Raw genomic sequence first — 121,896 nt, 5'->3', positions numbered from 1 at the left:
AAACTTGATAGTTCAAAATACATTTCTTGCTTTCTAGTAAGAATTAATTCTATTATTAGTTAATAAAATTAAAAAATAAAAATTATTTTTATTTAAAAAAAATTACATCTCTAAAATTACTACTACTTGGATATAAAAATAAATTCATAATTAAAAAAAAAAATCAAAAGACATTTAAAATTTTTTCAGGATAATCTGTTCAAAGAATGAATGAGTCCTTGAAATAAAATTTAAAAAAAAATATATATTCTACAACTACTTACAAAAAAAAACAAATAAATAAATAAACATGAGTATCTGCAAGATATTCAGCATGACTAGAACAAGCCAGAAAGTTAAGGGCTATATTGATTTCTTGCTTTTAACTGGATTGTTCATAGTGAATTGTATAATTTCTTAATTTATTGTTTTATTTCATAAATAAATGTAAATCATTTTTTTAGTTCTAATCTGTAAATATTTTTTTTAAATTTACTTAAAATATTTATTGATGTTTTCTTATGTTTACTTTTATTTTATAAAATACAAATATGTGTGGCCGGTCATTTGATGGAACAGTGATTTTATGCTGTTCTGACACAGATTCGAATGTTCTCAGGACTGAATGAACAGTACTATAACCATAAATATTTTGATCTAAACTTTTTTTCAAACATAATTTCAATATAGTCACCAGCATACTTTCTACATAGCACACTGCAACATGAGACTGAGTAATATTAGTACCTGACACATGATTAATTAATTTGTAAAGCATCAATTAAACGGTATACTGTGCTTGAACTATCAATTTCCATTGTGACTTGAAACTGGAAATAATGTAGTAGAGCTGAAGATGATTTTACAGATCACTCTTCAAATTTCATATTTGTATGTTACATTATAGTAGGTAATAGACAAAAGATGGGTGAATTCATGAAAAGCAGAGAGTAATGTACAACATACTTTTTGATTTTCATCTGTTCTTTTGACAGAGGAGTGAAAAAATAGCAGTGCTATTTTTGACAGAGGAGTGAAAAAATAGCAGTGCTATACTCTTTGTCATTACTAATTTTATAATGTATTCTTGTATCTGGAGACAAAAACATCAGTCACAATGCAAATCTACTTATACATTTTTAGATAAGTCTATTTCCTAATTTTAAGTGTCATGTTTTTGATTGTTTACTTAATTTTATTTTACTATTTATTTAACGTTATTCTCTAAAACCTTGAGTAGGTATTTCCCCAAAGACATCTTCCATCTATATTTGACAGGTGTTCAAAATATGTCTCTTGCCTGTCTAGTTAACACTAATACTATTACTACATACTATTATTAGTAGTTTGCATTCATCTGATTTATTGGCTTTTCAAACATGAGATAAAAAAAAAATTGACCAGTTAAAGGGCATGAATAACAGTTTTATGGGTATACTAATCTGTTCCTTGGATTCAATACAAATATAAAGATATTTGTTTTCCTGAATCATTATATTTCCTGTTTTTTTTCACACAGTCATAAAAACTATATTGGTGACAACATTAATTTGAAATATAAATGATGCAAATGGACAAAATTGACACAGTATGTAACTTGATTACATAGTAGTACCAACATGAAATTTAATTCACAATTTTAGTTGAAACAAGAAACAAAAACTACAATTGATTATAGATATATTAATAAAATTAATATTTATTAAAAATATTAAATTATTATACACAGACAGCTGATCCGTCCAAGAAAAACATTTTGCTTTTTCAATTTAACTGGTCTATAATCAGCAGTATATGCTAAAAAAATAAATAATTAAGTAGCTGATCTACTTTACAGTAACAATAGTACGATTAATTAATTCTAGACACAGCAAAAAAATAAAAGATTAAAAGGTTTTCAAAACTATGTTTCATTTGTATAACTTTGCGCCAGCTACAACACATTTCCAATTCAAACTGTGCCTGTTAAAATTTTACTTTTTTATATATATAATTCAAAAATTCTTCAGGGAAAAATTTAAATACAATAAATTTCAGAAGGATCATGCATATCAAATTACTCAGTCTAATAAATGGTTGTATGACCAGTGCTGATTTTTGTAATTTTTTGCATATTCATTCTATCATATTATCAGAGTTCTATCATATTCTATCACATTTTTCTATTTTTAAAAAATTGTTTATATGTGCTAGGTTAAATTTTACAATGTCTGCATGCCACATTTTGCATCTGTAATTTTTCCAATATCTAAGAAAGTAACTGATTTAGAGACTTGAAACAAAAACCATTGTATTTAATATAAAAATTACTACATATTGCATTACATACAGAATTGTAAAACTGATGACAGCAACTAGACACAATGACATTTCACAGCTGATGTTACAATAAATTATACTAGTTACATCAAAGGGCTTCTTCTATTCACTTTTTGGAATATATATATAAATTTAAAATATACCATTACATGTGTGTCAAAATTATTTGGCATTTACATTTTCATCGCCATGTATCAGTATTTCAAACATTTTCATATAAGTTAACTTGGGCCTAAATTATCTTTTAATATTTTTGAACTTTAATCAAAGTTACTTTACTCTATGGCTAAAAAATAAATATAATTCTTGAATTTTAATTATTAATAAGTAAAAGATCTGGTTCTTAAAAGAAAAAAGTAGTATTTTTCACTTTTACTATTTTCAGGCATATTGGATGTAGAGTATCTTGCTAATTAGTTGAATGACAACGTTATAATTTTTACTGCTTATTCCACTCCTACGAGGCTTCAAATAAAACACTTTCTTAATTTTTAATCTTTCCCATCTGAGATATAAAGTATCAAAAATTATACATTGAAAAATTCTGCTGTTTTGATTCTTTTATTTAAAAAAATAAAGGAAGAGGCCATCAGACTTCAAAATTCATAAGTAGGCTTTCTAGAACTATGGGTATAAATATTAGAATTGATCTCTTCAGAGTGAAATAATGTGCAAAAACCAAAATTTTTATACTCCAAAGGCTCTGATTCAGTGTTCAATTTAGGGTGTTTCTACCCTAAAAAATGATGTTAATATGTAGTAATTTTTGAGAAAAATTCAATGATTTATATTTTAAATCTCTAAGTCAATTAGTTTTTAAGATATTGAAAAATTACAAATGCCAAAAAATTGACATGCAGGCATTGTAAAATTTAACTTAGTACATACAAACAATTTTTTTTTTAAATTGACTTTAAAGTTTGGAAATACGAGAGAATGAATTTACAAAAAATCACAAAAATCAAAAATGGTCATTTGACCAGCATTTGGTGGCTTGACTAGGATTGAACCAGAAATTATTCAAAAAATGGTTTACAACATTTTTTAAATTCGAAATGGTATAAAGATTGTTACATGCAATACATCTAAAATTAAAAAGAAAAATCTTTATTTACAATTCCATCAGAAACTAAAGTAATTAGTAACTTATCAGTGTAATATAACTGTATGGTTAAATGTGTAGTCTTGAACAAACTCCAGCCAACCATTTCTGAGACGTGTGGTTAATTGAAACCCAACCACCAGAAAACACTGATATCCACAATTTAGTATTCAAATCCAAATAAAAGCAACTGCCTTTATTAGGATTTGAACCTGAGAATTCTTGTCTTTGAAATCAGCTGATTTACAATGATGAGTTTACCACTCGACCAACCCAGTGGGTATACCTGAAATTAAATAGATATACAAGTAGAGTTTAGGGCCTGCCTATGTATGCACTGTCAATTTATAATTAAAAATCCTACTGAGCAAATCACAATAATGCAACTTTTTTACTGCAGAGGAAAATCAAAAGCTCAAAAAAGTGTAAATGTAAGTGTGTAAAGCTCAAAATGTGTAAATTTTGGCAGTATAAATTGCTGCCAGTCAAAACAACTTGGTGACATGCATCACAAAATGGCTCTAATTCTGTTAATTATCATAACATTATCATAACAGAATGTTTATTATTTGTTTTATTTGAATGTTTATAAATAATAAACGAAAATATCTAGATCTTACTTTTCCTAATGGTTATTTTACAGAATTTTAGGCATTATTAGACTCCTGGTTGTAGTTTCCAGTTTATCTCCTCACGTTTGTTTGTAAGTTCATTTTTATGAAAAAATTATTAAATTGTTCTCAAATTTGACTTTTAATAACGAATTTAAAAATTTATATTTCATTAAATAAAAAATTAAAAGAAATAAACTGGAATAATATTTTCCCCCAACTTTTTCTATCGTTTTACTGTATCTCTTATTCAGGAGTAATAATTCTTGTATTGATTGACATCAAAGCAAACTTACATTGGAATTTTCATTTGTTCATGATTATTGAAATGGTTTCCTTCAGGGCTTCTTTGAGTAAATGAGATGAGGAAATTTAATTGTGACAAATCTAGACTTTTGTCACCATGAAAAGACAAGTATAGAAGCACTTAGCCACTATACATTACAGTCAGCTGTTGAGTTGTGTGAGCGCAAGTACTACAAGTAACAAATCACACCTTTACGTCACCTCTCCCAATGCTGTCATATCAATTCGATTGTAATCCTTGACAATAGCAGATAAAGTAACACTGGCTATTAATTATTCTTTCATCCATTAGAAATCAAAAAGACATCTTCCATGTACCAAAACTAGAATAAATATTAACCACATGATGACTTTGACTCTAGCCATCTTGAAATATTCTACCCTTATATATAATTGTTAGGTTTATATATATCTTCAAATATTTTACTATCATACACTTGTGTAAATCTTTTAACAGATTGTTGATAATTAATAAATGAAGTGATAGTTAACAGCAAAACAACTACCAACAACAAAATCTAATAATTATATAGTTAAAAAAAAAATACATCTACTAAAAATGTAAATGTTGATATAAAACAACCATCAAATAATAATACAATGAAGTAATTTTTGATATATTTTAAATAGTGCTGCTACTTTTATGTCAAGTTATTTATTTTATATTAATCTTTTATGTACTGAATCAGTCAGCATAGGTCTTCAATTATTGAACAATCCTCACAGTAATATGAAAAACAACATACATTAATACTTACTTGTTAAATGATCCTACATTAAAATTTAATAATAATGAAATCTCACATGAAAAAAAAAAACAGTATATCAACAAATTCATATTCAAATTATTCATCTGAATCCCATCCATCAGAGTTTATGCTGTTCCAGCAACGTATTTATTTCCATAAGAATTTTTCTCACATTCTTGCAACAATATTTTTCTGCATCTATAAAACAGCATAAAAAATTTGTAAACGAATATACAACAATGAAATCATATGTGATGGCAACTTATTCCGTAAGTGACTAATCAAATAATAATAATAATTCTCTGTAATTTCTTCTGAATGAAGACCTAAAATGTGCAAAACAGTTTTTATACAGAGTGCAGTAATTTCAAATTTTACATAAAATATATAAAAACTTTACCTTAGCCTGAGGTAGTTTTTGCTCTACACACACACACACACACACACACCAAAAATTTATTTTCCAAATATGCATTAATTCTATGATTTTCTTTTTTTCCTATTTTCTAAGCAGAAGTAGAACCAAGTAGGGTGGTCATTAGAATCAATGTAGGGTTCATTTAAAATTTTTTACTGAAATCTTTTTGTTAACTGATTTTGTATTTGTTATCAATTTTATTCATAATTTAAATAATGTTAATCTATGTTTAATGCTTTTATACAACTTTATTAAAAGTCAGATGTCACTTTCCTGATTTTTAGAATTAGTAATTTATTAAATTATTAGCATACTTTTAATTTTAACTGATTTTCTTTTTTTATTCTTATTTATTTGCAATCTTTTGGCAGTCTGCACTTTGTTACTTTACTTATGTCCATGTTTAATTAATAATCATTATAAATTACAGTGCTGTAATTAAATATTAACCCTTATATAGTGATGACATATTTTGTAATATGCTTGGTGATAAAAAATCTTCCAGATTCAAGTTCAACCTGGTCAGGTCTGTAATTTTTTGCAACAAAACAAAATTCATTTCTCATCCACCATTTGCAGCATTAAAATAACTACAAAAATAATATTAGTAACAAATATGCAAATATTTACCTTTGAGCAAATAACCTGAATCTTTGATTGTTTTCTGTTCATTAACCCAAATTGTAAAAATATAATTCATGACAGCAGTATAGAAGAGATTGAGCACTTGCAGAACTGAATGTCTATTATTACACTCTCTGAAATAAATCCCAAAACCCCATCATTAACCTCTCAACAATGATCAAATAATACTTCATGGCAACTTATGTAATGAACTAACAGCACCTTATCATTTAGAGTGATGTAAATAAACAGGGAATATGACTAAAAATAAGGTGAAAATACACAAATTATAAGAAAAGTATATTTCAAATTCAAGTATGTTTATTTTACATTTTGACTGCCAAGTCATTAGTACAACCAACTTCTAATCAGTAAGCATGAACTCCTCTCTTAACATGAACATTGCATTACTACTAATACAGACTCTGCAAGTTGGAAAATATCCTTTTTTTGTAACTGAATGTTTTAAATAAAAACCATAAATGGCAGTTCAAAAATGAAACTTGAGAGCAAGTTAGAGATTTAAATTTTAACAATAAATATATATTCATTATGAAAATACATCAATAAATAATTAACTACTTTTACTTTCTCTTCTAGCACTATAGGAGAGCTATAGTTTTAGAAGGGAAAGTATTGTAATCGGTCCAATTTGGGCATACAGAGTTTTACAGGATCTTAACATTTTGACACCTAAGGAACCCAAAAAACCGAATGGAAACTTGTGCTGCTGCAAAATTTGTGCCTTGGCTCCTGAGTACTCAACAAAAAGAGATTGATTGGAACCATGCCATTCTTTGAATGAACAGACTCAAACTGACCCAAATTTTTTTCCAAGATGCACTAGGTGCTGTGGTCATGATCCCGAATCAAACAACAATCAAGCCAGTGGAAGACTGCAAAATCACCGCATCTAGAAAAAGGATTGTCAGGTGAAGTCAAATATTAATTTGAAGCAATGCTCATTTGTTTTTTCGATGTGAGGGAGGATGTAAATTTGGAATTTAATCTACCAGGTCAGACTACTAACCAGGGTTTCTACTTGGAGGTTCTGAAAAGATTGCAATACAGTTTGTGGCAAAAAGGCCTAATTTTTGACAGACAGGAGACTGGGTTTCCCACCATGACAATGCACCTGATCATACAGCTCTCACAGTGTGCCAATTTTTAACAAAATAAACAACATCACTCTCTTGCCCCACTCCTGTTATTCACCTGATTTAGCTCCATGTGATTTTTTTTGTTCCTACAAATGAAGAGGGACCTGAAAGGAAAGTGTTTTGTCAAGTTGGATATGTGAAAAAAAATAAGGGAAAGGTACTGTTTGGCATTACAACTAATTTAAAAAGGGTTTTTAACAATGGAATAAAACATTGGGCAAATGTATGTATTAGTTATAATGGAGAGTATCCTGAAGCGGATTGAAGGTTTTTTGTAAAAAAACAATTAAATACATAAATAAATAAAAAAAATTTCAGTTTTTTGGGGTATCCTCTCATATTGTTTGACTTTGGTAATCTACAAAAACTGGTTTACTAATTGTGGTTACAGCCAAAAGATGGCCTTTTTAATTAGTAATTAATATGCTAACTAATAAAATCAACCTTTTAATAATCTATCATTCATTCATTTATTAATCTCATTTTAATGTTAGCTGAAAATACATAGAAGTTATCACAAACAAATATCAATCGGATGATAAAATATAGTAATCTTTATGACCTAAAGTTATTAATCTATAAATGGTGCTTACAGTGATTCAAGCTGAGTAGCAAAATATGTCTAAGTCTTAGACTTTTTTTTTTTTAGATAATAACAAGTTAATAACGCAGTTTATTACAAGCTCAATATAACAATTGATCTAATTGCATCAACCACTCCAGAAGTTGGTGGCAAGTATTATATTGCTGTGAACGCATACCCCAACACATTATGCAAGATTTCTTTTAACTCCTCACATAACTGTAAGAATAATCCAGTACATAATCTTTACTGAGAACAGAGAACTTTAAAGTTACATGTAGTTTATTCTTTAAACATTTCTCCAAATTAATGCTTCTGAATCAGACAAAATTAATGTTTCCTTTTTATACATGTACCATTCAATTATTATTGATTTCTAGTATTAATGATTTATTTTTAAGATGGTGTTATGAAAGAAAATTAATAGCAAGGTAGATGAGATAAAATTTGTCTTTCATCTTTTACAGAAATCATAAAAATAAATTATTTTTTACCTTTCTTTATAAATACAGTCAATAGAAAATGTTTGCAAGCAAGACTTAAAAATTCATTTATGATAGAAACAAATATTTAGTTTAATATAGACAATAATTACATTGATAGACAAAAAAAAAATTTAATGTATCTGTAAGTGTGATACCATTTCTTGAATTGTTTTTTTGCATACATTGCAGATCTGCAAAAACACTTTTTCTATCACCTTTAGTTTTAAATAAATTACGCTTCAAAAAAAGTTAAGGGAAAATATAGTTAAAAATTTGTAAAATTTATAATTTTGCATGGCATACCCTGTGTTAGAATGATTTTGCTGATGCTTTTCTTTTAAAAATAGCCTCAGGCACATCCCGAATTAATGTCCAACAGTAATCGGCTATCATTTTAGTATTCCATTTCCCTTTATAGCAGTTTCCATCACTGTGTTCGTCACTTACATCTCTGAGCTTGTCCGGAAACAAATCCTGATGTGAGTGGAGGAAATGTATCTTCAAAGACATATTATATTCCATAGCTGTGCATGAAGTATGAAGTTGATTAACAATGTTGTGGTAATTGTTGGATTTTTGTTTACCGAAAAAATTTTTGCAAACGTCTTTAAATGAAGCCCAAGCTGCATTTTCTACATTATTTAACATTAAGTTAAATACATCATCTTTGACCAACTCTCTTATTTGGGGACCAATAAATATTCCTTCTTTAATTTTTCCTTTATTTACATTCATAAATTTCTGCATGATGTACAAAAATCCAGGACTATCCTTCTTCATTGCTTTTACAAAATTTTTCTTTAGTCCTAGCTTGATATGGAGAGGGGACAAAAATATTTTTTAGATTCAACTAAGGCCTCATGAATGATATTTTTACCACTTGGAGTAAGTTGTTTTGTTTCTTCCACTCTTTGGTAACATAATGTTTATCTCTAGCTCGGCTGTCCCATTAGCAAGAATGTCTTTCATCACATCATATGTCTCTTACAAATTAATACCAGCGATTGGCATCGAAGGATATTTGTTACTGTTGTATAGTAGTTCAGCTTGATTTTTTTGATAAATTTAAATCCTTAACCAAGTCATTTAATTCACCTTGTGATATATGATGTGGCTTATTGGAAGATAATTCAAAATCAAAATTATTGTTGCCTTCTTTAATACTGCCTGATTCTTTATCGCTGCTTTCAAAACATACATTCACAGGTGGCTCAGGAACTGGAATAATTTCACTGTGAGATATACAGGCCTGATTGCGGATTGCAAATGAAGTATTTTTGCAGTATATTTAAATTTTATAGAAATTCTAGACGCACTTGTTAAACAAAACTAATAATCAGTTACATGATCCTTTGGTTCATGCCAAACCATAGATACACCAAATGGCAAAGCCTTCTGTGTACCTTTCAGCCATCCTCTTAAATATACAGAACAAGTAGTGCATACTATATGAGGAGCCCACGTCTTATCCTGATCACCAATTTCACACTTAAAGTACAAATGATATGCTTTTTTAAATTAAAGGTGTAATGTTTTTTTCTATTTGATTTTATGGTACTCTCCACATACGTAACAAAAGCCATTCACATCATTTACACAATTTTGAGGCATTATGACACTACACTTTAACAAACTTAAGACAGCAATAAGACTGAACAAAATTAATTCCTTCCTAAATCCAGCGCTTAATACAAACAAAACAGCTGTGTTTTCAGCTATATGTTTTGACCTGCACAGACATGATTAATCTTGTCCATGAAGGCTCACTCTTCAGTATTAGATATGATACAATATGTGACTATGATATGATTTAATTCTTTGTCTAGTATTGTTTATTTATAGCTTACAAATTATGTTAACAAAGTAAAACAATAAAAAAATGAACTAACAAAATACAATATAGGAGCTTAAAATTCTAACTATACGTTGAAAAATGGAAAAAAAATCCTTTAATTAAAATTAAAAAATTGTTCAAAAATGGTGGGCAATGGAAAGATTCTGAGTTCATATTTGTTTTCAGCATCAAAAAAACAGATTAAAATCATGAATTGCATGTTAGGAAACAAAGATTTTGTTTATCAGTGTTATTCTCCGATTTATTGTTTGTAAACTTTTGAATATCACACTTCTCAGGTATTTATTTATTGTTTCTATTTTTGCCAGGTCATTATTAGAGAATCAATAACTGTTTACTGTGTGATACTAGAAACCCAACTTTATAATGGATTACAACATGTTATGTATACTGAAATGAATGTTGGACCAGTTATCACACAGTCCATTTACTGATACATTTATACCATGTCTTCAAGCAATAGAATTATATCCAAGACAAAGATTCTTCACATTTACTTAACAATGACAAATTTAGATCAGTATAATATTATTTTTTAAAACTGACTCTAAATTTGATCCAGGCATTATATATTTTTATCTTTTTTACCATAAATAAATTTCATGACAGCTTTTCTAATTTCACTGAAAAACGTGGTTGATGAAACTGGATATATATTATAGATTACTGGACAATAAATACACACTCTAAGCCTTTTGCTCTTTTTTGGGATGCAACCAATAGATTTATTTAAAATTACCTAATTTTTTCACTACTTAATTTTATTTTTGTAGTTAATTACTATTACCAAACAATGCTTTGATACATAAAAAAAAAGTTATGCAATTTGCTGAACAAATCTTTCAACAATCAAGCATAAATTAAATAAGAAGAAGAGAAATTGCAGGGCTTTTTACACATCAAAAAGTCAATGTAAATAATGAACTTTTATTATTTTTAAAAAAGAATCTGATTAATAAAACGTGCAATCTTGGAACTAATTTAGATAAAAATAATTTTGGATTACTTAAATCCACTGGCCATTGTTATACCAAAGGCATCTGGCCTATCTATTTATAATTTCAAGCTTGTTTATTCTTACATATTAAGAAAATAATATGTATTAGGAGATACATGTGAACCTAAAATTTTCTGTATGGCTTTCTGCACCAAATTGTTCTCTGTGATATGCTTTCCATTTAAGCACAGTGACCATCAGAAAAGAAAATAGATACAATAAAGTCACACATTAATTAGTTGCTATCTCTTGTAGTGACATTATATTTATCGAGATGTTGGCAAGTGTTGTAAAGATATTGTTCAATAAACTAACTATTTTTAAGATGATTTAGTAAATAAGCATGCTACTATATCGATTAACATTTCTTTAGCTAACAATCTCTGTAAGTTTTCCCTTTATCATATCTTTGACAACCTATTACAACATTTTTTGAGAAAGTGTATGAAACTAATAATAAAATGCCACCAGCAAGTGTATTTTTAATTTGTCTCTAGCCTGTTCACCTTTAAATTGTGTCTTCAAACATATTAACTAGTTGGTAGGGAGCAGGCACACATACACACTTTAATAACATCTTACAGAACTTGTTATCGAGCTTGACACTTTGCCTGTAACTGGTGTTCCTCCAACTCACAAAAAAAAAACATCAAAATACTATAAAGATAATAATTTTAAAATTTTTAAAATAGATAAAAGTACATTAGTAATAAAAAATGGTGTAAAATTGTTTAATGGAATGTTCAAAACATGTGCCAAACAAGGTCTCTCTCCTTGCTGTGATTTGTCTCCTCATATGGTACTGTTCCTACATCTGTTATCTACTCATATGGTATACCTTGACAATGAATACACACACAAACATAAAATAGCTTGGCAAGGCACAAGGTAGTGTCAAGTCCACATGTTTTATTTTTAAGAAAACTTACAACTTAAGTTATCAGAAAGTGGCTGGTAAAAAAAAAAAAAAAACTTACTTATTTAGTTTTCCAGACATCAATGCATTCAAAGCTATCTGAGTAACATTCAAACTAAGAACAGCTAAAGGAAATGGCTGATCTTCAGAATTTGATACCCTGTAAAGTTTCTGAGCAAGTGGCTTAATTGAAGAACTAGTGCTCAAATATACTAACTGCAATAATCCTAAAAGGCCCACACCACGCAAATCAGTGCTAGGATCTGAACCCTGAAACATAAAATGCGCAAAAATGTTTAGTACATAAGAAGAAAATTTCATTCACTGGGTTTTAAGTATTTGAGTATTGTTAATCTATGTAAAAAAAATAATAAAACTCAAACACCTGATTTTTACAATAAGATGTTCCACAAGGTCTGTTCAAAAAATACGTAGACCAATGTCATAAAACAAAATGCACTTTATTTAGAAGTTACTTGTCTGGTTCCCCTTCAAAGTACTCTCCTCCCCAATGCACACAATTATCCCAACGGTGTTTCCACTTTTGGAAACAGTCCTGGAACGCTTCTTTTGTGATATTCTTCAGTTCCTTCGTCACATTTGGCTCAATCTCAAGAATCATCTCAAATCTTCTTCCTCTCAAAAGTCTTGTGAGTTTGGGGAACAAGAAGTCACAAGGAGCAAGGTCAGGTGAGTAGGGTGGGTGGGGAAGAACAGTGATAAAGTGTTTGGCCAGAAACTCACAAGTTCTGAGGGCTGAATGGGTTGTTGGAGCGTTGTCGTGATGAAAAAACCAGTCACCACTCTTCCACATTTCTGGGCTTTTCTGCCAGATAGCGTCCTGCAGACGTTTGAGAACTTCAATGTAGTGACTCAGTTAACACTGAGTCTTTAATCCGTCGAAGTTTACTATCGACGACAGCCGTCCAGCCACTTTGCCACCTTGCTCGCAGTGATTGTTTTATATGATTAATAAAATCAAAGGTAGTAACTCGGGTGGTGAAAGGAGGCTGAATACACGCATCTTTCGCAGCAGAATCCGCCCTCTCATTACCAAGAATCCCAACATGGCTAGGGATCCAGCAAAAACTTACCCCCTTGTTTCGTTTTTCTAACTCAGCGATTTTATCATAAATGCCAACGACGACAGGATGTCCAGAATAAAGGTTTTCCAACGCCTGGAGAGCACTGTACGAGTCACTGCAAATAAGAATGTTCCTATATTTAGGGCCAACGATATTTAGGATACGATAGAGCCCTATCCACAGCGAGTAGTTTCGCGGTGAACACCAGGTAGGCCAAACATATAAGTCTGTTCATTGAAAACAAAGGCACAACCAACGTTACCGTCATGCTTCGACCCATCAGTGTATAATACCACGTCTGGGTTCAACTTGGTGAGGAGAAACTGGAACACCTGCTGGTAAACAATAGGTGGCATTGATTGTTTATCATACGTTGTAAGATCAAATGTAAAATTTACATGGTTTATTCTCCACAGGGGATTCGAGCACGGACATGATGGAAAGAACGAGGGACTGCCAACATTCATACGCTGCAGCAGATGTCGTGTAAGGACACCCACAGGCGCAGTACAACGTGGACGGTCCTCATACTTCCTCAAATTTGGATTCTTAAGAACTGGGTCAAAAGCTTGGTGATTCGGCTGTCTGCTGAGACGTGCAAAATAAGATAACAAAAGCTGGTCTCGTCTATCCCAAAGTGATGGCTCACCACTGTCTACAAGTAAGCTTGCGATAGGGGTTGATCTAAACGCACCCGTGGCAAGCCGAAGAAAAGAATGATGCACACCGTCCAGCATCTTAAATACGGTTTGATGAGCTGAGGAATGGGCGACACAACCATAATCCAAATGGGAACGAACAAGGGAGTAGTAAAAACGTAACATACACGACCGATCGGCCCCCCAGTTGGTGTTACTTAGGACCCGCATCATATCCAAAAGTTTGGAACACTTTGTCCTCAAATCCCTCATATGTGTGACCCAAGTAAAACGGCTATCAAAAGGCAAACCCAGAAACCTGATGTAAGTAGAGACAGCAATAAGCTCCCTGTTCAGAACCCGCGGATTAGAAGGGTTCCGTAGCCGAGAAAAGACTACACATTTCGTCTTGTCGGGTGAAAATGTGAAACCAGTAGTCTCTGACCAAGCCTCAAGGCGAAATATAGTTCTGCATCAGTCGCTCCGCAGTGGGTGTAGAGCGGCTCGCAACGTAAATAACAAACAGAGACAGGAGCCTGTACACAAGTGGTAATGCTGTTTCTGGCCACAGAAAACAAGGTGGCACTTAATACACTACCTTGCGGTACCCCATTTTCTGAGACGACACTGTCTGAAAGTGAATCGTCTACACGAACACGAAACGTCCGCTGATTTAAGAATCCCCGGATAAAACAAAGCATATTACCAGTGATCTCCCACCTCCGAAGGGTGTTTAGAATGCCACGTCACCAGGCCGTGTCGTATACCTTTTTTATATCGAAAAAGAGAGCAACGAGGTGTTGGCGGTTCAGGAAGGTGTTTTGTATGGCTGTCTCCATCGACACCAAGTGGTCAATGGAAGTTCTCCCATGTCGGAAACCACACTCGTGGTCTGGAATCTCGTGGTCCACACCGAAACGAAGAACAATTGGTTTATGGTCGCTGCCATGAAAATCGTCACAAACAGACCAACCAAAATGAGGGAGTAAAGCCAGCGAACAGGTGGAGAGGTCAATAATAGACATAGTACCAGATGATAAAGACATGAATGTATGAGACCCATCATTCAGCAAACAAAGGTCCAAGTCTTGTCTTACATTATGTACTATATTTCCCCGAGTGGAGCAGAAAGTCGAGCCCCAAGAAACATGGTGGGCTCCCACTATTAATGATGGAGATGGTATTTGTGCGAGGAGGTCTGAGATATCCAGCGCACTGAACTCAGTGTTCGGCGAGAGATATAGATTGCAGATATGCAACTTGAAGGGGACAGAGATCTTCACTGTAACAGCAGGAACGAGAGTGGTCAGTCGAATCCTTGTAGTTGATACCTTATCCTTCAAGAAAATAGCCACTCCACCACTCTCTCTACCATCCACTACACAGTCGAACCTCTCACAAAAGTATCCCCTGAGTGCGATTGGGTCATGTCGCAGAAGATGAGTCTCCTGGAAACACATGACAATCGGATCATGCAGCTGCGCCAGTACTCTAATATCTGCACCTGGGACCGTACACCTCGAACATTCCACTGAATAATGTTCATAAAATTAAAATAAAGTAAAAATAAAAATATAATAACAAATAATAATAAACATAATAAATATACTCAGGAAACTATACAGAATTCAGTGTACGTGATTCTATTTTTCTTTTTTGTGTTCTTCACTTTAGATAACTCCGACGCCTTTGGTTCGGGAGGTTCCTCGACCATATCCTCCAGTATATGGGGTGACGGCAGAGGAGATTTATGAGAACGGGATGTCGCTGCTGACATCCCAGAGTGGGTGGCTATGCGGGTCACTTTCGTGGGGACCTTGTTAGTCGGCTTACTGTCGGCTGTGGTAGCCTCTTCCCGTACCGGCAGCACGTTGGGAACAGGAACTTTTTTATGAACCACACTATTGGATTCAGTTATTGCGACACAGGACTTTTCATTCACCCTTGTCAGCCTGGAAATAGTGGCTGTCGTCAGCACTTTGGGGGTAGGAACTTTTGTACGGACCACACTGCTGGGTTCAGATGTTGCAACATTGTCGTTTCCTTGTCGGCCCGGAAATAGTGGCCGTAAGCGAAGCAATCTGATCAGATAGCATCTGAACGAGCTTCTTAAGTTCCGTGCAGCCAGAGTTAACCACCTTCCTGTATTCCCTGCGTGCAGCCGGGAAGGATAGTTTCTGTTCAGTACAGATACTGAGAATCGCCTTCTCTTCCTTAAAAGTTGGGTAATCTCGGGAGCGAGCCGTATGCGAACCATTGCAGTTCGCACATTTTTCTCTTTCTTCGCAGGTAGCGTCATTGTGGCCTTCAGTAGCACATCGAGCACAGACCTCTGACCTCGAGCAAGATGTTGTAGTGGGACCGTACCTTTGGCATCTGAAACACTGCCGTGGGTTGGGAATGAACTGGCGTACCCGAACGGAGAGGTAACCCACTTTAATCCTCTCTGGAGGAACAGGAAGACCGAACGTCAGTATAAGGGACGGCGTCGGTTCTTCCGTCCCGTTCTGCCGTTTCATCATACGTCTCACCTCTACAACACCTTGAGTACTAAGTTCGTCAGTAATTTTCCTCAAATTCATTTCTAGAAGGTCACGACAAAAAAATCACCCCTCAGCTGGTATTCAGGGTCTTGTGGCATGCCGTACTTACGATTATGCCACCCATATTGGTCAGACGTAACAAAGACCGACTCTGCTCATCGTTATACGTCTCTACCAGAATTGTCCCATCACGTAATTTTTTAATGTTCTTCGAAGAACCAATACACCCTGTGATGCATTTACTAATCAGGAAAGGTGAAACCTTTTAAAGGGAGCCACCCCCTGATTATTCTTAACAACAACAAAGCGGACATTCTTGCACCTAACACCATCTTCATTGGCTGTAGCAAAATTATCCTCGTCAGATGAAGCTGACCGAGGCCTTTTCACAAGACTTGAAGTGGTGGTTTTTTCAGATGGACCACCAACCATCATAGAATTGATTGTAGGAACTGAAATTTTGGTCCCACGAGAACCGGCGATTCAATAGACCACTCCAGCAGAGCGCACGCGTACTGGAGCTAGAGCTAAATACAACTGGGTTTGCTCTGGTGCCCCAAGGACATCGTTCGAGACTCACTAAGTAAAGCCATTCACCCATCGGCACGATAGTTCCCACCTTGGGTTACGGTTGCAGTTCGTACGATGTTGCAACACTATCAAGTGTAAGTGAAAGAGAAAACTGTGTTGGATGTTGTTGTGTAGCCGAGTAAATGTATATGTTGTAATTCATGTAGTGTATCTGGTGTAGCATACGTGTATAATGAAAAGTATTCTGCAGCCAAGTGTGTAGTGGGAAGAAAAGCTGCAGAGGCTAGGTCCGTGGAGACGCCAACCCCCAAAGTCTTAAAGAATAAGACTCCCCTTCGGGGAGCAAGGATGTGGTGCACTGTTAGTTGGCAGTCGCTATAATTGCAGATGGCTGCATCTGTTTGACTCATTAGGTACCTATGACTGAGCCTAGTGTGCCCAATTTGCAAACAACAGATAACAACCTCCTCCTGATGGTTATTTTTGCATGGTGATGCAGTTTTCATAAATGAGCAAAGCTTATTGTTGATGATAGCTTTCCATTCACAAAACAATGCGATTAGTGGAAGGAGACTGGAAACAAGCCTCTTTTGTCACACTATCAGTGTGTTCATTGCCTGAAATTCCAGCATGGCCTGGAATTTCAGCCAAATGAGTCAATTACATTGACTCATTTCTGAAATAACATACTGAATCTCCCAGACAATAGGGTGACTGGAGTACACGTCACTCAATAATTGCCTGTAAGGCACTCATAGAATCTGAACAAACACATACATGTCAAAATATAGGGTTAATTAACTTAGCATACAGCTCCGCAATGAAAATAATGATGATGCTGGGTAGGCAAGTATCATCATTGTTTGGATAGGCCAAACATGTATGTTCTGCTGTCAACCACAAAACATAATTAACATTTTTAGAGCCATCTGTATAAACTATAGCATCAGGATTGACACTATTTATAATATTATAAAAGTTGTTTTGTAAGATTTTTGTGTTCTTATGATAGTGACAAAGACCAAAGCAGTAATTAACAAGGCTACCAAGATGGGTAATACACATGGAGTACACTACAGACTGGAGGTAATCGTGCAATTAGAGTTGAGAAAAGGCACTGAGCTCTGATGCCTAACGGAGCAGTAGATCTTGGTTATTCCTGGTAATGATTAACAAGCTGGTTAGAGAATACCACATCAAAGGTTGGATGATTTGGTTGCACTTCAACGTGAACCATACAGGAGTTATCATTCATTGATAAATGAATGATAGACTGCATCATGATGGAGCATCATCAAAGTGGTGGCCTGTGTCAATGAATAAGCCACACAGTCATAGTCTAAGCAGGAACGGACCAGTAGAACTGCAACATGCATGTACGATTGGCTACCCAATGGGTATGAGAAAGAATTCTAAGCATGTCTAACAATTTTTAGACATTTTACCTGTCCTCTTTCAAATGTGTTACCCATGTTAGTTGTTGGTCAATCCACAATACCAGAAATCTAACCCACCAGCATGCTTCAAGTGGTTCATCATGTAAAAACAGTTGAGGGTCAACAAATTCCCTCAACTGGATAAAGCAAATGCACTTCGTTTTCTTTGGAAAAAACGTGAATAGACGTTTTACTCCAAGATTCTAATCGGGTTATTGTGATTTGAAGCAGTCTCTTGCCTGTAGCTAAAGTTCTCTAAATGCTATGTAAATTGAAATATCTCTGCAAATAAAGAACACGAGTTTCTGCATGCAGTTTGTTATACTACTCATATTTACGGCTATGGGAAACAAAGTAACACTTAGAACAGTTTTATGCAGTACTCACGTTTTCTAGTGTGAAACTTTCAGATAACATTGTTCCAACTTGAACTTGAAAGGACCGATTATTGAGGAAACCTCTGATGAATGCAAGGAGATTCCCTTGTATAACCCACTCATGAAGTGTATTTAGGACTCCCCTCCTACTTATGATGTTGTATGCCTTTTGTAAATCAAAAACTGCCACAATCAGGCCATGGTGAAGTAAAAAGAGGTTTTGAAAAACAGCTTGGCGGAAACCACATTGTTCTGAGGGAATTAGGGCGTTTCTCTTAAGGTGGTACAAACAGACGATAGTCTACCATTCATTCCATCACCTTGCTCAGGGTGCTGGTCAAGGAGGTAGGACGATAACTTGTGGGGCATGATTTATCTTTACTAGATTTCAATATGAGGATCACCAAGAATCTCTGACCAAGAATCTGGAAACACCTGGTCTCTGAATATTTTATTATAGTTATACAAAAGATGTTGTAGTGCAGTATCTGGGAGATGTGGTTACATACTGAGCCTAATATTAACATTTTCGGGGAAAGTATCATGAGAATTATTCAAGCCATTCCTTAGCCCATTATAAGAAAAGGGTAAGTTTAATTCATTTTGCAAGTCCCGAATCACCAGTAGGATTTTTCTACCTGCAACTTATATCTCATTAACTCAGGACTGTAAGATGATATAAGAAATTGCCCTAAATGACCTTTCAAATATGTTTGCCACACAAACTGGTGTGGTAAAAACGACTCTGCCGCTTTCCAGTCCAATTGGCTGCGATGACTGTACTGATCCACACATGGCCTTAATCTTTCTTCATACATCAGATGATGGTGTTGTCCGAGAAATGGATGTGACATGATTCGGCCAAAATTTTTGTTTAGCACACTGCAACACTTGACGGCAAGCAGCTCTCGTGTTGTCAAAAGGACAGGGCAATCAGTCAAAGGTCTTGATTGAAATTACATAAAGCCTTGCGCCAACCTCTTAGTGCATACTTGCAGTCTTCTTCCCACAAAGGAATAGCAGGCTGCCTTCGCTTTTCAGATGTTAAAAGGGATGGAGTCATTTGCATTATTGAAAATTTGATGTGTAAACTTGTAAAGTTGGTGGATCGCTCTACGGCTCTTTCCACACTGGCCAACAGCATCCTTGTACCTGATCCAGTTTCTGAACCACTGATCTGCATGGCTGATTCTGAGGCAAATGACTATTACTGAATGAGATTACAACCGCTCTATGATTGCTTCCAAAGAAGTTTTTTGGAAATGCACTAGGTAAGACATGGGAGTAACATTGTTGAACAAAAGGATAGATCGATGCATGAAAATTTACTTGATAAATATACATGATAGGATGACACAAATGTGTACAATCCATCGTTAAATAAACAGGGATCTATGATCTATTGTTGTTCAATCAACAATAGTGCCTCGGAAAGAACACGATGTTGAGCCCCAAAATAGTGATGGGCATTGAAATCTCCAATTATGTGGCAGAGTGATTGACGCTGTAAAAATAAACTGCACAGATCATTTTCACTGATATTGGAATCTGGAGGAAGGTATAAGTTGCAGATATCATCAGGCACCAATACCTTCAGAGACTGCAGGGATGTTTCTCACTAGCGGAATGTGCGCGGCTATTATGTTTTTCTTCTGGAACAGCTACACCTTCACGCCCTCTCCCCTCAGTTTAATGGTAGCATCTTTTGCGGATACATCTGCACAGGACTACAGGACGCATTGTCCTGAGGACAGAGGTAAGTCTCCTGTAGACACAGTATTAAAGGATCTTCTTCCTTTAGCAGGATTTCAATATCCTCAGAATGAAGACCGCAAACATTCTACTGAATAATTTTTGTAGCCATAAAAAATAGTTTTTTCTGTTATACATAAAAACTCTATGTGCAGTTTACATATAAAATGCAATCTGGTTTTTCTTCTTGGATTTTATGATTCTAAGAAGTGCTTTGCTTCTTTGGGCACTTCATCTGCTCCCATATCCTGTAGAAACCTTGAGATGATGAAGGGAACTTGGAAGCCTGGGAGGGCAGAGATGCCACTTCAGGCGATGATGTTTTAATAGATCCCTTTACAGGGATCTTGGTTGTTTGCTGTGTAAAGGGAGCAACAGGAACGTTATATGCTGGTGTATCGACTGCTAGTGTGGGTTTAGATAAACCACTATCAGATTTTCTGGTAGAAGATGCCTTCTTACCAGTATTCAATGCAGTAATAGCAGATGTGAGGGACTTTACTTGTTCTGACAAAGCTTTAACCATTTTAGTCAGTTCTTACACAAAACACATTCTTGTTCTCTTTGTACATTGTCTGATATAGCCTACACAAAACTAACACCAAGTTATATAGGAATTCTCAAGCTGAAGAAAAATCCAAGCCACAGAGGACACTGCTCAGTACAGATCTCAAGATAGCCTTTTCTTCCTTGTAAAGAGGGATTCCTGAGACCTATTGAATGTGGACCTTTGTAGTTTATACATTTCTCTTCTTCAGTGCATGTGTTATCTTCATGTCCCATACGGCTGCAATGTGCACAAACCTATTCCTTTTGACAACCAATTTTGGTGTGACAGAACCCTGACTCGGAAAGCAGCATCTTGCGTTTGGTACAATTTTTTTGGCAAAGAAAACTTTCTTACAAATGATTATACACAAATAGAAAGGTAACCAACCTTTATTCGATCAGGAATGGTAGAAACAGAACAGATTAGAATGATTGAGGATGTTGGTACGTCAACACTATTCTCCTTTCTCATAATGCTGTACACAGAAGTGACAGCCCATGGTTATAGCTGTGAAATATCATAAGTGATACTCTGCTAATTCAATACTAGCCAAGTCAGGGCAACAACTTAGACCCTTGCTAAAATTCAGCGTATTATGGGCTCTAATATCTCTGCATCTTTCCCTACATTCTTAAGGGCTAGGATTTTTCAGAACTGATCTTCACTACATCCTATGCACTTATTTATTGGAAAGGGAGAAACCTTTGTCAAGGATTTACCTTTCTCATTATATTTAACTGTTGTATGATTTACAAGAATCTGTACATTTATTAACTTACCACTTTCTGGTACATCTCTAATATTTATTTCATGAGAAACATCTTTGACAACGTCAGTTGAAGTCTCTTCAAATGCCCCAGTTTGTTGATTTTCTCAAGTGAACCAACAACAAATGAAAGATTATTGTTTGGAACGGAAATATGGTTCCCACGAACACCGGTGATTTAACAGACCACTCCAGCAGAGCGCACCCATAATGGAGCTAGGGCTGCAGACAATTGGGTTTACCTGGTGTCCAGAGGACATTGTTTGAGACTCACTATATAGACCCATCCATCCACCCATCAAAACAATACTTTTCACCTTGGGTTACAGCTGCCTTCCGAAAGGTATCGCAACATCACCGAGTGTGAGTGTAAGTGTAAGATGTTGTGTAAAAGCATCATGGAATAATGCTTGGACTACATGAATGGTGCATTCACTATAATCTATCAGTATTACTGGGCAACTATATGAACAGCAGTACTTTTCATGTACACGTTGAGTACTCATCAGAAAAAAAATTGTAAAATGGCATACCACATGGCTCGTCACTGAGTGGTACCTTGTGCACTACCACCATCAATAAACTGTACTAGCCATTCCAGCAAAAGTGTTTATATCGATGATCTCGAAATTAGATATGCCAGCAACACTACAATTATGGTGAAGTATAAATTGCAACGAGTGATAAACGCCATTAATAAAGTTGCAAGAAATAATGGTTTCAAAATTTCACCAGAGAAGGCTCAGATAAAGAGAATTATTAGCCCAGCGAGCTGGCCTAATGATTAGCTCATCATCGCAAATCCACTGATTTTGAAGTCGAAAGTTCTAAGGTTCAAAGTAAAGCGAGTTACTTTTATACGGATTTGAATACTAGATCATGGATAACAGTGTTCTTTGGTGGTTGGGTTTCAATTAACCACACTTCTCACAAACAGTTGATCTGAGACTGTACAAGACTACACTTCATTTACATTCATACATATCACCTCATTCATCCGCTGAAGTAATACTTTACGATAGTTCTGGAGGCTAAACAGAAAAAGAGAGATAGAAAAATTACTGCAACTGTATAAAGCATTCGTTCAATCAAAGCTTGATTATGGGTGTATTGTATATATTCATCTGCTAGAAAGTCGCATTTATGAAAATCAGACGTAATACATAACAGGGGAATCAGATATGCCACAGACACTTTCTGTACAAGCCTGGTGACTGGTATAATGTCAAAAGCCGGCATAATACCTGAAATTATAGAACAGAGCTCCTACTGTTAAGATATGGGTCTTTCCTACCCATATAAACAATAAAACATTTAACATCCTTTGGCTGCATAAATGTGTTGCTACCTTTTCAAGACTAGCTGAAATACGATATCTTGAATTAACAAGGAAATATGGAATTGGTTTCATCAACAATTTCTACAAGAGAAATACCGCCATAGCTTTTATCAGTGGTGAGCACAAGACTGGCTCTCTCTTTTGGAGAAATAAAAGAGAAACCAGCAGTGATCATTGAACAGCAATTTTCATCAACCACCAGTAGCTATGAAGGTTATATAAAAATTTACACTGATGGTTCTAAAACCATGTAAATGGTGTTGGATGTTCCATATATATAAATGGAAGAGCCCATTCATGAGACTGCCAGATATGGCAAGCCCATTTAAGGGAATCTATGCAGTGTCTGGCTCACTAACAGGTTCTGGAAGCTGTTAATAAGTGCATATGTGTACCTACACACTACTATCAATACACATGTATTACACAATTCAGCTAATCAAGAAGAACACAACACAGCATACACTACTGATCACCACGCACGCACCCATGCACGCACGCACACACACACACTCTGCAAAACTTACAGACAAGCATAAAACAACACTTACCAATACGGCCTCTGATGTTCTCCAAAGTGATGAGCATGCCATCAGGCACCAAAACAGAGTACTCACAGCTTCAGGGTGCCAGGCCTGTCTCGCCTGGCACCTTCCAGCGTCTCCTTCTTGCATAGGACTCCTCAGCTGCATGTAGCTTTCCCATAATGTTTCTAGCAAAGTCCCGCAATAGCTTTCCAGTCTTTCTCACCCTTCATCAGGATCTGCTGAGCTACATACAGTCTAAACATGCGCTGGTGGCTCAACTTGTCTAGCATTTCTCTCCATTCTCCCTCAAAGTAAAAATAGGAAAACAACAAAAACAGACGTGTTCTGGAGTCTCTGCCATCTTGCACTCAGGACACAGGTCCAAAGAGTTCAGTCCAAACCTATAAAGGTAAGATCTGAAGCCCCCATGGCCTGCCAGGAATTAAGTAAGGCTATATCCCAGCAAGCCATGCGACCTTCCCCACCAACTTCTCAAATCTCCTATTATTTGGCGTGTCCAACGATCCTTAATGCCGCAGTCTCATCTCTCCTGCTAATTTGCCATCATGTATAAGCTCAATTACACATCTCCTCTCATCAGGTGATAAATCTTTCTGCTCTCTTAAACTCTTTCTTTGTGTCAAAACCAAATCGATGGGCATATGTCCTGCCAGCACTTCAGTGGCAGATGTTAAAAATTGTCTAACCAACACTATAAGAAACACGTGGAATAATGAATGGAGAAGGTTAAATATGAAATTAAATGCAATTAACACTTCTACATATAAATGGAACAGTGATGTGAATTGTCTTGCCAAGAACAAGTGGCGGTGACCAGACATAGAATCGGTCACATATGAGTAACAAATTCATAGTTGTTAATCAGCAAAAGAAGACCAATGTGTGGGGTATGTGACAAACAGCATACAGTCTGTATCTACTCGAAACCTCAGAGCATCTACAGGACTTTAGAAAGAGGTATGATCTAACAAATAATATTGTTGCTGATTTAGAAAATGGTAAAGAAGAACAGATAGTTGCTTATCTACATGCCAGAAAACTATTAATTAGTCTGTAAGTCAGTACAACTTTTGCGTTTTTGCTTAAGATTTCTGTATATGAAAATTTCTGTATAAGATTTAATATTTCTCTATATAAGATTTCTCAATATTTTGCACGAACACAAATTTTATTTAGTTATCTAGTACTGTCAAGACTTGCAATTTTTTATTCATTTATTTTTAATGTGTTTTATTTAAATGTCAGGACCCTTTACACCCTCAATGTGTTATTAATGTCGTAAATTTGTTTTTTAAATAAAATTTATGGGCCCTTTACACCCTTACATATGACAAATCTGTTGGTTTTTTAAACTAATTTAAAGAATAAGACAAGGGCTAATAACTGTAAAAGTCGATAAAAAAAAAAAAAAAGTCTGAGATCATGGTACTTTTGCTTACGTTGGCCAGCAGGCATTGGTTTTGCTCAGGAGCTCCATGTGGAATATGGGATTGACAGTCCTGAGCTATATGAGCTGACTGAGGTTGTGCTTCTTGCTTTTACTGTTTGCAGTGGCATTGGGATGCATAACTACAATCTGTTTCGCCGATGCTGGGTGGAATGCGAACGGGAAATGCTCATTCTTCCTCTCTGTTGTGGAGCCGGTTCAAGAGTAGGCTGCTGTGAGCTTGCTCTGCCGAAGTCTTGCGCCACCCAGTATGAGTCTTGTCATGGATTATCCCATGGATAAGGGTCCCATGTGTGAGCCCTGGGATGCTGGTATCATGGGTCAGGCAGTACCTGACTTCCTGGCCTGGGATATATCTGTGAAAAGCGGCTGACTGGGGAAACCCAGGCAGTATCAATAATCTGGGACATGCCCAACCATCTCTATGCCTGCATTTTGTGACATATTGACTGATGAAACTATAGGCTATGGATACTTCAACATCTACAACTTCTGTGGCAGAGGTTCCACGTAAAACCCTACTCATGGAAAGCCTTTGTTTTCAGAAGTGAAGTGAAGGAAGAGTGGAGTACACTCCACTTAACTGCTGATGAATTTCAATAGAAATATATAAAAAACAAATTTCTAAGTAAACAAATCTTGTCCATAGTGAACAAATCATGAGTTGACTTCTAATTTAAACATCACATCCAACTTTGTAATATGCATAAAATATTGGACTTACCATTTTTCTCATCTCATGATCTAGCTGATTTTTGTGTGTAAGATTTGGCACCAGTAACCTAGGTTACTAAGGAAATGAATGTTCTAATTTTACTGCTCGTAAAATAATACTTATATGAAGTTACATTCAATTATGCAGAATTAACAGCAGTAACAGATTTTACACTTTTCTAAAATGACCAAATTTCTCACACCAATCATAATAATAATAGATGCTCTCACCTGAAATCCTACAAGCTGCCAATGAGATCCAAATTGAGGACAATCACTAGCTGAACCAGTCAACTGTTTGAACACTGATTGTATCATTCGCCAGTGAACTGAGTCATCCCAGTTAAATGTACCTGAAAAGATTTACTAGGATTAATTAAATATTATTATTCAATAAACAATATTAGATTATATATAGCAACAGCCATTATGGTAACATAATGACAGTCAACAATATCCTTCACTGATGATGAAGATAGTTTTCTTCTTCTTTTTTTAATCAGAACAATTTAAAAGTTTATCACTTGTTTAAAAAATAAAGTTACAAAAATTGGATCATATAATTATATAAAAAACCAAAACTAACACTGATCAAACAGGGGGAATTTTCAAAGGTGTAATGAACAAAAAAAAAATACTCCGTAATAATATACTAAAATTTACCAACCATTTAACAGTCGCAAAATAGAAAAACTATCACTAAATACCTAATAAACTACCTAAATACATAAAAAAGGTCCCCCCCCTGTTTGACACATGTGAAACTATCACAACATTGATAGATAACAATCAAAATAAAATCTAAAACCCTTTTAAACCATCCTAATTTCAAAAAAATGTTTCACTTAAAATACCTTCAGTTGAAACCAGACTGCAAAACAGCAGAACTAAGTTATTAAGGTAGGTCATAAAAAAAATTGAAGTATAAAAGATAAGTATAACAGAATTTTTTATATTTAATAAGTTTTTCATAAAAAAAGGTTAGTAGAATATTAGTAATTAGTGTACGTAAAAAAAAATCTTATTTGGCAATGTACAAAACAATTATTATCAACCTCATCCAGTAAGGATCCGACTGTGCAATTGCAGCTCGTTTGGTTGGTCTAGTGTGGTGCAATTAGTTTTTAACCTTGATTTCAATGAATTTTAACATTTTACTTTCTTTCAGGGAGACTGATTTTTTGTATAGGCAATGAGGAGAACTGGCTTTCCTTCTGATTAGAGACAGCATATTCTTTGTTTCTGTCTGTCCAGTTTAACACTTGCACCTTCTCCTCAATCTCTATTTTCATAACTTTCGTGATAGACTGTGGATCATCTCATGATATTCTATAAGATGGGTGCTTTATCAGAGCAGGTACCACAACATTTTTTTCAAGTAATTTTAAAATGTCTAGTTTTTTAATTTTTTTTTTTGGAGAAGATTCAATTAAGTAGGAATTAAAAGAACAAATGTTGATAATGGATATCTTCTCATTCCTCATTCTGAAAAATACTTCCTATAATATTCATTAAGATTATCATTTCACTTTTCATATGCTTATAGTAAGCAATCATTTCAGAAATTGCAAAAGCTGCGGTTTTTTATTTTAAATTTCATTTTTTTAAGAATAAAGTGGCATTATTACTAGTAATTAAATCACTAGTAATAATTATAGATATATATATAATAATTATAATTACTAGTTATTTATCACTAGTAATAATGTCACTTTATTCTAGTGATTAAATCATTAGTAATCAGCATTGCCTTGAAAGTGATATACTGATAAAAGAATTATAGTATTATTCTTTTTATGTAGATTAGTCTTAATTGTTAAATTTTTGGTAAATCAATCCAAACGTTCTCCAAAAGTTTTAGGGCAGATGAGATGGTGCTTTAATATTTTTTCTGCTCAATTAATGTAAATCATTTTTTCTTAATATTTTGACTACCTCAAATAAAGTATATAAATTATTACATGTAATACAGTTAGATTTAAATATTAGGTTACAGACCCAAACCAGTGCTTGGGTTAGTACTGAACACTTTTTTATAAGTTATGTAATTTAATACCTTTAATAACTCTCACCGCACTATAAATATATATAGTTCTGGCATAAACTATATATAAATTTTAAATCATATTTTTCAGACTTGTTCGGTATACACATTAAATTTAAAAACCACTCAAAAACCATTATAAAAATTTCAATGACTATTCCATTTAAACAAATTGAATAATGCATTTAAGAACTTTTACTGACCATCAGAAAATTTTTAAGATGCAAAAAAATGGGTCAGTTTTGTGTTTATCTCTATCCATAAAATCTTCTCAAATCTTTCTGATGATAGATGAGTCAAAAAAGTTTTCAGTCATAATTAAAAGGTGCTTTTATATCATTATTATTTGATTTAAATGCCACAATATTAAGGGGTACAACAAAACTGTTGAACTTTTAGAGATGCAGTATCCTAGTTCTAGTCCATTGAAATTTTTAAGTTTTGTCCAGATACTTTTCTTGTAAGTTTTTTGTTAGCTTATTTAATTATTATAAAAGAATATTAGAAGAAAATATTTTTGTCAAGCTTGTAGAATTTCAATGCCGTCATCATAAAATAGACCAAAGTAACCTGTGAACTACAATTTTAATTGTTTCTCTTATTGACAGAGGTTGTTGATGATAGATAGATGGATGGATGGATGATGGTGGTGCTGGTGATGATGATGATGTTTCACTAATTTTTTTCATTTTTATCTGCACGTCCAAAAAATAATAGTGTATAAAATAACAATTTTCTGCAATATCACTGGGTTAACATCATCAATAACAACTAAATATAGTGATTTAAAGATTTCTCATTAAACACATTTTAGCTGCAACTGTCTGAAATGTCAGCAATTAATAATAATGTTACATTCAGAACTCTCAATCAATTTATTGACATTAGCATCAAAATTAATTTTTAAATAGTTAAATTTTGATAACTCTCTAGAGTCCATTATAATATTTATTACATGAAAATAACAAAAGAAAAAAGTGAAAATAAGAAAAATTAAACACAATATCAACTGTAAAATGTAATGATTCTAACAAGATCGCCGTTGCTGGGTGCCTTGGGGAATGCTGGAAGTTGTTGCTTGATGGCAGCACAGGTGAACCCTAGACACGCGCAGTGATGTATACTTTAGGGTGGTTCCATCACTGCATAGTATTTGGGGGAGGGTTTTTAGTGGGTCCCTGTCTTGATAGGAAAGCACACATACCCAGTAATATGGGCTACTGAGTGTCTGGTTGTAGATTTTCCTTCCTCTGACGCAAAAAAAAAAAAAAAAAAATATTAACAATGATATGTAACAAACAAACAAACAAAAGGAATGATAAATAACTCAAATTTCACTGTAGACACTTAAAGTAATATAGCAGCTGCCTTGAAAATAAACAAATCAGTTTTCTCCACTTCAGCCTGAGTGGTGAAGAGTAAAGAAATGAAGGAATGGTTCCAGGTGTGTTATAAGTTCTTTATGTTAATACAATTGCATACTATTTACTTAATTATAAATATATTTTTATATTTTTTGTCATAAATAGAGCACATTTATTAAAGCAGTAAGTCTTTTTTTACAATACCTGAAATATATATATCCTACCCTGTTATAGGGGATTTGTATGTGGGTCTGTGTGTGTGTCCGTCCCCCTTAGCTTAGCACCGGAATGTATTGATCACTAGCGGAAAATACAGATTTGTTAGTACATGTCACGTGGTGGTCAGGTGTGTATATACTTGTTATATTACTATATATCAATATATACGCAAAAAATTTATTAATAAGATATTTTTTTATTTATGTGATTGTTTTTCTTCATAAAATAATGAACTATAACCAAAAAGTAAGCACCGAAATGTACCGATCACTAGCGGAAAATACAGATTCATTAGTATTAATTTCTAGGTTAAGTTTCTAATTTAACTTTTATGATATCAATTTTCATCATTCAAAAAAATAAAAATAATTTTACACAGGAGGTAATCAATTTTGGACACCTAATAATCCAATTCCAAGACGGCGCCCGCCCGGAGTGCTAGCTGCGGAGGGTGTGCCTATGGCACACCTCCTCTGCAGCTAGTACATATATATATATATATATATATTCAAATATTATACGTATATAAAAATGAATGTTCGTTTGTTTGTCCCATATGCATTCCTATACCATTCATTCGCTTGCAATGAAACTTTTGTAAGTTTTAGGCTCGCCCATGAGGGTTTTTAAATTGGTTTAGACCCGCTAGGTGGTGCGGGGGTCAAGATATTTAAAAAAATGTATTTTTGTTGCAATTTGGTTCCTATTCAGAATATATCTATTAGTTACATGAAAGGAAATATTTTTGTGAAAAAGGGAATTTGAGTTAGGGGAAGGGGTTAAAATTGGAAGAGGGAAAATATTAAATGCTAAATTTTTTGATGTTCCCTAATTTTCAGTTTTTAATGTTTTATGAAACTTTCATTTGTGTCTATTTTTCATATAGTGTTTCTAAAATGGTGGGCTGGCTATACTATTTTATAATTTACTTCCTTTGATATTAATTTACAATACTAGAATTAAAAATAAATAAAAATAATTAATATTTAATCGAATTGAATGTAAAGTGGAAAACATGAAAACAAACACAAAATTACATCAATTTTCTGCTATTACTCAGCTATTTGTTAAGCAATTTAAAAAAATTAAAATGTCATTTTGTTCCAAGGGCTTAATAGTTCAGCAAATAATATAAATTTTGATAAAACTAATTTTTATGGAGATATAATGGATTGAAAAATAAACATGGCCGCCATTTTATAATTTGCAAAGGTATTTAATTTCTGATTTTTTGCTAATTTTAAAACTTTATTACCAAGACGCTTACCACATATTAATGTAATTCCTCTATCGTTACTTGAGATATAAATTTTTATATAAAAATAACAAAATAGCTGACAGGAGGAGACAAAGGAGAAATCACCATTTTTCCTAAGGATACTTTTCGTTTACTTTTACAAATAGAATCCGAAAAAGTCTAGCCAGCCCACCATTTTAGAAACACTCTGTATACTCAAATCTAGCAATATGGAAGCATTGCCAGGTCAGCTAGTAGGTTACATAGATAGGCAAGATTACACTTTATGTATTTTTTTATTGTTATTGATTTTAATTTTTTTATTTAACACATTTTAAGCAGTCACCAATTTTCTAATAAAAAATTTGAGTCTAAAATGGTATTTTATCATAAGAAGCAACATTCACTGATGATCAATTTTTCTTTCAGTTAATGAGAATTCTACCAAAAACTAGCAAGATAAAATTTAAGTGATTTAAACAATTAAGCATTCGAGGAGCATTTTACCATTCTACTAAATATCACAAATCTAAAGTATTGAAATATTTTAGTATTGTCTCTATTGGATTTAACTGAGAGAAAGGACAGTCTAATTTTAAACTGAATGAAAGACTAATGTATAACTCAGTGGTTTGTTTGACAGTTATTTTATGTCTTACAATCAGTAAGTCCTGATTGAAATCCATTTGAACCAGGATTTATTTATCTATAATTTCATTTATCTTCACTAAATTAAGATGAAATCCTTATAAAAAATCTCCAGAACTTTGAAGAATTCATAAAAAGTCCTTTTTAATTCTTAAAATCCTACATCCTAAGTATTATGCAGAATATAACAAAAAAGATGCTATGATTCCTTATTGCAAAGCACATAAAGGTCAGAGGTAATTTAGTTTAAAAATAAAAAAAATAATTTTATTACAGACATGTAGATAAGGTAATTATTATGATGATATCAAAATAACACTTGGTAAAATAGTAGAACCTTACAAACAACAATTCATTAATATTCTCCTAAAGAAATTTCATGAAGAAACAAATATTTTAAGAATAATAATTCTACCTTGTCCCTACTTAAGAATGGAAAAGTTCAGGTTTTAATTCATGTTACAATATTTTTTAAGTTTTCTAGTTTCTAGTTTTGCCCCTGCTAAGGAAATAGTCTTATTTTATTTAATTAACCAATGAGGGGGACAAAAGAGATAAAATTTCAAATAATGAATATTCTCATTAAATAAAAAATAATGAAGTAAAAATGTTTTATGAGCTTTAACATACTATGTCACAACAGCAACGTAACAAAACATCCTGGTCAGACATTATACTCATAATTCAATTAAACTTTAATCATTCATATTCCTTATAAATTATTACTTAAAATTTCATATTACTCAGACAACAAATACTACTTATACTAATGATTCTAAACCAAAAGCAATCAGGTTTATTTAAAACCAAATAATCTATGTTGCCAGTATCAGAGTGCAGTGGCTGAACTGATCCCTGAAATTAAACAGCGGTTGCATATACTGTCTCTAAAGAATTCTTGTTTCTGATCTTGTACACTTATAAATTTGAAGTGAATTACAAGATGTTATAAAAATAATAAAGCTTTTCATATCCATTAGATGACTACAGAAAAAAAAAATAAAATTGAAAAAATTTCCATAGATACAACACCAAATTTAAATTATGGATTGCTATAAAAGCTCATATAAAAACACCAACTCAAAAATTAAAACAAATTATATGTTATGCCAGTGCCAAAGATACAATGAAATAGTGCAGAACTACTGTCCTTTTTTTGTTGGAACTGCAATACCAAACAAATACCTGATAAAAGATAGACACCTTACAAGAGGTAAAGTTTTTTACTTAAGTTCAAGAACAGTTTATAAATTTCTTAAAAAAAATTTTAATTATCATCAAAACAAACAACTGAAATAAAATTTAACAAATGAGAATTATTCAACAGTACCATATATATCTCTCTGTCTGTCATTTGTTACAAAAGTAGTTTAGAATTGAAAATAACTGTAGAGTAGAAAATTGGTTGTACTAAAAAAATTTGCTAATTTACAATTCAGCATAAAATAAAAACTTAAAATTATCAATGTAGCTGATATTGTTAAATATGTTAACAATCATTGTTAATCTACACAGAACTTGTCCAACATCTTGGAAAATGGGAACCGATTTTTTTGTTTGTTTTTAAATACCTCAAAATAGTACAAATACAAAATAGCACCTTCACTAACCTAAACTTTAAGGTACTCAAGAGTGTCAAATATTGCACAATAATTACATTTTTTATAATTTAAAAATTGTAAAATTATGATACATATGTACTTAGTAAAGTTTAATCAAACATTTTCATTAGGGAACTAATGAAATTAGTTCCCTAATATAAAATAGTTATAAATTAGTTCCCTAATTGGTAATATTTGTTCACAAAAAATATTGTAATAACTTTCAAGTCTAAAAAACCTAATACCATAAATGAATTATAAAAATCAATGTTTTTTTCAAATTCGAAAAAACCACATAGAATATTTAAGCACAATATAACAAGTAACTCATAAAAAGTAACAAATTGGAACTGGCTCCTACTTTATGGCAATATCATCACCTGCAAATAAGATGTTATAAAAAAAATCTACAACTGCATAAAATTTCTAATGTTATTAATTTAAATTAAAATGTTATTAATTTCTACAATGGTGTACAAATGAGTGCAAGTATTTGAAAAGCTGCACACAAAGTTAGCAATTTTAAAAAATTCTGATTTTTAATTTGGGTGATTTTTCTATTTTTTCAAACTCGAATAGCAAATTTCATCTGTGTAACTGGGGACTGGGGCAAACAGTTTTTTATATTTTACATGAAAATTGATATAGCAATTTTTGGGGATAATATGACTGGCATACATATTTCCTTAGCTCAGCAAAGAGAAATATCATGCTGAAAGATATAAAATTTTCAAAATGAACTATAGATTACAACATTAACAAGCATTTTAAGTAACACAAAAGCAATATGATTTTATTTTATTGTATCTTATTCAAAAAATTAGTTTTAAATAATCAGACTTGTCACTATAAACAAATACATACGTACAGATATAAACGTGTGTGTATAATGTGTGCAAGGATGTATAAGTTTGTAAACTATAATTTAGAATGTTGTATACGTGGTATAATCTATAAAATATTTATTCTGTAATGTGTTTTGTTACATGAATTAGTATCTATCTTGGAGCAGTTTCCAAATCGAGAAAAATGGAGCCAAATTGAACCATCCATAATGAATCCATGGTAAATAACTTGCTTTCATACCTAATAAACAGCATAAGATAACAATAAAAATAGAGTTAGAAAATTATTCATTTTTGTGCAAAAAATGTTACTACAACCCTCCAGTGGTGTTTGACTGAACATTCTGAATGACTGGATGCTGCCAAATTTTGCACAATTGTGGGCTCTTAAAAAGTAATATTCCACTTTTGATCCTGGATAAAAATAATCTTTCAAGAAATTGTGGGTGGAACGTGTACTAATGCTTCTTGGGCATCTTCAGGAAGTACTTTGGTTAGGATTTGTTTATCTTCACGACCTCTCTATGGGTAGATCATTCCTATCACTCTACCTTTTTTTCTTCTTCAAAATCTTTTCTGTAGTATTGTTTATCATAATCATGGATTTTGTCGAGAAACCCATGAAATTCTAGTGCCACAATTGAGTTACTGTTTCCATGGGAGTTTTGTGGATTAGTGGAAGTGGCTTTGCTTATGAACTTATCCCGGGGTTCTTTTTTCCATCTGGTATCAATACAAAACACCTGAGCTTGAATTTCTCAGGTAGCCTTATCAAGTAACACACAACCAAGTATTCACTTCTAAAATGTATAAAATAGAACAAAATATATAAAAATTATCTTTTTTTTTAAATTTATTGAGTAAATCAGAAACGTTTTATGGTACTAAACAATAAGAAAAGAAATGCATACTCTGATAAAAACTTTGCCAAGGTATCTGTAAGTAAGATGAAACCACATAAATGGCAACACTATGGTCAACTTTACTAACCCTTTATATACAATGTTCATAAAAACTGTTTCAAGAATTCACAGAATCGTCCTCAATATCAAAATAAAGAAAAAACTTTATATCAACATATTATGTTTGGAAATTCTTAATTTACTCTGTATCCAACATTTTGTACTTTTAACATAAAAATTTATTTCTCAGAAATGGTTGTTAATCATATCAAGATGAAATCTCACTGTGCTAGGGTATGTAGAAGTTTGCTTATATAAAAGTAATGAACCTGATATCACAATCAATTTTAAATGGCGGCCATATAAACTATTTAATGTTTAATATTATTGCAATTGCTGTTTTATTTAGTGTTTTACAAAAAATGTTAAGCATTTTATGACAAAGAAAATGACACCTTATTTATCCAAATCTATTCATATATAAAAAAATTCTGGAAAAAATTGTACAAGTGAATCACTCTAGATTAAAAATCTAGTTAACATTTTCTCTTGAATAAAATTAAATATAACTTCACACGATCTCAACTACAATAATTTTGTTAATATTATCATATAATTTAATAATATTGAAAATATTACTTCAACAAAGAAATTATTATTATTGTAATAAATAAAACATTGAAAAATAATTTGTATTACGCATTTTTCATTTAATGAACAGACACTGGTAATTAAACAAACAGTTTTTCTTTTTTCAATTAAAATTAATTTACAATAATAAATTATCATATAATATAATAAAATATTAATAAAAGGAACTACAGTAGCTGTTCAAAATGGTGGCCCTCATTCAAAATACATGCATCCAGGCGTTTTTTTTTCAATAATTGCTGGAGTCTTTCAAAGATGCCAGGTATCTGACGAATCCTCTCAATCCATTTAGAATTCTTGTGCACAATTCTTCTATGGTACCTAAAGGGATACAAGTTTCTTTTAAATGGCCTCATAAAAAAGTCACAAGGATTGATATCAGGAGACCTTGCAGTCCATGCTACTGGGCCTTCTCAACCAATCCATCTGTTTAGATGCTTCATTTAGGATTTTGAACGTGTTATTTGTAATGAGCTGGGGCCTCATCCAGCATGAAACTACATTTTTTGCATGTATTTAGTGGCAAATCTGAGTACAGAGCATTACTATAGAGCATTCCAGGTAAAAAAAAAAAGACAAAACAAGTGGTTACCCAGAATAACACCGTATGTTTACAGAAAACTGATATTGGTGATGGTTCTCGGAAATGGCATGAGGGTTTTGAACTGACCACATGTACGTGTTAAGTACGGTCGATCTTGTAAATTTGGCTTCATCGGGAAAGAAAATACCATTCAAAAAATTTGGATTAGCACATTTTCAGATAGGCCATTGGCACAGCGAGTATAATGTTGAGATGAAGTAATCTTGTATTCACTGATAGCATGGAGTTGCTGCTCAAGCAAAACCTTCTAAACTGTTGCTTTCCTAACACTGAACTCCAAATCTATTATTAACAACAGTTTTTATGAACTCTCTCTACACGTGCACACACACACAATTAATCATATTTATAAAAAATTTATTTTACATAATCATCTAGAACCACAGTTATAATTTGTTTGTATAGTTCAGAAGTGTTTAAATACATAATTATTAGGTTAAAAATCTATGTCATGCATTCCTTTTTTGTTAGTATTTATTAGTCCATGTCCATTGCAATTTTTACATAGTTGGATGAAGTATATTTTAACTGTTTTATTTAGTGATATTTTTAAACTGTTACTTAAAGTTGCCTAGGGATAGATGTGTTATTTTCATTTACTTTTAATTTGTGTAATTACAGTATTGTAAGAGTTACATACATTAAATTAGAAAGTCAATTATGATTTTTGTTCTGGTAATCTTCCAGGTATGTAAGAATCAACTTAAATTCAAATAGAAAATAAAAAACATTCACAATAACAATGAAGAAGTATTAAATAATAAATTATTCAATAATAAAGAAAAACTTATCGACTGTACAAAAATTATGCTTGAACAAAAAATATGAATTTCCAGGTAAAATTAAAAATGATCACTATTCACAATTAAAAAAAATAAAACATTTTGCCAAAATAAACCCACAAAATATTTTTATTAAACAAGCATATTTATTAATTTCATTCATAACATATTCATATTGCGTGATTAAATTTTATTAATAAATACAGTAATAATACTAGCAGTAGTATTAATCATAAATTTTTGTATGATTTCTTTTTAACACTAGTTTACACTTTATTACAGAACCATTTTTATCTGCCACTAATAATAATTTTGCAACCTTCTTAATGTTGGCTGCTCCTGAGAATAAGCATACTCCAGATTAACTCTTGGATTGTAATAAAAGAAAATCACTGTTGATGATTTAAAAAAAAAAAAACAAATATAACTTTGAGATTTATCACAGTGGGAAATCTATGCAGAGGAATAGTTTCCACGAATAATTACAAGTGGTTAACTCAAAACTATTGTGTGCCTAGTAAAAAGCAGATCATTTTTGAACAAAGTGAGAAATATATGACAAATAAAAAGGGAGAGGGCACAGTAAATACAGAGGTAACCATGCTATGTTTTAACTACCCATTACTGAAACATTTTTAAAATTAAAATACTGTATTATAAAAATCTGTTAAAAGATAACAGAGTATAATTTAAATGAATAATAAATTATATTAATAAATTCCATTCCTTATAAACATAGGTGTAAAAATACATATTAAAACATTATATTTATTTAAATATACCGTAGAATTGCTTTAAATATGGGCAACAACTGGAATGGCTATTATCATTTTTTTTTAATTCCGGTTATGAACAAGTTCCACTATAGCTTCACATTAATAGTATCCAAGTATTACAACTGAAATTTTGAATCTAATTTCAGTACAAGAATTTATAAAAGAAAATAACATTTTTTATATCGACAATGTTAAATTTTTTTATATCAGTAGGTGCTTACCTGAGAAAAGAAAAGAATAAAAAATTTATTTTAACCAACATTATTCGTTAAAAACTTATTCTGCAAGGGAAAAAGAAGGACAATGGGAAAAATGTTTTGAGGAATATCAACATGGAAATATTAAGTTATGATGTCAAAAGGTACTTTGCCTATTTCTTTCTTCCGCAATATATAATATACATAGAAGTAGGGTTAAAAACAATCTTTAAAAATTGATTTTATCTCAACAAAAATAACCATTACTTTTTAGATTTTACATTTCAAACCAAATGAGATCAATACAAACAATATACAGAGAAAGTTTTCCTCTAGATATTTTTTCATTTCTCTAAATTTTTATCAAAATCATAAGAATAACTATTGTTTGTATTAAATGATAGCAATTCTTAAGAACGGTACTTTAAGTACATAGAATCAATTTCAAGGAGTCTTTTCTTGGAATTGTCAACTTACTATATTTTTATTTTTGTTGTATTTTATGTATTGAGATATTCGTAAAAAAAAATTTCCTTTACCCCCCATTTTTTCCATGTAAAACTATTACTTTTACTCCTATGCTTTTTATTTTTTAATTTAATATATAATATCTTACACATATTGTCAGTCCACTTGATAGTAAAGCTCTTATATCTTTTTTTGGAAAGATGGGTGCATTAGAAAATAATTTTTTATCATCTAAGGGAATAATTGCTATTGTGGAAGATGCTACAGTCTACTTAAAGTTTTAGATCAAGTAGACGATTCCATTTCAGAAAAGTATGTTAATACTAATATCTTCATTGAAAGGATTATTCACCAAATAGAAGCAAATTGAGTTCATAACAATTAGTAGCTTGGCACAAATAGCATTTTCGTTCTAATTTGAAGTCTTATGGTTTTCTGTATCATCCTAGTAAAACAGAGTTTATTCTTCAATTGGGAATCTTGTTACATAAGCAACCTCCTTAAAGATTAAAATAAAATTACATGCAAAGATTAGAAACTAATTAGATATATACTTAATTGCTCAAATGTTGCAATCAGCTTTTAAAAAAAAATAGTATAGAAGAAATATTAAACAATATAGTCTCTAATAAAGAAACTGAAGATCAATAAGAACAAATGATTGATCTGAAAAGTAAAGCAGAAGAACAAGCAATGAATTTGTGTAGCATGCTACATTACTTACAAAGTAAGCAAAGGAAGGAAAAGACATCCTATTCTAGCAACAATTACAAAGGACAGGACAAATAAAAAGAAACTGAATAAAAACTTTATCATATGGAGATTTAAATGAGCCCAAATAAGACAATTCATAAGGCTAAGATATTTAAATGAAATAGTAGATAGTTAAATAGTTATATAACTATAGTAATAGACAGTTCTATTATGAACAATATAGATAATGCGATATAAATAATAGGAGCTATTGTCTTCAAAAAATATACTTAACAGTAGAAGGATTAAATCTTCAGAAAAGTGAATACCTAAAGGTACCTTATATACTACCTATAGAATTCTATACAATTCTGGTTCTCTTTCCAAAACATTTTAATTTTAACAACAGTTTATCTTTTACAAAATACTGTATCAATTTATACAATTCTTCCTGTTACTTAAATAAACAAAATAAATTATAACTGAAATAAAGTAACTTCATGATGCAAATAAAGTAATAAAAGAAACAAGATACTTCAGTTATAAGAAGGTAAATGCGACAAGATGTTCAAAGATTTCATCTTAAATTTTCACATGAACAATTGCTTAAGGTAATAATTTTATTAAATTAGTTTAAAATGAAAAATATTTTATTTCATTAGACATAGTGCAAGATAGTATGAGACACTGATTCACATCATTATTATTAAATTCTTATAAAAACAGAGAGAATACTTAACAGAGCATGACAAGTAAGACTGCAGAACTGAGACCTTTAAACAACCTTCTCTATAAAAAAAGGCATTATTATTTTCATTCATCAGTCCTCACATGCTCCTGTACATTATTTTATACATAAAAAATTCTGTGAAATCACCAGTTCACTAATCACAATCTTCTGAATTAATGAGTTCCTTTCATTCATTTTTGAATCTCATCTCTTTCATTCTCATTTTTATTTTAGGGAGAAAGGTTGGTAAAATTTTTATCTATTGCTAAATTTATGAAATATAATTAATGGGATAACAATGATCAATGAATCTTTGGGTGCACTGTAAACAGAAGCTAGCAGGATCCATTTCTTACAAACTCTGGCATATCACAATGAATTAAGTAGTCAATTGCATTATCACTTTTTAATAAACTGTACTGTTTACAATATGATTTTTTGGTCAAAGAAAGCAATCAGCATTTTTTCACTTATAATTTTTGTAGTCTCACTTTTGAGCTTTTGATTTTTTATGATTCAATAAGCTGCACTTAGAAATCTAATTCCTTGATCATAAATGAAGCACCAACATTCATCATCCATTACAATCGAATTTGAAAAAACAATTTTAAACTTTTTATTTTTTAATCTTCATGTAAATATTTACATACTGTGTCTCCATTAATCCCTGTCATTTCTTCTAATAACTTAGCATTTAAAAATTCAATCTTCAACCAAAAGTCTTGAACTGGTTCTGCTCCTACTGATTTTTATGTTCAAAAAGTTGAAGTGTAGTCTGTCCTTTATATCCTCTTTTTTGAACTATTTACAACACTATTTTTCTCATTAAACATTCTTCATTGTAAACAATATTAAACATTTCAGATGTTTTGGTAAATGTTCCTAAATTTCACACAAAATCTAATTTAAACATGAAACAAAATTAACATCACCAAAATTGTAAATCTTGCTTGTGTCTTCTAATAATTTGCAAAACCTGAACATTGAAAAAAGATTCTCTCTAACTTGTACGTAAATCACAAACAGAGAGCATCACTGATACACCTGTAATATAGTCAGTTCAGGAACGCAATTGTGATAACATGTATTGATATTCAATATGTTTAAAGTACATACACTTTAAACACGTAGCTGATCATTCAATTCATACATAATTTAGCAGAAGATGGCATTTATGTTCAGAAATTCTCAGAATTGGGCTACTGTTTTGTAGCAGCTGTACCACAGCGAAGTCACTTTGCTAAAGTGAAAAGAACAAGTTTACATAAGTAATAATACAACTCGACTCAATAGTTGTGGTTTTCATCAGCATATGATGATAGTGAAGTTAAAAGTTTTGGTGCGGGGGGAACTTACATGGTAGATGACAAATAAACCATGGAATCACGAGGAGCACTATTCTTGCTTTTAGTTTAAAACAAGCAAAGCCAAAGAATTTATAAGTTGGAGATAAAGTTGAAATGAATTTATTCTAACAAAGCATTACATAAGTAACTTGTACTGAACCCGAAATTAACTTTCAAACAACTTTTCAAATTTTGTCCGATTACTTTCGTTCCAAAATAAAATGTTTGTGTAATATTTGCTGCAGGAGCTTATTAACAGATTTATCTTATTATATTTTGATTTTCATGTTACCATTATATTTATTATTAATGTGAACCTGATTTATGATAATCTACAGTAATTTCACTAATGAAAATATCATTTTCCGAATTTGATACTTTACCTTCTGTAATTTTATGTTAATCAAAGAGAGTATTATTCTTGCTCTTGCTTTTTCTCAATGTCTATATGTACGAGGGCTATTCAGAAAGTAAGGAACATTTCCACCTGACGCCGCCAGGCGCACGCCAATTGTGTATATATTGGTGTGCTCGTGCTCGGCACCTCAGTCAGCGTCCAGCCGTGACAACAGGAACATCTCCACCCTGCCCGTTTTTTTATATACAAATTTGAAATGTGTGCTGCAATCGAAAATCCCGCCAGTTGTGAGGTGCAGTCTGTGATTCGTTTTTTGTTGGCAAAAACTTAAAACCAATAGAAATTCATCGGGAACTGTGTGAAGTGTACGGGAACAACATAATGAGTGAAAGTTCTGTCAGGAAGTAGTGCATTCAGTTTAAAAATGGCCGAACAAACGTTCACAATAAAGAGATGAGTGGACGTCCGAGCATTGTGACTGATGATCTGGTCTCCAAAGTTGACGAAAAGATTCATGAAAACCGCCGTTTCACAATAACTGAGCTTTCTCTATGTTTCCCACAAGTTTCACAGACTTTATTGTTTGAAATTGTTTCACAGAAGCTAGGCTACCACAAATTTTGTGCAAGATGGGTGCCAAAAATTCTTACAGATCACCATAAAGAACAACGAATGGGGGCAGCTTTGACATTTTTGGAGGCCTACCATAGTCATGGAGATGCACTACTGGATCGAATCGTAACAGGAGACGAAACCTGGGTGAAACATGTGAATTGTGAGACAAAATTACAGTCCATGGAGTGGGGGCACACAAGTTCCCCTAAAAAACCAAGGAAATGTCTGCAAACTTTGTCGGCAAGGAAGATCATGGCAACAGTGTTCTGGGACAGGCAAGGTGTTCTTCTTATTGATTTTCACAAGTGTGGTGCAACAATAAACTCCTTAGGAGAGCTGTCCAAAACAAGCGCCGAGGAAAATTGTCATCCAAAATTTTGCTTTTGCATGACAATGCCCGACCTCCCACGGCAAACTGTACGCAAGGACTCTTGTACTCGTTCAACTGGGAAGTTTTTCCTCCCCTACAGTCCAGATCTTGCTGCAAGTGATTTTCACTTGTTCCCTAAAATGAAGACCTGGCTAGCAACACAGCGTTTTGACGACGATGAGGAGCTCCAAGTACGCGTCACTGAGTGGTTGAGATCACAGGCGGCAGAATTCTATGTCACAGGAATTTCAAAGTTTGTCCACCGCTATTATAAGTGCCTGAATTTGTTTGGTGATTATGTTGAAAAGTAGTATTTTAGTCCCTCTTTCACATGAATTTAATAAAAAGTTTTTCTTGTACTTGGTTTTTTAAAATTCCAAAACGTTCCTTACTTTCTGAATAGCCCTCGTATATAAACACACTGTAAAATTAGTATAAACTAATTTTAAACCGAATGATTGGGGAGACAGAAATTTAAAAATATGGTAAGAATTATTGCCAGCTTTTCTGTAAACATTATGTCAAACTACCATGAGTAGGAAATACAGAATAAAAGTTTTTTAACATTCTTGTTTGTCTTATCAATAAATCTGATCTAAAATTTTTTTTTTGTGACTGTTAAAATGAATAATCTGCTATGTATTAGACAATTTTTTCCACTGCTGAATAAAATAAACTATTAAATTTCTTAGCCACCAATATTTGCTGTAGTATAGCATGCATTTTCAATAGAACAGGCTTAAAATCAACAAGTAATTAAAATTCTACAAAATTTATGTTGTCTCGCAAAATATTATTCTTAAGATAAAGAATAAGACAAAATTCTCTTACAAAATTGTTTAATTAAAAGATTTTTTTTGAAAACTATGTACTCATTTAGGTTCTGAATATATCCAAACATAATACAAAATTTAAAAGAAAATAAAGGTTAATTACCCTCTGTAATGAAATAGTACCATATTTTCATGAAAGGACTTTTCTTGATCCTTATGAATGGAGAATTTTGGCTAAATGATTACAATGAAAACTAAACATAACACCATCTTACTGGGATCTCTTAAAGAGATTTAAAAATTTGTGATTTTTGAAACATCAATAATAAACTTCAGAACAATAAACCACCAATCAACTTAATAGTTCCAAAAACACACACACACACACAACCAGATAATGTTTCAAACAGTGTTTACAATCAATAGGGTAACTAATAGCACACTGATAGAAAACTTTTATATTATATCAATTATATTTCACAGTTTTAGAGCCAACTATAATTTTATATTATTAATTGCGGTAAAACATTTTGCATGTCAGCATACTGCAAAGGTGACTTTAGTGATGAAGTTATGAAAATAATGCAGCCTGACATTGAATGGTACGACGTCTAATACAACAACAAGAAACACATTCTGCTCAACATATCATTTCACTTTCAACCTGTTTTTCTAGGTAGTGGAAGCACTATACTCATTAGTGAAAAGTGGATTTATTTTTTTTTAAGTAAATTAAGTTTATTACAACTTTTAAAGTTTCTTTACTATTTCTATAAGATTAATTTTTATACAGCTTGAAATATGGTTTTTTTCTACTTTCAACAACAATTTTTTCACTCTTAACTGACCAAATCATAAGTGCTTGATGTTTTGGGTTGCTTTTGTCCTGTGTTTTAGTTTTATAACATATACTGGATAAAGGAATCTTGATCTTGTAAATATAAAATAAAAGTCCTAATTAAGATAATTAGCTTCAATAACAATTTTTGGAGTGTCTGTTAATAAAACTACTTTTTTATTGTCCTTCTGTTTTCAGTTAATTTCTTAATTTAACTGTCATAGCATAAGCAATTGCAGTGGCTTTTTTATGCTAATTTATTGTAAACTGCAACAACTTTTAAATTTTACTGCAAAAATTAATCTTTATACTACATACTAACACAAAATCAAAGCAAAGCAGCAAACATGACACAATAACAAGATAGTAACTGACATTTTGCAAACTTACATTTTGAAATAGAACATATTAAATCATAATCTGGCTTCAAATCAACATTTATTTTTGGGGGAGTTTGAAGCCAATTAACAAAGCCCTTCCACCGCACTCTTGCATTAGCTGCCTCAGTAACCTAAAACAAGTTAAAATAAAATATTTTCTGGCAAAAAAACATACACATGTGTGTGTGTGTGTGTGTGTGTATGTATATATATATATATATATATATAATATGATAAATTAATTCACCACAGAAGCTTTTAAGCTTGCACAGGAATAGGAATATGGAATTCTGTAGCATATGAAAACTGCTATGTCTGACTGGGATTTGAACCTGGGAACCTGCAATAAAGGCCAAGACACTACCACTCTCCTATGGAGATTGGCAATAAGCTCTCTATCTAATTTAGTCTGTTAAGGTACAAGGAAGTAAATAAGTTCTTTGCAGAACAAAAAACAATCTGCCAACAATACGAGTCCTCTCTCCTTCATGTTCATGTAAAAAAAAATTTAAATTGCAACAAAAGAATTCATCATATAACTAATTACAATTTATTATTTCATTTGATAACACCAAATTCATGGCAAAGAAAAAGAATTGTTTTTTTGCATATATTATTCATTTTTATGGGAATTTTTAATAGTCTGATAACTGTAATTTAAGTTTAGATCTGTTTTTTACTGGTACATAGCCTGTCAGGGTAAGCATACCAATTGGAGAGTTTTAGCTTTTGACTTCATTAAGGGTTTCTTTGGATATCTTTCTTTTCGACTTGTGTACCCTACACTTACTGGTTAACGGAAACTTAAATCCTGTTCCTGTTTACTAATGTTTAATCTTAAGAACGCATCCATTTAACAATTTCTTTTCTTTATTTCATCTTGTTGGGTTTAACACTCAAACTGACTTGCTTGCACCTGAGTCTACTTTCTTTATGTGGCAACGGTAACATTTGACTTTTCATCCAAACTTTTATTATTGGGTTGTACCAGCTGCAGGCTGGTAGAACCCGAGGATGCTAGACCATCTCAGCATCCCATAGTATGACCATTTGCAAAGTGGATACCTCCATCCTTAAATGAACAAATCTGACAGCACAGTCAGGACCTCATCATAGAACATACACTTAGGTCATTAGCGTGCCTTAGAAGGCAACACTATCAGTACTGCTATCCTGCACAAGTCAATCTGTACGTATTACGTGCTGCAGCACAAAATAAATTAAGATTACAACTAGCTGGAACCATCCTACTAAGGGCAACACAATACCAGTCAAACAGAAGGATTTACAGCAAGCAGGTAGACAGTAATTTCAGGAAATGATGGGACTCCATAGAAGTTACAATTTATAAATGGAACAGCATGGTTTTTATTTTCATTAGTAAAATTAAATTCAGAACTAGTAATCAAATCAAGCCAATCAGGCAATCTGCTCTATCAATATGTATGCACAAAAAACTTAAAATTTTTCAAGATAATTCTGGTCACAAAACGTTTAGCTAACAGTAGGTTACTTATTGCACTAGAGGTAACAACAAAATACACAGAAAACAACCAAATAACAAAGTAAAAAGATTGTATATTTTTTTAAGTGCATTCAGTCAAAATCATATAAAAAAGTGCTAAAAATTATATAATACTAACAGAGCTGAAATGCAGATTTTGAGTTTGAAAGTACGAGAAAGCTTCATCTACGTCAATCAAGGAACATCTAAGAAGCTGTTTAACATTATTAGTATCATCATTAATAGTTAGTGGATCTTTCAAGTCATCAGCAGCAATCTTTAAAACAGACCTGTAAATAATCAAATATTATTAGTTATTTGAAATTTTATAAAAATCTTCATTTTCAACAAATTTTATATTTCAACTGTAAAGAAAAAAAAATTATTTAAAAAAGATTTTTTTTCTTCTTAAAATTCTCTCTTCTTTTGTAAAACTCACACCAAAATAAAAAGAAGCACCAATGACAAATTATTACGTCAACTCGTGCAATTGCTAGATGTAGGTATAAAAAATAAATTACAATTATCAAAAGAAAAGTTACAATTGAAATAAGAGAGATCGTTTATTGCATCTCAAAAACAGAAGCTAACTGCTTAAAACTAAATGAAGTTTTAGGTAATATCCTTAGGTAAAATCCTAAGCTCTGAAATTCTTCTTATGATTATTATACCAATGAGAGTTTTAAAAACTCTTAAATTCTTATATACAAAACCGAGTTCAAAATTCATGGTTTTTACATAACACAAACTTTCTTTATTTTAATTCAGGGAAATTTTTTTCATTGTAAAAGCAATCCTACATTATTTAGCACTTCAATTAGGGTAACCCTTCAAAAATACATAAACTAGAACCAGTTACAGTACTGCTGTTTTCCTATTCATCAAAAAAGGAGAAAATTATGTGAAGCTTGAAATTAATAAAAATCCATATCTTATTTAATTATTTATTAAGTAGATTTGTCCAGAACATATTGTGTATGCAGCTTTAACATTATCTGTAAAAAAAAAGAAAAAAAAAAGGATAAAACATGTTATACATCATAAATGTGAAGAAAAATTATTTTTAATGATTACTTTTGTAAATGCAAAAGTAAACTTAAATAAAGGATTACATACTTTATAAAAATAAAAACCGGCTAGCTGAACCCAAAAATTAATGAAAGCTATTTACAATAATCTCCAAAATATACATTAAATAGAAAACAATTAGTTGTGCAAAACTACAGTTAATGAGTATTGAAAAATATCCACACACACACACACACACACATGCCCACAAGATCATACATCACAAAGAAAGAAGCTGCTTGCGCACCACGTTCTGCAAGAGATTATTATAAGAAAAACATATTTGTGGTAAAGCTTTAAAATAATCTATGAACACTGTTACAAATGTCTCTGTTTATTGAATCCACTCCCAATGATATTTTTCTATTAATATGAAAAAACTGAGTGTTTTTAAGGTCATTTCAAAAAAATAAAAAACCACCGAAACAGCTTTGACGGGTGGAATATGTGTTGGCATTGGTCCACAGCTAACCAATGTTATACTTTGAAGAGTACCCTACAAATATTCAGTGACGAAATAAGTAGTATTTTTATCATTATAAGAAAGCAAACTTTACAGAAAAATTTCAAGTGTCATTATTCACCCTGTTACAAATAGATCACTGTAATTATAAACAACCATAATAAACAGGTACAGGTGAAATTAGCTTATAACCAAACCTCACACATGACCCACAAAATTTAAAGCACCATTTGATTTAAACAAGAAAAATCTATACCAATTTCACTGAAATAAATATACTTAATAACTGGTTTTAATATGATAAATAGATTAAAAATTATTTTTATTTTATCTTGTAACAATGGCTATAATACTCTTGTTATATTTTTTCAAAGTACTTTCATAGTGTACACTATTACTTCCAACAACCATACCAACTACACAATTTCTTTTGTATAAAAAACGTAAAAAGGTATAAATTAAAAAAAAAAGAAAGTAAAATGCTAAGTTGCTTTTTCAGTAAAGTATAACTTAAACAAGTGCTAAAAGGTAATTAATTAAATAAATATAAATTTAATAAAATAATTTTATTTAAATATAAATTTAATAAGAAATTTATTTTCAAATTTTCTCCTACTGTATGCATTTTAATAAAATATTTATCAACTGTTCTTTAAGTGTATTACAAAAACTGATTACTTACTTACTTCTTTAAAATTTGTTGAATTTTTTCTCCTCGTTTCTCCAATGTCATTAATTCTCTTGTTCTGTTTTAAAATAAGGAAAACTGTCCACCTTCTATTATTTCAAATAGAAAAAATTATAGTACTCTATAATTAAATACAAACCTTCAAATCAATACTTGACAAAATCAAACTTTTTGCGTTAGTCTTTCTCAAACAGAATTAAGAAATTACAATAACAAGCAGGTAATGTTTGGGCTCTGTAAAATGTATTAGGTAAACATTTGCACCTGTGTGTGTTTATCAGCTGTAATTATTATCAATCCATAGAAAATATGTTTCATTGTGTTCTTTAATGTTAGACAGCAAAATATAACTTAGGTTCATTACAATATTTATTTAATTAGTGCTCAAATCACATCTTCAATCCATTTAGTATGATAAACTAATTTTAAAGATAAAGTAGTAAATATCCAATAAAATAATATAATTTGTAGTTGAAAGGTATTGTAATGATGTTTGATTGTGGAAAAATGGTCATGAACTTATCTTACATAATACTGATAGAAACAATCATTAGTATTGCATAAAAATATCTAGCAAGTCAAAGTTTCGATTAGAAACAAAGAACATGACTTGAAAGTAATTTTTTTTCATTAGAAACAATTATTCTGTTTTTTATTGTCAAGAATATCATGGTTAAGAGAGTTTTCAAAGGAGAAATTAGGTATGTAAACAATATTCTAGGCTAGAAAAATACTATAGATATATGCATAAGATTTGTCAATTCTTTTGAGAAATCAGAGGAAAACTGAAAGGCAGATTATACCCCAAGAATGAATGAATGAACGTCTCAAGAGATTAAATACAGCTTGGTAGAGGTGATCCAGACTAGATGGCTGACACCTTTCTGAGGGTTATTTGGAAACATGTTACAACCTGGTACAAATTTACTTCTAATATGTGGCAGTCTTGTAACAGTATTCCCCAATTATGTCGTTTGAATTTCATACATGGCAGTAAATTGTTCACAAAGCTTAGTTAATCCCCATATTGTTGCACAAATCCAACTAGAATATTCTATCGCAAAGGAGTATGGTATCAAAGAGGAATTGCTAAGACTCTTACTTATATTAATATTTGTACCATTAATGTAAATAAATGTGATTTATTTTAAGAAATATCAAGAGAAAATTGAGTTCTGGGGGCCACTTAAGGACAAAATAATGTTGTTAAATATTCCAAAAAAGAAAAATGTACAAAGGAATTAATACAAACTGAAGAGGGAATCAACATAAAAACCTACCAAAATAACAGCCTATATTTGACAGAACCATTGTTCTCTCTTCAGGTTAGGATTCACCTTAAAAGGAGGTTGGACAACAAAATCTATAATACAAACTTTGACAAAGTAATAGTGCAAATACTTTATGAATTACACTGAACAAATTTTCTTTTTAACAGTTTCAAGACATTAATTTTATGTACATCTGATTATATATTAAAATGCTCAGTTACCAATCAATAGAGAATTATATCAAGGTAAGCAATGTTATCTTATTTCCTTACTGTATCAATCAACTTACTGGTTAAGAAGCGTCAATTAAATTGTTAATTATTCACAATAACTGTTTAAATGTAGCAGACAATAATTATTTTGTACATAAATAGACATGTACTCATTCCAAGGTATTATAACAAATACAAATAATTAAAAGATACATATACAATAACACGTCATAATTTATAAGCAGTTGATACCTATCATCACTTTTTATAACGGCGCTAATATTTTCACCTCCAGAAGAAACCATGCTTTATTCACATTTATCATTTAAAAAGCGAATAAATTTTGAAACATGTCAGCGACAAAAATAAACATTAAGAATTAAAATAAAATTTCTATTACTACACAATGTAATCTTTGAATCTTAATATGTGAGTCTATAAATAAATAATTCTAAGCTACACTTGAGCAGAAATCAGTCCTGAGCAACCAAATTTTACATTCAGATGGACGATTATTTACGAAAATGTCACCTAGAACACAATCAACACCACTTACTCGATAGAATTGACAGTGTTATTACTATCGATATAATCGATCGAAGATTCAGACTTATATTCAATTTTATTTCACGGGAGTGTACTCTTGGTAGTAATTTTTCTTACTAACTTACTAAGATTGAGATACCATTCTTCTTCAGAATTTTTGTTTTTGTAATAAGTTGTCGATAATTTCGCGAACTTTATTCAGCTCAGTAGTAGCCTACACAATTATGAAAATGGAAAATGCTGTAATTACCACAAAATTATTATTTCATGAAATTTATTATTATTTAAATACACAAATATACTGTTAAAAGTGAGCATGTATTCCCATTTATATGGTATTTTTATGTCAGTGTATAAAAAAAATTATGAAGCAAACAAGCCATTATCATCTCATTTTGTACTATTTCTAATAATTAATTTTTTTCCTGTGTTACATAACAATATCAGTTTAAATGAATTTAAATGGGAAGTTAATCACGTCTGAAATAATTTACATGTATCTTTTTATGTAAGACGTTTATGAGAGCATGTTTTGTCCTCAAATAAATTTTCAAATAATTATTTTTTTAGTGCAAAATAAAGTAATACAGACTATATTCTATATCTATTTGATATTATAGATTTTTCTTCAAAGAATATTTACCATTTCTATTAGTGAAGATAGTGCAGTATACAACCAGGATAAAATTAAGTAGTGCTTGAATATGATGAAAAATTCTTACATTTTTCAACAGGATTTTACCTTTTTTTTAGTAGGAATCATCATCATTAGTTTAGAATGATTTAAAAAAAAAATAAAATAGTCATTAAAATTGTGTAACAACTTATTAGTTATATGTCAGCAATTAAAATTATTTTTGTAAAAAGCTATTTCTGGATAGCTTAAGCACACACACACAGAATGCATTGATATACAAATAAAATGTTTTTAATATTTCTCTAAGTGAGAATATCTTTCGCTGCATAGTTTCTTTTTTGTGCAGATTAAAAATTTGTAAACAGAATATTTCTATCACCCTCCATTTAATAAAAATGAAACATTAAAAATCTGTAAAAGTTACAGATTACAGATTAGAAATTACATAACTAATGTTATAGGATGTCATATACTTACATTAAAATTTCTTAGCAGATGCTTTCCTTTTGTGGGTAGTCTCGGGTAAACTCAAATTAAAGTCCAAAGTGTTCAGTTAGCATATTAATAGTCCATTTGCCTTTGTAACAATGCTGAAATATTTTGAACATTTACAATGTTCATCACTTACTGCCCTAAAGTTTGTCAGGAAGAAATTCAAATGAGAATGCAGAAAATATTACATTTACAGACATATAATATTCCATAGCTATGAATGATTTTATCAGTTTATTTACAATATCTTGATAATTTTGTGATTTATAAACACCTGAAAAGTTTTATAAATGTCTATAAATGCTGTCCAAGCACTGAATTCTACATCAGTTAACACAGATTTATACATTTCATCTCTGTTAAGTTCCCTTTTTTGTGGGCCAACAAAAATCCCTTATTTAAGTTTTACTGCACTTACTTTTGAGAATTTCTGCTTTATTTAATCCTCGATTGTCCTTGTTCATAGCTTTTATAGAAACTTTTATTAATTCTAGTTTGACACTATGGGTGGAGGGGTAAAATTTTTTTTCTGATTTTCTAGAAGTTTTTGAATAATTTTTTTTTTTCACCACGAGCTAAAGTTCTTATGTTTCTTCCAAAGTTTTACTACATGCTAATCCCTAGCTTGGCTGTTTCTTAGATTCTCAAATAAAACAACAGTATTTTATATACCCTAACTGCATGCCTAATAAAAGAACAATTACTTTTATATCTTCTTACACATTTCAGCTATGCTTTTTATAACTTACTTTTTCATAACATCTTTCGGTTTCTTTCACATTAATTACATAAAAGAATGGCATAGAAGGATATTTATTACTTTCATGAAACAGAACTACTTCTAAGCTATACTTGTAGGAATCAAAGAAAGGGTGCCACTCCTCAGGTTCATGAAATTACCCTAATTGTAACATAACCTCATCAATATTTGGGAAATCAATATGGGAAAAATCTTATTGTCGGTTTTAAGAGCATGAAATTTTTGTGTTTTTTTTTTAAAGTAACTCCAACCATGTAATCTTGAGCCTGAAAATTCAGCTTGATTTTTTTATAAGTATAAATCCCTTACTAAGTCATTTAGCACACCTTGTGATATAAGATGTAGTTTTCACGAAACCACATCTTCAGAGGAACCTTTGAGGAACCAAGTCTTCAGAGGAACCTTGGCAACTGAAATGTATGGTACTACTGTGAGCTACAGGTCTGAGAGCAGATGGTAATGAAGGATAGAATATCGTTGTTTAGATTAATTAGAAATTCCAGATATATTAGTAAAACAGGAATAACAATAAAATTGATTAAATGATCTTTTGGTTCACACCAAACCACAGGGCCATCAAATGGCAAGAGCCAACTGGTCATTCTCTTAAATTGACCACATAGCTACTACATATTATATGAGGAACACATATCTTATCCTGATCATAAATTTTACTATCATAGTACAATTTATAAAATATTTTAATTAAAAACATTACATTAAAGATCTTATGTTTTTGTTGTGTGATTTTATAATGAACTCATCAAACACGAAATAAAAACGGCTCGAATCTTTTACACAATTATGAGGCATTATGAGACTTCGCTGTTCTCTTATTTAATACAGTTCTCACAGGGACTGAAGAGATTGTACTATTAAAAGCAGAAGACCAACCAACAAAGCCAACAAGCCTAGCATTGTTTTGAATTGTACATACATGATGAATCTTGTTCATGTATGCTGCAGTAGAGAGGTATGATGTCATGATATATGAGGTATTTGTGTTATGACTTTCGTCATTGTTTCATGGTTGATAATTGATTAATAGAGTTAATAATTTGTATTGATCATATAAATATAAGTAATCATGAAAAATAAAAAATGTAGTAGTATAATCTTGCATCAAATAATATCAACAATCTTAAAAATTTTAATTTTGAAATTTATTTTAAATCTTAGGGTGATTGAAAAGTTCTGATTTCAAATTCATTTTCAGTATTATAAAACAAGTTATTTTTTATATGTAATTATTTTCAAATGTATAAATACATTCTCAAGTTAGCAATCATTCTATGCTAGGTTTACTAAGAAAAGTGAGGGATGAAATATATACATATTTGTATTGATCATCATTGTGCCAAGCATAAAGAAATACAGATGTTCAAATTGAAAACTGGCAATTTCAGTCAGTTTACTGGTGGTAAAATAAACATCATTAATCACAGAAAGTTACTCTAACAGTGTTTCTTGTACCAAAGATGTCAGGTGAGTGAGAAAAAAGTATAGCGGAGCAAATTAATATATCTCTTCAGTCAACAAATAATACATTGGTTCTAATTATAAAGGAATACAAAAAATAGGGATTTATGAGATGCTTACACTAATTAAATTCTAACAATTTTAGAAATATGTCCAATTGTCTGTAGTTAAATTTGTAATTTTTTTTCTGGTTAAATATCATATATATATTTTTTCCATTATGGAAAATCTGTGTTTTATATATGAATTTGTAATTTATTTATTTTTCAAATATTTTTTTCTATTAAGATTTTTTTGTCTCTGAAACAGGAATCTAAAAGGGAAGTGTTTGTCTTCAGTTGATTAAAATTTTTATTGAGGGTATTATTACTTTTTGTAATTAGTGATACTAAAATAATTAAGTGCTTTTATTAATATCTCAATTTTGTTTTTGCAATTTCTATTATAGATAAAGTATAATATAGTCTTATTAAGTTTTACTGTTCAGTTTTTTCTTATATTATTAGATACTTGCATATCTGTTTTTAAAATAATATTTGGATTTTTGTAAGGCCTAAAATACAGATATTTATATTTTTAGAAAACATTTGCATATTCCATTGAGTGTGCTAGCGAAATTGAACTGCCTATTACCTTGTCAATTTTCACTTATAATATACAACAGAAGTACAAGGTTTTCTGATTAAGGTTTAAAAACAAATTGAAATGGTTTAAATTCATTTCAAAACTAAAGCATAAATGATTTCTTGATATCTTCTAACTCGATAAGCAAACTATGTTTGGGAGCCTATTCCACAACTTTATTCATGCTCTATAACAAAATGATTCAGAATAAACTATAAATATGTATCATCCAATCATCTGTAGAAAGGATGGATATACCAGGAAGCCTTTAGAACCACATCTGTTACTGTTCTGAAAAATAGTTTTAGTTCTGTTTAAAAGTGTTAGATGACAGTTTCCAGCTGATAAAGATTGTCTCAGAAATAGCATCTATTTCCCAATGTAGAGCCACAAGTGGGTTAACTTCTACATTCAAAATCATATTTATAGGAGGAAGATGAAAATTTCACTTTTGCTTGCATGTGTTGATAGGGTCTGGGACAGAAATCATTTGCTAAGATCTTCCATCATTTGACAGCATTTTCAAATTTATGAACATCTATCTTGATAATAAATTAATGTAATGTTCAGTTTCATCGAGAAAACTGGAATAAGCTTAAGATAAACTTTTAATCTCTTTATGTTGTTTTAACACATGAAAGAAACATATTATAACTGGCAGATTCTGTAAGTTATCTATGATAAATCAGACGCAGAGAACTTGTGTCTTGTTTAATGAGTAGTTGAAAAGTAACCTTGTTTTCATTCCTACCTGATTGTAATCATCCCAGAGCTATGAGCTCTATATGAAACTGTTAAGTACTGTCAAAATTAAACATCAGTTCATGCTTAACAATCATTTTAATTAAATACTGCACCTAATCAAAAATTAGGGCAGATTTTTTACATCCTTGCTAACTACATCAAAAGTATAGAGTGCATATTATAATGTTTGGACTTCCACATTCCATACAGAGGAGCTGTGTCTTCTAGAGCCCAATCTGTGTGAAAGCCACAAGGATGGATATCTGGCAATTGCATTTACTAACTTCCTTTGTTTTGTGACTTTCATAATTGTGTGCTAATTATGATTGAGGACTTTAAGTTAAAAACTCTGACTGGACACTACATGACTTCCTTGTACGCCTATTAAATTACATATACACATTTTTTTCTGCACTTCATTTAAACTTATTTAATTTCAAAGTGAGATACAATCCTCCAATTCTTTAATAAAGTGGTCAGTTACACAACTGCATTGTAGTGGACACCACATTGCATCATATTTTTTTGTGGTGTCTATATCAGCATTTTATATTAGTTTACATATTAATTTTGTTTTATTTCACTCAAGTAGTTAGTTATGTGGTGTAAATGAGAATGTATCTATTCCGTAACCATGCACACATCGGTTTGAATCCAGCTTCATATACATATATATTTTTTTAAATATATTGATTTATTAGTAATTATTAACCTCTGTAAAAAATTTTGAATAAAATGGAAAGTACATAAAATTTTATTTCATTTCTGATTTTTTTCATATTTTTGTCAAAGGTTAATAATTATTAATAAATCAGTATATTTAAATTACAAAATAAACAAAAAAAAAGTTAAAAATAGGAAATGAAGTCGGATTCAAACCGTTGTGCCTTCTTCCCCTTGTAAGGTCCAAATATTTCATTAATTAAAATTCTATTTGGCTATAATTCTGAAACCAATGAAAATAAGTACCACATGATATATTCTTGAAAAGCTCTCAATGAGGACTTATTACTGTAGTTAAGAAAAAGCTCAAAATCCAATTTTTTTGGATTTTGAGTTTTTTGGACACTTGTTTCACAACTTGATTTTGAACAAAGGAAAGGTTCACAACTAGATGTTACAACAGTCCTAAATCCAAAATTTCAACATCCTACGGCTAATACTTTTTGAGTTATGCAAGATACATACGTATGTACTTTTCACGCCGAAACTAGTCAAAATGGATTCAGGGATGGTCAAAATGGATATTTCCGTTGAAATCTGAGAACCGAAATTTTTCGCAACTACAATGCTTCCTGTATCTCATTCAAGGAAGTAAAAATAACGTAATGCTAAAAATCTGATTTGGATACCACATGAGTTCCTTGTACGCCTGTTAAATTACATATATACATTTAAAATAATGAACGTGGATAAAATTTTATTTCATTAATAACTTCTGACATTTTTTCATATATTTTTGTTGTTATTATTGAATTATTTTTTATTGTAAACATTTCTTTACCATCAGAGGTTAACAAAAAATTAATAAATCAATATATTTAGATTTAAAAAAAGGAGATGAAGTCTGATTCGAACCGATGTGCCTTGTAAAATCCAACTATTTCATTAATTAAAATTTTATTTGGCTATAACTCTGAAACCAATGAAAATAAGTAGCACTTATTATATATCGTTGAAAAACTCTCAATGAGGGCTTATTATTGCAGTTAAGAAAATGTTAAAAATTCCAATTTTTTGGGGAATTTGTGCTTTTTTGGACACTTTTGGTCCTCCTTTATAGTTCTTTTCTTCCAACCCGCTTATAGAAAATCTAACCTCAAACCGAGATATCAAAAAATTACAGATTGGTTGAAAAACAACTGTCACCATGTAGGCTGGGATTATGGAGACGCTGTATACACCATAGATACGATGAAAACACTTCTATCAGGTTTTTTAAAAATATACCCAAAAGGATGAGATAAGGCTAAATTCCTACGTAGGTTTCACGATAACGTAAGGAAGATACCGGAACTCACTCTAAACCCGATTTCACAAATGTAGCCGACTGTCCTCCCCACAAAAGCGAGAAATGTGCACTGCATAGCAAGCGTTTCTGTATGGATTGGGAGAAGCAACAGTTATCACATTTTCGAAGAAGGCTTGGACGAGGCTTTCCAAGAAGGCGAACGTTTGGAATTATTTCGATATACCGACATTGAAGTTAAAAAAATACTTGCTTCGAAAGGTTTTTATTATTCAGAGGTTATTTCATGATACTAAGATCACGTGTACGAAAGAATGGTATCGAACTGATGTGGAAAGTACTAAAAAACTGCTGTGTCCATTGAAGCCGATGAGTTAGAAAGTTTATTTCAAGAAATTGTGAATCACAAGACTAATTCCTATTGTACAAAGTAGAGGAGATGATTTTCAAATTCTACGAATATGGTAAATTTTATTATTCTGTTGAGTAGCATCAAGCAGTTAACACGTATGCAAATGGTCCACTCACGTCCATGAATGTTTTTAACAACGCCTCATCTAAAATCATTTATCCGACAAAAACATAAGATCAACAGTGTTCCCGTGAGTACACTGTATGGAACATAAAAAGGGTGTTTACCAAATATGGAGCTTCGTTGGTATTCGCTTTGAACGACACGATAACGATAGCTGTTTCAAGTTTATTTTCCATTTAATTATGTAAATCAGTTTAGCGATGAAAATTGAAGACATGCTAAATTTTTGTCGATGAAACTGGATTATTTCGGAGTGAAAAATGATAAAAAGACGCACAAAATTGAGATGAAAAAGTGATAAAAAAATTAAAAGTTAAAATAAAAAATCAATAATCAAAATAATATATTACATAAACGATATCGAATGTTTTATAAAGGGACTCCTGGGGAGAGATTTAATTCGTTAATAAAAAAAATCTCAACGTGCCATATAACATACCTTATGGATGGTGTGAAAAATGTATTAATCAGTCCTTTTCAGCACTTTAACAAATACATCACACAATCATATATACACAAAACATTTTTTATCGCCGGCATAAAATCCATTGTAGTCGTGTGCAGGGACTTGCTGAAATCCACTCGATGTGTTTCTCTCTTAACCCAGCGCGTTGATCTAGTGGTTAAACTCATAATCGGAGATCAGCTGATTTCAAAGTCGAGATATCTAAAGTTCAAATCCTTGTACAGACAATTACGTTTTTACCGATTTGAATACTACATTTTGAATACCGGTTTTATTTGGTGGTTTGGTTTCAATTAACCACACATCTCAGAAATGGCTGACCTGAGATTGTAAAAGACTACACTTCATTTACATTCATACATAATAACATCCCCACTCATCCTCTGAAGTAATACCTTACGGTGTTTCTAGAGGTTAAACAGAAACAGATAGAAATACGCCAAAGGTTGTAGTTATGTGCAGGGATTTGCTGAACTGCACTGAATATGAATTCGTCGAGGAACTGATTGAACAAGGAGTTATAGCTTGTCGAGATTGAACAATGGAGACGACGCAATGGAGAAGTTCTACTCTCCGCGTCGGACGTATTGACATTCAACAAGCCAAAGTGCCGAAAAAAGAAAAATTGGCTTTTACAGAATAGACGTCAATCCATTCATCCCGACTCCGCTGCAGTACGTTGGATAGTAGAGGTTTGGACACACAGTGCATGTTGCTCTAGGAAACAGACCTGTGTTTGTGGTGAACCGATCTATCCTGATGACTTGTGCAGAAATACACCTGTTAATTGTCAGTGGAATCATTCAGCAAGATCTAGAAGTTGTCCAGTGTATAAAGAAGAGGTAGCAATCCAAGAGGTTAAGATTACTCAAAAGGTGAGCTACTTCGAAGCGAAGAAATCGTCAAAAATAGATCCCCGAAGTTAACTTCATATGCACAAGATGTGTCAGCTGCATCGTCTTTCAAAGCAAAGGATGTAATTGCAGAACTGGCACCGGCGTTTGTAAGTGTATGGGTTGAACGTGTCGTGAACAACAAACTTAGAAATCACCCAACCAGAGAAGATAGCCAAAAACGGGTGAAGAAAACAGCAGCTTTTCAACAAAAGAGTTCATCTCCTTTGCAAAATGAACCTTTGACCGATTCCAAGGTGAAGGACAATGAATGCAGAAAAGAGAAGAAACCTGAACGCAAAGTTGAGATTAAAAAATCCCCTTGCTTAACTGAGAAGATAGAGGTGAAATATTAGAAAAAGAAGACTTATAAAAAACCAAAATGGAGCCCACAAAAGAAGGAGGCCTTTAAATGAGAGAGCGAATATTTCACGCCCCACAAGTGTAAGTGGAGGTTGTATCGAATCTTGACTCGGATGCACTACTGACAGCAGCATCTGATGCCAGTATCATCCTATACTGGTAGCAAGGGATCCTCCCCGTGTTTTACTGTGGAGGATCGGAAGATTACATCTCCGAGGCCTCAGATACCTTGAAATTTGACATTGAGGCCTTTATGAAGGTGGTCTTTATGAAGAGAAACAAAAATGGATGGCCTAAGGGAAAACCTAGGCGATAGGGCACAAGAAGAAGCTCGGCTTATGTGTTTTGACGAATTTTAATGAAAGGATGAACATTTTAATTTTTGCGTGATATGAAGATGATTTAACAACTTTCTTATGTGCAAAGGGTCCTTATACATTTTTTCATACAAGTGTTTTTTTTTAATATTTTGTATTGGTGTTTTTGATTGTGCTTATTTGAATTGAATTTTATTGTTTGACAACTTTTTGTTTGAATTGGTTTATGTTTTTAAGCGGCAAGGACTCTTTTACACACTTGCCATTTTGTGTTTCTTTTGGGGTTTGAATCCCATGACAAGTCTATTTATTAGATGATCTCTATTGACAAGACTAGTCTACTGACTATGTCGCTAATGTTTTGTGAGGAGGAAGAGAAATAGTCTTTTCTTTCTTTTCTTTTTTTTGGCGTGGAAATTGTTGTATTATTTAATAATATTAAATCCTATTAATTCAACTTAATGAATGTGATGCAGTTAGGAACTTGTTGAATATTTTTATTTATTAGTTTAATATTCAAGATTTGATAAAAGAAAATAAATCTGTATTAATAAGGCTGTTTTTAAGCTTTGAAGTATTATAGTTTCTGCAGTCTGAAAAAAATCATTATCTTGGATACAGAAGGAATATAGGAACATGATATACTTAAAAAATTCACAGTGTAGAAATATCATTGTTTTTATTTTTATTTTAAAATAATTTTCAAAATTAATTTTACGTCCACTTGTGTGTGTAAAATTATATATATATATATATATATATATATATATATATTAAATGCTGTTAAATAATCTTATATTATCTTAGCTTACTCATTTTATAGCATTTTAAAGCTAATTTTTCGGGATGTTAATAAATTTTTCGTTTAATGACTTGCATATTAAAATACAGAATATATATATAAAATTAAATTTAAAAATATTAACATATCCATTTCCTTACCAACTAAATTTATTAACAGAATACTGGCTATTGATGTTACCTATTTTCAGGATGGTTTTATAGTTACATGATGATAACTGTCATTCTATACTAGCGGAAAACATAATATGCATATACTTTATTTAAAAAAATAAACAAATATTGAGCCTTCTGTTTTTACAAATCTTACCTACTTGAAATATAAATTAAAAAATGTCATCGTTTAAAAGGATGATTTTAAATTAACGATGATTTTTAATTTAAAATTCCACATTTATTAGTTGCGTGTAATAAAAACAATAATGAAACCGAAAGTAATAACGTTTACTCTTAATTCTTCAAGTTATAAAATACAGTAATTTTCTGTCGAATTTCAATTATCTTAACCACCATTTATGTTGTTCGCACATTGTATAGGAAATTTTTCTCATATAACATTTCCTGATCCCATTATTTAAGATCATATTTTTTATTGCTTATTGTAGAGTGTTTACAATTCCATGATAGATTCCTTAATTATTGTGATTTTCTGCAGTTTATGAACTTGATGGCAGAATGTTTGAAGTTTATGAAGAAAAAACATTTAATTTCATGACTTGTATGATCTGTAAGCTAGTAAATGGCCATCAGGCTCATCAAACGATCTATCATAACCACCGCTACTACTTCCACCTCCACTGGACCAGCCACCGCCTCCTCCAATATCATGACCACCTCCATGACCACCTTTTTGACCCATCATTGCTTTTAATTTCTTTAATATCATTATTTTTGAAATAGTTATTGACGCTACGCTAAATATAAGCGCTTTTATTGCTGCTAATCCCACAACTCCCATAAGTATAGGCGCTAACATCATTAATTTTGTCATCATCATCATTCCCATTAGCATCATCATCTTCTTCATTCCTTTTTTACCTCCACCTCCACCTCCTTTTTTTCTTCCTGAAACACATTGTGTTAATTATATTTACATTATTAACATATATATAATGTTTAAATTTTAACGTAAATATTATTAGTGAATGTAAACATAATAATAATATATAACTTAAACTTATATTTAACTTGCATTGCATTTACTAAATGTAAAAATATTTAAATGTATTTGTATATATACTTTCTATTAATCTAATTTAGCTATCTATTTACGTTTTCATTAAGTTTAAATTACCAAAGTATTGCACGATAACATGAGGTGAAACATATGCTTAGTCTAATTAAACAATTTCACTTCCGGAGAATAGAAAAAAAAAAATCATTGAATGTAAGATAGGTGTGAATAATAATTTAGATTATTTTTCTGTGAGGAGCAGATCAGAATTTACGAATCGCAACCTAAAAAGCTTTTTGTGCACTTCTACTGTCTTCAGAATTTCTTTTAAGTCCTGTTCTATGTTCATGGAAAGCGAAAAGACCTGGCTTGCTAAATCAGAACTACGTCCATTGCGAATATTAAATTAATATATACTACATTTTTGATATTCACAATAACAAATTTTATATAAAGTGGACAGCAAATAGAGCATCCTGTTTATGTATTCCTGTTTATACCAACAGCGTTGGTATTACGAATATATGTGGTGTACAGATAATAATCGTAAGAGATCTTTTTGGCCCTATTATGGCTGTGAAAATACAGGTCAATAAGAAACAGAAGCAGATAAATATTTTGCTTTCTGTTTTGAATTTTTATGATTCTCTTTTGAATACTGAGTGACTTATTAATAACAATAAATATTTTATAAACAATTTTTTTTAAGAAGATTAATTCACTGCATAAGCTTTAAGATGTACGGGGGAATATGGATAAAAATTTTATAGCGTATGGAAAATGTCATTGACTGGGATTTGAACCCGGGACCTCCCCAGAAGAAAGGTTGAGACTCTGCCACTCTCCACGTTGGAGAAAGGCTGAATAGTAGCCAGTCTCTTTTTAACTAATACAGCTAGACGAATTTTAAACGTTTTCTAATGATGAATTAAACGGCTTGAATTGAATAATCTTTTATCTTCGTATAATTAAAAAAAATAAATTACACACACACACACACACACACACACACACACACACACACACACACACACACACACACACACACACACACACACACACACACACACACATACATACATATACACATATATATGTCAATTAAATTCTGTATTAAATGTATGTATTGTCATTTTTTATTGTATGGTTAATTATGGTATTCCATATCTAATATCCCTTGAACTAGAATAAAACCTCAATTATTAATATTGGAAAAAATTTAATAATAATTTAAACAGAAGTAAATTGTTTTAAAGTAAGCTACACCGTGTTCAAATTTAAATGAAATTAATGTGATATACAAGTTTTCAATTATAGAATTCCGAAATGTAATTTAATCTTATATTACGTTTATGCCACCTGTTTTTATTAATTAGGTTATAATAAAGGGTGGTTATTTAAATGAATAGATAAAAAACGTTTTTTTTTATAGTTAAATTTTCTGGTTGTAGCCCCAGGAACTCTTATTTATGAGTGAAAGTATTTTAAACATATTGATTCTTGTCATTCTATTACGCAGTAGCAAATACAAGTTGCTCAGCCCTTTGAGGAAGGTATTATTGGGAAGATTAGCATTAGTAATTAGCTAAAAAAATATAGCTTCCCTGTACCCTTAATAAAATAACCGATGTACTTTTCTTGATGCAAAAAATATATTTATATAAACAAATGTAGATATGGCATATTAATTTACATAGTTTATTACGAAGTTCTCCCGGGACTTTCATAACCTATTCTACTCGTGAAGATAATGGAAAAAATTCATATACACATATATCCTAAAATGCTTCGTTTCCGAGTAACGGCTAATGAAATATTTCGCTCGGATTTCAGCTAATCTGGTGAAATTAGGTCGTACTGAAATTTTTAAGACGTTGTATAAGAGACAGAATTAGTGAATTTTATGGTTTTTGATCTCAAAAATTGAATACGATAGGTCCCAGAATCGTATCTGCAGTAGGTTTTGAAAACTGGAGTGAAAAACTAATAAATTGGGGTAAAAGAACTCGACTTCTGAAATAAGATAAACTTATCATAATTTTTTTTTGAAAAATGATGCTCGATTATATTAATGATGGTGTAATTAAGTAGTTAATTATAATCGTTTTTTTATTATCATTTTTAAATAATTTTAATTGTGATAAAACTGAACTTGATTGAACCGATTTAGAAACTGTTGAAAAGATTCCTGTTTAAATAATTTCATATTTGTAATTCCTATAAAAAAGTATAATAATAGTTGCATTCTTTCCTTAGTTTTTGGTTGTTAATGAAACTACAGGTATTATATACTATTCATCTTCTTTACGATTCTTCTTGTCCCTCCTCTCAACTTACAGAATTTTTTTAACAACGCATCCTCACTTCTAGACTGAAGCGAAAGTCACAAAAGTCACAAAATATTTCTGCAAAGTCCTGGTTCTCAGATCATGTGCATCTAGTTTAGTATTGATTGACAAGAATACAGTTCTCTTTTTTACTCGTAAAATTTCTTATATTTTTTATATCCTTAAGATAGCTAAGAACTGTTTAAAGTGTGAGTTTTTTTTAACAAGAAAAAATGAATTATAAGAACAAACGTTTTGTAGTTATTGAAGATTGTATAACAGAGTCTGTACGACGGTATGCTGAAATAAAATGACCACTGCATACTTATTTAAAATTCAAAATAGATTTAATTACTGTTAATAACTGAATCGATTAAAGAATAAAAAAATTAATTATTTGATAAATAATGAAAAACAGTTTATATGTAATTTTACTCCCTTGTAGCAAACTTTAACTCGAGCTACATTTCGGTTTTCTGGAATCGTTGGCTTACCGACTTCGATATAATTCGTATTATTCAATCCAGAGGCCAGAGTGTTAGTTCAGCAATTAAATACTAGTTTTTAATAAAGTAGATGACTAATTACGTGTTTGAAAACAACTTCTGTTCATGGTTTGGAGCTACAGTATAAGTGAGTCATGTACTTTTTAACTGAATTTAAATAATCGTTAGATTTCCCCATTAGTCTTTACATTAATTTAATGAATAAATGAACAAATAAATGTAGTCTTTCGAAAGAAAAAAAAAATTCTGTGAACGTAGGAATGTAAGCAAATAAGTAAATCTACTAATATACATTTACTGCATGTTTTTTCTGTATAAATGAAGTAAATTGTAAATAAATGTTGATTGCTTATCAAATAAGTTTTTACGTTAAATTTTAATTTTAAATGGTTACACAATTACCTAATGCATCTATTCATTAAATTATTTAATATTAGCGATTAAAATATTTTTCCCAAGTAATTTTATAAGTTTATGAGTAGTGGATGTTTTAATTATTTTTAGGCATATGTTATCCATTTTATTAAAAAAAATATTGTATTCCAATTGTGTATTTTAAGGTGTAATTTAATGTTGTTATAAAAATAAAATAAGCAATATTTCTATTTACTAATTTTATATTTCTAACTTCAGCAATGGCCATTTAAGTATTATTTGTTTGAAGTGTGATAAAATACCAAATTTTATTAATGAATAAGTTTTACTTTGTTATGACGTACAATTATCATATGGATATTTATCATTTACATTTATGTAAAATAAAAAATTAATATTTCTTCTTTAATTTGATTATTTAAACAATAATTGCTTCTGAAGAAATCATAGTTTATCCGCATTACTTTACGTTTATTTAATACAATCTATGAACTGTACATTTGGAACTTTTAGATGCTGTAATAAACACTACAGCAACTAAATACTATTTATTAGTAAATAATTTGATAGAAAAAAGAAAATGTTTCAATATTATTCCAGAAAAAAGCATGAAACGTTATAAAAGTTAATTTACTACCGACTAATGAATAACAGAGATTCTGCAGTTATGTAACTATAAAACTATTAACAACAACCTGCTGAATCAGAATCTAATTGTCAGATTTCAGAAATTATTTTTTAAGATTGTCAGCTAATAATTTTATAAATCACAAACATTTAAATAAGATATTATCACATTGCAAACGATAATTAGTATAATATTGAAATAGTACAAACTATTTTTTTTTGTGCTAATTACATAATAATGCCAAAATAGATATGCTGATTGCCCTATTCTTGTTTCCGAACAACTACCGACCGCAGGTTAACAGCATGTAAATTTCGCATCAGCGAATAGTAGACCATACCTCTAAGAAAAACATAAAAAAATAATTTTGCGTTTATTTAAAACGACATTATCCAGAAAAAATGTTTCGAATAATATATTTACTACAAGGAAAACCTTCTGTAATATTTTTTACAAATTTTTTGTGAATCTTTATAAATCTGTTATTTATGAATTAGATTACATTAAACAGACTTTAGATTACATTTAACAGAATTAGATAATATTAGCACTAAACTAGTGATAACATTAAAAATGAAGTATTCCATTAAAAATAATGGAATACAAATTAATTATATATAAAAATCACTTAATAATAACAATATATGCGCGCACACACACACACACACACACACACACACACACACACACACACACACACACACATATATATATATATATATATATATATATATATATATATATATATTAATTTATTTACATACATATACATACAAACTAACGTATCATTATCATTAATGACATTAATCACTTCTGGAAAAAAATAATAAAAACAATAATCCGTAAAATTAGACGTAAGCTATAAAAATTCAAATATATATGTATGTACTTGTATATATTATGAACACGATTTTAAGGTTGCGGCATCAAGTCTCATCGTTTGACTGAAATAGTATTATCATTAAAAACGTTTTAAGAAAAATTACTTATCGAAATTTATTAAAAACAAATTTATGTAATCTTTCTGATCAGAACTATTTATACTCTTCAATTTATCATATTTTGTGTTTGGATTTTACAGGAGCAGTGTAAAACCTTTTTGTTTTCCCCAGTTAAATAAACTCATTCGTAAGTTATATAAATTTTACATAAACCACAGAAAATTATTTTAAAACGTACATTTATATAGATGGTAATAAGACTAATACACTTATGAATATTCTAAGTACTCTCTTTCTCCTTTAAAAAAAAATTTGTCACATTTCTACTGTTAAATTATAATTAAGGGGCTCAATAACGTTTATATAGATTTTCTTTCCACATTTTCCTGGGAAATATATAAATATAACAATTATTGTCGGAAGTTATAAAAGTAACTTTTCTGATTATAAGGCACCTTTTTGATTTAACAACCTGATTAAAATAAAAAAAAAAAAAAAAAAGGTAAGTTTTCTGTTTTTTTTTTTTGTGTTATATATAGTTATATAACTATACTATTTATAAAAAAGCCAATTTTGAATTAATAAGTGTTATATTATTATCCGTACATTAAAATTATTGGTTACAACGGTTATAGATTATTATTATTATTATTATTACAACACACGATTATTAATTTCAGTTTTTTTAAATTATGAGGTTTCACTCTTTCTTTTAAATTTATTTTCATATTAAAAATTATTTGTTAAAAAGTAAAAATATTACCTTCAGCCTGTATAGTTTCTCCGATAGTGAAGTCTATAGCAGTGTCTGTGTTTGAATTGTGCTCTTTAGCTGTTGAAGGATCTTGGAATATATTGGGAAGCTGCAAACGAATCACATGTGTCTCAAAGAAACGATCTATCGATAAATCGATAAGAGCCTTAAGCGTCGCTTCGTCTGTAATCTGTCTTGCTGTGAGTATTTCTTCTGTTAAAGGTGATTTAAATCGATCTGTTTCCTCTATCTTCACGATTACAAGTACATCTCCGATCAGTGAAATTCTTTCTAATCTCGATAATTTATCGATGAAAACTAATGTTTTTTGCTGGACGCACGGAAAAGATAATCTTGCAAAGCAGTCTGTATATACCCCGGTCATCGCGCTGTTTGGATCAGTAGCACTAGAGTTGTCCGTTTCGATTTCGTTTGTTCTAATGGCATCTTCCTTCACGGTCGGGGATGCGTTACAAATAAAAAAAAATGATAACACTAACACGACTACCACCGACATTTCTAAACTGCGACCTTCCGCTGGGTGCTGTGTTGAATCAGTGTGCTTTATCACCTCCCGCAACCGTTATATACTCTCGTTGAGGTGGGGCGTACCATTCATGACGTTAGCCCCAGTTACCTGTACTACATTAACGTACTTACATAGGTTTAAAAACTAATTATATTGTTATTACTTCCACCACTACCAATTTAATCTACCGACTTTTCTTTACGGAGATTTTCCATTTTTGAATACGATTTCTTATAATAAACCGGCAATATCATTAAACTATCCTGGAATTTAATTTCAATTTTTTTTCTTTTTTGTAATGTGATATATGGTTTTATAAATTATTTATCTTTGTTTATAAATAGAACTGACATTTTAATTTTACGGTTTAGGCTTTTCAAGAATGATTTTTATTAAGCTGTGCTCTCTTGTATAATACGGTACAATCCAAACAAACTACCCAATTTATAGTTGTACTAATAAATAAGTAACGTTGATTTTGATTTTAATCGTTCTTAAAGAACAATTTTTTTCCATTTTAGCTAGTATAACTATTAATTGGTTCAGAGTAAGACTTCCTACAAAGATTTACATATGAAGTTAGAAGCGTATGTATATGTTTTTATATACATATTCCTGTTAAATTAGTAGAATATTTCAAATATTTTATTATATTTTTCTGTAATTAAAAATTCCTTAAAATGTACGTTAATTCCTTAAAATGAATGTACGTCAGAACCGAATGTTTTCCTTCAATAGACACGAATTACGACAAAAAACATAAATATGATGCATTCGGTAATGTTTTAAAGAAAAATATTATTTTAAACAAACCAAATTTACTAATTTTTCTATTCTGTCAAGATTAAAAATTACATCGCATCATCTACGATGTGGACAAAATTAGTCTACATTAGTTTTTTGTTTGTTGATTTAGTAGGTAGAGGAATAAATGTTTTTAAGGGTAAGTAAACTGCATTCTTTCAAGGGTGTTACTATTTGGTTAATTATCATGTTAATGTAGAATACCACGGTCGTTAACGAAAATGAGTGTGATTTGGTTCTATGGGTGGTTTGGAGCTAGAGTGCTTTAGCCAAAGTTGTGTCCCGTTAATTCTATATAAAAATTTAATGACTAGAATAAAAACACATAATAAATACAGTTTTTGACTGTTTCCAAAATATGCGTCATCCAAAATCGAAACTATTCTAGCTATAACCTTAGTCAGAACTTCGTTGCAACTAGAGCAACATTACTAATTGCGTCTAGTCAATAACTTTGTAACCCACCGGGTTGGTCTAGTGGTTAACGCGTCTTCCTAAATCAGCTGATTTGGAAGTCGAGAGTTACAGCGTTCAAGTCCTAGTAAAGCCAGTTATTTTTACACGGATTTGAATACTAGATCGTGGATACCGGTGTTCTTTGGTGGTTGGGTTTCAATTAACCACACATCTCAGGAACGGTCGAACTGAGAATGTACAAGACTACACTTCATTTACACTCATACATATCATCCTCATTCATCCTCTGAAGAATTATCTAAACGGTAGTTACCGGAGGCTAAACAGGAAAAAGAAAGAAAGTCAATAACTTTGTGACGCAAGATAAAAATAGCCTTTTATTTTAAATCCGGTTAAATTTATCATAAAATCAACATTTACGTTACTGAATAGAAGGATTTTATATAATGCCGTAAACTTTTTCACAAATTCAATGGAATACAATAATTTGTCATTTTCCCTTAGGTATTTTATCCTTCCTTATGGCTGGAATGTGTTCAAAGCGCCTGAAGACCAATAGGCGGCTGTCACAGTTGTTTTCTCAGAGTAGTGATGTTCACCGTATACCATCCTTCGTGGTGTCACTTTCAGGATTACATTTCACTTGTTTTTTTATAAAGAAGGCGTGCTGACATACAAAAGTAGTTTCGGCTTGATGAAGAGAGCAACGTTCAACCGTTTCAATTCTAGATTTCCGTATTATAACCGACGTAGGACTTGGTAAGTGATAATGACTGTGAATTTTTGGAAGGGCTTTGTATTTCAAATTATGTTGCTTATAACCACTGCAATACGGGAACTAAGACAAAAAAAACCTCGAAAGCCATTAAAAATTTGAGGAAACGTTTTGAGGATTTTGCATGATTTTCATTGCCGTTCGTCATGGACAATAGACTCATCCGTAAGCTTAAAGCTTGTGCGTTGTAATATGAAACGGAAATACTAGTCTGAAAGTTCATTAAAACTTTTTATGAAATTTCGTAATAAAATTTTTGATCTTATATTATTTATTTTACAAAGTTAATTAATTTTTTCTTTTGTATGCTATATTAATTATTTCTACGGTAAGCCTATAATTTTATCAAATATTGAAAACTTCAATAAATTTTCACGTTACTGTAACAAATGTTATCATTACATTTTGTAACATCTTTAATCTGTTTTAGATCAGCATCGACTACAGCAGGAAGTTTAAATACTTTTTACGGGGGGCAACAAAATCAGCAGTGTTTCGGAACAGACCACACACGGATTGACGAACTAAAAAACGCAATAACGGCATACATACGAGACATTTCAGTACATCAGCTGTTTAAAGTGTTTGCAAACAAACTGAAACGTGTGCGATGATATATTGGTGTTGGAGGAGATCATTTTCAACATCTTTCACAAACTATTCGAGTTATTGTAATATGCCTTTCTATAAAATAATGAAATAAAAATACAAGAGAATAATTAAGCAAATTTCGTCATTACGCTTCCATAATTCCAGGGCACAGCAACTTTCCGAACGTACTGTAGTACCAAAAATGCCTCTAATGTTGTTCAGATGATTTTTCGTAAAGTACCTTAGTTAATGATGGACGCCCCTGTTTACCTCAATGAATGTTCATAAATAGGTCACTGCTTGGGTACTAGGCATTGGAGGAGAAGCTTCAGAAACGTATCTGTAGATAAACATTTTAAAAGGAATAATATTTCTTTATATGTAATAATAAATTCAGTTAGTGATATTAGATATGAAACGTATTTGAAAAAAATCATTAGCAGTAGGTTTAGTAAATCAAAATACTTACTGATTATATGATAAAGTATAGTCATATTATAATATAATTATTGGCGTTAAGTAGAATTTAAGATGGGTTGACTGTAAATTTGAATCGGCCATCGGGCGGCTTAATACCTGTCCTTGATCGTATTTGGCTGTATACTAAAAGTGCACATCCAGGTACATGGACAATTATCTTCTCAGAATCGTAGGAAATGTTTTTTTAAAAATTGACTTTCAGATTTTGTAAAGTATTGTTCTCTATCAATTAAAACTTGTAGCAGCTTCTGTATTTGACTCAGGATGATTTTTAATATAAAAGCATACCGGTCTTTTTCTACTTCTGAATTTCGATTAGTCGTTAAATATTACCTGCACAATTTACTACATAATATATTTCATAAAAACCGTGTTCTTAAATCTGTATTTCTCTTTGATCCATATGTCTTGCTATATATACTCCTCTTTTTGTTTCTAAAACAATTTTACGTAAGAAACTACCATAATAAAAAATGTCTCTATAAACGTTGATTTTGATTTTAAAAGGGCTGTAATGCAACGGACAAATGCTGCCTGATAACTCTAGATCCATTTCTATAGAATAATTTACTTAGTAAATTAGTTGTTTTTGATATACAGTATTATTTACATAGCAGTTTAGCTATAGATTTACAATAGATAATGTAGTCGCAATGGATTACCTACTGTGTGGGAAATATTATTGTTTGAGAGGTTATTGGGTATTGTTCAGATAAATAATCTAATTTTCATGCTTCTTTTTGTGTGTTTATTTTAGGTAGATTTCATAAGAAAACTACCTGTTATAATGGGTACCATGATAAATGGTACCCATTAAATGGTACCCATGGTATTTTGACTTCTGGAAAATTTCGACATAACTTCGCGTTTGACATCCCCCAAAATCACTATCAGCTCAAACGTTTATATATACATTTATATATATATATATATATATATATATATAAGTGGACACGATAACTGCCATAATTTTATGCTAATTACTTTTAAATTGTTCCTTAAAAAAATTCATCCCAAAATCTCAGTCTAACTCATTAACGGCCAAAATCGGACCATGGGAGCAGAAATGGTGGTGGGGATTTTTCGTAATAACATATCGCTATAACTTTCTTATTAAGTAAAATATCAAATTCGTTTAACGTTCCTACTATTCTTTAGATAATGGCCTAAAACGTAATCTAAATAATTTTTTTTTATATCCTAACCATTGGCCCAGGGTTGAAAAACTGGGGTTTCGAAGACAAAAAATAATCATACCTCCCTAACAGGCACAGTGTTGAATAGGTTTAAAGTGGTCGTTAGTCCTCTAAACGTTACCTAAAACTTTTCTCTGAAATAATTTTTGATATGATCAACCCTTACAGCAAGGGATGACCAAAATGTTGCTGGAATTACAAGATGAGGCTTGTCGTATGTTAAACATGTGAAACTTTTTTCACATGCAACCATTGTCGTATTGAGTAAATCTGAAGTTTTTCTTAACTTTAAGGTGGAAATCTTTTTTATCCCCTACTTAGCACCGGTGAAATCTACCTCCGCCTTCCGGCGTGTCGAAAGGGATATTTTTTTTAATTAAGCGTAATTTTTCACTGAATCAGGACAATTTATGTACTCACTCACATTGTTGTTTAGTTGTAAGGTTTTGTAGGTTTATTTTGAACTCTTTCTTTTTCATGTTTTGCTATAAGACTTAGTAGTTTTACGGTAGCTATTTAATTTCAAATTTTACCGAATTTATATTATTCTGTATTTTCTTTATACCTTATTCACACTGTTGTTTTAGTTTCTAAATGTTTTCATAAGGCGATAAAAAGCTTTAGATTAAAACAAAAGATATAATATATTTTACGTTAATAAAATGAAAATCATCACTTCGCGCTATTTGGTCAACTTCATCGTACAATTAAGAAGATATCCATTTCTTCTTTTTTCAGTTTCGTTTAAACGGTTTGTCGTAAAGTTTTTTATTTAGAGACCGAAATTCAGAATTTTCTACCTGTCGTTATCATCGAGTTCAATTATTAACTTTTATTTGTACGTACCGTTATCCGAAGATAATCAATGTATCTATGTTATTATCTAAACTGAAGGTTTTGTTAATTTTTAATGTATTGTAATAAAAATAATGGCTTTTTTCTGTTTAGTGAATTATTTATTTATTGAAGTCTAATTAAAGGGAACGTTCGAAAATAAATGTTCCTCTAACACAAATCTCTCCTCATATTTGTACGCATTTCTTTGACTAATAATATATTCTGTTAAAACAATCGACCTCTAGAAAACTTAAAGTGGCACCGTATTATTATAGTTCACACGCAACGAACATAAAAAGAGTGTTTGAAATAAAAGAGTAAGTTTCTTTAAGCATGCGTGAGAAAAGTCGTGGAGAAAGAATGTGTCGAAGTATCTGCAATACCAAATTCAGCCTAGTTCCTTAACCCACTTCTGTTTTGGGTTACCATTTCAAATTTCCCTTATATTCCTTCTCTAGGCTAGGTCATATTGTCACGATCTACAGGTAATATCCCTGACAGTGGTGACGTCTTAAATTACTGTGTGCTTTAGCATCCACCCACATAGTCTTATAGTATACTTTATGAGAGAAAGGATAAACAGAAAGTAAAAATATCTTCAATTTGTCCTATTGTATTGTTTTTTTATTGTACTGTTGGCCGTAAATACATTTTATGATTTTCATATTTATTTCTATGAAAATTTCTCTCTTATTATTGACTCTCTTTTTTCTTCTCGAAGATTTCCTTGAAGTGAGACTATATTAAATAGTTTTATTCTCTTAATTTATAAGAACTTATACTTTTATATTTAAAATTAATCCTGCATTTCTAGCCAGCACATTCATTTTGATTTTAAACAACGTAATTTTAATAAGAAAAATGTATTTCACAAACCTTTTTCATTTTTTAATTATCCTTTTTTTCTAAATGTTAAAAATACTGTTTGGAATTTATGTGTTCCTGCTTTAGTTTTTTTTTTTTAAATAAAGCGTCGTAGTCGAGTATAACATAACTAAGTACGTTTTGTCAAAAAAAATGTTTAAAACGTGCCAATAAAAAATAAAAAATAAATTTCTTATTTTTATTTTTTTACTAAGCACGTGGTTTTGTGACCCTTCTTAAAATCCATACAGAATATTATGTATGGTATAGTTTTTAATTACTTTGTGTTGTACCAAGTACCTATCAGGTAATTATGTTTGGAAATCTACGATTCGGATTTGCGAATATATGAAAAATTGCAGATTAATTTAAACAGCATTACTTTAAATTTAAGGGATCAATAATTATATAAATTTTTAGGTAATTAAATAACCTAACCAAGCTTATTCAATTATTTAAAATATCCAAAAAACGAATATTTGCTTACTGTATATTTTGCAATTGAGACGTATCTGCGTCCCTGGCGTGGTACTAACAACTAATTTGGAGGACTTCATCTGTCAATATGTAGGTCCAACAGTTTTATTTAATTTTTACTCTGAAATATAAAATAATATCTTATGAGTTGCCAACATGCTGTAATCTTTATACATTAATCTTTTTTACTCAGTGTGAACTATTTATATCAGAAACAATTTAATTCTTCCTTAAAATAATTTCTTTATCTATTCGAAATAAGTCGAACTGTCTGTTAAACTCGGTGTAAGAGTGAGCAAATGGTTTTTTTTTGGGTTAAATTACAGATTACTCTTATTATCAAAGTCGTGCAGCGGCCTTACACTTCTAACCAGACTAAACCTGTGGGTTCAGAGGTCAGAGGCGTTACTTTGTGCGGAATAATAATAACAGTATATTTGTTTTTTTTTGTGATAGTGCTTTTAAGGCTTCTTGTTTAGTCAGCGATTTGTTTGATGTCGATGTTACGTATTAGTTAATAAATATGTATGAGGAGAATACGTATAAATAAATCGGAGAAGTGCAAACACAGATTTTAAGTAATTTTACAAACTCAGATTAAGTCCATTATTTAAAAGGGTTTCAATAAAATTAAGTTATAAATCTGAAAAACGTATTGATATAAACAAATTGTAGAAAGTATAACAAAATTAGCTTTGATGACAATTTTAATCACTTTCTAGCTTGTATTTTAATAAAAAAGAAATATTATCGAAAAAACATATGGATTGTAAAATCTAGCTCTACACTAAGAAATCACCGTGAAACGTCTAGTAAATATAATTATTCTGATGACGTCTATTATTATTTAAAAAATTTCAAATGAATTTGTGCTAAAGTTATTCGTAATGATTAAAGATTATTATTTATTACATCTAATTCAAACAATAAATTAAAACTAGACGGACAGTTATCAAAAGTGATATCTCACCAAAAAGAAAAGAGTAATTTGAAACAAAACAAATCAGCTAATTTCACAAAAAATACAAAAGGGCTCAATTTTCATTATTTCATCCCCTATTCAGGTAAAAGTGGAATTTAATAAATTCTTTTCAGTTATTTCAACTAAGATAATTCTACTCTCTTTCAAATAAGGTAATTCTAGTCTCTTTCAAAGCCAATTACTTTTAATGGTCTTTTTAATGAAACAGTATCTTTATTTACTTTAAAACCGTATTTTAAATCTATAAAGTAAACATTTAGTGGATAATGATGAAATTCCTCTCAGTATTTTAAATGAAGTAATAGATGCAATAATTATTTCTTTTACAAATTAAATTATTGAATCTTTCAACCACAGAGTATTTTTAAGCTACCTTGAAACTTTTCTGGTAATTATTCACCTTAAGAAAATTCGGCAATTAATTAGAAAATGTACACTATTTTCATCATTTTTCCTATTTTATAAAGTATTTGAAAAGACTTAACTTCTCTTGAAAAGCATAGCGTAAAAACTTTCAATATGATTTTAGAAAAACCTTTCTATCGATAACCATTTCCCAGGTTTACCAAATATTTTAAATTCCATTTATAATAAAAAGATTCAATTTCAAGTGTTGCGATGTCATAAAGCTTTCGGTTTAGTTCTACATTTTTACTGATGAAAATAGTTGTTATTGTAAGAAAGGAGCTGATTATAATCCTGTTAAAGTCAACAGGCAGTTGAAATTTAATTTTTTGATAAGAATAAACGCGTAAAATGTTGGTCCTCACTTCAAGAATGTGAATTTCCATAGATAAGTGTTTTTGGTCCCTCGCTTTTATTATATTCTGTGTGCCTCAAAATCTTGAATCATGCATTACTTAAACCTCTTCGTAGATAGCACAAGTGTATTGATCTATATTTGAGAATAGTTATGTTAAGGTCTTGAAAATTCTACGTTAGTAGAAAATTTTCAAGATACTAAAATCTTAGTATCTCACGTAATTTATTTTGTCGGTTATCTAAACGCCACTTATTTTTCACCCTTTTTTTTTCAAAATTGCGATTAAAAATTTATATAACCTTAAAACACCTCGATATTTTAAATTATTTAATGTTAATAAGATGATTTTTGCGAGCGAAGCGAGCGTTAGTTTATGTCGATATCCTACGACGAGACGTTCAGTACACGAATCTTTAATTAGGTTATCAACATAACTTCTGTTTTTCTGTTTAGTCTCTTGAACCACCGTAAGGTATTACTTCAGAGGATGAATGAGGATGATATGTATGAATGTAAATGAAGTGTAGTCTTGTACAGTCTCAGCTCGACCATTCTTGAAAGGTGTGATCAACATAACGTTTTTTTCCTCTACAACACTGCACTGGATCTACACTTAAACATTATTACTCAGCGTAGGAGTGTATCCTTACTCAAACGGCCCTTCCCATCCACTGGCTATATGTCCAGCAAGGCAGGTCGGGCTACCGGTTGGATATTTTTTTTTCTTTACTCGCCCACTCTAGTGGGGGTACGCAATTTCTGGTGTCCCTCCCGGCTCGGGTCTTTTCATTTGCCCACTCTAGTGGGTACACCATTTCTGGTTTTCCCCGCCGGCTCAGGTCTTTTCTTTATCTTTATTTGCCAAATTTAGCGGAAGGAAGTAATTTCTGACTCCCCCCTCACCGGTTCGGGTCTTCCAGCCCTTCACAGTGATCCCTCCGGATTCTGGAGACTCGAGTATCAAGAGTCCCCACCACTTTCTCACCGCCGCCCACCCGGGCTAGCCCGGACGGAGGACGACGCCACGAGGGGCTACCTCTCACCCCGAACCTCCATCTGTTTCCGCTGCATGATGTCGGCGATATACCCTGTTATCGTCGCGTACACACGCTGAGGAGATAACGTTCTTTGGATTATGTTGTCTGCTGTAAGCGGCTAACACTTCTCTGAATTCCTTGTCTTTCAACTTTCCACCTGTGGCATCTGAATGCTACATGATCAGGGGTATCCGTGTCCAAACAATACGGGCACTCGTCAGTCATGGGCTCTGTGTCTCCCATGTAGGTACGCTTTAAATCCTCCATGGCCGGACAGGAACTTGGTCAGTCAATAATTGACCTCCCCAAATCCCCTCCCAACCCACGGTTTCACCATCCTAATGAGGCGATGTGTCCAGCGCCCTTTGAAGGACGCGTACCATCGTGCCTGCCATTCTGTTATCATCTACTGTGGTTTACGGCACTCATTCCGGTACTCGCATCCGCATCCGGGCCATTTTTTGTATCGGGGGGATCCCTACTACCACAAGTACAGCTTCAAGGGACACCGAGATGTAGGCCGATGCCATCCTAAGGGCCATTCGTCTCTATACGTTCTCTAAACTTCGGCGATACTTATCGACCTCTATCGACCTTCTCCAAATAGGCGCACCATACAAAATCACGGAATTTGCCACACATGCAAGTAGCTTGCTTTTATCTGATTGAGGTCCGTTTACATTTGTTAACAGCCCGCTGAGACTCTTTACCATTCTGCTTACCTTTTTACTCTTTTCTTGCACAAGCCTCCAAAGCTTTTCCTTTTACTGATATGTACCCCCAAATACTTTGCTTCATCAACGGGGATATCACCTATCGTGATCGCTACCGGTTCTATATGTCTCTTGCCGGTCATTAACACCACCTTTGAATTGTCCTCCGAAAGCTGGAGTCCCTCTTCCGTCATCTTTGCACTATCATCCTTATCGGTTCATTTCCTGCCTCGGCCACCTATACATCTGTCCTGGCCCTCACTACCAAGGCAAACGCAACTGGTACTACTCCCCTAGGAAACTCTAACCTTAATATTTCGTCAATAACTAAGCACCAAAACAGCGGTCCCAGGTACAAGTACAGCGGCTGCAAGTACTTAATGATGTCAACTTATGATTGCATTTATATTTGTAAGTGTGTAATCATTGCTAAAAGAATTAGTTACTTATTCTTATATAATATAACATATTTCAAATACAATTTTTTTAAAATACAATTAAGACATTTTCTTTTTCATAGACTACATTACTCTGTTGATGAATTCGTAAATAATACAATTTAAAAAACACTGATTTTCTACATCTAATTCAACGAATAGGTAAGTGTGTGCTAAAATAATTTTTATAAATGCCTTCTGGGTTTATAGATCTTGTAGTTATTTTTTACATTTAGAACCTATTGTATTTACGTTAAACATTATTTCATTTATTTTAATTTTAAATGATTAATATGAAATCACTTCTACTTTTTATTATACTATTTATTGTTGCTACTTTGGAACAAGGTTTTAACTCGATTTCCCCTGATCATTCTAGACAAATGCTGCAACAATTTTTTATTTATTTTGGAATAGCACATCTAACCGTTCCTGACACGATCTATGTAAGCATTTTTATATGCTGGTAAGAATAAAAAAATTATTAATTTAATTATTAAAAATTTTAGTCATATAATCCATTTACTTTCATGATGGCTAAATCAGTAACATCAATGATATCTAAACTGTAATTTCCAATCTATTAATGCAAATGGTTTAGATTTTTTTCATGTGGTTTTATCGTTAAAAGCCATTTTCTTGTTAAAATATAATAAAAAATATCAAGTGCGGCTAATATCAGTATTCAGATCAGACAAATATGTAATGAATAATTAATTACATTTAATATTTTAGCATTATTTATCGTTAAGTCATAACAAATAAGCAATTTCAACCTACCGTTATCGTTATGGACGTAACTTATCCTTTCTGCTTGAGAAATATCTTTAAAATATATATTTTTTCTAATTAAGATTTTTCACAATTTTTTGTAATAAAAGAAAAATAGAATTCAAAGAGAAGCAGAGAACCTTGAAGGTCGACTTAAAGATACATCACAACTATCAAAAACTGGAACACGGTCTCCTAAGAATAAAAACGAGTTTAGTTCTTACAATAAAATTCAGCTTTTTATTAATAAACCTTTGTACTTTATAAAACTTCTTACCTTCTCGAACTGTTTCGAACTACTTAAAACAAACTATTTGAGGTATTAGACGTTCTCTATTAAGAAATAAGTATTACTGTAAGTGAATATTCAGTTGGTAACGAGAGTAGAAGAGAAACTCAACTTGTATTAATGTTAATAATTTAATTATTATTTAGTTATCGGTTATCTAGTGCGTAGCTTATTTTTATATTAGGCGTGTACGAGAATTAATTTTACTCAAATCATCTGTGATTTTTAATCACGGTGAATTGTATAAAAATATACAATATTGGCCCGTAAAAATAACTGAAAGTATTTAAAATATTTTATACGTGTTTATTTAACAAGATTTTTGAATCTTTTACTTATATCGCCTTACTATATCAAGACCTATATCGCCTTGCCATCACCAATTTTGTAATAACTAAACTTTGATTTCATTCAAAGTCGAGTTTAGACATTTATTCCTGACTCGAGAAAGAGTATTCAAATTTAATATTTATAAATCATAAATTCAAAGGGAAGAATTACGCTTCTTTGTAGCTGTTTGTGAACGACGAATGTTGTCGGTTGTAAACGCAATGCTCAGTAATGTCGATCTCAAATTACCCGTATCCGACTAACATAGTTATTTTACTAGATTTATTTTTAAATAGCTTCGTAAATTGTACAGTCACGAAAATGTTAGAATCAGTAGCGTGAAAATAATGTGGCTTCTAAACTAGGGAAAATGTACATTACAATAAAATAGATTTTTCTACATTAAGAATTTCTATATCGATTATTTTTAAAATTAATTGCTTTAGAATGCTGCTACATTCGTTTATTTATTTTTCATCAGAAACCAATTAATTTGTCTTACATAGCATAAGGAAAGATTGTTAACATCAACTTTTATGCCACTGATTGTCATCGGTTTTTACTTATATAAGCGTTTCCTGCTCGTTTGTATTTTTACTGAATACAATTCTGTCGATGAAATGATCTAGTTAACGGTTCGTCATAAATTACTCACTGTTAATAGTAATTATTTATACTAACTTATTTGGAAAAAGGCAGTATTTTTACTAATGATGCTTTTCATATAGAACTTAATAACATCATTGAATAGATTAATAAAACCTTCATTTGATTTATTAATTTATTTATCACATGAATTTTGGGAAGATTTATTTGTGTCATTTATTCGAAATACTCGTATTACTTTGTATGCTGACTATCGAATATCATTACTTCTTCACCCTTCTTCTTCTTCCCCCTCAAAGGGAAATTTATTGATTGTAATAGATCTATTACTTACTATTGCTTTCATATTCAGGATCACTTATTTGCAAAAAAATATTTTTTTTGTTTTTTTTTTTAATGAGTACGCGTATTATTGTTTCTTTGTAAAATAAATTGTTCTTATTTACGGTTTGGAAATGCGAGTGAGTTCGAGTATTGAAGCTGAAATATAGACTTCTTCAAGTTATTGCAAAGCATAAGACAGATTTTTAAAAATATTTCTGTAATTAAATATTTTGCTTAGCTTTTATATGTGTTCATCTAAAAAATGGGCCAGTTGATTGTTAAATAGTTAAGATTAACAGTAGTTAAATTCACGATATCTTCTATATCCGTTCATTCTGACGCTTATCTAGTTTAGGAGAAATTGAATTTATATTATACACCGTTTCCTATACTAATTAATGGAGATTTATTGGAACAGGTTCGAAGCGGGAACTTACTATTGGACTTCCTCTACAAGAAAATTTGTAAGCTGTTATTGAAAACATTTAGTTATGCAAGTAACTGAGTAATCTCACGTTATTTATCTTGATAAATTTAGATACAGGACATACTTGCGTACTGGCAATTATAAGTTTGCACTCGGTTTTATACTTAATGATAATAATGAAATTGCTGTTGTACATACATAAAGGACCGACCCGTCGAAAAAAATTGTGTAGTGAACAAAGAAGTCAAACTTATAGAAAACTAATTCACACTAGATACAAATAATTTAGAAGTTTAATTTTTTCCTACCTTATTATTGAATGCAAAGTAAATTTAAAACCCCGGTTCAGGGACAGATGTGATGTAACGTGTACCACCATCTGTCCAAACCCTTGCTGGTGATTTGACTTCCTCAAAATTAATGAAAATTTCTTAGCTAAAAATTAAACGTTCAGATAATTAATTGACATTTCATATCAAATAGTAGCCCAATTTGACTGTTAGAAACTAAAACCACCGATCGCCTGTAACAAACGGTACCACAACTTTCTGCTATCGTCATAACTCACATCTTTGACGATATATATATTTGGAGATAAACTCTCTTACTTGTTCTACGTCGATGTTGGTATAAGAGTTTTTATTGAACAAGTCCAGCCTCTTCGGTTTTCTCTCCAGTACCGTCTTTGCAAACCGACTATGAATAATAGTAACCGTCTTTGAAGCGGTATATTAAAACTTCAGTGTACCGAAATGGTCTGTCCATTTTTAACAGCATTCCATAAAACAGAATCGGAAGGCCTCTAAAACTATACTCCATGTAGTATATTTCATCGTAAAAAATATTCGTTTGCCTAGTGTAAGTACTCACGACGTTTATGTTACAGACTGTATGCACTGACCAATTTTTTGACGTCTATACCGAAAGACTGTAAGAAAATAAACGACGCTTACTAAGGCAACAGTGAGGTGAGGTGGTTTTATTAGTTGACAATACGATTTACATGTTTGATATAAAAACTTCGCTGCTAAAGTCAGCTCCGATGTCGTTAAGTTTTGTTGTAAATTTCTATAAAGATTAGAAAAAAACATTCTTTTTCGTTTTATTCCGAAGTTATTAATATAGATAGAATTTAATATAATTTGTTTCTTTTAGTGAAAAGTAGCAAACTAGTGTTTTAATTACTTTATTTAGGAGCATTTCCGACCAGATCTAATTCCTTTCTCGTCGTCTCTTTCCTTTTTCACTCATGATCTGAGATAATCTGATATTGATGGAATTTAATGCCAAGAATGAATGTCTTGGATCCCATATGAGGCGTTATTAAAACGATACAAATCCTCTGAAGGCAAAGAAAATATTTGGGCATCAGTTGATGCTGGTAGGTACCAGTATTAAGAGTAAATGGTCTTGCTTCCTGAAAATTTAGGATTATAATTTTTTTAATTCAGAAATTAATTACTCAAATTTTCAGTGTTTAATGCAGATTTGTTATAAAACAAATAAATAGTAAACTAACTTGTTTTATTATTAATGTGAATTTATTAATATTAGACATAAAGTTTCCAAAACTCTCTACCTTCAATAATTTAAGTCTATATTGATGATAAAGATAAACTGGAAAATGTAAAAAGTAGAAAAACGTATATCAGCAAATTACTGAACAGAAAATCTGATAACTTCAGTAACAGACAAATTAACACGCAAAATTGAAGGTACGAGTATTACGGATGATGAAGTGCTTAAGAAATGAAGTCAACAAATATTTTTAATTTCCAATTATTCTAGGATTCTTACTAAAGAATTATAGCGTTTAGTTACTTTTTTATTTTTTAATTCCTCTAGGTCAAGTATACATACGAGTACATAGAAATCATTCGTGCAAATAAATCTAAAACATACACACATAATTATTATTCTTTCGTTCAGAACTTTTTAGATTTTCATGACTCCATGTTGATAGATATGGTTGTGTGATCAGCAGTTTGTAACGTTCTGTTTATTGGAATTCAAGCCCAGCCGCACGATCCGATATACCCTCTGTTTTATTGATGCTATCTGTGATATTCTTTTTGATCAGAAATCTACACCGTTTGTCTCTACATTAGAATTTCCTATGAGGTAAAGCATATTTTTTCTTTTTTCTTTTTTTTTAACCTCCGGGATCACTGTATTGCTTCAGAGGATGAAATGGATGATAATTTTATTAACGTGTGAAAAATTTCTCGCCTGACCGGGATTCGAACCTGGGACCTACGGATGAAAGGCAGAGACGCTACCACGGAGGCCGGCTGAGGTAAAGCATATTACCAGACTGTAACTGCAAGTATTTCATCTTGCCGTCGAATTTCACTTAATCCAACATCGTCCCGTTTAACGGTTCTCAACTTTTCTTCTAGTTCCTTCAATCGCGTTTCGTTGCTCAATAAGTGGCAGTTGTAAGTACAGATCCACAAACTTCTATTTCTTTGCCTTATTCTGTTACTGGTACCGCATTAAGAGCCACTCGGAAATCCGAATGTGGCTGTAATTCGAAATTTAGTTCGAGAAACTTAATTCAAGATTTAAGTTTAAATATGTTAGTTGTTTAGCAACCGCTAAATGAATAATGAGATAGATCAATGTAGATGTTTTGACGATTAAGTAAGAACACGAATAATGTCGGAGCTTTGAGTTTGTTATTGTTAAACGATTCAAGTTTGTGAAGTTTATAATAAAGTTCTAATTATTTAGTTACATTGATTTTTCTTAGTTTGATTTATAATCGCATTTTTAATTTCTCACACAGTATTTTTACCGGGTTTAACAGTGACAACTCATCCTAGAACTATTCATTGAAAGATGTTTATAGGGAAGATAAGAAAAATAGGATATTAGCTAGGATAAAGAATGGAAGGATTAACGGGTTCGATGGACAACAAACAGTTTTCTCTTTATTCGCCTTTTACGACAAGCGGTAGATACTCCGGGAGAATTCTTAAGTGCCAGACAGCCCGGAGAAGCCTATTTATATATATATTTATTTATATAATATTATTATAATATAATATTATTATTATTTATTAATATTCATTTATTTAAATAACTAACTACTCTTCTATAATCACAACGTTAAAAGCTACCTGCTCTTCTCATTGTATAATGTGTACCTTTGCCACAATTTCATCATATAACTGAAATAAGTGTAGTGTACGAGCTTGCTCCTATTGTCACTTTGGCTATAGTTTTAATATTTATTAATATCTACTAATATTTATTAACAAATTTACTTTGAATATTAGTTATAATCTCGAATATTAGTAAATTAAAAAATAAATCTCATTCATTGTCTGAAATGATTTCCTAGCCGATTCCTAGCAAAGGTTAAAGAAATGTAACTTTATGTAGTAAATGAAAATATTTTTACTTTCTAGAAATATTTTTAAGGCAACCTGAAGTTTAGGACAGGAAAGTTTACTGCCAGTAGTAGGTAGCACAGAGGAATTTAAAACTATTGTTTTGCACCCGCCTCTTTTCCATCCGATATTAATAATCTTGCTCTTTTCTTTTTATTTTAAGCGCGTAGCTTCCACTGCTGCTGATTAATAATTTGATGGCGTCTTCTCAGTGCAATGAAGTCAAAGCTATACTCAAGAAATCTACTCAAGGCAATTAACACTAACGCTACACCGCTGTTAACGTGTCTTTGGAATCATCAAATGGAGCGCAACAGGTCTTGCGGATCTCAACAGGTTGATTCGAACTGAGTTGATGAGACACAGATTTCTTCAGTCTTGCAAAGGGTGTTGTTTTTATATTTTATTTTTTATATTCCTAAAATCTCTGTTTGTATTCTAATTTATCACAGCTTCTGCTTGGGCAAATTTAAAGAAGGGAATTTAGCAAAACGTTAAATGAAACTTCTGAAATATCTCACAATATGCAGTTTTAAAAAATGTATTTAAGTAATATATGTCTTTTTAGACGTTGCATTAACAATTTCTTGCCTTTAAAAATCGGAAAGTTGGTTAATAGCATCATAAATTTGTTTCGAAAATTGGGGCAGTAGTTTTAATTTGCTCTCCACTTCGGTTAATATGGATCTTCTTCAATTCTCTGTCATTTTTCCACTGCGACCAAGTATCACCGTAATGACAAAACCTTTTTAAAAATAGTTGCGGAATTTTAACATTATTTTTCCACATAACAAACATTTTGTAACGAAAAGCTAAGTAAGTTATTAAGGGCAGCCTCATTAATGTTCTATGGAGAACCCTGTCTTTCAATTAGAAGAAGAGTAATCAGGGCAGTTAAAAAAGAGAAGATTGTTCATCTTTAACTTTAAGTTCATTAAACGTTTTAATTAAACATAAACGCTCAGATTTTATCGTATTACAAGTTTATCGTGTTTAATCTTGTTATTTTCGTAGAACATTTTTTTCTAATAAAGATTATTTATCATCGCATTCACAGCACTGCCAGTATAGTAGGTAGCACAGCGCAATTTAAAACTGTTGTTTTACACCCGCCTCTTTTCCATCCGGAATTAATAATCTTGTCCTTTTATTTTTATTTTTAAGTGCGTAGCTTCCACTGCTGCAGATTAGTACTTTAATATGTACACCACTATTATGATTTAAAAAAATTTCACTTAGAGATATTATTTCCATTTAATCTAAAGATTTGATACACACCAAATCAAAACATTTACCGTAACATTTCTCTTAATTATTTGCTCTTGTAGACTGTTCTGGGAAGGTCTATGAAATCGTGACGTATTATCAATAATAATAACATAAAAAATTAAAATTAATTATAAAACTTCTTAATTAATTTTTTTTTTAAATGTGGAAGGTTTTTTTAATCATAATCCAGAAAAGAACTTTACAGTACTTCGGTAGCGTATTACTGCTACTGAATCTCTTTTAAAATCTACTAACACGTAAAAAAAAAACTTGAAAAACTGCAGCGTCAATATGACATCGAATTATTTTAAGAAAGAAGTTAAGTTAGTCGTTTTGCGAATCAGTGGGTAGCAATAAAAAATTATTGTGGGGAAATATTGCTCATAAATAAATGTAAAAAATAATTGTGCTCATAAATACCACTAACTTATGGGCTTTTACGATTGATTATTCTTGAAATTTTCTTTAAAACACGAACAAAAAACAAAACAGCGTCTAAAATACATCACTTTAGTAGTAAATAACCAAACTGCACACTTTATTCCTATTCAGAAGAGCTGCAATCAACTGATGATAATGAAATAATAAAACGGTCGGAACGAACTTACTTAACGCCATTGGTCTGTATTAGGGTATAATGCTAGCTGCACTTTTTTAATAAAAATATGTGTCAAACCAAATAAATATTAAATTCGCAAGAAAAAAAACAAAAATAGAACTCACTGGATTTTTGAGCGTGGGACTAATAAACAGTAAAAAAATTCCTTATCAAATTCCTAAAATCATCAAATGGTGTGCGACAGGTCTTGAAGATCTTATCAGGTGGATTCGGACTGAGTTGATCAGACACAGATTTCTTCAAGCTTGCAAAGAAAGAATAACTTTACACAGGAAAGATGGCGGAAGAGAACTTAGTGATCTTCATGTTCTGCTTAAAACCAAATACGTAGGCTAAGAAAGTATTTTCTAAATAAAATTAACGCTTTTTATCAAGCAATAGCCCAAGCAGATAAATATCTCACCCCGCTTAATCTGACCAATCCACACGACGAAAATAGAGATAATACTGTACCAACCACCAACGCAGAAAAACTACAGAGATGGTCAGAAAAGGCGCTAGATGGTAAACGTAAGATCATCTAACAACCTCACACAGATACAGAACTATCCAACAAATGGCTGTAAAGAGGAAAACTCTTTCCTGAAATAAAATTTGCTGGTAGAAGGTTCTGTACTCAAACCGTGTCATCTTCACAAGAAATTACCAAAAACACATTCTCAAAGGCTCCATAATCCATATCGATAAATGCAGGAAATGTCACACAGCCGTTAGACTATGTTACACCGATTACACATAACAGATCGATCATATTACCTACCGGTGGGTGTAAAGTACTGGCGGGCACACACTATACAAAAAAGCTTGATTTAGCTACAAAAATTATTCATCAGCAAATAGCGACAACAACTTAAGTTACAACAGAAACTCCGCACCGCAAATACAGCCCAGAATTAATTTCAAAAATGAAACAGCAAAATTTTACTGGGACAGGACACAATTCCCCGACAAAATTGTTACTGACAGTAGACTGGACATTACTTTAATAGATAAGAAGAATAAAAATACGTATTTCATAGAAGTATTCGTACCAAACTATTCTAATCTACAGTAAAAGGAAGACGAGAAAATTTCAAAATATGTAAGTTTAAAGGAAGAAATAGAGGAACTACAGTATCACTAGTTCCTATAGTAGTCACTCTAATAAAAATTATATCCACAATTATATATCAGTTATATCCGCAACAGAAATCACCACGAGAAACTTTAAAGGCTACCTATATAAACTGAAAATTGTAGAAAACATTCTTATTACAATTCAGAAAGTCAAAATGTTAAAAACACGCAGAATAGTCAGACAGTTTCTAAATAGTCAGAGAACCAGTCAATGACTTGGCTAGTCTCGTCATAATGGTTACCTTCCGGGTATGAGACCGAGAACGGAAATAGTAATAATAGTAATCTATTTATTTATTTGTTTACATAATAATAACAAGGTTACGCCATTTTACAGTTACTTTTATTAATAAATGAATTTTTTAGCGTGTGAAAAATGCCATGCCTGACCGGGATTCGAACCCAGGACCTCTGGATGAAAGGCCGAGACTCTATCACTCCGCCATGGAGATCGACAAAGTGGCTGATGTATAATAATAATTATATTAAAATTCTTACAGATTTTATAGCCTTCATTTTTCCATTAATGTTTTACGGCATTGGGTTGTCAATTTCACCATAGTTTCATTTTTATTTGACGTCTCTCTTTGCCTATTTATTCAGTAGAAATGAATTCCAAACTTCTTCATTAATATTTTATAGTACGATACTTTTCCAGGTTTACGCGTTTTACCTGCTATGTATTCAACTGCTGTTTTTTTGTTTAAGGTCAAAAATTAAAACGGCTATTGTACAGAAGAAAACGATTAAAGAAGAAAATCGAAACTGATATTTAATTTTGACAGAGATTCAAAGAAAAAACTTTATAAAGAGAAGTTACAAAACAAAACTACGCTAAGAGGTAATAAAAGATCTACACAGAAAAAAGTTTAATAAAAATGAAAAGTTCAAAAAGAGAAAAGAATGTTAATAGATAGCCTTCATTTAGTAAAATCTAATAAGGAAGAAGCTATCGCTTGGCCAATAAGAATATACATAATATTTATGAGTATAAATATAATATAAGCAGGCAGGTAGGAATATAAATGGCTCCCACATGAACGGAGGAAACCATACTAAAAAACTTAACTAAAATCAGACCAAAATCACCTGATTTCGAAGTCAAAAGTTCGAAGGTTTAAATTCTTGTAAAGGCAGTTACTTTTATACGGATTTGAATACTACATCGCGAATACCGGTGTTCTTTGGTGGTAGGGTTTCAACTAACCACACATCTCCGGTATGGTCGACCTGAGACAGTACAAGACTACACTTTATTTGCATTCATTCATATCATCCTCATTGATCCTCTGAAGTAATACCTTACGCTGGTTCCGGAGGGTAAACAGAAAAAAGATTCAAGTAAATTTGAAGAGCTTGTCCTATTTCACTTCTATTATCACCTAGAATACAGGCAGTTTGCAAAAAAATCCTAAAATTTTCTCTGAAAATTTAAACAAGAATAATATAACAACTGTCATATGGCAGTTATAAAAAGATTTATTGGAACATCACCAGATTAAATGCACATACGTTCAGTAATCAGGTGAGTGTGATCATGACAGTTAGAATTGCAAAGAAATTTTTTTACTTTCCCAGTAACTGTCTTCCACCAATAATTTCCATAGCAACGTAATATCATCTTAAGTGTGTTCCAATTCACTGTAAAAACAAATCGTTATAATCTATATTGCATATAAACTCGCTTGTAAAGACGGTGTTATTATTTAGGTTTATTTTATATTTTATAGCTTTATTTAGATTCTTAAAATGTAGGTGGGCCTACAAAAACTTTCCCTGTATGAGAAAAAGCCATTCGAAAGAATCGCAGAGGCAAGAAATCTGCGATTTGATAAAAATAATAAAAAAAGTCATAAAATGATGCAGTAGAAGTATTACCAAGCATGAGCTGAGGCTTTTGAGTATGAGAAGGGACACAAATTTTTACCTTAATTTAAAAAAAAGTTAATATTATTAACTATTTCTTTTTTTAATTTTCACGTGGAAACTTTGACTAATAGAGTATTAAATTCTCTGTCACGAAGATATACCGGTCCATTACCACGATGATAACAAAAAATGACTATTTAGATAATATTTGTAAACTTTTATTAAAGAAAATCTTCCATTTAATTTATTTCAAAAGAACTTACAATAACTGCTGTAGCAACATCCTCTAAAAAGTTCCTCTAAAATCATTGAAATGCATCTATCTACTTGATGAAGAAAAAAGAGGTATGAGAAATACGGTGAAGAAACATTATTAAAAAATAAAATTGCTATAATACATATGGGATTAATATTGTAACTACTTTTTTCTAAGTCTGTAAACAAGCCAATTAAAATTTTCGTGTAATTTTATGTATTAAAATAAATTATCTATTTAAATTTTTGTATAATTCTACGTATTTAATTTAATCCTTTTGTTTTGATTTATTTTTTAACCGATTTCGTTTTACTACTTGGCGATGAGTTAGGAAATTATTTTTGTTACAGAGTGAATGCGTATCGAACTTGATATCAAAATAGTAATATCGCCGTTATAATACTTTTTATCTGATTTTGACTTTTATTTGTTCCGAGCTACTTCATTGATGTATAATAGTAATGTTCAAAGCTAATATTAAAAATGCGATTTATTTAGTACAGGCAACACTTTATTATACATTTTCTATCGTAGTAAAATATAGCTGTAATTATATGAGCCGTTTTGCCACACGGGGAGAAAGGTTATAATATCCTTTAATCAAGCTGAGCTATTTTAAATGATGTGCATTACATTAAACGGAGATAAGATTTAAAGAGTAATATTTTTTTTTTTTAAATGTTCTGTCCCAGAAGATCGTATAAAATATTTATTTCTTTTACTAGGAATAACTAGCCTGTATTGCAACAAACATTACTTATGAATACATTATTTCTGTTATTTATTTAAATTATGATATTATTTTAATACCATAATTCTTGTTAAATTTTATCTATGTACCTTACAGAAATACTATTTCTGTATATTAACAGAAATATTATTTTAAATTTTGTAATTTATTTTCCACGGGAGCTTATTTACCGAAAGTTATTGAATGGTTTTAAATTCCGCACATTTAGCCGATTTATTTTAAAATTTTTGGAAAAAATAACTATTACCAAATATTTCATTGATTATCCCTTAAATGCATCCCTTGATTATATTACTGCATTATCCCTTAAAAAATATTTAGTTTAACTGAAGGTTTTAATTTATGTGTATTAAACAATATACAAATCTGTTATTTTTAATTTTACATTTTTCCATTACTTACACTGATAAACATAATTTTTGTTTTCTAACATGCGATACATGATTTTAATCTGGTTTTTTGTTGTTGAAAACGAATATGAACCCAGAATCTTTGTATCACCCACCATTTTTGAAAAGGTTTTAAATTTTAATTAAAGGATTTTTTTCATTTTGCAACGCATTTTAAGCTCCTATATTGTATTTTGTTAGTTTATTTTTTTATTGTTTAACTTTGTTAACATAATTTATAAGCTATAAATAAACAATAATATACAAAAAATTAAATCATATCATAGTCACATATTATGATATCGTATCTAATGCTGAAGAGTGACCCTTCATGGACAAGATTAATCATGTATGTGTAGGTTAAAACACGTAGCTGAAAACACAGCTGTGTTGTTTTTATTAATCCCTGGATTTAGGAATGAATTAATTTTGTTCATTCTTATTGCTGTCTTAAGTTTGTTAACAGTGCAGTGTCATAATGCCTCGAAACTGTGTAAATGATGTGGATGCCTTTTGTTATGTATGTGATGAATTTACCGTAAAATCAAATAGAAAAAAACATTACGCCTTTAATTAAAAAAGCATATCATTTGTACTTTCAGTGTAAAATTGGTGATCAGGATAAGACGTGGGCTCCTCTTACAGTATGTACTAACTGTCCTGTATATTTAAGAGGGTGGCTGAAAGGTACCCAGAGGGTGGTGAAAGAAGGATGTACCATTTAGTGTACCTATGGTTTGGTGTGAACCAAAGGATCATTTAAAAAATATGTTTGGAATTTCTAGAAAAATTTAAACAAACTGTAAAATATCCTTCATTGCAATCTGCGATCAGGCCTGTACATCACAGTGAAATTATTCCAGTTCCTGAGCTACCTGTGAATGTATGTTACAAAAGCAGCGATGAAGAATCAGGCAGTACTGAAGAAGATAACAGTGATCTGGATTTTGAACTATTCTTCAATAAGCCACATCTTATATCACAAGGTGAATTAAATGACTTGGTAAGGAATTTAAATTTATCAAAAAATCAAGCTGAACTGTTAGGATCAAGACTGCAAGGTAGGAATTTACTTCAAAAAAAAAAAAAAAATTTCGGGCTTTGGAAGCCGACATAAAGAACTTTCTCAGTACTTTATTGATGAAAATAATTTGGTTTATTGCACAAATACTGATGAACTTATGTTGCACTTAGGACAAGTTCATAAACCTAGGACTGGCGCCTTTTCACAGATTCATCCAAGTATAGTTTAAAAGTGGTTCTACTAGACAACGGTAACAAATATCCTTCGATACCAATCGCTTATGGTATTAATTTGAAAGACACATACGATGTGATGAAAGAAGTTCTTGAAAAAATAAATTATAAAAAACATATCTAGAAATATGTGGTAATTTGAAACTTATAGCTATTTTGTTAGGCTATACTAAGTACATGTTTTCTTTGCGAATGGGACAGCCGTGCTCGGGATAAAGATTATGTTACCAAAGAGTGGAAAAAAGACAACTTAACTGCAAATGGGAAAAATATTATTTATGAGCCCTTAGTTGAACCCAAAATATATTTTTACCCCCTTTCCATATCAAGCTAGGACTAATGAAAAATTTTGTAAAAGCAATGAAGAAGGATAATCCCGGATTTTTGTATATCAGGCAGAAATTTCGGAATGAAGTGAAGGAAAAATTAACGAAGACATTTTGTTGGTCCTCAAATAAGAGAGTTGGTCAAAGATGATGTTTTTAACTCAATGTAAAATAATGTAGAAAGTGCACTTTGGGCTTCATTTAAAGACGTTTGCAAAAATTTTCTCGGAAAAAAAATCCGATAATTACCACGATATTGTTAATCAATGCAGAGCTATGTATTGTTTCATACAGAGCTATGGGATATAATATGTCTTTGAAAATACATTTCCTTCACTCACATATGAAGTTTTTCCCGGACAACCTCGGAGACGTAAGTGACGAACACGTTGAATGTTTCCACCAAGACATTTCGGTGATGGAAGCCGTTATAAAGGGAAATGGAATACTAACATGCTAGCCGATTACTGTTGGACATTAATTCGAGCTGTGCCTGAGGCTGTTTATAAAAGAAAAGCATCAGCAAAATCATTCTAACACAGGCAAATTTATAAATTTTACAAATTTTAACTATATTTTCCCTTAATTTTTTTTGAAGCATAATTAATTTAAAATTAAGGGTGATAGAAAAATGGTATTTACAGATCTGTAATGTACACAAAAAAGCAATTCAAGAAAAGGTATCACACTTAGAGAAACATTAAACAAATTTTTTTTGCTATCGGTGTTATTCAACTCATTTTATTCTTGCTATTAAATTTTATTTACTCTCCCGTACACATTCGTATAACCAGAATTTGAACTTTTGATGAAAGACCTAAATGTAGCCAGTTCAATAGCAGAGATTGACTAATAACAATTGTTTCATTAAAAAAATTTCATTGGATCACTTATGTGATCCAATGAAATCCACTTACTTATTTTACGTGTTAAAATTTTCAGATGATTTTGAAAAGTATGGATCCTCACGCCCCTCGGCTGATGCGAATATTTAATTCAAAATGAACATTTTATCATTAGAACGGTGGGAAAATAACACCAGGTTAAAAATTGAAAGTTGTGTGTGTGAGCGCGCGTGCGTATATGTGTGGAGTAATAGTACTCCTAAATTATTGTGGAAGTAACAAGAAAAAAGATTCCAGTTTTTTGCGTCTCGCTTTAAATGTAGTCATGATGTACGTACGTGATCTACTTACTCATAACAGTACGCTTTTAAGGAAATTTAAAATTCAATATAATAAAAAAAATTTGGAAACCTTACGTAATCTAAATTAAGTTATCAGATTTAATGATAATGAGTTTACGTTTTAATTCTATCGACCTCTGATGAAATACAACTGATTTAGCCTCTAAAGAAGTTTGAGCTCAGCTGCTACCTTCACAGATATTTTTCAATAATGTGAGCTTTATAAAAATCGGACTTTGAATCAATGAGTTAGAAATCATAAATGCTAGGCTGTTAAAACCTTCCAACAAAACAGGTCGCTGTGAAAAAGTCATTTTTTGTTGTTTACTTTTGAACTCGCCAGATTAACTTACAGATTTATTTAGTTGTCTTTCGATTCTATGTTGCTACTATCTGATAATTGCAATGCAACAGATTATCAAATTTTTCTTGATTGGTTTCTTAAAGATAATAATTATTTAAAAAGATTTAAAATTCGCTAATATTTTATTTATTTTTTACTTATAATGAGATAACAGCAAACATTGATTTGGTAAAAAAAGTACCTCTTTTATTATTTGACTGTCGTAACATATGAGCTATGTAATAAAGGTTTAATGTTTTTCTTTATTTATTTTTGTTATTTTTTTTATTAAGATTTTTTTAATAATTTGGTTAAAAACTTTAAATGGCAGCCATATCTAAAATTTTTAAAAGGTATTACTGTAAAAAGGTGATGTACGAAATGTGTTAACCAAATTTGGATTCAATATCTAATCTAGATAAGAAATTCTATTAAAAATAGATAAACGGACAAACAGTAAACTCTTAAAAAAAAAAAAAACAAACGCTTCTAAAAAAGTTATTATTGGATATCCTTTCTTCATTTTTATGCTTAGAACATTAATCGAAGTTTGGTGTGATGATTAGTAAACTTAAAAAATTATTAATAAACAATCAGTTAATTTTTACATATATACGTGCAGGTATTGTAATTTGTTTAATCTAGTGTTTTTAAGTAACTACATATGGTTAATTAAATAAATGAATTCGGTAAATTCATTTTTTCATTTTCCAAATGTAAATTTTGGATTCTTTTACTTCTTCATTTTTTAGTTGAATATTTCATTATTGGAATCTTTTTAGCAACCGATTTTTTCTTCTGTAATATGGAAGGTATAAATTTTCTATGGTTTGAATGATGATGTATTCTGATTGCATGCCGTTCAGTCAGCGAACTAATACCTCTAATTAGGCTATAAATTAACGCATTAGGTTAATCCTTACAAAGATGATTGGTGCAAGAATCCTATTTTATGAAAAATTAACTGATTACTAGTCTTCGAAATTGTCCGCTGCTTAATAAATCTTTAAAATTGAAACGTAAGTTTCAAAAATGTTTCAAGATAATACAGTTTCTTTTATAATAAGACATTTTTTTGAGATGTTGGCTTCTTATGAGACAATGGTCGACAGAGATATTTTTCAAATTGTTCTTTTTATCAAGCACTCAACAGTGTATTATCAAATAAACTAATTTGGGAAATTTTTTAATTCAAGTCAACAGAGTACAGTAATAATGTATACGTCATATTTTAAATAAACTAAAATTAAGAATAGTTAAATTTAAATTACCGCACTGAAAGAAGTGGATTTAGTGAAATAAAAAAATACCTCAGCTGGAATTACACGAGAAGGATTCAGTTATATATTAAAATGATTCCATTTTTTGGATCGGTTCAAGAAGCTGCTATGTTTATGTTCATATTCGCAGCAATGTATAAGTGCATATCAATCATTAAGCTATATTTCTAACCTAGAGGTCTTTCATGGAATGATGGCTTGTTCTCAAATGATGAAACGCTGAAATAAACGATTGGTGTAAGTTTAGCGCAGGATGCACGGTTGTTTTGTTTTGGAGAAAATTGTGAGCTTTTAATAAAGTACGAGTACGTTCTACTTTAGTGCATACTCAGCAGATGTTTATATGACAATATATCGGTTGTCTTGAAGTCAAAATATTTATTTATTGAATGTTTATACGGCTTAAATACACTTTCACGTCACCATACTAATGGTTCAGGACATCACTACCGACATTTAGATGTGTTACTTTCTGTCTCTCATATTAATACTGTAGATATACAACAAACGGTAACATGACCTAATGAATTCTATTTCAAGGCACAACCATAGAAAGAGAATTTGATTGAGGGACGACGATAAGCGATAAAAGAATACAGTTTGTCAAAGATTCATTGACCTTATAAGTGAATAATAGCCTGAACAAGTGGGTCACTATAAATTACGTTTTGAAAAATTAATAGGTGGATATCCTTTTGTATCTAAAATCTATATTTGCTTACAATCCATCTATATATATCACATATTCGTAACTTTTTTCAGCACTGCTGTGTATATTTTTTATGGCTTCTCTTACGGATGGGTTAATTTACAAAAAATCATTCTCAGTTATTTATTGAATCGTTATTATTTGAAAAAAATTAGATTTCAATTTTTAATTAATTTAATATGTACATTTTTAAATTACTTCGTCTGATAAAATGATTATAATGTTCCATACAACAAATAGTGTAAGTAAAAGTGCGCATTCCCACGGATTATTATTATCCATCTCATTTGTGCATCAACTGACGTTATTGTATAATGAAGTGTATGTTGGTGTTCTTTATGAAAAATCATGCCTATCCATGCCTTTGTCCTACTTTTTTTCTTAGAATAAAAAATAAAAAATTCTGAACATGTATAAAAATAGACTGAATTCTTTTATTATAAACTTTTAAATTTTATAAATACTGGTGATCAATTCAAAAAACAGAATATTTAAGACCTTAATCGGTTTTAAATTATTCTTTTTCCAAAATCCTTTTCTCTAAAAATAAGAACAACATAACTGATCGAAGTCTCATGTTCAGTCCTGAGATTGGTCTAACCCCATCCAATTTTTTTTAAGTACAAAAGAAGAGAATATAGTTCTCTGCATAAATAATTTCATTTTTAATTTCATACCTTATGATTACGAAAAACAAATATTTTATCTTAAAGAGCGTGGGAAATAACTCATTGCGTGCTAAAATGCTTACAAAATGACCGAATACTAAAGATCTTGGTTGGCGTTTTGAATAATATTCGTGGAGAACTGGCCGTGCAACATTTGATTGCTTGTTCTTCGAAAATCACATACATATATAATCTGTGAAAGATTTAACTAAAGATTTTCCATTTTGAAGAGATACAGTACCATTTTTAAGTTCAATTTTTAGAGTATCACCAAAGCATTAATTCTAATAAAACAAACATGAATGTGCCGATTAAGTTCTCTTACTATTTTTAAGTTGTACAGGAAGTAATTTCGGAATAGGAGAGATGGAAATTTACATGGAATATGCTGATAATCGTTATCAAAAAGAAAACTTTTACTGAATTCAATACGGGTGAATATTTATTTGCTTACAATGGACGTAAAATAAGGAATGATACTTTTTCATGTTCGTCCAGCTTAGAATGCCTTTTAATCTTATTTTTTACAGTACATGCAGTCCAATACTTCACGCTATCTTGACACGCAAGATAACTTGGAATTTATATGATCAAAGTAGCTTCTAACTTTTAAAATTAATTTGATTTTAAGAATTTTTTCTTTTCGGAATAATTTTTTAATTTAAATCAGGATATGATGAAACCATTGCATTTATCACTGTTATTTGGCGATGTTGTAGGTGTTCTTCTTATGAAACAAATATCTCTTTTAGAAACAAAGAAAAACTATATATGAGATAAAATCTTCTAGATCAATAGGCCATTTTCCACTTCTATTGTATAAAATAATCTGCGTATTCAGTAATATTTTATTTATAATTATATAATTCATTTTATTTTTCCAGTAAAACTTTAGATTTTTAATTATACTTCAGTTTGTATTCATTAAAAAGATTATTTAGAGAGAGATTATTTACAAGTAATTGTTCTGCAAAAAATTTGTTATTTAAAGTCATAAAGGCGTTATTAAACGTAAACAATTATTTGTTAGTTTATTAACCACGCTTTATCTTAGCAGTGGATTTTAAACAATCTATTTTATGATGGTCTTAATGATTCCTTTATATCATTATTTACTTTCTAAAACTTCCACTCTCTATTTGTCTGCTCTCTCACATTTAGGTATTCTAGCCTTATGTTTGGCCAAAATATTTCGACCTCATAAGATGAGTTAACCTTCGCTATTTCAATCTTCCACAAAACCTTATACTTATAAGTTACTGATTATCCAACTTTGCAGTTTGGAGGAAAACATACCAATTGCTTTTAGCTTTCATATACTTCTAAAAGAACACAAAAAATGATTGGAATCATAATCTATTTAGGGCTAAAGAAGAAGAACTCCATAATATTTGTAAAAATGTAAAGTGTTCCATTATTTTGCTAGGTGCAGTAAACTAAAATTACATACTTTACTGTTGTCGAGGGTGGTAGAAATGGAAAATCAAGTAACGAGGATATCCGGTTATCAAAATTAGTTCAGCGGCTGGAGAGAGGCCTACTAAACTTAGTTCTGCGACAACTACCAGATGCTTGGGATCAATTATCTTTTGTTATAATGGGAGATGAAGCTTTTCCTTTTTCCTATTTACAGAACAACTAAAATTAGATAATATTCATCAATCAACTACTGAAAATTCGTTTCAATAAAAAAAAGAAAATAATTTTGTCATCTCGTATTAAGATTTAGAATGGGAGGCTTAAAATGAAGCTAGAATACACTAAGAAAAATCTTCTGTTATCGGTCTTCATAATTAATTTTTTGAAATAAAATGCAGATTTTCCAAAAAAATACTCAATATCCGACAACTAGGTGGCGTCAGCAATTACTTTCTTCCAAAACATCGGATTCAGAACTTGTGCTGAGACCATAAAATAGTGAAAAAGTGTTCTTAAACCAATTTAGGGCAGGTTATTTCAATCTACAGCGGTTTGAGTCACATGATTATTATAGAACTACAGAGTTAAGTGCAAGTTCCACACTTTTAATACCATCGAGCTCTGTTTAGTTTATTACATTTACCATTATAATTTTTTATATTCTTCTTTTTATTATTACTAATATTTCAAATTCGCGCAGGTTTATATCGCTCATACCGTCCCGGAATGTCTTTCTTCATGGCTTTTGCCATACATTCAGAAGCGTTAGAAGACTACAGTTTATATGCAGTCGGAGCATAATAATAAATGTGTAAATTGAAAACAGCCTATACGTGCAATTCAAATGGGATGGACAATTTTGCAATAAATCGTAGAACAGTAGCTGCACATTAAGTGCATAATACTATTTCTGTTCGATCAGTTTCATCTCTTTTTTCCTTTTTGCCGTAGTAATATTATTTTTGTTAGCTTTATAATTTTCTTTGTTATGGTTTTTTTACTTTAATAGAATAAAATGTAGAATGGTGATGTAGTAGGATGTATAGTCGCTACGGTTTGCTGATTTCCAAACATCTTAAATTCCAGGGCATTCACATGAAATTTTGCGAGTAAGTTTGGAATGTACATGGCAATTATGCGTTCAAGAGTCTATACTAAAGTGAACCAAAAAATAGATTTCTGGAGTATTTGTATAATGCACTAGCAGCCTGGAGTTTACACGTGACACCAGTACATGTTCCACGTTTTTAGTACTGCGTATTTAATTAAATTTTTTTTATATCATTCTAGATTTTTATATTCTTATTATTAATGTTTGAAGACATGATACTAGTGTAAAAATCTTTTATCAGGGTCCATGTAACTGTTCAGATATCATTCAATACAAATTTAGAAGTAAGGATTACACAAATTGTAATTTAAAAATAATGGAGTATGAAGAATGGGTAGAGATATGTAACAAAAAAAAAAAAACATTGATAAAGTGGATAATAATTTCATAATGAAACGAATTCTGGAGATATGCTGCTGTTTCCAAAAAAAAAATAAAAAATAAAAAAAGTAGAAAAATCGAAATAAGACGGGTTTATCCTATAACAATGAAGAAACAACTGCGCTAAATAAAATTTAAATATATCTTCTTCTCATTGTTAAAAAGCAGAGCCTGTAACGATCGTTCTTGTGTGAACAGTTATAACTGTTCGCACAGGTTTTTTTTTCGGCTCAACCAAAAGGATAGTTGATGGTGTATAGAATAGATTAGTTGCCTGGGTGGCTAGAGATTCGTTTGGATGCTTTTTCCGCTTTTGGCAATCATGCCCGGTTAGTCAGTTTTACGCATTAATCAATAAGATGGTCATTAGTGGATATTCTAGCTCTGGAATGGTTTGGCTTGGTGTTGGTTCTATCGGGCTTTATCACGAGTCGAGTCGGAAAATGAGCTAATTTAATATTTATGAGAAGTTTGAATAAGTAAGTCTAAATTGCGCTGTTGCGAACAACTTAATTTTAAGGGTATAAGATTAGTATTTGGGTATTTATTACCCTGAATTTGCAAAGATAAGATCAGTTTATTTTTATTTAGTTGTGGGGTGAATTTTAAGAGTATTCCTTTGGTGGTAGGCGGCACAGGGTTCGTCCATCCGCGGGGGGCGGTTAGTGGCAGTGTGGGTACTGGTTTTGAATAGATTAGGAGTGTGATGATGGGTGAAGTCCGATACGAAGGCAACATTATTTTAGGGGTTTATTACACCGATGGAAATGTCAATCGAGGTATCGAGGAATTTGCACGGGTGGCATCCTGACAGAGACCAAACTGATGACTGAAATATGTAATCAGGTTAAGAGGGTCTGGAAGATGACCTCCAGTAAAGCCCATCAGGGCTAGGAACGAAGGGGTTGGTTTGACGACCGGGATCGTCACAAGGCGGGTGTCTTTCCCTACGGGATCAGGATGTTCGGATTGGTATTCCTTTTCTTTTGATTCACCAAATTTAAACATTTATAAAAAATTGCCCAGTTCATTGCTAAATAATTTTTTAAATCGACAGGATTACTTTAATTATTATGCCAGATTAACATTCTTATCTGTTTTCGCTTTTTTAACCATTTCTATTCCCATAAATCTTACATTTTACGTTCATCTTCTACAAAGAAAAATATAATACATAGAAAATATACTGATTTTTTACCGCTTAATAGCTTACGTTAATGAACTTTTTTAACTTTACTTCATATTGCCCAAGCTAGCCGAATCATTAAGCAAATAAAAAGAGAATAAAAAAAATACGTTTACCAAATATTTCAGTATTTGTAATATCTGGGAGTTATTAACGTGCTTACCAGGAGCGTGTTAATATAAAGTTTTCATCGACTGAGAAACGTGCCAGTATTTGCTGTTCTAAAGGTGCAAGTATGGCATGTTTTTTTAAAATAACGTTAGTGAGTGACGAAGTAATTAGGACGCACAAAGTTAAAACTTTGGATTCCAAAATCGGATTTCATTCTACTTCATTCCAATAAGCATTTCTCTATTTTTTCATGGTATCTAGAAAAATATTGCTAGAGTGAAAACCAATAGGTACTTAACGCAGTATCTTTCTTACAAGATTTGATATTAGGCTAGTGACTGTATTCAGATTATCTTAATTTTAAGTCAGATTTTACAAACATCACGGTTTTAAAATACTGCATAATGTAGATCGTGTAGCGTATAACAACGTTCCTTTTCATTAGTACGGTCAAACACCATATTATTTTAATTACACTACCGGTCTTATTCTATCCTATCTATTCAACAAGTTCTATAGCTTCACTTTTACTTGGGATTTCGTTGGCGTCCACAGTTACTTCTATGTACTCTGGTTAGAATTTGAAATAATTACACTACAAATTAGCTATTTTGAATTTTAACTCAGAAAATCCTTTAGGAATATTATTTTTGTACATTTAAGTCATTAAATGCAATCAATTATTCAGAAATGTTTACGTGAAGAAAAAGGGTCAGTTGCTTTAAGTAGTGCTGAAAGAAGCTAAGTAATCTACGAGTATTAAAAGGTAGATTCTTTTTTAGGCGTTTTAGAATTTTTTCTTTGAAGGGTACAATATTAGGCAAAAATTTGATTACGTTTTAATTACTCAAAGCGATTAAATGATGAAAGGTTGCAAAGTTTTTCTTTTTATTTATTAAAGACTATACGAGTATTTTTTAAGACCGACTCGCCCAATTTTGTAAAACTTTTGTGTGATAAACTTGAAATTATTAACATGAAATTAACTTTTAAAACTAGCTTATGCCAAAGTGAGTAATAAGAAGTTTTCACGAAGTTTTTTATATTAATTACACCAGGTTCTGTAATTACGTTGCTTAAAATACAATTTTCCTGCTATTTTTAATTTAGTTCCTCATTTAATGAAAATATTTTTAAAAATGTATATCAAAATTTTAAATAATTTAGACCAATGCCTAAATTTCCTAAATTTATACCTTAGATTTCGTGTTATAATTTAGATATTGTATTAAATTACTAAGCTAGAAAGCAACAGCTATCTCTAAATTATTTTTGAGATATATGGCGTACGTTTTTAGGTACTTTCATATATTTCTAGGCTCTAGTTATTTTCCCCTTATTTAAAAAATGATAGGCTGCATAAGAAACAAAAACAATACTTTTCAAAGAACTTTTGTAATTTTAAAGTATTCAAAAATCTAAGTGCGTATCTATTTTATTCAAATGATTATATTGTAACTGTATGATTATAATAAAAATACCAAATTTTTAATAAAAAATCTGAAAAGACTTAATTATTTTGGTTAACTTACTTAAACATTTTTTCTCTACAGAAATCCTATTTATTACATAGCGACTTTTCACGAAGTTTTGCACCAGATATATCGTATTCATTTTGCTTGATCACATTTTTTTCCTTACGTTCAATTTTGATTTTTTTGGTTCTATGTCCTTAATTTTATTATCCGAGTAGGGAGCCTTTTGCAGTCACTATCGGAGTTAGTTAAATTTTATATAGTTTCCTTTTTCCATTATTTTAGCTTTTATATTTTAAAGACTTTGTCTGTGATATTAGTTTTGAGTTTTATTTCACCTTTTTAACTTTTGTTTTTAACTTAGTTTTACATTTTTTATTATATAATTTATATTAGTTTTATAGCCTTCTTTATTTTTATTATTTTAGGTTATTTTACCTTTTTATTAAAAAAAATTCCGGGCGATAATAACGCACAGGCGTTTTTCGCCCCCCCCCAAAAAAAAAAGAAAATCACTTTTTTTACAGCATTCCTCCGTTTCATACGTAAAAGTTAGATCTGCTAGCTGAGGAGTGAAAATAAGGTTAAAAAGAATCTTATCTTTTAACATTCTACAGGTTTTTAATGTTATCTCACAAATACAATTTTAATTCCAAATGAAATAAGCTATAAATTTTAAAATTTAATAAACTACTCTCTGGTAGATACTTTTTTAGTTTAAATCAGACGGATATTAAAAAATAATAGATCAATGACTTTCTTAAAGGATTTTAGTTAAAACAAACTTAACTCCGCAATGTATTAACTGATGCAAGTATAACCATTTCTTCGTATCTGGAAATTCAGTATGATAAAATCGCACTCCCTGTCATGGATATCTATCTATCTATCTCTGTTAAATTTACTTTTGAATTTACGCCCACTTTATATATTATTTAAAGCGTGATTTAATGAAAATTGGTTCATGGTTGTTAGATAGGAACTACTACTTTTTCTGGACGTTTATTCACTCGTAAAATCTACGCATTTACTTTAATGGAGCAAATATGGCATCATCTCGTGTATTATGGAGTCAAAAGGATCATTGCCTCGTCACCAAAATGCAATTGCCACTCAGTACAGATTGAAATTGGAAACAAACCTTGAATGAAAATATTTAATGTAAGTTTAAATTCATAAACGTAACGTAAAGCGATAAATTCGAAAGAATTATTAACTGGAGTTTTTATTTCACCTAAGATTATTTATTTAATCGTCGAGTAGTTTTTGGAATGTAATAACATCGATAATTTTTTTTTTTATATGTACGAATATTCTATAATTTTTGTTTCAGATCCCTATTCCTGGATTTCCTTGGATTTCAATGGAAATGGTTTTCTTTAAACAGATCATTACAGATTTTTGTAATACTGGGTAAGATAAAAATTACTACATGTTAGCAGAAAGAAAAGGTCTGTATTACATCAGACATTTTCTTTGTTTCATGAGATTTCGATCCGCATTGGAAGAGAGTTATATTTGAACCTGAAAAAACTTAATTCTTGGCACCATATTTTTAACGTTTCAATCTCTCTCTCCTAATGTTTTTTATCTTTGAAACCTGAGATCTAATAGATTTCAATGCGGAAAAGTAATATATGTAGTAGTATATGTCTTGAATTTAGTCTTCCTAAATGTGATTCAGTGGTATTTGAAAAGGTGGAAATGAATAAAGTAGTAGTTACTCGTAAATAAAATTTTAACGCCTTTATTTACATAAAATAAATTAATACATAAATATTAAACTAAACATTATTTTGTACTTTAAAATTTTAGTACATACAATGATATTATAATACAGTATATGATTGTTTTATGTATATATATATATATATATATATATATATATATTATTAAAATCTATTAAATAAATACATGAATAAATTAATGATTGAAATAACCTACTGTACAAATCTTATATACATAAGTTTAATACAGTTTTAATAAATACTTAAATGAATATACATTATTTCTGTAATTACAACTAAAAGTCTAATGACCGTATTAAACTAATTAAAACATTTCTTATTTTAAGAATAATTTAACTTAATACTCATTAAGTTTCATTAAGACGTTTTTTTCTTATTATTAAATAAAAAAAATGTAATAAAATAAAATTATGTATTAATCCAATAATAACACTTATAATGGCTTTTCGACAATTTGCTTGAAGATTTGTACAACCTTACAACTGGTTCACACTAGGCGAAGGAGCTTGTAGCCGCAAACCTGAAAGCTTTCCTTGATAATACTTTCCAATAATTTACGCCAGACTTTTTTTTATTTAAAAATTCTGTTCATAATATTTTTCATCAATATAATTACGTAAACGTGTACAAATTTAAGTTAAAAAAATAAATAAATAATTTTTTTGTTATTTTTAGCCTAACTCTGTCCGAGAGAATAGATTTTGAAAATGTTCTCCAAAACTCATCTTTTCTTATCGTCCTTGCACAATTTTGAAATTTTTTATCAATTGTTTTTGTGCATTTTCAAACTGAACTTTATATCCATATATAAAAAAAAAAAACGCAAAGAAACTAAATGTATTTTATATTAACTACATAACAAATAGTCTTTCCTCACTGTCCTCGTCCGGTTGAGGTGTTATTAGATTATTATCAGATTTTAGATTAAATTTTTCGGATATACGCAAATAGCAGCTGTTTGAGTCATGAATGTTAATATTTTTTTTAAAAAGGAAAGAGTTGGTATGCCGAATGAAAAAATCTGAATAATTAAAAATAAAAGTTTTTTTATAAATAATGAAAATAAAACCAATTATCGTTAAAAATAAATGATACTTGTAAATAAACCTGCGATTTAATATTTCCCACCTGTGCGGGCGGTGTACATTAGCTTTAAAAAAAAAGATCAGCAAAGTCTAGTTTTATGAAGATTATTGCGTAATATCAGTTATAAAAAAAACTACGTTCCAATAATAATTTCAATAATATTACGTTCCAATAATTTCTTTTCTGTATTAAACTTCTAAACTAATTTCTAAACTGTTAACGAAGCAGTTAAATTAAAAGAATCTTTTTTGAAATACCATTTCTTCCCGTCTTAATAGTGATTACATTTAAATACTGTAAGCATCGTCGTATTCTGTGCGTCAAAACAATCAACTTATAAAAATAATCATTCTGACAGAAATAATTACTTCTTGCTTAAATCCGAAAGGACTAATCCAAACTCCAAAAAGGATCTAATAACATCAAAATCGGATGAGGACAACGAGAAAACATTTGTTATGTAGTTTATAGAAAATATTTTTTATTTTATTTGCGTTTTTTTAAACGGGCGTGAAGTTCAGTTAGGTTAACAAATAATGAAAATATTTTTAGTTTCTTTGGATTTCTTCAGTTTTCGAAGAAAAATTAACATAGCTTACGAGAAAATTATAGAGAAATAAAATATAATTCCACTCGACTTTGTACCGCTGTTATGAAGCGATTTATTAAACATCAGATTCATCGGCAAATACATAAAGCGACTTGTATAATAATTGTTAAAAAATGTTAACGCTAAGTTATGTTAAGGAACTAAAGCGATGAAAAAAGCTAGTTATACCTAATCTTCACAAATATCCTTCCTACACTCTGCAAGTTAACTTTGATAACTGCAAGTTGATGATGGACTTCACATTAATTGTTTTTTCTTATTATTTTTAACAGAGCCTTTACTTTTGCTTCATCCAGATAAAAACGCATCCCGGTATAAAAAGTGTTTCTGATATCATTATCGTACTACCGTTTTTGCTTAGAAAGTTTTGTATCCGTTCTGTTGGATCTGTAAACCAACCAAGTCGGGTCGTACTTCCTTGAAGCCCATCCTCCTCCCCAACCACCTCCACCACCACCATGCCCACCATCAGCGCTGCTGTAGCTGTCGCCGCTAGCACTAGCCCAACTGCCTCCTCCTCCTCCTCCAACCCCACCACCACCTCCTCCATATCCACCTCCTGAAAAGATCTCTGTGTTAATATTTCAGTTATCAACAAGGCTAAATATTAAAAATCGTTAATTACTATTAGTTACAGGTAAAACGCTACTAAATAGCGCTTATTCATTGATTACTAAATATTCATCGCACTATGCACCAGTTCACTACAAATACAGCAAAACTTAACGTAAACAACGTATGAAAATTCAAAGGAGTGTAAAGGGTTAAGTCAAAAATGTTAATTTTTCAGGAGAGGGTTTACAAGTTTGTAACTGGGGAGTAAAAAAGGAATGACGGGTTTTTTAAGAATAATTCGTTGATAATGTATTATATGTCCTCCTTTGGTGCACCACTTAATATTTATTTCTAAGAATTATTAACACTTTTCAAATTTTTTTTTTACTTTTCGCAATTTGTTAAACGACATAGATCTCTCGGCATTATATATTTATTTTTCTTTAATAATATTTTTTAAATAAAGGTTAAAAAAATCTACATAATCTATAAAAATGATATATAAACATAGAACAAGAAGTGTGGTGGCTCTATTATTGAAAAAATGTAAGAAATCATATTGCGATAAATGCAATTGCCTTATGTTACCTCTCTTCGACAGTAATTAGCATTATGCAGTAATAAACATGTATTTTGAACGACTTAAGGCACGGTTTGCACCATTTTTAAATATCTTATTATTTGCGTAGGTAGGATGACTTAACCCATTTTATACCTGCAAAATTACATCTTAGAAATGTTAATGATGTACTTATCCGATTTTGTGTAATTTTTTATTTAACCCCCTTTACACGAGTTCTTGCAAAATTTTAATTTACTTCTATTATTAATTTACTTTATAATTAATAATTTTTTCCATTTAGTTTTTTTTTAAGTAACGTTTTGTTTTCTTTTTAATATACACATACACATATTTATTTGTCGCGTTTACTTTCCTCGGTCGGGAGGAGATCGCAAATAAATTTGTAGTTTTTTTATCCGATTTTAATTAACCGAATATTATAATTGCTTTTGTAAAGATTAGTTGTAATTAATCTTCACAAAAGAAGACGAAGATTAATTACAAGATGACGATAATTATTGCTATGTTCTTTCCTATACATGTAACGAAGATTAGGTTCTGTGAAAAAATGAAAAGTAATGATTATTATTTTTCTAACATTAGAAAATAAAGCGAGTTAGTTTTTTGTAGTTACTATATTATTGCATTACTTTTCAATTTCTCAGCGAATTATACAATCTTTAAAAGTTATATTCCCGTCTTCAGCTTAGTTTCTACTTGCAGGTAGTTTACGAATTTAGCTTTAAAACAAGTTTCTCGAATAACAAATTACTCGTTTATTTTATTTAAAGGTCTTCGGTTTTAAAGGTGTTACGGTTTAACGTTTTTCGGAGCTAAAATAATTTGTTGAAAAATTCAGAATAAAAATATTTCGTTGTTTTACTGAATTCAGTTTATTTACTAATAAAATATATTCATTTACCCCCTCCACTGGACCATCCTCCACTACCGCCTCCATGACCTCCAGAACCCCCATGTCCACCTCCACTATCACTGGGAGGACCGTAGCTGTCGTGTCCTCCGTCGTCACCACTTGACCAGCTTCCTCCTGAATTTGACATGTAAGTTCTTAATGTATAATTCAAAATTAGTAAAATTTTGAATAACCAGTATCAATGGTTCCCAAACCAGTAATGGATTAATTTAATGAAATCATTATTTTCAATCGCTTTCTATAAAACAGTTATGTATTTGGAAAAGAGATATTATTATTAAAACAAAAAAAAAAAAAAACAAATAAAATAGAGTATTAATATTAAAACATAAATTTTCCAGTTCATTTACGTTACAATAATACATTTAAGATTGACTGTTTGGGAACCACTAAAGCATCAGTAAAAATGTACATTTAATTTCTAAATATTAGTACTTAAAACTCTTTTTTAAGAAAAACTTTAAATAATGCATTTATTTATCAAAATACGATCAGTTTAATGTAATTTTAAAAATTCAGACATATGAACTTTATTAAAATATAGCTGATTTTGCATCAGAAAAAATTTATAAACAATAATATCATCTAATTAATATTTAATTCTGAAACTCGCTAAAGAAATTATTTATCTGCAAAAAATATTATCTACATATCTTTAAATTAAGTTTGGAAAACCTTGGGGTTTAAAGACGGAGAGACACGACATTTAGTAATGATCATTTTTCTCTTCTACATAGCTGAGGAATCTTTGGATCACTTTATTTTGTACTTTTACAACTCTACTTCTCACTCTTAGCAAACATTAGTCGATTATCTACTTACTAAAACTTCTATAGCTGTGGGATATAACGCTGAGTAACAGTACTAAGTAATAATGATTAAATGATTCTTTTTTTATAGAAAGATCTCGTTTTTTTGTTTTTGTATTTAGGAATTTAATTTCTGATAGGTACGGTGAGTCACCTGAAATTTGTATAAGTTATTGCCAATTAATTTATTATTTCGCTTAAAAACACGTTTGCTGTTTACGATTAAATTTATTGCACCATAGTATGTTTAATGTATTGGATATTTCTTTGACTTTATGCGTAAAGTCAGCATTCAAAGACCGTCAAAATGCAGGTTTTATTAGTGCTACAAGAGACATCAAAAACATTTCGTTTTCTACAGAGACTAGCTTTATAAAAAGAACACTATTATTCTCAGAAAAAGAAAGTCTAATATTACTTATACCGCAGGTGCTTTACAGTACATATTTCAAGTAAGATCTGGAGTAGATAGCGTAGAGCAGGAAATTAGTTATTCGTAATATAAGGCATTTTAAATATTATGTTTGCTCAATAGGAATACTTTCCTTTAATATTTTATTCGATCTTTACTCTTTAATATTAATGGAATATTTGTGTATTTAATTTTTAACTATCAACGTTTTTGAGTTTTTCGTGATGAGATGGACTTCTTTTAGAAATTAATCTTTAACATTATTAAATACTTTTCTATTCCTACTTACATGATGTTAATCTGTTCAGATGTGCAAAAACCCTTTGTCTGAATGTTAACTAATATTAATGATTTTTTAAAGGTAATAATTGAGAGTAATTGAATAATATAAACTGTATTTTTTAATATTATTTCTGTTATTCTATTAATCCTATAAAAGTTTCAGTTATAAATGATAATTAATTATATATCACATTAAATGATATATTACCATCATTAATAATCATCATTAGTGAACGAGTAGAGAATGGGCTACATCAAATATGCTTGTTTACAATATTAAATTACAGATATTTTACTATTATCCGTATGCTACAAGATCATCATCTTTATCTTTTGTTTATCGAATTTAGAAGTGATAGATTGGAATTGTCATTTTCTTTCATCCTAGTATTATATTACTAATGACATTTTAAATAATTAATTGTTTTTTAAATTAAATTAAATCATTGACATATAAAATATATCACTGTAGTTACCTCCAGAAGACCATCCACCACTCCCACCTCCTCCTCCGCCGCCATGACCACCTCCGCCACCACCATGTGTTTCGTGAAGAATTATTAATTCTTTAGAGTTTCCTTTTCCTTTCATGAGCATTTTAAACAATTGTATCTTGCTTAAAACTAGTGCGATCATGCTTAGTACCAGAGCTTTAAACGCTTTTATTTTAATAATCATCATTAATAAAGGTCCAAACACAGCAGCCTTACTCATCATGCCAGACATCATCATATTCATCATATGTTTCAGCTTAACTTTTTTTCGTGCTAAAACGAGAGTACATAACAATTTAAGAAACATTAGTTTTTTTACAGCATTTGTGTAGAAAAAAATGAAAGAAATGTTCAAAATGTATTGTGAATTTATTCGTAAATGCACACACACACACACACACACACACACACACACACACACACACACACACACACACACACACACACACACACACACACACACACACACACACACACACACACACACACACACACACACATACAAATATATATATATATATCGTAGTAAATATGTATCTTAGTTATTAAAATTTATGTAACGAAAGCCATTAATTGCTATAAAAGATTAACTATCTACTTTTATCTTAATACGGGAGTTTTATGTATATAAAATTTTTCTACCAAAATCTCCTATTTCAGTTCAAAATACTTACCTAAGCCCTGGTGATAGTGAATTTAGTAGTTCTGTGATTGCTGAATTCAACTGTAACTTTTGGGTTGGTTGCTACGAAGAATAGTCAGCATATATATATATATATATGTATGACTAAAAGAGTGCTTTATTATTAATAACATTTAAATCAATGAATCTGACAAAGTAGTCAGATATAAAGAAATTCTTATTTTATTGATTCCTAATAAGGTCATGTTACTTTGTCAGTGTTTGAAATTTATCGGTTTTATATCAAAAATTCATGACGGAGATGTAATTATTAAAAAATTAATTTAATTTTAAGAAAATAATTGATGAAGAAAGAATGAATTAATCGTTTTTCTTGGAAAATCATTATTCATTTACAGATAGGAGATTTTTCAGTATGATAATATATTATGGTAATACCTTCCTAGGTAATATGGTTATAACCTCCTTGTAATTTATTACTTAAGAAGATTAGTGAATCTACTTCGATTTCGCATTTTGTGTGTGTGTGTGTGTGTGTGTGTGTGTGTATGTGTATATTATGTGATTGAATATTAACTAATGGATAGCCACTTGTAAACAGTATGGAAGTAAATGTTTATATTTAGTGAAGATATATGGATATGCTGATTTCTTCTCTTTAATATCTCTCAATTCTATTCACTGTGGATTCGAATTAACGCGTTTTAATAATGCATTAAACAAAACTACAAAAAAAAAAATAGTTAACTTACAGATTAGTTAACTAATCTTACATCATATTGTATTTACAACAGTAATCATAGTTTTACTCCTCTTTTGGAGCTGCAATTTTTCTCCTAATACCATTACTTTTATATTTTTTGTATTATTATTAAAACTGTAAAAAACTGTATTTGTATCCTTGAGCATAACACAATTCACGTAGTGACTTATTAGTCGCAATATTCAATATTAATACAGTCTGTTGTTGATAATATATAATTAGCATAGATAACATTTTATTTTACTTTTAATTTACAATTTGTGATTTCTTGATGGCTGATGATGGATCTGAAGTTCGATTTTTTTAAGTGAATGCATATGACGGTGTACCCAGTTAAATGTACACACATTTTCATGAAATAAAATAACAAAAATTTATATCATAAATCTAGGAAAAAAATGAGTTAATTTTTAAATTATAGTACTGCTACTGATTGAAATAATTAGATGATATACTAAGTGTCTGAAGATTAATATTACCAAAATATTTTATTTAATATTATTCTACGTCATAGAATATACAGTTACAATTCGGAATTTGGCCATTTCAGATCATCCAGATCAAAATGTGAAAGTGGACTTTATTGAACTTCAAAGGCCAAAATACATGCAGTATTACAAAAGTTCAGATCTAACTAAAAGTAGCTATATATTAAACTGAACTTGAACCTGCGTCCTTTACATTCATAAAACAGCTTTAGCAACTGATCGGTGGACAGTTTTTTAATGGTAAACTCTGAAGTAATAATTTATATTTTTTTCACTTATCACAGTAACGTGTGCTACATCTAATCAATGATGTGTTAAAAAGGAAAATTAGAAGTCATATTAGCTATGCGGTTTTTTTTTTGTTTTACCTTTATTTTCAATCTGGTACTGTTCCTCAAAGTCCAACAATGAGGTGACATAACAAAACTATTAAATAAAATATTAAATGGCATGAAAATAACAATCGATTATCAATAAAAAACGATCAATCAATCAAACAATCAATTATATTGTTTTAAGTAATGTTTTGAAAAACGATAAAAAATCAAATTAGATTTAAAAGCAAGTTATTTCAGTATCGTCTATTTCTGAACGAGAATATTTTTAAACTGTCAATAAAAAAGATACCTCTATCTTCGATCTTCTAATAAAGTTTATAGATTTTACTGACGTCAGATCAATTGTGTGAACAAGTTAAGCAAAAAGCCTGATGATAATTCTTTCATTACCATAGTCTTTTTTTATCATAATTGCGGCACGAAATAGTAAATAGTGGAATGTTTTAGAATTTTTTATTATTTAGGAATAGTAACATTTTAATACTGTAACATAATGTGCGTTTCAAAACCAGTATATTTTCCTAATGATCGAATATTTTACGTGCAACCATGAAATTATTTTGAATTTATGTAAAAGTGCTCGTACTCTTTACGATTGAGTCCATTGCAATATTACTAACATTGTTCATTCTTTTAATATTTTTTCCATTCCGTTCTTTTTGAGGATTATTATACTTATTATTATGCTTTTTAAGGTTCCATTAATTTTGAGGATTAATTATTTTTTGAAAATTTAAATCTAAAAATGTATATAACACTGCATAACTGGTAGATAAGACACATACGAGTATAAGGAGCTCGCAAAAGCATGTTCAACTTAAATTGTTTGAGGATATGGAATTTTGTTGTGGAACTATTCGTTGAGCGAAATCTTTCATTTAATAGAGGACAGATATAATTAATTCGTTATCCTTTTTGTTATTAAAATAGTGACAATTTCATAACATATAAAAAATCGTTTATATTGTATTAGCTCACACTGTTAGTGACTACGCAGAAAACGAATTAATGTACCCCTTGTTGGGGAAAGTAAATAGATCACGTTGAATTTTTAAGTTTTCTTTAGGTATTTTGTTAAGAAAAACTCAAAATTTATTTACTGGTGGGTGAATAATCTGACACTTACTTATTTGAAGTGTCACAACCGTAATGGTTAAAAGTGACCTTACATGAGTCATATGTCACTACAAAAAATGATATAGCCACCTTAAAATTGATATTGTCATAAGTAAATTTCCGTACCAGACCTAACAGGAAAATTGAGATGTAAAGTGGTTTTCCGTTGCATTCATTGCTGAGCCAGTGTAGAATTACATATCAGCATGACGAGACAACCAAAATACAGCTGATATTCATTCCTACAATCGATACCTTCATTCTGTTCACCCCAGAGACAGGCTATATATTCAAAATCATTGATTTCAGTGAAGGCAACTGATATTCACTAAATCTCACTTACATCACAACTGTAAGAAAGACTGGGACAGATTCTGTATAGCAACAACTGATGTACCTCTTCTGTAGTCAAGCAGTGCGTTAGAAAAACTACTTTAACTCAGTAGAGAAACATTGCTTATACTAGTTCGATTTTTTTATTCTGTAACAAAAGATGAATTAAAATGACAATGTTATTTGGTTACAGAGTAACATTAAGCCTTTTTCTATTCGCATAAATTTGTTTTTATTACTGTCATTTATTTTTGTAATTACTATAGCCTTTACCACCTAACGATTAATTGTGTACTATACAATTCCTCCTCTGTATATAATTAATAGCAATGATGTACTGTAGCACAATGCGATAAAATTTGCAAAAAAAATTACAAGTAACCCCGGTCGTATGACACAATCTAATTTAATTTACACAATAAATCTATTTACCTTCGCCAATGGCTCTTCCTAAGCTGATGTCTACTAATGATCCGAATTCTCTACTGTCACCATTGATTTTTGCCTTGATTCCATTAGGAAGTGTTAAACGAATTATATAATTATTGAAAAAGTCTTCTAAATTTTTCCCCAAAGAAGTTGAGGAACGGTCTGAATCCATACGGCCTTCTGATTTTTCGGTAATACTTTGTGCCGTCTCGTTAATCTTCACTAGAGATATCCAGTCTCCTAAAATACTAAAAGCTGAAACATAATAAAGTTGTTAACATCGTTTTCATAGTCATTTTCTGATTCATATAAAACACAGTTATAGTATTAGTTCTTAGTTTTAAAAATTTACAGATCGGACATTTTCCAAATTTTCAAAATAATTAAAAAAATTAATTAGCAAGGAAGTCTCAATTTTTAGGCTTGTAGTTCTTCTGAGTAACCATATATATTTCCTCGTACATGTTTATTTTCTGCTCAAATCTTGCTTCAAGGTTAAAAAAAATAATATACCTAATGTCAAACAATTTATGAATATAATGGTTTTTCAGGTTACGTTTAGTGTATTTCATTTATGCATTGGAAAATAGCTAATTAAAGAAGAAGATAGCAGATATTAGTTATAAACCATAAGAAGGTTTATGGAAACGACCTTGCTTTCTGTTCTGCAGGCCATCAAGTTATAATCAGTAAAATGAAATGATATATTTGTCATTAATTAGAAAATCAAGAAATGTAAACTATTTTATCACAATAAAAATTGAATTTATTTTTATTTTTTTTCAAAGTATAATAAATAAAACATTCATTGAAAGTTAATAAAAAAATATTAATCATGTTTGTTTACTAATGCAATTTACGAAAAAAGGTTTTTTAAAAAACCCATATATCACTCGGTCAAAAATGTACACCAATAATTGTGAAACGTAAATATTCAGAACATGTTAGTGACACCATGTTCCATATATATGTGTGTGTGTATATATATATGGAAAGAAGCGTCCAGTCTTAACAGGTAACGTTAATAAAGATTCTTTAGGTATTTTGAAGAGGTAATTAAAGCTTAAGGTAAAAATTAATATCAAATAACTTTAAATGGAATTTTTAACATCGGTATTCTCCAATGCAAGAAAAAATTATTTTTTTATTGAAATAAAATTACGCTGACAACGAATTGTATTTACTGCTTCATAAAATACCATTTTAAAAGATGAATTTCCGTAAATAAGACCGTATTTATGGAACGGTGCCCGATTAAGTTTTACAAATCCCGTAAGTAGGCCGATACTTAAATATTTTAATTTTATTTTCGCGATGATAGCACTCTACTGAAGGCAACTGAAAACGCTTTTATTAAATCTGTTTATTACTTTAAACTACAACCGTTGGTGACCAAACACAAAAATAAACATACAGAATTACTTGATATTTTTCGTAAAATGAACATTTTTTGTATTATGAGGTATAACCTAACAATAATTTATACAACATAATTAACAATATTTCTAATCGAAATTATTTTATCATATTCTTTATTCTCACAATTTCTACAAAATATTCAGAAATATAAATTTAATTTTATAAGGTTTTATCTTTAAAAAAAGTTATTTTTATCATAATAAACTTTTCTTTTTGTCATATCCAGCCATTCGTCAGAACTAAGCGAAACAGCAAACGTTTGTTTTTATGAGTTCTAATTTAATATTTATAAATGTAATATTTGGATACTACATTCCAAGAAAAAGTTTACTAACAATATTAAATGATATTGTTTATTTGTAATTATTTCAAATAAAAAACAAAATTATTTAATGCATTTTCTGCGTCTAGATTCGTGACTGACTATTTAGATAGAGACATGATGCTGGAATCTTAAGAAGTCGAAACAATTATATCGAACGGTCAGATGGCCTTTTGTATGAATTGATTATAAAAGACATACAAATTCACTAAAAATAATTCTTATCCAAATAAAAATAAATAACTTTTAATAAATTTTTCATTCAATTAAACACACTAACGGTCAGTGGCACGAGTGGTAGCGTCTCGGCTTTTAATCTGGAGGTCCCGAATTCAGATCCTGGTCAGGCATGGCATTTTTACACGCTACAAAAACTGTCATTCATCTCATCCTCTGAAGTAAGTAATAACGGTAGTCCCGGAGGTTAAAAAAAATAAAGTTATTGTTTGTAAAACAAAAAAAATTTGGAAAGAAGAATTTGAATTATTTAGGTAATGGATAAAGATATTACTATTTTTATAGCTCCGTCTTTAATTAGATAAAGTTAATAAAAATTAGGTAGGTTAGTTTAAAATAATTGTAATAATTAATATAAAATACAATATTAAGTTCAATAACAATGCCTACTGATTCTGTTAATACCACAAAATTATTATTTACTTTCTTTTTATATTTATATTTATTAACGTTTATATTATTTTTATAAATTGGACTAATTTTAAAAATATTATGAATTTTATAAACAGTGTAAATATATTTTTATTTAGTAGTAGTCTGTTTACTACACATACACAGTAAACAGAATATAGATCTTTCAACACAGACATATTATTATTTAGAGATGTAATCTTTTTTTCTAGAAAATGACACATATTCCATGCTTTCGAATGAATGGTATTTTTTTTTTTTACTATAACACAAGGTTTCTCATGATATATATATATATATATATATATATATCAGTGTGAAATCAATTTGTACATCTCTTAATCAACTTTCTCGATTCTTATCTTAATTCTGTCTGTTAGCTTTTACATGAAATACAATATTTATTTATGAAAAAAATCTAATGCTCGTACATATATAAAAAGTAGATATTAAAAAATATATTTTCTTATATCTGCTGTCACAATTAGTAATTTTTTTTTTTTTTTTTTTTTTTTTTTTTTTAGTAGTAGTAGTAAAAATAATAATATAATTGCTCCGGGTTAATCCAACTACACGTTCATGCGACAACATCTACGCACACGTTCGGGGCGGGCCACAACAATGTACTTTGGTACCTGCACTTACGTCGGACAACGGGGAAATGGTCTTACTGAGGTTGTAATATGGTCTGTTTAACTGAGTCGATCTTGCAATGGAACATCAATGGATGTTTGTCAAATGCGAGTTGCGGCTATTAACAGAATTAAATTCTTTTTGTGTTTGCTTTATGAATTTAATTTTACTTTGTGGTTGAAAGGGTATAACGTAGTTAAGTTTGATCAAGCGCATAATCAGAGATAAAGAGGGAGTTGCCTTCATCTCAGCAACTCGTTCCAGCTTCGAATTCATGCACTTATTTACAAGCGATAGCTATACGTATACACTGTTCATTCAACATAACTTTATATAATGCGTACCTGCCTGAGTTCAAGAGAGGAAGATTTGCATAATTTAATAGGACAATTGAATTAATAGGAGATTAGAAGGTTGTTCAAGATTTACATTGAAGTGATTCTTTTCCAGTTGTGATGTCATTAAATACAACTATCAAATTGTATCCCGTGCAAAAGAGACGGGTTCTTGGCAAAGCTGACCGGAATAGCATCATTAAGGATGCAGATATTCTAAACTTAACTGGAGACATCAACAGCGACGTTGAACATGTGACAAATGTCATCGTAGCTGCAGAATCAAGGGACATTTCTCAAACTTCAGGAATGATGAAAAACTTACATTGGTAGACTTACCTCGGTGGTACGATGCTGTGCGTGTGAAGCTATCACGAAGAAGAAAAGGGCTTTTAACATTGTTAAGAAAAACCCAACACAAGAAAATTTAATTAAATTTAAAAAATGCAGAGCTAATACCAAAAGAACAATTTTAACTGAAAAAAGAATCGCCTGGTAAAGGTACGTCTCCTCGATAACAGAATAGACTAATTCGGCCGAAGTATGGAGTTAAGTAAAAGTTTCAAAAATTTTCATTCATCTCATCCTGTGAAGTAATATCTAACGGTGGTCCCGAAGGTTAAAAAAAAATTATGAAAATTGAACACTAATTGCAATAGGAACAATGTGGATTTTAATCTATGTTACTGATAATAATAATGGTGATGATGATAATAATGATTAAAATCAAACAAAATGTTAAAAATCAATAAAACCTTTGATTAAAAAAAAAAAAAAACCTAAAAGATGATGTTAACAAATTATTCTAACATATCTTTTGTTGAAAATGGGTACAAATTATTTTCACTTTGTAATGAAAAGAAAAATGTATGTAATTTTTCATTAAGAGATTATCTAGCCCATAGATGATTACAGATTCGTAATCTTCAGTAGTAAAAAATTATTTTAACTTTTTTTTAAACCTTCATAAATAATAAATATATTTTACTTAGACCCATTGTTGCTCTTAGAATACTGTTGAAAGAGAAAATTTTGATACCTTACTCATGAAAATTCGTGAAGTTATAAAACGTAAAACCAATAGTGAACCCATACTTTATTAAATTACTTAAATTAATTTAAATTTTGTTCTTTTTAGCTTTTTTTAAACAATACTAATCTTGAAGACCCTTCCAGAAAGCCTTCCTGTGATCTAATGTATATTTGTTTTTAATTATCTGTTCATATTTATTGCCTAAATTATACTCATATGTATTTTGATTATTTTCACAGTAATTTCCAATAAATTTTATATTTTTATAACTGTTTTTCATGCATCATGTTGTTACATAATTTTTGAATACATAAAGTGTACTTAAAAATCTGCGTTTTAGCTTTATCTATTTTTTTAATATTTCAATTTATGATATTCATACAGTTTAATTTTCCGACAAAGGGAAAATTCCATCGACTATCCGCCATTCTTTTATAAAACTTCTTATGCCCGATGTCTTTTGTAATATTTATTTCTTAAAATTCGATGGAGCTATTCTGAAGTTACGAGGTTATACACAAACCACGTAACGTGAAAACGTTATCCTTCTCATAGCAGAATTTTGTTGTAAACATATCAACATAATAAGTATATTGAAAAAAGGCGTACAAAATTATGTATTTGAGTAAATCCGTTGTATTTAAAAAATTATGTCGCTATTTATTCGCTATTATTTAGCATTTACTTCTTTAAAAGAAACTTATCGTCTTCTTTTTATTAGAAAGGTTGTTTTAATTTCGATTATTACATTATTATACTGTACGGACTATTATGCTTATATGATAACGATATTCCAATCAAATTTCAAAAATGAAAACAACAATAACAATAAAAATGACACAACTGTTAAACGAAAGTGATTATACGGTTCCTTCATTTGCACGCTTTTCAGAACACAAATAGTTTGGAGAATGCATTAGGAGAACGCAGTGTGAACTATGCTATTTCCACGATGACATACTTTTCGAAGTGAAACATTATTACAACTTTTAAAATAGTCCGCGGTATTGTACGAGAAGAATTATCACTGTGAACAAGAGAGATTTATTATTAGTACAAACGCAGTTGTTCCAGGATTCCAGCTGGGAAATATCTTATCCTTTCTAAAATATTTATGAAATATACATTTTTCATTAAACCTTTCATTTTATCCTTTCACCACGATATAGGTAATGTTATGTTCGCATTATAGGTAATTTTATGTTTGCGTTATAGATGAATGAATGAATGAATTAATTATTCTTGTTAGTTATTAGAATGTACTGATAATAAATTCAGATGAACTGATGTTACGGATTATAAAGTAACTCTTAACCGTTAAAATTTCCATGCCTAATACGGTATTAGAAATTCAACTTTACAAATAGTGGCATATGTAGTCATAAGAAGCATTTTCAACATTTCTTCCTAGAAAATGTAAACGTTAAAAGTAATTTTTAGAAAAAATGAAAATTGTTAACTTTTAAAATTAATTTCAGTAATAATAATGAGCTTCGAACTTTCTATTTAAGAGCTGTACTCTTATTAAAATTATTCATGAAACTATTTATATAATTTAATAAAATTTTCAGCTATGAGATTTTTTCTATGCTGTCCAAGTTTTCTTCTAAAACATATCTTTTGTAGTCAAATTATTTGATTATTATTACTATTATTATTATTGTTATTGTTATTACTATTATGATTTGTTACATTAATAAAATAGATGTTTCAAAAATAACTGATAATACGTGGATTTATGAAACTTTACACCTCAAAACTACTTAGTATTAGTATTATTTTACCCCTAAAATAATACTACCTAGTATTATTTTAAAATAGAATTTTCTCGATGAATGTTAAATTGTAATATATGTGTATATATATATATATATATATATATATATATATATATATATATATAATACATTTGTACGTTACACGTGTATATTAACTAAATATTCTCTCAAAAAGTATAAAAATGTAGGAAAAATTACTCCGGGCTAAGATCAAAAAAAAGAGAGAGGTGTGAAGTACAAAAAAAAACTAATAAATGTTGGTTTTATCTTAAATTAAGGTTTTCGACTGATAAAAAGGATTTAAATATTTTTTTACAAGTTATATTGATCAACTGTTCATTTTGTTTTACAGTGGTACTATGCCATATAACAAATATAGAATCTGTTGTGGCTAACCGTAAATATTTTAATGAAAACGTTTGAATATTATTGAGCGAATTCGACAGTGGTAACAAGTCAAAAATTATTTTTCATTATTAAAATCGAAAATAAAAATGTTTCTTATAATTTGATTATTTTAGTTTAATATGACGCACTTATATTACTAATTTTTGTGTAATTTTATTTGAGATTTTGGTAATTACAAAAGATCGTTTATTTTTACAGAAAATAACTTGAAGACACAAAAATATTGCGTGAGTCTAAATAACTGTGACTTAATCTTTATTTAACACACTGACCTAATCACGTGACAATTTCTAACTGCAAGAGAATTAATTAATAAATATTGTTTTCATGTTGTGTTAAATGTAATTTAAATCGAGTTAGTGAATGTTAATTTGACTTTTTTTGTTTTGTTCAAAATAAAATTATTTTTGATATACAATGTAATATTTCAATTTTATTAAAACAAAAAAAACTGACAGAATAAGGATATTTGATATTAATATATGCGTATATGTTTAGCGATATTTTCGATTTTCGGAAGGTTCAAAAAGGTCTTTTAATTTTACATCTAATATTACTATTTTATCATTTTTCTCGTTAGTGCAAGCTATGTTTTTCATTGATGATCATTTGCGAGTAATTTATCTCGTAAACAAAGAGTATTCCGGGATTTCCCTAATAAACAAGTGTATTTTTTTAAAAAATTGTTACTTCAGTAAAATTTCTATCTTCTTCTCTTATGCGTTTCCAGGATCACATCAGTTTCTACTTCAAGAAATAATATGTTTATAATTTTCTAGAGATTTAGGTATTTTGTTAATAAAATTAATCGTGGTTTACTATTTAAAATATTGATTTTATTATTTTATGTTGTTTGCAGGAAGTCAATTTAATTTTGTTCAGAAAGGTCAACTAATATATTTATGTATTATTCATCATTTTATTGTGTTACTAATATATGCAGAATATTTTTATATATATAAAATAATAGTTTTCAAGAATAACGGTTAAATTGTTAAAATGAGATATAACCAGAGATATAAATATACAGATAGAAACCTATATTTTATTATTTCAGAACAGGCAAAAAATATAGTATTTTAAAATTGTTTTTTTGCTTTGAACACCGTATGAAAATATTATCTCATCGTATAATATGGGTCTTTTATTTTGAAAGTCGTAATATAAGTTTTTAAATTAATTAAGCCTTAAAACATATTGTATTTGCCTTATTTCAAAAGATATACATATACGAATTTAATATTTAGTCCTTATTCTAATGGAGACCGTTTAAAAATTATTTCGATTAAATATTAAAAGAAGAGGTGTTCAGATCCACATAAAAATTTAAACGCAATGTATTTTCCGCTAATTAGCCTACTGAAATCGAATAATAAATGTCTGATATTAGGACGAGCGATTTTCTTTTAACACTGAATTTAAATAAAACACGATATTATATGATTGAATTTGGCTTCTGGTGTCTATTAAAAATAGTCACACAAGATGAGTAAAAACTTTGACTATTATTTTTATTTAATTATTTCTGTTTAATAAATAACTTTTGTAGAATAGAAAATCAGCTAATAAATTTTGAAAACTTATAATTAATTTTGTTGTTAAAATTCAGGATCTTATAAATAAATATAAGAACAGATATGTAACTTCCTTATCGATCCTCAAGGTAACTTTTTAAATGTTGTCTGGATTCTTAGTTAAATATAATTTCAAGCTTACAGTGTAAACTTGGTGATTGTCTTAAAATGGTAAAATAAGTATTTTATTGTGTTCTTTTGTAAAAGAATAACAGAAAGAGGATGTTGAGATTTTTGGGTAGAATCACAGTTAATACTGCCCTGTTTTCTTCTGTAATTTTTATAAATATTAAATTAAATCTACTTTGAATAAATTAAACGCTGATTATCATAATGCGTTTATGTAAAACTGCTTCATTCGGTTTCTCTTTTCAGTAATATTTTATTTCTGGAACACGTTTAAACCGTGGGAAATTTAGCTGATGGTGAACAAATGTTTATCGTGACGTCATGAGGGGTACGTGACTCATTCAGGAAGAAAGAATTGTTTACTCATCTTTTTGCTGACTTAGATCATAGTTAGTAAGTCACACATAAAAACGCATGTGAAAATAGAACAATTCAAATATTA

The 121,896-nt window shown here is 30.5% G+C and overlaps 3 protein-coding genes across 5 annotated transcripts; all 3 read right to left on the bottom strand.

The window, feature by feature from the left end:
* Positions 1-284: 284 nt before the first annotated feature.
* Positions 285-50,032, bottom strand: LOC142330481 (ELMO domain-containing protein 3-like). Of its 3 annotated transcripts, none has more exons than XM_075375758.1 (9): positions 49,691-50,032; positions 47,993-48,052; positions 45,915-46,065; positions 44,282-44,402; positions 26,062-26,183; positions 12,166-12,374; positions 6,115-6,242; positions 5,076-5,264; positions 285-3,686 (listed from the first exon to the last, which is right to left on the bottom strand). In XM_075375758.1, the coding sequence occupies exons 1-8, from the start codon at positions 49,780-49,782 to the stop codon at positions 5,185-5,187; spliced, it is 963 nt and encodes a 320-aa protein (XP_075231873.1). In that variant the 5' UTR covers positions 49,783-50,032; the 3' UTR covers positions 285-3,686; positions 5,076-5,184. The 3 variants fall into 3 exon arrangements, with proteins under 3 accessions (XP_075231873.1, XP_075231879.1, XP_075231888.1); XM_075375764.1 differs by having other exon boundaries at positions 49,730-50,032; XM_075375773.1 differs by lacking the exon at positions 47,993-48,052 and having other exon boundaries at positions 49,730-50,032.
* A 10,062-nt stretch (positions 50,033-60,094) lies between these two features.
* Positions 60,095-67,351, bottom strand: LOC142318291 (uncharacterized). The gene is made up of 2 exons (XM_075354865.1): positions 66,818-67,351; positions 60,095-61,168 (listed from the first exon to the last, which is right to left on the bottom strand). The coding sequence occupies exons 1-2, from the start codon at positions 67,323-67,325 to the stop codon at positions 60,813-60,815; spliced, it is 864 nt and encodes a 287-aa protein (XP_075210980.1). The 5' UTR covers positions 67,326-67,351; the 3' UTR covers positions 60,095-60,812.
* A 37,797-nt stretch (positions 67,352-105,148) lies between these two features.
* Positions 105,149-116,825, bottom strand: LOC142317813 (uncharacterized). Its single transcript, XM_075354363.1, has 5 exons — positions 116,627-116,825; positions 113,179-113,430; positions 109,096-109,338; positions 107,057-107,182; positions 105,149-105,588 (listed from the first exon to the last, which is right to left on the bottom strand). Exons 1-5 carry the CDS (start codon positions 116,823-116,825, stop codon positions 105,362-105,364), a joined length of 1,047 nt encoding a protein of 348 aa, XP_075210478.1. The 3' UTR covers positions 105,149-105,361.
* Between the last annotated feature and the right edge of the window lie 5,071 nt (positions 116,826-121,896).

Source organism: Lycorma delicatula, chromosome 1, assembly GCF_047948215.1.
Source record: "Lycorma delicatula isolate Av1 chromosome 1, ASM4794821v1, whole genome shotgun sequence".
NCBI lineage: Eukaryota > Metazoa > Arthropoda > Insecta > Hemiptera > Fulgoridae > Lycorma > Lycorma delicatula.
This window is presented reverse-complemented; position numbering and strand designations above follow the sequence as displayed.

Coding starts and splice junctions, on each gene's coding strand:
- LOC142330481 (XM_075375758.1), bottom strand. CDS start 49,782: ATGGTTTCTTCTGGAGGTGAAAATATTAGCGCCGTTATAAAAAGTGAT. Junction 26,184..44,281: donor AATATGTTCTATTTCAAAAT/GTAAGTTTGCAA, acceptor AAATCTTTTCAG/GTACATTTAACTGGGATGAC. Junction 6,243..12,165: donor ATGTCTGGAAAACTAAATAA/GTAAGTTTTTTT, acceptor GATTTATTTCAG/AGAGTGTAATAATAGACATT.
- LOC142318291 (XM_075354865.1), bottom strand. CDS start 67,325: ATGTCGGTGGTAGTCGTGTTAGTGTTATCATTTTTTTTTATTTGTAAC. Junction 61,169..66,817: donor AGAAACTATACAGGCTGAAG/GTAATATTTTTA, acceptor AATGTGTTTCAG/GAAGAAAAAAAGGAGGTGGA.
- LOC142317813 (XM_075354363.1), bottom strand. CDS start 116,825: ATGTCCCTTGATTCTGCAGCTACGATGACATTTGTCACATGTTCAACG. Junction 109,339..113,178: donor AGGAAGAGCCATTGGCGAAG/GTAAATAGATTT, acceptor CTCTCGTTTTAG/CACGAAAAAAAGTTAAGCTG. Junction 105,589..107,056: donor AGGATGGTCCAGTGGAGGGG/GTAAATGAATAT, acceptor ATATTAACACAG/AGATCTTTTCAGGAGGTGGA.